Source organism: Amphiprion ocellaris, chromosome 4, assembly GCF_022539595.1.
Source record: "Amphiprion ocellaris isolate individual 3 ecotype Okinawa chromosome 4, ASM2253959v1, whole genome shotgun sequence".
Lineage (NCBI taxonomy): Eukaryota > Metazoa > Chordata > Actinopteri > Pomacentridae > Amphiprion > Amphiprion ocellaris.
The window spans coordinates 32,413,317-32,556,936 of record NC_072769.1 but is presented as its reverse complement, the minus strand read 5'-3'; the positions used below and the strand labels follow the sequence as shown (position 1 = coordinate 32,556,936).

The 143,620-nt window shown below is 39.1% G+C and overlaps 8 protein-coding genes across 16 annotated transcripts; 6 read left to right on the top strand and 2 right to left on the bottom strand.

Annotated features, from left to right (window-relative positions):
• Positions 1-6,847: 6,847 nt before the first annotated feature.
• slc43a3a (solute carrier family 43 member 3a) lies at positions 6,848-19,070 on the bottom strand. 2 transcript variants are annotated; one of them, XM_035947460.2, is made up of 14 exons: positions 18,885-19,070; positions 18,523-18,734; positions 17,469-17,843; positions 15,848-15,977; positions 14,142-14,188; positions 13,884-13,960; positions 13,650-13,742; positions 12,778-12,917; positions 12,551-12,678; positions 10,579-10,722; positions 10,370-10,477; positions 9,867-10,053; positions 7,369-7,492; positions 6,848-7,227 (listed from the first exon to the last, which is right to left on the bottom strand). In XM_035947460.2, the coding sequence occupies exons 3-14, from the start codon at positions 17,659-17,661 to the stop codon at positions 7,108-7,110; spliced, it is 1,491 nt and encodes a 496-aa protein (XP_035803353.2). In that variant the 5' UTR covers positions 17,662-17,843; positions 18,523-18,734; positions 18,885-19,070; the 3' UTR covers positions 6,848-7,107. The 2 variants fall into 2 exon arrangements, with proteins under 2 accessions (XP_035803353.2, XP_023124452.2); XM_023268684.3 differs by lacking the exon at positions 18,523-18,734.
• Positions 19,071-24,633: 5,563 nt separating this feature from the next.
• On the top strand, positions 24,634-52,299 carry ctnnd1 (catenin (cadherin-associated protein), delta 1). 7 transcript variants are annotated; one of them, XM_023268673.3, is made up of 23 exons: positions 24,634-24,725; positions 31,318-31,465; positions 33,552-33,626; positions 33,723-33,848; positions 34,061-34,356; positions 34,562-34,640; positions 34,832-35,022; positions 35,282-35,537; positions 36,635-36,706; positions 37,551-37,701; positions 38,858-39,059; positions 42,471-42,588; positions 43,279-43,435; positions 45,295-45,312; positions 45,642-45,707; positions 45,883-46,010; positions 47,246-47,396; positions 47,496-47,691; positions 47,801-47,988; positions 48,628-48,675; positions 48,816-48,895; positions 49,741-49,795; positions 50,188-52,299. In XM_023268673.3, exons 2-23 carry the CDS (start codon positions 31,325-31,327, stop codon positions 50,244-50,246), a joined length of 2,853 nt encoding a protein of 950 aa, XP_023124441.1. In that variant the 5' UTR covers positions 24,634-24,725; positions 31,318-31,324; the 3' UTR covers positions 50,247-52,299. The 7 variants fall into 7 exon arrangements, with proteins under 7 accessions (XP_023124441.1, XP_023124447.1, XP_023124442.1 ...); XM_023268674.3 differs by lacking the exon at positions 24,634-24,725 and adding an exon at positions 24,732-25,010; XM_055009863.1 differs by lacking the exon at positions 24,634-24,725 and adding an exon at positions 24,732-25,010 and having other exon boundaries at positions 49,741-49,837.
• Positions 52,300-52,439: 140 nt separating this feature from the next.
• On the top strand, positions 52,440-66,831 carry LOC111567508 (uncharacterized). Its single transcript, XM_023268681.2, has 7 exons — positions 52,440-52,578; positions 53,780-53,896; positions 54,018-55,030; positions 56,885-56,980; positions 60,108-60,600; positions 61,775-63,607; positions 66,203-66,831. Exons 2-7 carry the CDS (start codon positions 53,785-53,787, stop codon positions 66,535-66,537), a joined length of 3,882 nt encoding a protein of 1,293 aa, XP_023124449.2. The 5' UTR covers positions 52,440-52,578; positions 53,780-53,784; the 3' UTR covers positions 66,538-66,831.
• A 1,833-nt stretch (positions 66,832-68,664) lies between these two features.
• Positions 68,665-76,111, top strand: timm10 (translocase of inner mitochondrial membrane 10 homolog (yeast)). The gene is made up of 2 exons (XM_023268690.3): positions 68,665-68,874; positions 74,126-76,111. Exons 1-2 carry the CDS (start codon positions 68,804-68,806, stop codon positions 74,319-74,321), a joined length of 267 nt encoding a protein of 88 aa, XP_023124458.1. The 5' UTR covers positions 68,665-68,803; the 3' UTR covers positions 74,322-76,111.
• Positions 76,112-76,228: 117 nt separating this feature from the next.
• Positions 76,229-92,745, top strand: unc93b1 (unc-93 homolog B1, TLR signaling regulator). Of its 2 annotated transcripts, none has more exons than XM_023268685.3 (13): positions 76,229-76,382; positions 78,304-78,420; positions 78,536-78,677; positions 79,261-79,414; positions 79,499-79,660; positions 83,476-83,605; positions 83,760-83,853; positions 86,040-86,164; positions 87,264-87,446; positions 87,525-87,795; positions 87,876-87,997; positions 88,088-88,210; positions 90,248-92,745. In XM_023268685.3, exons 1-13 carry the CDS (start codon positions 76,380-76,382, stop codon positions 90,506-90,508), a joined length of 1,887 nt encoding a protein of 628 aa, XP_023124453.1. In that variant the 5' UTR covers positions 76,229-76,379; the 3' UTR covers positions 90,509-92,745. The 2 variants fall into 2 exon arrangements, with proteins under 2 accessions (XP_023124453.1, XP_023124454.1); XM_023268686.3 differs by having other exon boundaries at positions 76,238-76,382; positions 78,222-78,420.
• Positions 92,746-93,815: 1,070 nt separating this feature from the next.
• LOC111567515 (beta-crystallin A1-like) lies at positions 93,816-100,505 on the bottom strand. Its single transcript, XM_023268689.3, has 6 exons — positions 100,430-100,505; positions 100,054-100,130; positions 99,845-99,963; positions 96,199-96,340; positions 95,816-95,958; positions 93,816-94,202 (listed from the first exon to the last, which is right to left on the bottom strand). The coding sequence occupies exons 2-6, from the start codon at positions 100,126-100,128 to the stop codon at positions 94,055-94,057; spliced, it is 627 nt and encodes a 208-aa protein (XP_023124457.2). The 5' UTR covers positions 100,129-100,130; positions 100,430-100,505; the 3' UTR covers positions 93,816-94,054.
• A 5,087-nt stretch (positions 100,506-105,592) lies between these two features.
• On the top strand, positions 105,593-111,307 carry crybb1l2 (crystallin, beta B1, like 2). Its single transcript, XM_035947458.2, has 6 exons — positions 105,593-105,779; positions 107,032-107,132; positions 107,558-107,676; positions 108,884-109,016; positions 109,150-109,292; positions 110,549-111,307. The coding sequence occupies exons 1-6, from the start codon at positions 105,605-105,607 to the stop codon at positions 110,718-110,720; spliced, it is 843 nt and encodes a 280-aa protein (XP_035803351.1). The 5' UTR covers positions 105,593-105,604; the 3' UTR covers positions 110,721-111,307.
• A 26,774-nt stretch (positions 111,308-138,081) lies between these two features.
• On the top strand, positions 138,082-141,992 carry rtn4rl2a (reticulon 4 receptor-like 2 a). The gene is given in 5 exon segments (XM_023268683.3): positions 138,082-138,591; positions 138,594-138,701; positions 139,308-139,534; positions 139,671-139,904; positions 140,087-141,992. Coding segments are annotated over 5 exon segments (1,578 nt in total). The 5' UTR covers positions 138,082-138,443; the 3' UTR covers positions 140,948-141,992.
• The last annotated feature ends 1,628 nt before the right edge of the window (positions 141,993-143,620 follow it).

The window sequence follows — 143,620 nt, the reverse complement described above, 5'->3', positions numbered from 1 at the left end:
GTTCCAGCCAACGTGTTACACCCAAGTTGAAAGCTGTGCAGGGAGAGGATGTATTGTACCCCAGCTAAGGTATAAGAGCTCATTTTTTACAGTGTGTATTGTACCCCAGCTAATGTATACGAGCTCATTTTTTGTATCTGTTGTACCGCAGCTAATATTGAAGAGCTCACTTTTTGCATTGTGCATTATACCCCAGCTAATGTATAAGAGCTCATTTTTTGCATTGTGCATTATACCCCAGCTAATGTATACGAGCTCATTTTTTGTATATCACAGCTAATATTTAAGAGCTCAGTTTTTGCATCTGTTTTATCACAGCTAATGTTTGAGCTCATTTTTTGCATTGTGTATTGTACCCCAGCTAATGTATACGCGCTCATTTTTTGAATCTGTGGTACTGCAGCTAATATTTAAGAGCTCAGTTTTTGCATCTGTTGTATCACAGCTAATGTTTAAGAGCTCATTCTTTGCATTGTGTATTGTACCCCAGCTAATGTATATGAGCTCATTTTTTGTATACCGCAGCTAATATTTAAGAGCTCGGTTTTTGCATTGTGTATTGTACCCCAGCTAATGTATATGAGCTCATTTTTTGTATACCGCAGCTAATATTTACAAGCTGTTTTTGAATGTGTTGTATCACAGCTAATGTTTAAGAGCTCATCTTTTGCATTGTGTATTGTACCCCAGCTAATGTATAAGAGCTCATTTTTTGCATTGTGTATTGCACCGCAGCTAATGTATACGAGCTCATTTTTTGAATCTGTTGTACCGCAGCTAATATTTAAGAGCTCCGTTTTTGCATTGTGTATTGTACCCCAGCTAATGTTCAAGAGCTCATTTTTTACATTGTGTGTTGTACCGCAGGTAATGTATACGAGCTCATTTTTTGAATCTGTTGTACCGCAGCTAATATTTAAGAGCTCAGTTTTTGCATTGTGTATTGTACCCCAGCTAATGTATATGAGCTCATTTTTTGAATCTGTTTTACCGCAGCTAAAATATAAGAGCTCACTTTTTGCATTGTGCATTGTACCCCAGCTAATGTATACGGGCTCATTTTTTCTATACCACAGCTAATATTTAAGAGCTCAGTTTTTGCATCTGTTTTATCACAGCTAATGTTTAAGAACTCATTTTTTGCATTGTGTATTGTACCGCGGCTAATGTATGCGAGCTCATTTTTTGAATCTGTTGTACCGCAGCTAATATTTAAGAGCTCAGTTTTTGCATTGTGTATTGTACCCTAGCTAATGTATACGAGCTCATTTTTTGCATTGTGTATTGTACCCCAGCTAATGTATACAAGCTCATTTTTTGTATACCGCAGCTAATATTTACAAGCTCAGTTTTTCAATGTGTTGTATCACAGCTAATGTTTAAGAGCTCATCTTTTGCATTGTGTATTGTACCCCAGCTAATGTATAAGAGCTCATTTTTTGCATAGTGTGTTGAACCGTAGCTAATGTATACAAGCTCATTTTTTGAATCTGTTGTACCACAGCCAATATTTAAGAGCTCCGTTTTTCCATTGTGTATTGTCCCCCAGCTAATGTATAAGAGCTCATTTTTTGTATCTGTTGTATCACAGCTAATGTTTAAGAGCTCATTCTTTACATTGTGTATTGTACCCCAGCTAATGTATACGAGCTCATTTTTTGTATCTGTTGAACCGCAGCTAATATTTAACAGCTCAGTTTTTGCATTGTCTATTGTAGTCCAGCTAATGTATATGAGCTCATTTTTTGCATTGTGTATTGTACCCCAGCTAATGTATACGAGCTCGTTTTTTGCATTGTGTATTGTACCCCAGCTAATGTATACGAGCTCATTTTTTTCATTGTGTATTGTACCCCAGCTAATGTATACGAGCTCATTTTTTTCATTGTGTATTGTACCGCAGCTAATATTTAAGAGCTCAGTTTTTGCATTGTGTATTGTACCCCAGCTAATGTTTAAGAGCTCATTTTTTGCATTGTGTATTGTACCCCAGCTAATGTATGAGTTCATTTTTTGCATTGTGTATTGTACCGCAGCTAATGTATACGAGCTCATTTTTTGCATTGTGTATTGTACCCCAGCTAATGTATACGAGCTCATTTTTTGTATCTGTTGTACCGCAGCTAATGTATTAGGTCTAATGTGTTACAGCTAATGTGTTAAAGCTAATGTACTACTCATGTCAAGTGTGTTCCAGCCCAGGTGTTCCAGCCCAGGTGTTCCAGCCAAAGTGTTCCAGCCAAGTTGAAAGCTGTGCAGGTAGAGGATGTATTATACCCCAGGTAATGTATACGAGCTCATTTTTTGCATTGTGTATTGTACCCCAGTTAATGTATACAAGCTCATTTTTTGTATACCGCAGCTAATATTTACAAGCTCAGTTTTTGCATGTGTTGTATCACAGCTAATGTTTGAGCTCATTTTTTGCATTGTGTATTGTACCCCAGCTAATGTATACGAGCTCATTTTTTGAATCTGTTGTACCGCAGTTAATATTTAAGAGCTCCGTTTTTGCATTGTGTATTGTACCCCAGCTAATGTATACAAGCTCATTTTTTGAATCTGTTGTACCGCAGCTAATATTTAAGAGCTCAGTTTTTGCATTGTATATTGTACCCCAGCTAATGTATACGAGCTCATTTTTTGCATTGTGTATTGTACCCCAGCTAATGTATACGAGGTCATTTGTTGAATCTGTTGTACCGCAGCTACTATTTAAGAGCTCCGTTTTTGCATTGTGTATTGTACCCCAGCTAATTTTTAAGAGCTCATTTTTTGCATTGTGTATTGTACCCCAACTAATGTATGAGTTCATTTTTTGCATAGTGTGTTGAACCGCAGCTAATATATACGAGCTCATTTTTTGAATCTGTTGTACCGCAGCTAATATTTAAGAGCTCCGTTTTTCCATTGTGTATTGTACCCCAGCTAATGTACATGAGCTCATTTTTTGTATACCGCAGCTAATATTTAAGAGCTCAGTTTTTGCATCTGTTGTATCACAGCTACTGTTTAAGAGCTCATTCTTTGCATTGTGTATTGTACCCCAGCTAATGTATACAAGCTCATTTTTTGAATCTGTTGTACCGCAGCTCATATTTAAGAGCTCAGTTTTTGCATCTGTTGTATCACAGCTAATGTTTAAGAGCTCATTCTTTGCATTGTGTATTGTACCCCAGCTAATGTATACGAGCTCATTTTTTGAATCTGTTGTACCGCAGCTAATATTTAAGAGCTCGGATTTTGCATTGTGTATTGTAGCCCAGCTAATGTATACGAGCTCCTTTTTTGCAGGGTATTGAACCGCAGCTAATGTATACGAGCTCATTTTTTTAACCTGTTGTACCCCAGCTAACATTTAAGAGCTCAGTTTTTGCATTGTGCATTGTACCCCAGCTAATGTTTGACAGCTCATTTTTTGCATTGTGTATTGTACCCTAGCTAATGTATACGAGCTCATTTTTTCTATACCACAGCTAATATTTAAGAGCTCCGTTTTTGCATGTTTTATCACAACTAATGTTTAAGAGCTCATTTTTTGCATTGTGTATTGTACCCCAGCTAATGTATAAGAGGTCATTTTCTGCATTGTGTATTGTACCGCAACTAATGTATACGAGCTCATTTTTTGAATCTGTTGTACCGCAGATAATATTTAAGAGCTCAGTTTTTGCATTGTGTATTGTACCCCAGGTAATGTTTGAGAGCTCATTTTTTGCATTGTGTATTGTACCCCAGCTAATGTATAAGAGCTCATTTTTTGCATTGTATTGAACCGCAGCTAATGTATACGAGCTTATTTTTTGAATCTGTTGTACCGCAGCTACTATTTGAGAGCTCCGTTTTTGCATTGTGTATTGTACCCCAGCTAATTTTTAAGAGCTCATTTTTTGCATAGTGTATTGTACCCCAGCTAATGTATGAGTTCATTTTTTGCATAGTGTGTTGAACCGTAGCTAATGTATACAAGCTCATTTTTTGAATCTGTTGTACCGCAGCTAATATTTAAGAGCTCCGTTTTTCCATTGTGTATTGTCCCCCAGCTAATGTATACGAGCTCATTTTTTGTATCTGTTGTATCACAGCTAATGTTTAAGAGCTCATTTTTTGCATTGTGTATTGTACCCCAGCTAATGTATACGAGCTCATTTTTTGAATCTGTTGTACCGCAGCTAATGTATTAGGTCTAATGTGTTACAGCTAATGTGTTAACGCTAATGTACTAATGTCCAATGTGTTCCAGCCCAGGTGTTCCAGCCAACGTGTTCCAGCCAACGTGTTCCAGCCAACGTGTTCCAGCCAACGTGTTCCAGCCAACGTGTTCCAGCCAACGTGTTCCAGCCAAGTTGAAAGCTGTGCAGGGAGAGGATGTATTGTACCCCAGCTAATGTATACGAGCTCATTTTTTGCATTGTGTATTGTACCCCAGCTAATGTATACGAGCTCATTTTTTGTATACCGCAGCTAATATTTAAAAGCACAGTTTTTGCATGTGTTGTATCACAGCTAATGTTTAAGAGCTCATTTTTTGCATTGTGTATTGTACCCCAGCTAATGTATAAGAGCTCATTTTTTGCATTGTGTATTGTACCGCAGCTAATGTATACGAGCTCATTTTTTGAATCTGTTGTACCACAGCTAATATTTAAGAGCTCCGTTTTTGCATTGTGTATTGTACCCCAGCTAATGTATACGAGCTCATTTTTTGAATCTTTTGAACCGCAGCTAATATTTAAGAGCTCAGTTTTTTCATTGTCTATTGTACCCCAGCTAATGTACACGAGCTCATTTTTTGCATTGTGTATTGTACCCCAGCTAATGTATAGGAGCTCATTTTTTGAATCTCTTGTACCCCAGCTAATATTTAAGAGCTCAGTTTTTGCATTGTGTATTGTACCCCAGCTAATGTATACGAGCTCGTTTTTTGCATTTTGTATTGTACCCTAGCTAATGTATACGAGCTCATTTTTTGTATCTGTTGTACCGCAGCTAATGTATTAGGTCTAATATGTTACAGCTAATGTGTTAAAGCTAATGTACTACTCATGTCAAGTGTGTTCCAGCCCAGGTGTTCCAGCCCAGGTGTTCCAGCCAAAGTGTTCCAGCCAACGTGTTCCAGCCAAGTTGAAAGCTGTGCAGGGAGACGATGTATTGTACCCCAGGTAATGTATACGAGCTCATTTTTTTTATCTGTTGTACCGCAGCTAATATTGAAGAGCTCAGTTTTTGCATCTGTTGTATCACAGCTAATGTTTGAGCTCATTTTTTGCATTGTGTATTGTACCGCAGCTAATGTATATGAGCTCATTTTTTGCGTCGTGTATTGTACCGCAGCTTATGTATATGAGCTCATTTTTTGCATCCGTTGTACCACAGCTAATATTGAAGAGCTCAGTTTTTGCATCTGTTATATCACCGCTAATGTTTAAGAGCTCATTTTTTGCATTGTGCATTGTACCCCAGCTAATGTATAAGAGCTCATTTTTTTTCATCTATTGTCCCGCAGCTAACGTATACGAGCTCAGGTTTAATCACTTTCCCTTAAAAGTTTTGTTTAAAAAAATAAATAAATAAAAAATCCCCCAAATTTGGCAAGAAAATTCTTGTAAATATTTTCAAAAAATTGTAAAAACCTTCCAACAAAATCTTAAAAATATCTAAAGTGATTCCATACATGTCAGTAAAACTTGTAATATCCAGCGAAATTCGCTGGATTTTGGTTGATTTTTATGTGAATGTTCTTAAACATTTTTAACATTTCTGTTTTTCCACCAAAAAATGTTTAAAGATTTCCCAAAAATGTTGAAAATGTGGACATCATAAGTTTCACTTTGAAAATATTCTTTTTTTTTCTCCACATTTTCAAACTTTAAAACGAGTCAATTTTGACCCGCAGGACGACGAGGGTTAAACTTAAAAGCTGCATCATATGCATTTCTTTGTGTGTTTTCCATCAGTGGCATGCACAGACATTTTGGTGGGCAGGTGCTTAGTGGAAAAGAAAGGGCACTTTGTGTGGCATGTAGAACCACTGGTTGCCTTAATGTAACAGTGTGAGATCTGAAAAAATAAAAAAAATCAGGAACACATTTTCTGTAACGGCATTCATTTGAACATCTTAACACACAAAGGGTCAATAAAACATTGTACCATAACATTTGGTAAAGTAAAAGAGATGGACATTAGGCTACAACAAGGCAGAAAGCTACTTTTTCTTTTTGTCATTTAGCAAATAAGTCACAGCAAGTGTTGCCTCTACCTAATGTAGGCTAATAGTAAACCTACACAAACTAAATATTCAGTTATAGTATACTGATCATATGCTGTACCAATTCACCAAATAACATTGGTTGTGAGGTCATCACGTCACATTATGTCGATTAATTGATTATTATTATGGGTCGTCCAGCTTGTTAAGCAGACAGGCCGTTGGCTAATTGTTTAGCGCTGCATGAGACAGGCTACTTCACAACAGAGACAAATAAATGCGCCGTGTGAATTGGCAACTGAGGCTTATGAACAGCACACTGGATTCATTTCTGTGTTACCTGGTTGGTGGCTACAGTCTATATGGGCTGTGCAGCGGCTGGCACATGCGTGTCCGCTCCTCGTGTTCATGTTATGAGATGGGGCGGGGTGAGTCGAGGCACGCCACGGGTTTGTGTTTGTGTGTGTGTGTGTGTGTGTGTTTGTGTGTTTGTGTGTTTGTGTGTGTGTGTGTGTGTGTGTGTGTGTGTGTGTGTGTGTGTGTGTGTGTGTGTGTGTGTGTGTGTGTGTGTTTGTTTGTTTAATGCCACCCACCAGACTGAAATGTGCATCAGGCCGGAAATTAGGCAACTGAGAAAGGTGTGATTAAATGCGTTATTTTTTTAACGCCTTATTTTAATTAATCATAATTAACGTGTTAAAGTCCCAGCCCTGGTAAAAACATTTTTAAAAATACATTGTCCTTTGTAGTTTCTAGTTAAAAACAATGAAGATTAACAGTTTGAACAGAATTTCAAATTAAATGTAAAATGAAATAGATGAAATGAAATGTAAAACTAATCATGTGATGCAAACTAAAACTTTTGCGTGAACAAAGTCTCTGTAGTTTTCGTTCTGGAGTCATGGGTGACTGGCCTGAGTGTTGTTCTTCCTCCTGCTGGCTTCTTTCCTGCAGTGGATGAAGATGTAGACGGGATGAATAAAGACCAGCAGAGTGAGGAGAGTGAGAGCGATGTCCACCTGGAACAGATCCACAGCTTTCATTTATCTGATATCAGCAGAGTAACGAGGATTCATACACTCTGATTAAATGTGTCCTTCTCAAGGTTTCTATATTCACCCGTCGCTTCATTTCTTTCCTAAACTTTATGGAGCACTTACATAAAAGTGGTTTCCATCCAGAGCTCCTTCGACCAGGGCGAAACAGGGATATTGCAGCAGGGAGATGATAGCCGAGAGAGACATCACCAGACCGTAAAGCTTCCCAAAGTGACAGGATGGAAAACTGAGAGACAAAATGAGATAAAAAGCTCTTAATAAAGTGTCTGGTGAGAAGAAACCCTGCAGTGACTGAACACCGAGTGAAACTTAAACATGCAAGGCTTGTGAGAATTTTTTCTTTTTGTCTGCAGCAGCATCAAAGAAGTTTTGACATTTAGTCCTGAGCAGTCTTAATGGCTCCTACACTTCCCATAATGCCACACAGTAGAGTTGTTGCATATCTGATTAGCTTGAAACTTTTTAATAATAAACTATGAATATTAATAGTTTTTTTTTCAACTAATTGGCTATGATTTTTTGGTAAATTAGAACTTTTGAAAACATTCCTGACTAAACAAGGAAGTACTTCCTGGTGCTTCAGTAAAAAGAAACTGGACTGTTATGGATTCTCAAGGACATTCCACAAGGTAAAACAGTGGCCTGGTGACTGATAATCTACACAGAGACAGAGAAAAACTTCTGCTTCCTTGAAGAATTGTTTAGTTTCAAGGATATTTTACTGATAAAATTCAGAAAAGAATGCAACAACACTAAAACATCCTGAAACAAATGAAGACCACAGTTTTCTTTCATTCTCTTATTTGTTTGACAATATTATCAGCAAACACAAGCCATATTTTCCATCTTTTTGCTCGCAAATGTGTTACCATGGAAACACAGGTCACACTAGAGAGCTGAGGCTAACATGGGTAAGTTTTTAAGTAAGTCAGTCTTTATTTTTTTAAAGCTTGCGTTAGACTACTCCAAGAACAAATATAGACAAATAGAACTTGTCTCAATGAAACCAGCCCCATATCTGTCAAAATGGGTTGTGGAATGATTAATGGGAGAAGAAGATTCAAGACCTTTATTGATCACAAACACAATTATACATAGCATAATGCGCAGTGAAATGCATTGTGCACCTGTTCCAAACTGAAACAATAAATCTAGTGATTTTTGACAAAATGTGTGTTAATTTTTCCTCCTTTTTCCTTGTAAGTCAACCATTGGTTTACATTTCAACAGTATGTTGTGTAAACTCATCATGTTTTTCTCGGTTTAAAAGCTTGTGAAGTAACCAGTGACTAGTATGCACTCACTGACCACTTTATTAGGTACACCTTGCTATTAAAAGGTTGAACCCCCTTTGCCTTCAGAACTGCCTCAATTCTTCATGGCGTACTTTCAACAGTGTTGGAAACATTCCTCAGAGATTTTGGTCAATATTGACACTATAGCATCATACAGTTGCTGCAGATTTATCGGCTGCACATCCATGATGCCAGTCTCCCATTCCAACACATCCCAACGGTGCTCTATTCATGGATTGAGATCTGGTGACTGTGGAGGCCATTTGAGTACAGTGAACTCATTGTCATGTTCAGGAAACCAGTTTGAGATGATTTGAGCTCTGTGACACGGTGCATTATTCTGCTAGAAGTCGCCATCAGAAGATGGTACACTGTGCTCATAAAGGGATGGACATGGTTAGCAACAGTACTCAGGTAGGCTGTGGTGTTTAAACCATGCTCAGTTGGTACTAAGGGGCCCAGAGTGTGCCAAGAAAATATCCCCCACACCATTACACCACCACCAGCCTGAACCATTGACACAATGCAGGGTAGATCCATGCTTTCATGTTGTTTAGAATAAAATTCAGACCATCAGACCAGGCAACATTTTTCCAGTCTTCTATTGTCTAATTTTGGTGAGTCTGTGCGAATTGTAGTCTCAGTTTCCAGTTCTTACCCTGGTGTGGTCTTCTGCTGCTGTAACCCATCTTCTTCAAGGTTCGATGTGTTGTGCGTTCAGAGATGGTATTCTGCATTCCTTCGTTGTAACGAGTGGTTATTTGAGTTACTGTTGCCTCTCTATCATCTCCAACCAGTCTGCCCATTCTCCTCTGACCTCTCACATCAACAAGGCATTTTTGTCCCCACAGCTGCCACTCACTGGATATTTTCTCTTTTTCAGACCATTATCTGTAAACCCTAGAGATGGTTGTGCGTGAAAATCCCAATAGATCAGCAGTTTCTGAAGTACTCACACCAGCCCGTCTGGCACCAACAACCATGCCACGTTCAAAGTAATTTAAATCCCCTTTCCTCCCCATTCTGATGCTCAGTTTGAACTTCAGAAAGTTGTCTTGACCTTGTCTACATGCCTAAATACATTGAGTTGTGACCATGTGATTAGCTATTTGTGTTAACAAGCAATTGAACAGAAGTATCTAATAAAGTGACCGGTGAGTGTATGTATGAAATATAGTGGAGTAGAGGCCAATATTACTCTCTTTCTAAAATGTAGAAGTTCAAAACAACATAAAATTTTATACACTCAGAGTAGCTAAAATTTTCCCTAATGTACAAACTTTTCCTCTTTTGTCTGTGACTCACGCGATGCTGATGAAGGCTGCGTTCCCCCCGTAGAGGAAGGAGCGATTGAGGACCTGCAGGATGAAGGTGAGGTACTGCAGCGGGAGGACAGGGATGGAGGCGCAAACAGAAAAGAGGAGGCACTGCAGCGACGTCAGGAACAGAGACAGGCAGGAAGAGCGCAGGTCGGCCTCCTGCTCGGTTTCTCCTGCAGCAGGAGGAGTAAATAAAAAGAATTATATTTAGTATTTCTATAGATTTTTAAATTCTGTCTTTTTGTTATTTATGTTGTTGTATGTAAGCTGCTATGTAAATCTATGTATCTATCTGTCTGTCTGTCTGTCTGTCTGTCTGTCTGTCTGTCTGTCTGTCTGTCTGTCTATCTATCTATCTATCTATCTATCTATCCATCTATCCATCTATCCATCCATCCATCCATCCATCCATCCATCCATCCATCAAGGAGTGAGGGGAGTTGATTTGCTGCAGACATGCAAACTACTTAACAGCAGTCGGTGATTTACCAGCAGCCAGAGGTTTCCCCTTGTGTCTGTCCATGATGAGTCCGTTCCAGGGAGCACACAGAACCCCAAACAGCTGGGTCACGGCGAAAGCATTGGTGTACTGACTTACTAAGGGAGAGACATGGAGAAAAAAAATAGAATGAGAGTGTAGTGGTGTCACAGGCAGTTAATATACGCGATAAAGAGGCTCAGTGTCTGCGGTGTGTTACCCAGCTGGGGGTCACTATCGGCCAGCCGGTTGAGTTTGGGGTTGAGCGTCCCGATGAACAGATAGTGTCTCAGCTGCATTATGGACAACCAGAGCAGGTGCCACAGGAAGAACCAGGACAAGACACAGCTCCAGAAACTCGTCACTGAGCACATGGACACGAAAATTCACACAGCATGACTCTTTTGATCCACCAGTGATATTTTAAGCAACTTTTCCTCTGTTTTTGTAAAGGAATAACTCATTGCTTCATTACAAATCGTCCATTATCTCAATGCCAGCTGAAAGGTTAATCATAGCTACTGTGTCTTTTTTAAACAAGCTGAAAATGTCAATTAGAGCTGCAGTTATTAGTAGATTAATTCACTGCAGTTCAGTTTTATTTATGCAGTGCCAATTCACAACCTAAGTCATCTAAGACACTTTGCATAGTAAGTCAAGACCTTATAAAAAATATTTTACAGACCAAAATAGAGCAAATTAAATGATTCCATTCAAGCAAGCTGACAAAAAAATCTATTATTTTGATAACTGAATAATCATTCAAATAATTGTACCAAAAATAATTGTACCCAAAAATACAAAAGTCATTTAGTGCCTTAATAGGCTTCTATAATCTGTGGCCCAACATCAACAGAAAATAATAATAAAACTTTAAGTGTATAACACCAGTTGTAAAGTAAATGCAGCTCACAGAGCTTCACAACTTAATAAGGATAGGCCTCACTGATCAAAAGTAATCTGATCAGATTTCAGCAGTCAGACTACATCAAATCAGGTCTGATAACCTTTTTTCAAAAGAAGCCTTGTGATCCAGGCAGCAGGACAGACTCAGGCCCAATTTCAGGACCAAAATGTAATTAAACTTAAAACCATCTGTCTTCTGTATTATATATACATGTATTTATATTTTGAACTTTGCTTTACTGTTACAGTGAATAAGTAAATAACGTAGACACTGCACCATCTACTGCCCCTTTCAGTGAAGGAAAGTTACAAAATTGTTCCCATATCAAACAAAAATAATATGTTTTACTGTTAACCACCATTCTATATCAGTTGCAAGGACACAATCACAAATCACTGTGCCTTTACACTACTTTACAAAATGTGACTTTGATGAAATATCACAATTTTAAGTTTAGATTTGCTTATTTTTTCTGATAGAACTCAGCATAGAGTAATTCAGGGGCCACAAAATAATAATGAAACTTTACAGCTGAAAAGCAGACACTTCTTTATGTTTATACAGTATCTGGCTTGAATCATTGGTGTAATTCTGGCAAAAAGTTCTAAATAATGTGCCACTATGGGTTTTGAGGAAACTCTTCACTTTCTTTACTTCAATAACGATTGAACATTTGGCCTTTTTATGATTTAAAACATGTTCAAAATATCCACAATGAATTTGTTTGTACTTATTGTGAGTCAGATGAGAGGTTTGAATGTTTAAAAGAAATAAAGAATAGAAGAGTTTGGGCGTATTGATTTATTGTACTGTTAAAAACCCTAAAATCAACCCCATGTTGGCTTTTTTGCCCGTTGTTCTTTACATTACTAGTAAACTACAGTGTTTTTTGCATTTCCATTTAGAGCTTTGATAATCCAGGTTTGGGAAAAGTTTATATCCAATCCAGTGCTGCTTTGAGAAACTGGCATGAATGTAAGATGGATTACCTGGTCCTGGATAGCAGAGTGTGGGAATTACAAATCTGGATCACTGTGATCCAGATTAAAGTTTTTTAACAACTGATTATCCTGACCTTTAAATTAGACTGCCCATCAATGTACAGTGTGTCTTTAGTGGAGTAGAAAACAAAGAGTAAGGAAGAAAATACTGTTGGCATTGATTTTCTCTCTCTTTTCCTGCATAAGCAAATAAGAAGAGGAAATTTTAGGCTTTAACTGTCATATTTCACCGCATTCGCTGCACCTGACACCTTAAATCTTAAAATGCTGCAAACAATCAGTGCCTTTTTCTGTGTCTTTGGTCTCTGTGCTGTCCTCAGGTGTCGGTGTCTCCTGTGAAACCATCATAGCTCCAGCTCCCAGCTTCTCAACCTGCTCCACGTTGTAAGTGTTGGCTTTTCCACAGTGCACTCTGGGCATCACAAAAAGTGCATGTAATGTTTTATCTACCATGATTATACGTATGACCTAAAGGAAAACAGCTGCTTCAGAGTTTATGTAAGATTCTTACCCATAGGTGTAGCACTGAGGCAGAAGATAAGGGATGTGGGTTCTCGGCATGAGCAGGAAAGTTCTTAATACATGAATGACGCTAGAGATGGACAAGAAGAGGAAGGAAGAGCGAAGAGAGATTCCCTGCTCGTACAGAACCTGGAAAAGAAAAGGAAAACTGTGATTAAACCCAGAGAAAGGAGGTAAGAGCAGTTTATGTAACGTTAATGTACATGATCAAATTAAATATATGTCTGTGTCAATAGCATCTCAAACTACAAGTTAAACTGGGTCAGATTCAAAATGTTTTTTGATCAGAGGAATTACTTCCTGAACTTCAGAGAAGACACGGCAAAAAAACAACAAAAAATGGATTTTCATTGACATAGAAATCATTCAAATTTGACTGTGTAGTCCATATATCCAGGAATGCCATCATCAGTCTGTATTCAACTAATAAATTCTAATTCTGCCAGAATATACAGTTGCTTCAGAGAGCATTCAGATTTCTTTGCTTTTTCCACATTTTATCATGTTATAGATTTCATTTCAAAAGGATAAAACTGCAGTCTTTCAATTAATCCACACTCAGTAACCCATAATGACAAAGCTGTCAATCTCTTGTTTCCAAAAGCAATCAGAGCCTTTACCTTGACTCCAATTTGAGGTCCCGTTCACTATGTTTGCTTTCATTACTGTTGAGATGTGTTTAGAACTGGAATTTGCACTAATCCCTCTGAGTCCTGGTTTCTGGGTGTTTTTTGCTCACATTTTTCTTCACTGTAGGATCATTTTTCACTGTAAAATAAAGTCCTGCACCTCCAAATGTGAAAACTTTAGCTGTCATTTTTTCATTATAGGGACTCCACTGACACAGCTTCACTGTTTTACCTTGACGATGAGAAACACAGCTGAGGAGGAGTCGAAGGCACCGTTGTAGAGGGTGATGATGGTGAAACGATGTGCAGCAAAGAGGTTGCCCACCTTAGCAACACACAAGGACAGCTCATCAGTGCAAATTATATGCGTTATTTCAGCATGTTTCAAATATATTTCTGTTTAGGACACACTGCCTAGGATGTTCCGATGCTAAACATTTATACAGGAATACTGTGGAGTGTTCACCTGCATGTTCGTTAGAAGGAGCACTAGTCCTCCAACAGCAATGCAGGACAAGGCAGGGAAAAGCAGCAGAGCGGAAGCTACAGGACAGTAGAAAAAAAACTTTTGAAATTATTCACGTCATCAGGTAATTATGACATGATAGTAAACTTGTTTAGTGCCTGATTACAATGGAAACTGTTTATCCACTGATGTACAGTTGAACTTGAAGTGCGGAACTTGTGTCTCCCAGTCTTCAGCAGTTAAGATCTATGTACCTACCTGCACTGGAAAAGGCCACAAGAAGGGTTCCAGTTGTGTAACAGGATCTGGAGAGAGAAAAACCTTCATTCAATTCTTGTATTTACCGTCTTGCATTTAATAGTTAAGGAGGTTGGTTTATCCTTTAATGATTTAAACTAGTTTCTGCCAGAGTGTTGTCCATATTTGACTTCTTGAACTTTATAACCTGAATCACATCATCTTAAGATATGCATCCCCCTGCACTGCAATAAATAAGTAAGTTAAATTGTCGATATGTAACCAAAGGCTCCAAAAATCAACTTTCCTCTGAAATCCTTTGAGCAGAAAAAACACAAGAGAACAAGCAACTACAATACTGTGTGTAATTTCAAGGTAAAATGAGGCACATTTAAACTATTTGGTGTTTTCCAACACTGTGTTTTTCGTCAAATTTGTCATATATTGACAGAAAGTCTTGGGTCAAAGGGCTTGGTTTACGACAAACGGTGTTTCTATCCATCCTGTGACTGAACTGAGCCTCTCAGGTCAGAAAGATTCACAGTAAATATAAAGTTTTACTACTGACACAAAAACACAGTCTGGGAACAAATGAGATGGACTCTACTTTGGTTTAATATCTGCCTCAGTCAGACACTCCCTACGTTTATCTCTAGAACTGTAAACTGTAGAAACAGCCGAACCACAAACTGAAATACAAACTTAAGCTTTAGTGATAACTTATTTCAGATTGCTGATTTCCTACTTTCTCTGAAGCATATTAAGGGATGAAATAATGCCTTTTTTGTTCTTAAGCATTTGTCTCATTATACTAAAGTCTGACTAAAGTCTCTTGGTAACTAACTCAGCACTGGGTTGTTAGTTGATTCCTAAAAAAATTGAACATTAAGGGTCTTTTAGTGAAGCCTGCACCGCAAGATAAAAAAAAAAGTTTAAAAAAAAAAAACAAAACAAAACAAAAAAACAATAAAAAAAACACAACTGCGAAAATTAGACAGCAAGGGTGCCAGAAAAATAATACATTAAAAATTGTTGAAAGCTGTAATGTTAAAAAAAAAAAAAAACAGCAAATATCTGTAAATTAATGACAGTTTCAGGTGATTTTGATACAAAAAAATGCATAATTTTATAATTACACATAATAAAAGAACAAATGACCATTTCTAAAAATACAGATTTTTGATGTGCACACTATTTATTATTTTTTTCTTTATTTATTGATCGATTTTTCAGTCAACATGTTTTTTTCTCAATGATTTTCATAGTAATTGTCTGCAATATATTAAAATGTAAAAAAAAAGTAAAATGTATATATAAAATATATAATAAAAAGAAAAAAATGTTCAGTCTTTAACATAAATAAATATTTTTAAATTTCAAATAGTGGCGAATAACTGTAACATGATCTTTTATGCTGGTTAATAAAGCAAAAAACTTAATGTGACCATAATTTTACAGTCAAATGTAAAAGAATAAATTACCATTTGCAAAAATACTGATTTTTCATGTAGACATTATTTACAGGTTTTACCAGTTTTTTTGTGGGGTTATCATGCATAATAATAGTTCTTCTGTGGATTTATTAATTATTATCTGTAATTTAACCTTTAATCTATAAAAATGAAAGTAAATTGTCAAAAAAAGAAATTAAAAACTGTTAAAACATAGATTTTTTACAGTGTGTAAAGTCTTTTTTTGGGGGGGGTCATGAAAGAAAAATAAGTTACATTGCCAGCAGCCTCGTCACCATGGTGCCAAAGCGATCAAACAGGAAGCCATTGATGAGATTCAGGAAGTTGTTGAGGAACGAGGCAATGGTGAAGACCAGTGAAAACTGCTCATCCTGCCTACTACAGTCTGTAAGAAACAGAGACATACAGATGGAAACCTTATGGGATAATGAGCAGGTGTGTAAAGTTACACATCGTGGTCCATATAGCAGCGGTACACAACAGCCAAAACCTCAAAACCAGACAGTTTTTCCAAGTTACATGTTGCTCCTTTACATGTGCAGTACAGTAGTATTCATTACAATACAACAAAAATTCAAGGACAGCTGGATATTTCTGGCAACGGAATGCAACAATATAACAATCCAGATATAGCACTAATTTCCACTGCAGCATGTAGCTGTAGGTTCCACCAATGTCTTTAATATCAAGCTTTGCCTTGCTGAAATTAAGGCAATAAATTGGGTATCTAAGAATTGTCATAATTACCCCACTGGTCTCAGCATGTGCACCATACAAAGTCTCTGCTATATTCTGGTTCCTTCAAATAATGTTTGTAAAGAGGCCCGAAGACTAGATGCTATTTTATGACTGAGTTGTCTTGCGGTGCTCAGGTGACCAAAATGGTGCAGAAGCTTCCTATGGCAACTGTCACTCATGGATTTTTCATCCAATAGGTTTGAAACCTTGTTCGACCAATTATCTAATGACAATTGTGGACGTAGTTTAGAATAAACATATGTTTGCCTCATTTAGCCTCGTGTAGCTCACCTTTTTCTACTCTGGTGGTGGAGTTGCCTTGCCTATCTGAGACAACTAACCAAGATCAGATCATTTCTCTCTGCTGCAGACTTGGAAAAGCTCATCCATGCTTTATTTTGGTATCAGCAAGTAAAACATCCAAGCACTGCAGTTATTTTAACATGATGCCACCATCCTTTCACCATGAAATGAGACAATATTACCGCAATAAATTATCCTATACCTTTTACTGGTTAACGTTGAGTTCTAGAATTGATTTTAAGGTGTTTTATCACTGTTATGGAGCCTCCAGGAAGTTCCTAAAGTCTACACTTGTTACCAGAGGTGATCAGATATTTGCTATTCAGGCTATTAAATCCCTTTTTAGACTCACTTTTATTGTATAGCCTATTCTTAACTTCTGGTGTTTGTTGTAAGATTTCAGTTTATTTTATCTTGTGACATCTTGTGTTATTTTGTTTTTGAAAGGTGCCATATAAATATTATTATTATTATTATTATTAGCTTTATGTGTATAGTGCACACTAGCCACCTGACGTACTAGCTTACAATGTATCCAGGGTATATATTCTGATGTTTTTCTACCCAAATGTAGGTAGAAATAATGTAATTCATTTGCACTTTGTTGCTTCAGCCTAAAGAAATGTGTCTTAGTGGATTGTAAACATTGCATATCCTTTACCTTTTTATAAGTCGGTGGTACCATCAGTGGTAATTCTATGCTGGGGTTTTCAAGACCATTTAATCTAGTTATAATTAAGGCATGGGATCCATCTGAGGTTTGCCCTGCAGGTGTTCTTGGATGTTCCACTCAGGAACTGATCAACTCTCCAACTTAAACTCCAGAGATGCTCACCTGTGTTGTTCGTGGTGCTGCTGTTAATACTTGGGTGGTTGATGCACAGCTCGCCAAAGTATCCATCTTCCTTCAGCACAAACACCAGAGAGGCGTAACCAAACACCACACCAGCAAAGCACAGACACTCCAGCATCCCCGAGGCCAGAGTCAGCCAGTAGCGCACCCTGGTCCCAACCTCGCAGCCCTGCATGATTCACCTCGTCTGTCCAGGTCACCCAAAGGTCAGACAGAACTTCCAGTGTGCGTTTCCTTCTCCGAGAAACTTGCTGTTCTTGCACTCTTTGGTTTTCTGTTTATGTAATTTCTCTTTCAGCAGGTTCACTTTCTAGTGCTCCCTTCAGTTTATTCAGGGGGCAACATGGGTCTTCCTCACTGAAAAACAAAATAAAAACACAACACATGTAAAGGGGACATTCACTTCTCTTTCATTTCAAGCTCAAACAGTTCAGTATGTTGCAGCCTTGGGCAGTTTTTAGTTTGTTATATTACTTTTTTTAAAAAATATATTCAAGCAAAGACTAAGAAAGCTAATAGTGGCCTGCCTGGTTACGTAAAAGTTCAATTTTACGAGTTTCATAGCATAAGGATGAACCTGAGTCAACACCAAAGACACCTTTAAGGGAGATCACCAACTCACAAGCTTACTGTAGTTACTTTGTCTGCTGGTGCTTACTTGGTGAGTTTATTGTCCAGTTTAAACACAGCGAGACACTATGCCAGTCTGGTGGGAGTAATGTAACATATTCCACTACAAAGAGCTGCAAAGACATGATGACAGCATTGAGATTACTCTGGGATTGCTGTGCACACTTGGATCCCAGTTGAACCATCCAACATTAAAATACTCACTTGGCTGAAATATCTACAGAGATGTTAGTTTGATTTTCAGAGGGAACTATTTTTACAATGCAACTGTTTGACAGCTGATATTTTACATTGAAGTTCTATGACTAGTTCCATCTGCCAAGTTAAATTTTACTTACACATTACTTCATTGGTATTGCATATGACACAGCAGTATAGAAACAGCTACATGCATAAAATACCTTACATTTGACTTCAAGGTGGATTTTCCTTAAAAATGTCCCTTATCTTCTCCTGAGCCTCGTGTTAAACTCACTGTACAACATGCTGACAGCAGACTTGACAGACAGTGCGGCAGTTATCGCCAGGCGGTGCTGACGGTAATCCAGATTAGTCCATCTAATCTATGCGTAATGGCACATGGCACATCGTGGACACAAAGGCGCCTCAAATCAGACCCTTAAAATGCGACAGTAAAACGTTTTAACGCCACTTTACCATCAAATACAACACAAAGGGACATCTGATATAGTATAATATTAGTAGAACACCCAAAATACAGTTTGTACAGACGAGGAATGAACTCATCTCAGCGTTGCGCAAACTCACCTCGGTCCTGTGACAAAATGCGCATCATTTCGCCGAGTCTTACGAGGATATACCATGTACCATTTTTGAAACGATGTTTATCCGGTAATTCTCCGGTGAACCAAACATTACAGCGCTCCTGTGCAGAGACTCTGCAGGACAGTGATGCACCTTCACCGAGACGTAGCGTCCGACGCAGAGCGCCTCACTCTCTCTGTAATGAGATCCAGTTCTAATCTCAGACAGACAGACAAACAGACAGACGCGTGGCGATACATCACAATCACACTGTAATACCAGTTAATAGCTTACTAATGAAATGCATGTTGTTCTTTCAGTTTTGCAGCTCCTGGCAGCTCTTTGTTGGACAGATTTTCTTCCTGGTTCATCTCAGAATGTCCAGATGGTGTAACAAGGTGTAACACTGAGAATGAATATTTGAAGTTATGAACATACAAAGGTCTGGGTCAATATCACCAAAAAGTGCCTCTGAGACATCATGATTCCTCCCCCCAAAAGTTACAATTTTCCGCTCAATTTCATGTCCCTTGTATCAAGTTGATCTTAGACTGTTGTAAATACATGTTGGCCAAGTTCCCACGCTTGTTATGAATTTACTGCAAGCAGATAAAGTATGAGCAAATCATAAAATATGTCCACCCTATCAAGGACAAAGTTAGAAGAGAAGAAATAAATGTTTCTAACATAGTGATTATATAATGTACATTGTCAGAACGATCCTTTGTCCCTTGCTCAATAATACATTTTAGTTGGTAAAAAAAAGTCTTTTGAAAATAATGAAGTAACTAAATAGTTTGAGTCTTCAAAGAATGTTTGCTAGTTGCATTGACTTGTCTTATCAAACAGTAAGGAAAATGTGAACATGTTTTACTAACTTGTGACAATAACTTGCTTATTTTCATAGAAGAAAAATGACAGGGTGGACAGTGGCATCACAGGGTGGACAAAAATGTGTTAACTGTTGACATTAGTAGATTTATTAAGAGCTGTCTGAATAAAAGTGGACATTGCAAAACAAAATTAGGAACATTCAGAAGCTTTTGGCATCACCACTAAAATATTTTCAGAACATTGTGAAAAACAGAATCGACAGAGCTTCCTTGTGTCTAACAGCAGAATGCTAATGACTTGTCAATCACAAATGAAGTCATGGCCTTAAACACACACTGCTTCATGTTTAGTTTTACTCAAAACAAGATTAACAATGAGCAAAAACTTGAAGTAATGATCAAGACCATAAATCTCCTGAGGAAAGAAAAGAGACAAGTGAGCTCATTTTCTCATTGTCTTCTGTCTAGACAGACTAGTGGAGTCACTTCCTTCAAGTATAAGGCATTTGCATATTTGTTTGCTTGGGTTTGAATCAATCTTCTACATCACTGTAAATTGGTCTTCCACATAGATGACTACCAAATAGATGGTTACACCTGTTCAGTGTTTGTGGTTCTGGCTTCAGGCGTAGTATCTGCCCATCACAGTACCAGCAAACGCCCTCCTGTGGACCTGGCCAGATGAACTAGTTCACACCATTTGGGTGTGTTGATGTCACTGATTACATCAACTGGTTTCTTAAAGGGAAAATTGCAGTACCTCATGATGGCAGGGTGGACGGCAATTTTAGGGACGTGTACAAAAATGTTAAATACAATTATAAAAACAGAAGAAAAAGTCAAAATGATTTGCTTTATCCAAGAGCTTGGTAAGAATAATAAGAACATTTAAAAAGCATTTAAATTTTGTGTCATTTAATGTCTTATTACACTGTTTGAAGTTATTAGACATAGCAAAAGCAGACAGACCCAACCAAAGAAAATGGTATAAAATTAGCGAAAGACATTTTAAGAAAACTATTCTTGTACTGATTTGTGTGTCAGTGTCTGGACATTTGTAATAACACCTAAACTTCTCATTTTTTGTAACATATTAATGATAACTTAGTGATTCTGATGAGGACACCAAAGGGTATTTTATATTGATATCGACCTGCCTAGTTTTCATAATTTTATGTTCTTAGACACTTAAAGAAAGATGTTGTTTGTATTGTGTTCGGGTGCAGTTCCAGATCAAGCAGGGCTGCTTTTATGTCCCAGCCTAATCCATTCTATCTTTGAACAAGGTACATAAACTTTTCATTACAACTGACAATATCAGTTTAACAACTTTAGGGAAAACTTAAATGTACATCAATTTCAGAATATCTCAGTATTTGTTTGCCTCTATTTTGCTCTACTGACACAAGTTCTAGGCGAGCTAAAGCCTGACATACTGATCTTCTGCACACTTTTCGTTGGACTGATTGTGATTTGGATGCAACTGGTCCATTTTCCATCAAGTGTTTTAGAGCTCCATGCACTGCCCTCGTAGAAACCTTCAGTCTTGCCATGATGTGATGCTAAGAATGCCTTTCTTTGCCAACATTTTCACTAAGTTCTGATGCCATATTTCCAACTCTCACAATGCTATTTAATGAGCAACGTACAGCAGGGGAACAACGGCTCGTAGTGGAGTAAAAAGTAAAATATTTGCCTCTGAACTGCAGTGGAATAGAAGACTCAAAATTATACTTAGGTACAGAGTTGAGTAAATAGAAAGAGTTACATTCCGACATTGGTTTTATATGATTAAATAACATCCTATTCAAAATGCATTTAAATGAATACATTCAAGAGGTGGTGCTGACGAGTTCATCTAACAAGCCTATGTTGGTGTGTCAGATAAAAAAGGTAGGGACCACTGTACTAGTTAATGACAATTTTGGACACAGACAAGGGGACAAACAGCTCTCCTGGCTCTTTCCAAAGTTAATTTAAGCTAAATATTTGCCATCAGTAACATTGCTGGAAGTGGTTTAACAGGAGTGAATGGGAGTCATACCATACGAGAAACATGACATAGGAACATAACATAGGAAAGCTAACATAGGAAGCTTTAAAGAGCTAAAAAAAAAAAAAGTGACACTTGTTCACCTGCAGTGTTTCATTGTATGTATATGTTGATGTGGTTACTATAAGACAACCCTCAACCACAGAATTGACAGACAAATGGCTAAAGACCTGACGCAGCAGCTGGTGGTATTTCAGGTGACTCCTAATCACGCAGCTTATCTAGAACTGTCCACAGACCTGAGTCTTCTCCCCAGTGTATGGGTGCCTGTCCCCTTCCAACATCCAGCTGCTCGGCTCAGTCCAAAAAGATTTTTTTAATTTTATTTTACAATAACTTCCTTCATAATAAATAAGGGATCACAAAAACATTAGTTACTGATTAAGTCATGAGCAAATATAGATTCAAGATTCAAGACCTTTATTCATCACAAACACAATTATACATACTATAATGCGCAGTGAAATGCACTGTGCACCTGTTCCAGAACAAAATAGTAAGAATAAAGCATAAAAACAAATAAAAACACACAATAAAAAAATAAATATATATATGCATATACATACATATATATAAATAGATATAGTAAATATATAGTATAAATAAATAAAGAAATAAATGAATGAAGATATAGTAAAAAATTATACTTTTACCAGTTACACAACAAATACTGCATAATTGGTAAGTTTATTTGCTTTCAGTCGTGCACAGTGTTGCAATTTTTTCTTACATTCACTTTTTAATTGTGATATTTAAATGGTCGTTTACATTATCACCACTGTGCTATTTGTACCCGAGAGCATAGTCTAATGTTGTTGATCCAAGGCGATGAAAGTGCAATCACGCTTTACAGTTATGTATTCTGATTAAAAACTACATCATTTAAAGACACAGTCTCTGATTAAAATGTGCACAAACCAAGAGAAATGTGTCAATGTGACTAATTGGCTGATTTTATACGCATATGAAGGTTTTCTGGTACTGCTGTTAAAAGGTTTCCATCACAATTTTTTGCAAACAGGCCTTTTAGGTGTAAATGCAACTTAAGAAGCACACATTATTGTTATTTGAATTATAATATTATTTGGAAATGTATCTGTCCTTTAGAAAACCTGCTGATTGCGCCTTTAGGGAATTTTTGCACACTTGAGTATATTAATTATAATATTTTACTATTTCACTTCTGACTTATCCTCCAGTCTCTTGTTAAAAAAAGACAAGTTAAAGAGCATGAAATTACAATGAAATGGCTCCAGTAAAATTCTGAATGCATGTACTTGTAGTAAAAGTAAACTTTCTGCCTCCGATTATGCAGCGCTGTAACATCACATATGACCACATGAGGGCGATATCAGAACGCTAATGAAAAATCTTATCTTTAATTTTGGAACATATTCCCTTATGATGTCGCAAAATAAGGTGAGATTTTCTGGTTAGTGACTGGAAGGTGGGAGAAAAGGGATAAATAAGGGAGAGTTTGATAAATTAGGTATACTTTAAAATGTGAAATGGAAAAGCTTCTCTGAAAAACATTGTTTTTTCTCTTACTTTAGAGGAAGGCAAGTGAAATTGAACTAAATCGACAACTTTCTGTTATAGGATAATTAATTATTTTGTTAAAAAAATGATAATTATTACTAAATAATGTCTGTAAATGTCTGTAATACGTCACATTTGGACTAAGTTGGCCACTTTCAGTTCATTTCTATGTGATGTTAAGACTCATTTCATATAGAAACTGGAGACAGTCTTAGTGTTTAGGCTGTTTGTCTGAACTAATTCCAGAAAATAATACCTTCTGATGTTCTGAAAAAAAAATAATTCTGTATTTCTTTTACTGTTTAAAAAAATGGGACACCTTGATACTGTAAGAATGGGACGCAGGTCTGGGTCATTTCAATGGAAAACAATGTTTTTGTGAATCATAAAATAAAGAAATAAATCACCTTTCTAAATCGCATCAAATGAAACTTCTCTTTATAATGCAATCAGCTCAGATAAGCAAGCGTAAAAATGTTTTAACTCACCTATTTAAAAAGAATTATCACACTAATAAAAGCTCCAGCTAGCAGTTATTTTATTTCTTCTTCTAAAATGTACACAATATTTCAAATTGATATTAAATATACTCATATTGCTATGTGAATAAATGAGTATGGATATGTGGTGGCTATGGTTAAAATAGTTTGAAAGCCCTGTCTGAATTTAAAACACAAACAAACAAAAAACAGGGGGTCAAATTAATACTAAATATTTTTTGATGCTTCATATAAAAATTTCAATAGTGTTGTGTTTTTCATTATATGGTGATTTGAAGACATTCAAATGTTAGCATCATTTATCTTCTTTAATTTCAGTTTTTTTTTATATCAAGGTATGCTTAATAAATGTTTTCAGGACATACTGTGTTTGATATGTAATCAACAGTTCTGTGCTTTGTTATTCTTTATTTTTTTCTTTTCTTTCTCAATATTTTGTAGTAAAAGAATAGACTGCATTAAGTTGGAAGATGAGGCAATTTGATTAGTTTACAAATTGTTTGTCTGTGCAAACTTTCATTAAGATCCCATTTGACCAATTCTCACTATATATAGTGCAACAATTTCAGATGTGCAAATAATAATAATCCCATTTTTAAAAAAGAGCTACACAAATGTAACGCCAATGAAATGGGGTTCTGGCCTTGTGTTTTTGTTATTAGGTGATGATTTTCTACTATTAAATGATGTTTTTCTGTTATTAGACAGTGATTTAATCCTCACAGAATCCCAATAAATGCTGCCACACTTGATTTTAGTTTATCTATGACAGTTATTGTAATCTTCCCACTACTAACCTGCTTTTTTATTCTCCTGTCTGATCTGATCTGATCTCCACCTTCTCCCCCCCAGCGGAGAGGAAGAGCAGAGACAAGTGAACAACAAGCGGAGGCAGGAGGGAAGATAGGAAATTACATAGGTGGGTGTTTTCTCCGTCTTCATTGTGAGTGTTCTCGCTCCGCTGTGGACTGTTTATTTGCTCAGTTTTCAGGTGTTTCTTCGACACGCACCGAAGTGCGTTTTTTTCCCCCCAACTCGCTTCTTCTCCGATCCTCGCTGCCTTCCTTCCTTCCTGCTGGTCGAGCTTTGGATTGTATCCCCGCAGCAGCAGCAGCAGGAGCAGCGGCGGCTAGCGGCTAGGCCTGAATCCTCATTGCAAACACTTATGGACTTTGAAAAACAGACCTAACAGTCTCCAGAATCGGTAACGACCCGTCTTTTGGCGTTTCGTGCTCGGTACAAGTGTTTGGGAATGGTTGTAGGCGTAAAGAGGAGCGACTTTTTTTTTTTACATTTATGGAACTTGATTTGTTGTGAACGCAGCGTTAGCATGCTAGCAAACGTAGCATAAGCTAACCCAGTTAGCGTTGGTGTATTGCGTTCGTTAGCTTGATGAATAACTTGTATAGAGAGTGGGGAAAGTTGAAAAAACTTTAAAATGTGCTTAAAAGTGCTAAATGTAAACACGGGTAACTCTATACCGTGATAACAAGGAAATATAGTGCATGAATGGTGTAGCTTTTGAGTGGCTGGGAGGTGTATAACCATGTAACATTACACGTTTCTCTGTTGGATGGCTGTAAACGTGGAAAAAGCAAGATAATAGCTGGATTTCCCCCCAGTTTTACACCAGCTAGGGGGCCTTCAGGACAGGTGAGCATACACGGAAGTGGTGGCCTTGACACAGACCGCCACACTGGGAGTCAAAGTCCAATCTCTGCTTATCAATTTCTTACTGTGTCACACCTGAAACGCCCACTCTCCGTGGACACTGAGACTTCACGATTGTTTCAGGTGACTATACTCGCAAGATGTGATTATTTCTATGTTGTCTGGCAGATTGCTTTTGGTTTTTGCTCATTTTTGTGTGCTGGGAGTCTCCTGTGAAAACTCATTGTTTATCATTCCAGCAGCTGCCTTTTGATGTGGTCTGCCAGGTAGAGGAGGGAGGCAGGATTTGTGCTGGTGGTGGAGCAGCCAGGGAGGAAAGCAAGAACCTGTTGTGTGGGTCTGGATGTATGGGGTGTGGTAAGGTGGCAGGCGTGTTTGTTGTTTCATTATTCAGCCCCTTGTGTAGAGGCTTGCAACGGAGACACCTTCTCAGCTTACAGTTTTGTCAGTGTTGAACAGAGGCTGAATATTACTCAGAGCCACCTGGCTGAGTCCGCCACACTTATGGAGTGAGCTTGATACTTTCAGTTTGTTCCTGTCTGACGTTAAAACTCGTTTCACAATGACAGTGCAGGATCAGCCAGACTGAGACAGTGTTTGACAGTCTGTGTACAGTAACTGACTGCTGATTTTTGGTTGATAGTCAGCTGATCAGTGCAACATGGACATACCAGACATATTCCTGTACATACCCTGTGGGCATGTCTGCTTTGACCTGCTGGAACAGAGATGGAAGAGATTGTGAACAAGTTAGGACAAGCTGAGTGCTCAGAAATGTCCCCTCTGTAAGACGCAACAAGGAGGGGCAAGAAAAACACTCATAAGATGGACATTTCTTGTGCTGCCTAGAATTTGTTCCGAGCCGTGTTGTCTGTGGGGGCTGAAGTCTTGCTGCTCAGCCAGTTGTTTTAAGCAGGGCTATCATTTGTGAGCTTCTGTAATGACGGGCTTTCAGAGCGCACCATGGGTGTGTCCCTCTGACACACAGAAGCTGGGGTTTTTATTATATTCGCTCCTCCTCCCTGCCTGCCTTCTTTCTCCCTCCATTTGTCTCTCTTCCGTTCTATTACCAGCAATCACACCTAAAGTCTGTTTTTATTTGAAAATAGAGCACGTCGGTTGGCTCTGAGATGCAGGAGAGTTCACACAGCGTGAAGTCGAAGTGCACAAATATCAGAAGCTGCGAGGTGAAGCTGCTGGACAGTGCCCTCCCTCAGCGCCGGTGCCTAATTCCTTGGAAAGGTTTAGAGTCACTTTGCACTTTTATGAACTTCACTGGAGAAGCTAAACCAATTTCCTTGTGAAGTGGTCACCAGTAGTAAATCTTTACCAACAGCTGAACACTGGTTTTTAGTTTGTTGGCCTTTTTGTCATAAACTGATTGGACAGGAACGTTTTTGCATGCACTTCTAGATATTATATGTAACACTGAATTTCTGTGTTTTGTGATCGTGGTAGCAAGTGGTTCACCACTGACTAAAGTAGATGCAGAGCTGTCCTCTATTGACTTGATCAGACCTGCCAATATTATACAGCAAAGTGACAGACTGAATATTATCTTTTATTGGCTTTCTGAGCACTCATGATAAGTACATAATGTGTTATTGTTTTTATGACTCACCTTGTCGAGAATATAGTGACTGGAGTTAAATTCCTACTAATGGGGCTTAATGGCCAAGCAGGTAGAAGTCACTCAGCTTGAGGAGAAACTTTAATTTACCTATTTGTTGTTTTTAGTACAGAAATGATTTATTTACAGAAAAGATACAAACAGATTTCATTATCTGTTTTCTATTACTTTATTATGTTGGACTGCCAGGAGGGTTCAAGATGGGCTCTGGGAATTGTTAAATATTGTCTTACATTTAACTGAATAAATAGTTTATCACAAGTAAATCACATGTTCACAAATGATTTTAAGTATTGCCTTATTTGAAACAAGATAAACTAGGGGTAGGTAATGTATTGTCTCTGAGCACTTTATGTCCAAGAAGTTAGATGTATTTATTGTTTGTTTTCCTCTGTGCAAGTTTTTTACATTTACCTGCGATGTTGCATGTAAGACTTGAACATCTTATCACAGTGACCAATGTTCTTTATTATTGTCATATCTATAGATCTCCTCGCTCCAGGAAGATTTAAACTCACTGATTCATTTTTGATTTCTCTTTTGCCCTGAGTTGGAGTTCAGATTTCCTCCCTTTAAATGAATCTGCATGTTTCTTTCCTCACTAAGAATAGTAAGCTGGTGTCGTGTAGATTCGACAGCTGGCCTTGCTGAGGTCCCTGAAAAGTCTGTATGGAGTGTGAGTGAATGTGATTGTGGGTGGGCGTGTGTGAATGTGCGCTCTCTCTGTAGCCGCCACATTGTGCACACGCTGTACGCCACATGGGAGTTTCTCTTTGGTGGGGGGACTTTCATGGTTTCAAGTCAGGATGGTGAAGGCGGCAGTAGTTGGATGCGGGCCAAGGCTAACACAAAACACACACACAGGCCAAATCTCTGTGTGACCATTCAAATGAGGCTGAGTCAGCGGAGCCCATGGCCAAGCCACAACAGCATTTTACCATAGCTTCACCTCAGCTGTGTTCTGTGTGTGTGTGGGTGTGTGTGGGTGTGTGTGTGTGTGTGTGTGTGTGTGTGTGTGTGTGTGTGTGTATGTGTATGCAGGCTGGACCTGAATGCATGTCAGCCAGCCACAGCCACCAATGACTAAGTCACTGAAATGGCAGTGATAGCATATGATAATGAGGAAATACACTGCAGCCACAATTCTGGTCACTGGTTGATAGACAAAGAAACTGTGAGTGAGTTTTCCATGTTTCATGAACACAACCAGTGTGTGTACATGTCGATTGTGTGTTGGCTCAGGGTAGTAAGTGGCTTATCGGTGTAATTCTAGGTCTATCCCATTAGCAAATACGATTTAACATTGCCAGTAATGGCCTTACAATATAGATTAATATCTAATGTCCAGACTTTAAGTGGCAAAAGCCATTTAAAACTTTCACGAAGAACTGCGTCCTGCCACAAGAATGCTAGTGGTGGGACTTGCATAGCTTTAGAGGTTGTGTGGGTCTGATGGTCTGTTGCACTGAGGCACAAGAGACTGTCTTCTTCTATACTCTCAGAGAAACGTTGATGTTTTTGAAAAAGCCTCAAAGAATATCTCAGACTGTGGTATGTTGACTTATCTGATGTGTGGTATCAGCACGTCACTGCTTTTCATGGTCTCTAATGCAAAAGTTGATGGCTGCTGTAGGCAACCTTCATGACACAACAAACATTTTTTTGTAGCTTTCTCCCGTAGTTAGTTAACTTTATGTGTTGTTTGGGTTTTCAGAAAAGAACTTTTGGTATGCAAGTGAGGTTTATCCCACTCTTTACACAGACAGCTTTACATCGGTGGTTCATTTACCCACTTGAGATTGTTCGAAGGCATCTTTAAGTTTGTGAATGTTATCCACGAAAGAGGCACTGAGGCCCTGTCGGAATTGGATAAGTAAAAGTAGTGGCGCCCACTCTCCTTTTCCAGGCTTGAAGAAAAAACTTTGGTGTCAGAGACAGATGAGAGGAGCTCAGTGAAAGAGTGAAGGGCTCCCTTATTAGGACAGCTTCCAACAGCTGAGACAGGATATGACATGCTAAATCTTACTGTGGAATGTATGACAATGGCGATGTGTGTGTGCTTTTGTGCAGCTCATGTATGCTTTTGTCCACAAATGTCTGCGTTTTTTTTCCAAGCAAATGGAAAAGAAAAAATCAGGCGGCACTGACTTCACCAAAAGTAGCCACAGCTCTGTTTGAGTGTTCAAGGATAAAAGTGGTGTCAGCCTCACACACTTGCCACCTTTATTTAGTCTCTGACCCACATACACAAACCCTCGCCCTCACACAGATGTGAACACACACTCATGCTGGCGTGTGTGCACGCTCAGACTTTCATACAGGAGTCTTTGTTCACTCAGGCCGTCCTGTGTGTGCGGATGGAGAGCAGATTTGATCTGCATGAGTCAGTGAACTTTGAAGTAGAAAATGATTTTTGCCCTGGTTTGGAGATGAGCCACGCTCACGTCAGTCCGTTATTAGACAGACACGGCTCAAGTAATCTTCCCCAGATTCCTCATTCCTCCCTCACCAGTGTCCCTGCTGAAGGGTGAAAGTTCGAGAAAAAGTATTTTGTCATTCTCCTAATTTAGGGTTGGAAGGACATTTGCTTTTCTACCATGCTTTCTGTAATTTAGGCTTAGGTCAGCTGTGGCATGTGTTAAGTTGCATGTCCTTCCAAAAGTCCAGGTTGATGATTTAAAAACCGACTTTCCCACTGCTTTCCTTTTCAGTGACGCCTCGTAATTTGTTGCAAGCATTTTTCTCTGCGGCTGCACATTTGATGCGATTTACTGCTCCCATGATCGGCAGTTGTATAGTTTTGCTGGTTATTTTGAAATGCAAATTGTGTGCATTCCCTTCAAGTTTCTTGTATAGTGCTTCATGCACTCCAGTCACGTCTGAATAATTATTAAGCTGGATGTGTTGGGAAAGATGAAAGTACAGTAGGATAAGCAGACTGATACTACCAACTTGTAAAACAAAAAGCACTGATAAGCAAAGTCCAATGCATAAATTATCTTAATGTTTCATTGTCAGAGATCCACATAGTCTATTTTTTAACCAGATGGAGGCAAAATGAAATTTAAAGTTGCTGTTAAAGTATTTAATATTTCTTGATATCATTAGTTTTATTATCATTTATATAATTAGCAAATATATTTATTAGCAAAGAGGCACAGTAGAGCAGAATCTAATCCTCAAATGCTAAAAATGTCCTTTTAGTCTGACATTAATATCAGGACATTATAGTTTTGAAAGCCCTTTGTTTTGACTACTTGGATTGTTTTTGATACTGTAAATCTAGTTGATGCTGCCATTATTTACTGTGGATTATTATTTAAAAGTCAAAAAAGATAATTGAACCCCTCCAGGTTCTTTGACTTTCCTGTATCTTCGACTTTGTAGAAATAGTAGCAGTCACAGTGAAAAATACTGCTAATTTAGTTTCCTGTTGTGTGTTTAATCATCATGGATGGCGTTTTATATGTAGCATATGCTTAGACGTTAAAGCATTTTTAGATGACTTTTGAAAAAAACCAACTACTTCAGTATTATAACAAAAGCTAGACCTGCGCTTCACACACTGACACTACAACACAACTCTGGCTTACTAAATTTGGTATAACCTGCTAATGTGGCACTGTCACCTTCGCCTCCTTTTTTTTCTTCTCACTTTCCTTGCATTTTGGAATGAAGAAGTGCTAACAAGCTGCACGCACGGCAGCTGAAAACATGCTGTAATTGTCTCTCGTCATGCATCTCACTATTTTTAAACCTGCATCACAGTAGGGAAAGAAGTGTGCTAAAAAAGTGACGGCAGCTTGCTTCTATTGTTGAATTTGAACTTTTTAGATTAATTTTCAGCTAGTAAGCTCTTTCTTTTTGTCTGCTGTTCGTCCCTGCAGTGAGTCTTGCTCTTGTCCTGACTGCAGTCACATTTTCTTGGTACTTGCTTCTTCTTTATCTCTCTAGTTCTCTCTCTGTCGTCTCATTTGTCTTCCTTTGCTTTGCTGCTCTGTGACAGCTCCAGCTGCCTTTTACCCTCTAAATATCCACTTGATTAGCACTTCCTCACTGTGTGCATTCCCTAATGTGCACTGCACCAGGGTTCTTCTTTATATCTGTGTATGTACTTGGGTGATTCTGTCTGTTCTTTGATAAATTCCCGGTGTTGGTTGAGTCTCTTCTTGCTCTCTGGTGTTGACCCTGTCCTGTCCTCTGCTCTCAGCGTGTGAATGGAGCAGTGTGCGAGTACAGCCTCCCTGCTGGCCTCGGTGCGGGAGCAGGAGAGGCAGTTTGAGATGCTGAGCCGAGCTCTGGAGGAGGAGCGGAGGTCGTGTGCCGGCACCTTGCCCCGCCCCCTCCCCAACATGCAGGTAACACCAAAAAGAACCCCGACCCTACCATCACTACCACCAACCATCTTACCCTCTTGCACATTTTCCATCAAAACGTCTCTCGAATTCACCCTTGATCCGAGTGAGTTCATCCAAAGTCATCTTCATGGTCATCTCCACGTCACCTGTACGGACTGGCTGGATTTCAGCAAAACTTAAACAACGCCAGGGGTGAAACACACCTCCTCTGGGGTCTTAATCAAAAGCGATTCTTATGTGCTTGAATTCAGCTTGAATTTCAGAGAATACAAGTTTAGTCAAATAAAATGTCTGAAAAACTTATTAGTCAACTCTTCCTGAGGAGGTAATTTACACCCTCTGTTTCTCCTCGCAGCTTTTTATTGCACCTCCCCCCATCCTCCACTTTTCCTGCTCTGTTTCCTCAGTAACCGTCCATATCATATTTAAAATAAGTCTTCCATCCTCATCACATCCCTCCACCAACCCAGTGCAACCATCTTGTTTGTCTTGACTTGTCCATAGGTGTTTGCATGCAGAGCAATGTCTTGCTTGGTTTGTTGTGATATTGGACTTTTGTCATCAAGAGTTTATCTTTGTTACAACTGTCAGCCAGCTGGTCCACTTACAATTTGCTGGATTTGATTCTGGTATGAAGAGGACGTCCCTCAGTGCTTTTTCAGTGGTGTAAGGTCCTCAGTGAACAGGATCCAGCTGTGTATTCCCACTAAAACTCTTGATGTCTGAGTCTGTTTCATAAGCGTGTTACACTGTGTTTGCTTACGCACCCTCTTCATTGTGCGTGATTCAGTTACCTGGTTTAGAGACAACTCAGAGTGACTTCATCCTCTGAGATCACCTCATAGACAGGCATGCAGGCACACACGCCCACACTCACTCATTCTTTTCCTTCCTTAGTGCCATGTGCAGCTATTGGTGCGCCTCAATAATTTGGCATACACATGCACACACTTTTGGCCCTGAGGCAACCCTTGCAACACACTAATAAACAGTTGGTGTGTCCCACTCACTGACTAACTAGTCAACTCTGTCGGTTGTTGCTCTTGCATGTAGGCATGCCTTCACCAGGACATGTCACAGTCCCAGGTCACTTTAGTGACTGATAAGAAATATAAGCAGTGTGTGTGTTACAGTGAGTGCAGGCTAAAAAATGTAGCCTGTGCTTGTTCTTATCACTGCTGTGTATGTGTATGTGTGTTTACATAGCCCAAAGGCTTCGGCATGCCTCTGCCACTCTCCCAAGGCAGTGCAACACAACCTCAGTCATCATCGACAGGTTCCCACATGCTCGCATCTGCCTGACACTTTCTACTATTCTCTCTGCCTGAGCCCTGATCTGACCTAAAGAGTGTGTTTATTTGCTTAATCTATGTCTTGTTCATTTTATCTGGGCAGAGTGCCATTCCACCTCTCACCAGTTCCTGCTGTGAGCAAGTTATTTCTGCTTTTTTTAATCTGAGAATACAACATTTCTGTCCATGTGACACAGCTGCATCTAATTTCTGAATTAGTGTTGAGCAATTGCCCCCTGGCTGTGCCCCATTTATCCCCTTAGTATTAAGCTGCAGAGGTGTCAGTAGAGATAGAGCTCCCTCTGTGGCTGGAAAGGCAGGAGCACCACACCCATCACCACTCCTGAGCAGGCAGGGCGTAGGGTGTCTGCGTACGTGAGGAAGATATTTGTCTGTGTTCATTCCACCCTCACATTCATTCATAGATCTGTTGCATGTTTACATACTTTAGGAGTTCAGGCTATTTACCTGAAACCTAAAATGTCCAACAGCCACTAACTTTCATTGCATTTTTTTTAATAACAGCATACTTGTTTTGTGCAAAATTCTATCTTTTTTAGAAGTAATGGAATTTTAATTCTCACAAGTTGAAAATGTGGGCCATGAAAGTTGCTTTCAAATTTGGCTCTTTATTTGTATTTTACACAAGTAAGACGCCGCTCTAGATGGCTGGAAGGTTTCAGCTGCTCAGCCACTGGTGTGATGTCTGTATTTGTTCAAGAATACATACTTTCATTCTTATCTGCGTGTTTGTGTGTTGGATCCTCTCACGTGTATTTTCTTTCTGTCTGTAGAACGGCCGCCTTCCTTGTGATGCAGACATAGAGAGGCTGAAACTGAACGAGGGTTACATCAACGGGACACATCACGTAAGCATCTTTCAGAGCCGTTTCTATTTCAGCTATTTCATTTTTACTCCTAGTGACCATGCGCATTGAGATTTATGTTGAAATGTGTCTGTGCAGTTCAGGATGGAGCCTGGTCAGATGGTGCAGGAGACGTACACGGTGGAGGAGGACCCCCAGGAGTTGCCACCTGTTGTCTCCGTGGAGACCAGTGAAGATGGGACTACGCGGCGCACAGAAACCACGGTAACAATAAGATTCAAATGAGAGCAATTGCTTGTTGCAAAGTGTGCAACTTAAAGCACTATGGAAAGGGCATGAGAAGAGAAGACAAAAAGAAGACAAAGAAATAAGTTTGTTCTTGCAAGATTTACTGAACAATTTCATGCAAGTTTACATGCTTGTGAATATTCTGTATTGATGTCTTGTGTCCTGCCTCACATGTTTTGGTCATTAAGGTAAAGAAAGTGGTAAAAACCACCACCACCCGTACAGTCATCCCTTCCGTATCAGACACACTTTCCATCGATGGTGGAGGTTCTGTGACGGGTATGGCCGGCTACACTACACCCATGGACCGGGTCTACAGGCCGGGCCCTGGTGGTCCTGGTGTGCCCATGGACTATCCTACTCACACTGTGCCCCGCAACTACCATTACGGCCCTCCAGCAGGCTACGATGACTACCACGCTGGACCCCCATCTGAGACCTACGCAAGCCTTAACAGGGGAGCTCGTATGGATGATCGCTACAGGTAACGTGTTTGCTTAGATTCATGTTTATGCTAGCGTACTTTATATAGAATTATATAGAGTTTTGTCCTGACTAGATCCTTGCTTGTGTTGTGTCTACTCTCAGAAGTGCATTGCTTTGGATGAAAGCGTCGGCAAAATGAAATTGTAGAGTTGTAGAAATGTAGTTTAAGCCTTGTTGATATCACTTTTCCCTCTTGTTTTCAGAGATGGGTACAGAACCCTGGATCCAAGCTACAGAGCCCCCAGCAGGAACCAGCTGGATCCCTATGCTGCTCAGCCACAGGTATGTTCAACAATCATTGCATCACTGTCTTTGATGCCTTCACTTTTGCTTTCACTTGCTGACGCTTTAAGAATCACTTGCTACATTTGATGATTTGCTGGCAGGATTTGTTGAAACTGTTGCATACATTTATCATAGTAGTTGACGTGTAGCTTCCAACATTTTGTATTTTGTTTCTGGTATATGTGTAGGTTGGGCGTATGGGAAGTGCTATGGAGCTGTCTTCTATTCCAAGATTTGTCCCAGAGCCTTACGGTCTAGAGGATGACCAGCGCAGCATGGGCTTCGATGAGCCCGACTATGGCATGGGGCACCCAATGCACTACAGCACTGTGCCCCGCAACCACCATGCTTTCCCACATGGGCCTCCTCGCAGGACTGGGTAAGTAGACTCATCGTGGTTTAAAGGATGAATATTGTCTAGATCGATATTTTACTTCTATGCACTATATGTCGTGTTTGTGAGTCATCTAGCAAATGGCAAATAGGCGATGTCAAACAATAAGTCATCTTTATTGTTGCTAATCTTGGGCCTTGTTGTTGTAAACATGACGTAGCGGTTTCTCTCTTAGCATTAATTTTCCTGTCCGTCATTGAAAATCTAAAACAATAAAAATATAAATGTCCTTTACCTTCTGCAGGAGTTATGAAGGCACCTTGGATGGCGACATGAGCGGTCCAGGTGACATGTACTACTGGGGTGGAGGAGCGCCGCTGGCCCAGGGTGAAAGAGGGAGCATGGCTTCTTTGGACAGCACTCTAAGGAAAGGTCCTGGTCCTTCTGGCTGGCGTCAGCCAGAGCTGCCAGAGGTCATCGCAATGCTCAACTACAGGCTGGACCCCGTCAAGAGCAACGCAGCCGCATACCTGCAGCATCTCACCTATAAGAATGATAAAGTAAGGGGTACACACATACCAACTCATTTCTTTTTTACTAATTTAAAGCTGACATTAATTGCAGCTTACAGCAGAGTAGACTTCAATCAGTAGTTAAGTCTCAAGATCATGATTAGTGTTTGTTCTAAGAATGGTTTAGGCATTTCTAATGGCACGTAGACAGTGAGGTAGAAAGTTGTACCGGTATGGGTCTAAGACTTAGGTGTTAAATAGATGGGTAAAATCTTGTTGTCAGGGAGTAGATGGCAGATTATGACAGCTAGTTCTGATTTGGGACTAGTTATGATTTTGGAAATATGCTTTTAGAGTCCACTTATAGATTAATGAGAACAATTTCGGATTCAGTGTCAGTCAACATTGCTGTTTGCAAATTTGTCAGTTCACAGGTGTAATGTTTGCAACAGTTTGGATGTAAGTGTCACTTACGTACTTGAGGTCCTTCATGGGTGGGTTTAGGTGGGATATATGGGTGGTTCAGTGGGGGACAGGTATTACCAGTACAGAACAATAGTTGGACCTTACATTAAAGGAAATTTTCCTTTTGTGTGTGTTTTATATTTTATCTCATATTACATTGTTTTTTCTTGTTTGCAGTTGGAATGCTTCATATGTGTTCTTTGGTTGCCAGTATTCAGGGGATTTTGTTCTCTTGGTGCCTCAGGATGCATGACCTGAATGAATTTTTTAAATAGGCATTGTGTAATGGGGAGGACGCATAAGTGGTAGTGTAGACTACATTATCTGTGTATTGTGAGGATGAGATGTGCTCTTGACCCGTGTTCTGTTTTATTTAAATATACAGAACACTTGAAAATTTGCACAAAAGAGAATGTCATGGACCAGAACTTGAAGTAAAACATGTAGCTGCGCTTTTGTAATCATATGGATAAAGTAAAAGCTAATAACCTGAAAAAACATGGAATATTATGACATTTCTCTTCATACCATGTGCTTTTCTTTCCTTAATTTCTTTTTGCATTAGTACATATTTTAGTTTTTCATAGTCGTAATTTTGATCAGCCTAAGTGGCCAAATACATTAAACCTGATCTGATCAACATTCACATCACAGCTAATATTCATGCTTTTGATTTGCAGGTGAAGTCTGATGTGCGTCGCCTGAAAGGCATTCCAGCACTGGTTTCTATGCTTGACAACCCAAACAGAGAGGTCAGTTTGCTGTTTTTCTCTGTGGATTTCTGTTCACTCTTTACTGTTCTACAAGTTTCTTATGCTTGGGCTAGGCAGGCAAAAAGTGAGGCTTAAGGGATGTAGTGTATCTCTTACGTAATCCAGAGACAGGTTGTTGGCCTGAAACAAACTGTCAGGACAAAGTGAACTTAAGACTCACTCCTAATACCAAAAGAATGAGAAATAAGCAGAATGTATTTGAGTTCTCTTGGTCAAATCCTGGAGGTCAACATTTGTGCTAAATATGGTTTTGGCCAAAACATTCTGTGGGTTTTCTGTAGTTCCCTTTCATTTAGGCTTAGCTGTGGCAAAGTTTTGCTGATGTTTGAGTGGGCATTACCAGACAGACCACATCATGCATTCCACTCCGGGAGCAAATAAGCATCTTAATTTCACATTTCATGCTCATGGCCAGTGACAAGTTAGGAAGCTTGTGTGTGTTGGATAACTTGCTGACTGGACAAATGGTTCAGACAGCGACTGCATCCTCTTAACATTTGAAAGTGGTTTTACTGACTGAATGCAGTTTCTTTAAATTATACTGAACAGATGTCTTTCGAAACATATCATTAAAATAATTTTATGGTGAAAGTATAAGAAATGTGTCCAACTTAATTGACCATTAATTACAGTAATTACTTCTATGAGTTTGACAGCCACAACTCATGTAATGTGTTCAAGTACAATCTAGCAGTTAGAAGAGCATGACACTGTCTCCTACTGCTGCTATTCCAAGTCCATGTGTGTAAAATCAATGCTCTTTTGTAGTGGTTCTTCATCCTGACTAATGGCTCATTGAGCTGTTGTTGCGTCTGTGTTACAGGTTCACTACGCAGCCTGCGGAGCACTGAAGAATATCTCATATGGCAAAGATCCAGACAATAAGATTGCCATCAAGAACTGTGACGGAGTGCCGGCTCTGATCAGGCTGCTGAGGAAGACCCGTGACCAGGATCTTACTGACATTATCACAGGTTAGCCTGAGTTTTGTTCTAGGTAAATTGTAGATTTTAGTTTAATCCCTGGAGCTTGATGGACTCTCTTTGTGTCCAGATTCACCGCCCTTCTTCTCAGTAGAATTGCTTTTAAAAAATTTCTTGCAGCAAAATGTGGCGAATATCAAATGACACTTTAAGACTTGACCTTTCACAATTCTAGGTGCTTGTCTCTATGATGAGGTGTCGGCACCAAAATTTTATATTGAATTTCCATTAAATTTAATCACAGTTGCAACCTGTGTCCATCTCCACTGCCATTACTCGTGTTTGCTTCTTCATTGCAGAGATTCATGCAATGCAGTCTTTGCATAGATACTAATATGTATATGCAATGTTGTTAATGTTAGTTGCATGAAAAAGCAGAACCAGAGTTTTGTACTTATGTTTGTTACGTATTTGTACATTTTTCAAGTACTAACATTAGAAGGTCAGATCAAACTTCTCGAAAGTAACATCTTTACTACTTTTAGTAATTTTGTTTTGCTTTTCAGTTGAATAGCTCACAAAGTTCCTACTGTCTCATAATGTAAGCTTCCCACATATCAAAAATAAACCCCAAACATACCTATAAAAATGTGACAATTTCCTAATATGATTTTTTTTCCTTTGATATAAAGGCTAATATTGCAAAACACTGCTAGCATTACAATATAATGAAGGAAGATCTGGATACCATTGAGTGTGCTGGAGAAAAACAAGACAGCTTGTATCTGCTAGCCCTCATAAAAAACAAGATAAGAGCTTGAAAGTAAAGGCAGTCAAATCATCCTGAAAGTAGCTACATGTTTTTAGGGCTCATAATGTGGTTCCCAATGTGACTCTTCAAACTAAACATGACCACCAATGAGAGTGACTGTCTGAAATGCTTATATAGAAAAATGTAAAACATCTAAAGAGACTATTACTTATGATATTAGGAAATAATTCAGATCTTTGGGTTGCTTTTTATTCTATTGACCTTTTGTGTTGATAGTATATACACTTCACCTCCAAACTGAATAAACATGTACCAAACTGCTGCTGCAGCATTTAATTTTTCATTTTCTATGGACAGTTGAGTAGCAGTAGGCTTCATAATTCAATCTGACATTTTTACATAATTGGAATTTAACAATTTCTGTGGTTTTTCCAGGGACCTTGTGGAACCTGTCATCCCATGACTCTGTGAAAATGGAGATCGTGGACCACGCACTGCATGCTCTATCCGACGAGGTGATGGTGCCCCATTCAGGCTGGGAGCGAGGGAGTAACGGAGCAGGAGGTGGCGAGGAAAACTGCAAGCCCAGACATCTTGAGTGGGAGACGGCCCTCACCAACACAGCCGGCTGCCTGAGGTAAGGAGCAAAGATAGAAAGCAGGGAAACATAAGAGAGCAGATCTGAGCTGCCTAGCTGGTGCTGATAATATAAGAGATGGAAGGAGGGAGGGTTGATGTAGACAAGAAAAGAAAGTGGAAGGTTGCCAGTTCAACAGCCTGACAGAGCTGTGGGATGTATGAGGGAGGAAGGAAGCAATGAGGAGTTAACAGAGCAGAAGAGCAGGAAATGCATCATGGAGTGGTTTCAAGTAAAGATGGAGAATAATGGCACAGTCTGAATACAAATATGTAATATGTCTCCTTAAATCAGAGTAAACTGTCCTGCTGACCAAGAAATTTGGTGGTATGAACATTTTTTAATAGGAAGTAACAATAATTACCTGTTAGACCTGTTGCATTTACTAAAATAATACCTCTTTTTTTAACATCTAAAATCTTTGTGCACTTCATAGTGGAGACTATTTTTCAAAAAAAATCTGAATAATCCCGGATTTTACATCCAGTTTACCCTCTAATGTCAGGGAATCCTGCATAGAGAGATATTTGGTGCGCCTCCAAGAGGTTTTAGCCAGGCTTTTAGTCAGATTTGTGAATTGATGTTTAATTTACTCAACTATAATTGGCATTTTCTTGCTCAAATGGCCCGACATAACAGAAAAATGCAGATATTTCTATCAAATAAGGTAAAACACTCATTGTTTGAACTATTTGTGGACAGATCATGCTTAGTTTCTTGCACAGTCACCCCCTAAAGGCCAGTTCCTAACCCAGGAAAAACCCTCAATATCTGTTTAATACCTGGAGAAAAGTACATTTTGATAAAAAGTACTCTCTTAGCAGAAAGACGAAAGTCAGTATGCACCAATAACTTCATGCAAGTCTGATCTTTGTACACTTTTAAGTGGCAGAGACGCCAAAGAAATTCCCCTAAAATTCTGACTAATGTTAGATTTTACAGACACCTTTCCCTCTTTAATATCAGGGTTTTTCCTAAATAGAGAGTTTTTGCCGCACCCAGGTTTTTCTTTACTCATGCATTATTTGTTATTTTCTTTGTCAAATATTTAAAAAAAACAAACACAAAAAAAGCAATAAATGCACAGATCTGTCAAATAAGGTAACACACCCATTGCCTTAACTGTATGTGGACAGACCGTGCTTATTGTCATATGTAGTCAACCCCCAAAGCCTACTCTCAACCCAGGAGAAAACCTCTGAATATCTGTTCAATTACTGTAGAAACATACATTTTGATAGAAGGACTCCCTCAGCAAGATATTAGTCAGTATGCACCAATAGCTCCAAGCAGGTTTATCATATTCAAAAGTCTGCTTGTAAAGGAAATGATGCATCTGGTTTATTGTGACCGTTGGAAGCCTTTTCTTGGTTACTACCAAATATAAAGAGGATATCTAATTTAATTTTAAATAAAATGCTTTTGGGTGAAATGTCAGTTATTTATTAAAGAGATCTGCTACCCCACAATAACTGTGAGAGATCAGGAGAGGGCCAAGAAGGGAATGTCATAGTTTACAGGGAAGGGGCCAACAGAGGACAGTGGGGCATTGACTTATACAGTGTAAACAGTATGTTCTGGTCTGTGGCTCTCTTATCTATGCATTCCCCTCGACCACACGGTTAATTACAGTGTTGACTTGCGGGTGTGGAAAAGTATGCATGAATAATCTTGAACAGTCACAAACTTTGATATTCACAGACATCATCTGGACAGCATTAACTTCAAAATGAGTAGACACTGGAATTGGAAGAGCTATGGTGTCATTTAATACACAGTATGTTGAAGTGTTTATAGATGCTGATAAATTGATTGAAATTCATGAACAGCATTGAGCATTGCTTCCTTTAAATCTAAGAAATGGAAGAAAATTTTGATCATCATTAGATGTAACTGAATCCATTCAGAAAAGTGATTATTAATTAGTTTATATTAAGCTTCTGTTCTTGTTGTGGCCACTTTTCTTAACACAAATAATCTGAAGTTGTTTATAAAACATCCTCTACTGTGAATTTGAGACGGCTATTTTGATTTCGTACAGAGTGACTGAATTGCATCACTTTATATAAATTGGCTGAAAGCAGAACACTATCTGTACCAGTTTTTTTCCTGGGATTGTTTCATCTTGAACCAAAATGGCTCAGAAATTTAAATATTGTAATCACACAAAAATTTGGGGCTCTATCTTTAGAGGTGAGTACACAAAAGGAATCTCTGATTTTGCTTCATGAATGAATTAAGCATGAATAGAGTCTGGAGTTTTGACACAGATGAAAGGTAGAACTTCTCGTCTTTAATGAAAAAGTACTTGAGTAACAAACTGCGTGTTTGAGCTTTCAGTAAGGAAAGTCAGGAAGCTAATGTACACTCTTACACTGTTTCACGTAATGTAACACTTAACCTTTTGATTTTATGCTTAACTCCAACTAGTAATGTGGTGCTTTTCACTTTGTGGACATCAATGAAAGCTGCTTCTGTAGTTGTCAAGTGCTGCAAACAGCAGATGGTAGACAGAAATTTATGGCTTCAGAAATCGTATAAAGTTGCGTCAGTGAACTCAGCAATCATATTTGCCTGCCCATCTGGCTCATTATTGCTTTATATCAAAGGTTGGTAAAGAAGCAAAAGGTCTAACAATGATTAATCCATGCTGCTCTAATTAGAGTGCCTCCTTTATGCCCTGGATTTCAGGTTTTTTTATTTCACTTTCTTCCTCTGCACAGAGAACATTTTCTATCGGTGAGCACACCTGACACAAGGACTTTCATAAACCTAGCAAATTTAAAGCTACTCTTTTTTGGGAAACTGGGCCTCTCTTCTATGCTGCAGTCCTAGTTTAATGTAGTCTGCATTTTTTCTCATTATAAATGTTTGCCTGCTCAACCATGTAGATACATTTCCTGAAATATGCAGTGAAGTGGAATCGGTGCCCCCTGCTGTAAAAGGGAATTTGTCCTGGTATTGTGTCAGAGGGAGTGTCTGTCGCTGGGAAAAACAGCCCAGCACAAAAGACCAAGACTGAATGCCATGCCACTGAGTTTTCTCCCTCATGCTACTTTCTTTACATTCCTACTCCATCGACTAAGTGGGTCTCGGTTTTCCATCCATCCAGTTCTGTTAGATCTCTAAGTGGCACTGAGTCAGAGAGCAATTGGAGAAATGAGTCCAGAGATGTAACTTGACCTTGTCAGACTGTACTCTCTTTGTAAAGCAGTAGATTTAACAGGAGTTTCATTCAAACAAGTCTTGGGGGTGTGTTCAAGCATTATGTGCTGGAATCCTTTTGTCGTCTGTAAAACTGACTCTTTCCGTTCCTCCTTTAACCTCTTAACTAACTCATGTATTTCTCCGACAGTGCTAATCCGTGTTTTCTTTTGTTTCTCCTCTACTCAACTTTCCTCTTGTCTAAAGAAATGTGAGTTCAGAGCGAAGTGAGGCGAGGAGGAAGCTGAGGGAGTGCACAGGATTGGTCGATTCGCTCATGTACATTGTCCAGTCCCAGATTGACTGTAAAGATGTGGACAATAAGGTAAGTGGAAGAGTTATTGATTGACATTAAACGTTTTGGTACATTCATTCAATAAAGTAAATAAATGAACGTTTATGCTTTTAAACATGCTTCCACGCAGTGTGAGAATCAGAGTTAATATGGCTTAATTTGGGATTTTAACCAACTGAACCCCGAAAACTACAGGCAAGTTTGAAAGACTTGTTATTAAATTGCCAAATTTACACTATTGATCATATTAAGAAACTGTAGAAACAAAACAAAACCACTCAATTGTCGGCTTTCTGTTGGTTTTTGAACTAATCAAGTGTAACTTTTGGTTTTTGCGGAAAAACAGCCAAATCTGACTTTAAAATTAGGATATTTCACCAAAATTGTTTTCTTGTACATATCTTTTTTTCATAAATGCCAAAAATGCACAGTTTGCAGGAACTAGATTCTGTAAAATAAACTAGCTAGTAGTGACTCAGTTGCCACAGTTGCACAACAAAATTTCAGGGACTTTTTCTTTGAACTTTAGACTGTGTTTATTACACCTATAGAACAGATAGACAAGAACAAAAACAAATTTAAAATGTTAGTACTAAAATGTCTATAGTATGTGGCGCCACTTTTTTCCCTAGTGTTGGTAACATCAGCATTTACACTGGTTCACTGTAAGCCTAGCTAGTGTCGTTTGTCCACCTGACTGCTTTATTTCCATGTCTGCAGTTGATAGAGAACAGCGTCTGTCTGCTGAGGAACTTGTCTTATCACGTGCACCGTGAGATTCCCGGCTGTGAGCGCTACCAAGAAGCTGTGCCCATCAACCAGGGCCCTCCTCCCTCCAGCCAGAAGGGTGGTTGCTTCAGCTCCCGGAAAAGCAAAGGTCTGTATCAGAAACAGAGAGACATGTACTATACTTTGCTCAGGCGGTATTAAAAGCATTTGGAGTGATGTCACTGTTGACAACACCGTTTCACTACACTGATACTGGCACACAGACACACACAAACGCACACATTTACACAAAACAAAAGGCCTCACTATAACAAGAATGTTAACAATTCCACTCCCCCCTCACCCTCAGGGAAAGCTCATCCTCTCTCCAGCTGCTGTGCTTTGTTTGTGTTTCACAGAGAGCATTGATTTTTTTCCTCAACTGGCTACTGTTTTTGGGTATTGTCAATGGTATAAAGTTATTTTACTATGAGGATTAGTATTCACTGATATTCACTGAAGTCAACACTTATATGAATGCAATGGTAGTTTCATTTGTTACAGACATTTTCTTATTAATTTGATATAAAAGGAGCAATAAAGAAATAAAGTTTTGAACTGACAAAGACCTAGACTAGCTGTGCTAACAATGTACCCGGGAATAAACATAATTATCTTTCTAAGTGTGCTGTCCACTGGAGCAGACACCTGCAAGAGTCCCAGTCTGAAACTGAAATCCTGATCTTAGTGCTTCGATAAAGAAAGCGTAAAACACCCAGTTGTATTCATAAGTGCACAGGTTTTGTTACTTACACATCTAGTAGCAATAAAACCAACAGAATGTCTGTTTTGAGCTCTCAGTAGAGTGGATACCTGTTCGAGAGCTTCCTGTCTTACCGCAGTTTCACCTACTTGTCTCCTCCAACAACAGGGCTCTTTTTCTTTTGCCATGTAGATTTGTTTCCACACATAGTCTGAATGTTTTTTCAAATTCTAAGTCCAGTCTTCATTTTTCTGGTAGTTTTTATTCTGTGTGTCCAACAGAATTGCATGGTGAAAGCTAGGCTTACAGTGAACCAGTGTAAATCCTGATGTTGCCATTATTCTATAGCCATTACATCATGCAATCAACATTTACTGCATAATGATGAGTTAAAGCAAAAAAAACATCTGTCACTTTATAACGTGTTATGAAATGCCAAAAATGGTGCAAGAAAAAAAATTCCAAGGAAGCATCTTACTTGTTTTGTGTGACTAGCAGTCAAAAACTTACTGAAATCTAAAAAATACTCAGTTTATAATAGAAAAAAAGCTGAGAATGGTAGCAACCTCACATTTCAAAAGCTAAATGAAATCATGTTTGTCATTTTGTCATAAGTGAAACGATGAATTGATGATCAAAACCAAAATCATTTTTTTCTTCTATGTCAGTTAATTGCTTTAGCTCTAAAATTCTGCAAAAAAATTCCTGTTATGTATGCAGAACCTTGTTTTGAACCTTGATTACTCATGGCTTTTTAATAGCAGTTTGTACAAAAAGAAATACTCAGTTGTGCTGTGAGTTAAAATGGTGCCAGACAAGACTTGTGAATAGAAAAATTGTGATATAACGCAGGAAGATTGCATCAAAGTAGTAGCTAAGGAAGACAAAATGTCTCAGCTCATTGGAAATCAGCTAAATAAATGTTTATCTGTGTATTTGTAATATTTAAGTGTGTTGCACAGAAATAGATCACAACAGTAAATGATGTGGATATTAATGTACAATGCAATGTGACTCTGAAATTACACAAACTGGTGTGTCCTTCCATTTGCTTTATTTGGCCTTCATAACTGGCATGTCACATTGCTGATTCTGTGTGGTGGCAGCGTTGGGATATAAGCAGATGTTAACTGGGTGGCTCAGTTATGGCTGCTTTCCTTTTACTTAAATGCTCTCTCTTCCTCCTGTTCTGCCACTCTCCTTGCCCTCCTCTCTTTCTCCTCCCTCCTCTCTGTTCTCGTCTCCCTTGTTCGGCTGGGCTACAGATGAGTGGTTTTCCAAAGGTAAGCTTTCTTTACCTCTGTATGACTGCACTATGCTTCTGCTGCCTGTTGTCGTAGTGTAAGTAGTAGTGGAGGGGCTGAGCTAACAGGTGAAAGACTATTTGTACTAACATGCATGCCTCCTTGTCACTGTCAATGAGCTATAGTGTAATACGCAGTAGAGAAAATGCATCTCAGGATGTTTTTTTTTTTTTTTTTTTTAAATTGTGATTTCGCCCTTGACAGCATACATCTAACCAAACTAGAACAGGTGTACTAACAATGTAGCTATCAGTTGGTATCAGACTGTCCTGGTGTGTTTCTAAGACTTTGTTGATGTTTGCTTCCAGGAAAGAAAGACGAGGATCCAGCTGCAGAGGTAATAGACATTCCAAAGAGGACCACACCTGCTAAAGGTAAGCATAGGCTCAATGGATGCCTCTTTCCTGTATTGTATGGCATTAAAAAGAAAATATGCATTCACTCATAACCGTCTTGTTCTTCCTTTCCCTCTTTTCTGCTGCATTTTCTACATTTTTTCCCATCATTCTCCTCCTGCTCTGCTCCACACACTCTCCTTACTCCCTGTAGGCTATGAGCTGTTGTACCAGCCAGAGGTGGTTCGCATCTACACCTCTTTGCTAAAGGAGTCCAAGAACCCCACTGTGCTGGAAGCCTCAGCTGGAGCTGTTCAGAATCTGTGTGCTGGTCGCTGGACTGTAAGAACTGCCATCCATTATCATCATTTTACATTTTACATCACTAGCAATCCACATGCTGAGTAATACACATGAAATCTGAACAAACACGTATTCACGATGCCCAGCTCTTATAGCATGCTACAGGATGAGCTTGTAAAACATTAGTTATTCATATGCAAGCTTGTTTTGGGAATGGACATTAGTACACAACCCTTTCCAGAAGTGCTATGACTTAATATATGTGGCCTTTTCTTGGCCTAACTTAGCAGTACTCTGATTTTCTCCTAACTGAAAATACACACATAATTGCAGCAGATACAAAATTCTGATGTTGTTTGTTCAAGAGAGCATATCCAGTCTTAAATTACACTTTTTAAGTACTGTGGCTTAGAGGTTAACACAGCTGTACAAAGATTAGTGGAATAACAATGTTGGATGTGTGGTCTGACTTACTTGATGTATACCGTAAGTAAACGGGTGTCGTTTCCACAGTGCAGTTCACTCCATGTTCTCTTTCTCATCTGCTATCTCTGTACAATCATTTACTTTCACTATGGGAAACTACAACCTCCGTACTAGAAACTGACACACTGAAAATGGCAAGTTTTACTGAAAATTTAGTTCTTTCTGTGAATTGGCCAATTTAATGCCAGCTCTCGCCTATCTGCATGCAAATGTTGCACCAAAGCAAGACTCTCCTCACTGCAATATTTTGCAGAGGCACAGTTGTTGCATCCTGGGCTCAGTACCACCAAGGACAATTGAGATTGTTTTAAATATGTATAATCAAGTCAGAGAATTTTTGTCCTATAGCAGAATAATTGTGAGGTGCAACCAGACCATTCTCCAGTACTGACATAGCACTGTGGAGGTAGTTGGCATGCCCCTTCAAAGTCCTTGTAAAAGACATCTAATACCATGCTTTCAAACTCCAGTACATGTCCAGTGTAAATGCAGCCCAAGTTAACTTTTATCTTATCCCCAAAATGCTGACTTCATGCAAATTTAACAAAAAAGTGCCCTTTATGCACCTTCTTTTTATGAATATATATGAGAGTAGATTTAGGTGGTCAAGGGTACAGCTAATTGGTACCTCATGCAAAAGGAATCTACCCAGAAAATCCCATTCAGATGTCACCGTAGAGGGAAAGGTTGACCACTGGAGGAGAGGCAGAGGTGTTCGACAGCGAAAACCACAGTGAACCTGGGCTCCTATATCAGTAAGAATACCATACATGTGTGTTTCTGTTTAGTATGGGCGATACATCCGTGCCTTGCTGCGTCAGGAGAAGGGTTTACCTATGATGACTGAGCTGCTGGCACATGGGAATGACCGAGTGGTCCGAGCGATGTCTGGAGCTCTCCGTAACCTGGCCATAGATGCACGCAACAGAGATCTGCTAGGTGAGCTACATTTGTAATTACGGTGTACTAGAGGAATTTGTTTTATCAGGACTCGTAGTTAAGTACGTCATAATGTTTAAACTCACTTTATGTTGTCAGGTAAACACGCGGTGCCTCACCTGGTGGCCAACTTGCCCGGTGGTGGTCAGAGTCAGCCGGTGCGAGCGCTGTCAGAGGAGACGGTTGTGTCTGTACTGAGCACGCTCCATGAGGTGCTGGGTTCCAGTCTGGAAGCAGCCAAGACTCTGAGAGCCTCACAAGGAATTGAGAGACTGGTGCTCATAAACAAGGATAGGTAAGGGCTGATACGTATTTTTTCGATAGTTTTCTGACCAAGTTTATAAGTTGCGTCATGATGAAACTGCAATTTGTAACTACTTGCTTCTGGCTTCTCTTGTCCTCAGTAATCGCTCAGAGCGGGAGGTGCGTGGAGCTGGCCTGGTGCTGCAGACCGTGTGGGGCTACAAGGAGCTGAGACGCACTTTGGAGAAGGATGGCTGGAAGAAGACGGACTTCATGGTGAACTTAAACCCTCCCAGCAACAGAGCCAACGGTGGATATGAGGACAGCACTTTGCCGCTCATAGACAAAGGTCAGGAAGCATGCAAAGCTCTAAAAGACCGAGATTTATTTCTTTAAATAGCATTTTTGTATTGGGTATATCTTTTGGTATTTGTCTGCCAAAAATGCACGGTATACCAGGTCTGCTGACTTGTTTATTACCATCATATTCCTCAAGTTTTAGACCTCCCTTTTTAAGCCAACTGTAGCAGTGTTTCAACAAATTACCTCTCCTGACAATTCCTCTGCATGTTTCTCTATGTTGCAATTTATAAGTTGATTGCATAATATGATTATAGGCTGTTTGTAGTCTTCAGAGAAATAGGAGTTGTATGTCTCAACCTGCTTGTAATGCAAGACATTTAAGGGTTTACAACACTGGGACATTTTAAATATTAAAAACTGTGGTTGTCAGTCACTGCAATACACTTTAAATTGACTTTTAAAATAGTCATGAGCACTTTTAAGCTGTTGGGTATTTATTTCCAAGTTCCCAAACCCACTCTCACAGTAAGATAAAGTAGTCTAACACTTACAAAACACTCGGGCACCTACACACTGCTGTGCTTGGCAGGTCTGTGCTGTTAGCTCTGAGGGAACCGAAACCTTTAATGTTACAGAGAAACTGTGATATTTATACTCACTGTTGTAATGTTTCTTTAATACACAGGTGGCAAAGGCGACCGGGAAATGATTCCAATGAATGACTTAGGACCAGGCAAGTGTGAAAATGGAGAACACACACATAACTTACCCTTATCACAATAGCAAGAAGACGTATTGACGTGCAGTGAACTAAGGATATTTGTTTAAAAAGCATAGGCATACATCTACTTAACACAAGTTGCTCCTCTTTAGATGCTTACTCCACACTGGACCAGAGGGGGAGGAACACTCTGGATAACACACTCGAACCTGCTGACAGAGATGCAGTACAGGTAAGCACTGGCCACATGTCCAGACACCACACCTTTCTTCACACATAACGCTGCATGACTGCACCTTAAGAGGAATTAACTGCCTTTTACTTAACATAAACTCTGCTACATTCTTCCTACATCTCTCGTAACCAACATGCAACTGTAAGAGCTTGCGATACAGGTGAAATTTGCATTGGATCCAGCTTCTCGGATGTTTTTCTCATCTTGACATTACTGCAAGTTAAATATTTTTGGGTTTGAACAGAACACGATATGAAGCTACTGTAGTGCCTCTGATCACCTCTGTGAAATGATTCCACTTTATTCAGACGTTAGTTTTCATTTTAAGCTGCAGCAAAGATGAATAATTTATACTCTATTGAATAACCAGATGGAAATGGTGAGGACAAATTATTAGTTATGTGCAAGAAACGCACACACTTTGAGCTCCCAGAATGTTATCGTGTGAGTGGACATGTTTTCACACACACACCCACACACAGCATGTTGATGCATGTCTTGTTAACGCACAGAGGTTGATATGTGTTTTGCACATAATTTCTCACAGGTGTCCTTCTTTACCCCTGAAACATGACCTAACATTGAACTAACATCTTTCTTTTGTATCTGATGCCTTATTTCCTTCCATTTTTTCTTCTGCTCTTCTTTTTCCTCTTCCTTTTCCGTGTTTTATGTCTACTCAACTCTTTGGATTTTCACACTAAAACCCTCTTGTTATTTAACCCTTTCCTTGCCGTGTTTTGTCTCTCTATCCCCCTTCCTGTGTCTCCTTTCGGACTCTATCTGTCTCTTTATCTATCACACACTCCTCCTCTCTTTATTTTTGTCTTTCTCCTTCCTAGGGAGGGATGTATGGGGAGAGGCAGGCCTCCTTGCCTCTAATGGATTCTTACGATGGTTAGGCTACACCCACTGTGTCACACTGCATGTCAGCGCATGGTATGTGTGTCCCACCGGCTGCTTCTCTCACCTCACTGCATGGCCTATTAACTTAGTTGCCTTTAAGGAACTGTGACTGTGTGTTTTTATAGTGACCAGTGGCCAGTGAGCTTCCATTTGTACTGTATTTGGACTGTTTTTTTGCTCCCCCTGCTGGTGAAAAGTGTCTTTTGTGCTCCTGAGATGTGATTTTTTTTAATTTTTCGTCTAACATGTGGTAATGTTGTTGTCCACAGCCACTACTGTGTTTTGTATTTTGTATTTTTTTAAAAAACTTTCTTTCCGCCCAGGAATGATCGCCTCCCAATAGCCGCTCCACATGATCAATTCCCGTCCTTCTTTTCTTGCAGAAAAACTGATTGTGTGCATCACAAGACGACAGCCTCCTCCCACTTATTGCCCTTGCTGAACTGACAATGGGGGACCACTACTCTACCGATGGACTAAACTCGATCCTTAAATCTCACTCTTCTGACCCTCCTCACTCTCTTGCAGCTTCCCTTCTCTCCCTCCTCTCCCTCTCTCTGTTACATTCCTGCATTGCAGCTGTCAAACTAATGAAACCACACAGAAAACTGACATGGATCTACGCTCCCTGTGGACAAACTAGACATGACACTATGACCACTTAGTGCTCTGCGAGTCTCTGTACTCCAAAAAAAAACCACTCAATCACGTGACCGTGGCCTCAACACTACATCTCCAATACCTAGAACTTCCCTGGACGACACTAAAAGCTCTCTCTTCGACAGGAACTGTGGCTTCACCCGAGAACTTTTGTATTTCTTGGAGGTTGGAGGGTAGACTTAGACTAATGAAACTAATTAAAAGGAACTGTTGGGATCATAGCAGGACACTTTCTGCTAAAATTTTACATGTGACACTCGGTTTTGAAAATAATCGAGGGACTGTGTCGTTATTTTTCTCTCTCATGGTTACACACTACGAAAAGATAATTTCCTACCACTGAGAATCAACCTAATTAGATAATGTGTAAAAGCTTCTGCTTCTGTTTTGGTTGTGGTTGTTCCTCTACTTGCTTTGCTCTGTACCGTTAGTTATGTACCTGTGCTGTACCTGTGCCAAATGACACTGCTACTGCCGCGACTGCCAATGCTGAATGCAAGAACATGACACACTCACTTCTTATTTTTCCAGCAGCAACACTGAAAAATGGTCATCTGCTTTATTTTATACGCAATCTGTGTTGGTGACAGCCCATTGCCAAGATGCATGAATATGCTGCATTTTCTGTAACTGATTGTGATCCTCAAATATATAAGGATGCAGGTCTTGGTATGGATATTTGTACAGATAGAAATAAAGACAAAAGATTCTCTACCTTGTTGGAATCGACAGTTTAATATGTTTCTAAAGTGATCTTTCAGTGAAATGTAATACTTGCGAGATTTGACAGGATTCAGTATGTGCATTTCCCTGTATCTGCAGGTCTATAATCTTATGAATGTGTACATAAAAAGTCTGTCTTTAACAGTGTGCTAACTGGAGTGCCTCGCTGTTTCAGGATAGGTCTGATGGGTGTGTTCAACGTTACCAGGGTAACCAGTAAAGCTGTATGTTTCAAACCAGCTTACACATTAGGTGTTTTGTATACGGAACTCAGCAGTTTTTTGTTCTGCAAGAGTATGTGAACTTGTATGTAGGAACTGATTCTTGTTGGAATTGTTTTTTTTAAGGTATGAAACTCTTGAGTCCTGTATAATGTACTGCTTTACATACCCACAGCCTACCTGGCTTTAACACTACAGAACAGTACTTGGGGTTGACACAGTATTGTCGGTTTTTTGCCCACGTTTCTTTAGTACCATGCTTGTTTTGTAGAAGAATGCATATTCTTAGTGCCGAGTGAGATGTAGATACTTACTGAGTGGATTATTAAAAGAAGCACTATGGGGGTATAATGTGTGTTTTTTTTTTCTCTTCCTTTGTTTTTTTTTAAGCAAAAGCCTTTCATTTGTTTGTTTTTCATGCCAATTTTAGCATGACAGGACACCTCATTTTCTCAAGTTAACAAGTTGCCTTCAAGAGGGTAAGGAGGCCAGAATTTCCAATTTAGATAAAGAGGAGATTGAAAAAGCACATTTAAACTATATATACAAGAGAATATTTGTTATGGTAATGTGATGGTTTTTTTGTATTTTTTTTTTCTTTTTTGTTGATTTGGGTTTAATTGTTTTCGGTGCTCTGGGTGAACGCATATGCAATCAGTCTTTATGTTTGATTGAAAACATTCATGTCTTAATTAAAAGCAAACCAAGTTAGATGAACAAAAAATCCTCTGACACACTCATCAGATACTGGAACACTAGTGGAAAGAATCAGATTGTGGACTACATCTTAATCTCTTTGCCTTGGCTCTTAAAGTTGCACATTCTCATTTATGAATGAATTATGTAACTAGCAATAATGTTTTTAATAAAAAAGAAAATGATTTCTCAGCACATCTGTTTTGTTTTGTTTCTTTGTTGCTCTCACTGTTGTATAAGGCATCAAGGAGTAGCAGCTTCACTGATTAATAGTACAGGTTTCACTTTGTGCGTCCTTTAGCAGAGCGGCCGGTAGGTGACGCTGTCATGATACAACTTCTACTTCACACGCTGCCATAACTAGTGAATATACCGACTCTGTAACGTTCACTGCGGGGATATAACGTTTGTCTCGGATCCAAAATAATCTTTAAACGCCCGAAACACCTTTATTTCTGCAACAGAAAAATACTGGTAAGTGTTATTTTCATGCTAACGAAGCTAACTTTAGCCGCAGTGTGTGAAGTTACTGTAGAACCATGGCAAATTAAATCGAACTTAATTAAAATTTTTACTTTTAATAAATTCATGATCTAATTGTAAATTTTAGAATAAAGTGGTGCATTCTTATTTTAATTTGTTGGAGTATTTGTGAACGCTTTATGCTGGTAAGGAGGCTAGCTCTTTAGCCAGCTAGTCGGTAAGTTTTAACTTACTGCGACGTTTTTCTGCGTCAGAATAATTTAATCGCGCTAGGTGGCTAAAGGAGAGATTAGCTTTGCGTTGGTTTGCATAAAGCACGAGTTTTGGAACAAAAGCGCAAAACAACTTTTGTCCGGTAGGTAAAAGTCAACAACGTGAAGTTCACTAACGTTGATTTGCTACCAGCGTCCACAACACATGCTAATGAAGTAAGCAAGCTACGATGCTAATGCTAATGAGATCGCATGTTGTGTTGGTCTCTCAACTTGACCAAAATGCCTTTAAATTCGCTGGGTTTTCTGTATAATTTTGTACGTTTTTAACCTTAAAATGTGAATTTGTCAGGTAAATTGCTATGGATTTGATTGTAGGTACTCTAATATTTAGGTTAGTCATGCTAATTTCTATTATAATACTGTATGCTAATAACCATAAATATTACACTAGTCAGGCAAATTTGTATTATGATTAAAAATGTAAGTTCTGAACCAGATTTTATGAGTTAGTCAATACTAATTTCTCATATAATCTCAAATAGTATTACAGGGTATGAAGCTTACATTTTTAATTAGGTCATTTGGTATTGTATATGATATTGTTGGTTTTTATTCTTATTATTTACTAGGTTATTTGTAAGGTTAATTTGTATTGTTATTATTAAATTCATCAGATAAGTTGGCATAGTATATAATTTTGTAGGGGCTTATACTTAGTATTTAAATCAGCCAGATAAATTTGTGTAAATATGTTTTTCTAGGGTTTTATTAATAACACCCTGCAAAACAGGGTCTTGACCTTAGTTTTTGGATTAATCATGCTAATTTAAAATACATCATTGTAAGGTATTAACCTTAAATTTTAAATTAGTCAGACAATCTGGTGTAGTGTACAGTATTGCATGCTTCAAACCTCAGGCTGTGCTGCACTAATTTTAATCATATTCCTTTATTTAATTGTTTAAGCGTTCTCCCAGTTTCCATGTTAGACATACAGAGATACCGGTGGCCCAACTATGAGATGCAGCTTCTTGGACAGTTGCAGAGACAGCAAAACAGCACCCAGCTCTGTGATACCCTGCTGCAAACCGATGGTGAGACCAGAAAGAAAATCATAGTAGAGAAAACTTACTCCTTACTGACTAAACTGAACAAAAAACAAAAACCAGATAACATGATTAACTCTTTCCGAAATAATTTCTGTTTTCCTTGAAGGTATCTCAATCCCAACCCACAGCTGTGTCCTTGCAGCTCTCAGCCCCTTTTTGTCTCAGAAGCTGTCGGCCTCCCCACCACCTCTATCTGGACAGAAACGCGAGCTCCAGCTCAAGGCTGTGAAGGCCCAGACCTTGCTCAAACTGGTCGGTCTGATGTACTCTGGTGAGCTGGAGGTAAAAGGAAACGTGGAGCAGGATGATTTGCTGGCTGCAGCTCGCCAATTTGGAATCCCAGATCTTGTAGAAATACAGAAAGATGTTGGCATGAATCAGGGAGAGCTTCTGGAGAAGAGGCAGCGACTTGGTAGTTGCAGAGAGAGTGGTGTTCACACAGAAGTGGGCAGACGGAGGCTTGGAAGTCGGAAAATGAGGAATGCACAAGTTCAGACTGAGTTGTCCATAAGAAGAGATAAAAGTTGTGTCTCTACAGGTACACAGACTGTTAAAACTGGTAAAAAGACAATGAGGAGTTCTGTTATTCCCCCTGACCAAACCGACCCTCCAACATCAGAGCCATCATCCTCTGTTCTGCAAAGTTTGAATTTTTCTGTCTCTTTGCAACACCAAAGCATCGCATTTGATAAACAGCCAGCTGTTCTCAGTGATGGAGAGTCTACAAGTGGCCGATCATCTGAAAGCGCAACAAATCCTCCGTCAACTTCAGCTTCGTCCAGTGACACAGTGTGCTGCCATATTTCCTTGCAGGATGACTCTAGATCCCCAAGAGCTCAGGAAGACAGCGTCCGCCAAGAGTCATCTGATAATTGGAACAGCTTTCAGGTGTTGAACAGGGAAAGGACAGGACTGAAACATGGAAACACTAACAGCAAGACACCTGACAATGGAGGAAATGGAAAGCTGCTGAGACAGGTCAACAGAGATGATACGCCAGGAGAGCTAGACGGAAACTCTGCAGAGAGGCGGCAGCCACATGCCAATGCAGGAGAAAAGAGCCTGGCCAAGATGAAACAGATGCAACAGGTGATGGAAACAACACAAATATCTGTCAAGGTAAGAAGAAGTAAATACTTGCACAAACAAAACAGCCTGGAAAAAACTTCTCTTTCGTAGTGCATACGAATGAAGGTGTGTTTTGGTGAGATTACAAGTTAATTGTGATTAGTATCTAAGACAAATTTCCACTGCCTTTTAATGGAGGCAAACTCTTTATTATTTATTTGCAGGGACAGTACACAGTTAAAAGTAACTCCAGAGTTAAGCTAGCAGCTAATTTACATCTGTTCTTCCTGGGCAGCAGTGCAATAAACAACCACAAAACAATAATTACACTAACATAAACCAACACAAAGCTTACAGGTCTATCAATGTGAGATAAAATAAATAAAAGGCAATTTTGTGATAACTTGAGCATAACCTTGAGGCTAGCTTTAAACACAGCAAACCTTCCCGAGTCCTAAATGTTTGTGTAGATAGAATTTCCCAGAGCTTAAATTGAGAAAGCAGACTAACCAGAAGTGGGCCGTCTGAACTGTGCTACCCAATCGCCTCCAGTAGATGTTTACATCCTGTCTGCACTGCTGCTGCATGGGTGGGTCATGCATCCTCTGCAAAGAGGCAAGGTTGTTCAAATTTTAAGCATCAGTCCTAAGATAAGATAAACTTTACTGTGCCAATGACATTTGTATTGGGCACAAACATACAGTAACTGCTATTATAATAAACTGACAAATTGCACAATGCCTGCCGTTCATGATTAAGAGTAAAAGCAAAAAAATCCCCAAATTGAGAAAATGTCTTTTTTTACAATATTGCAGTGATGATGATCTCTTATTTTTTTTAAATCTAACACTTAAAGGATTTGTTTATAGCCAGAGTACACAAGTTTGAGTGTAGTTCCACCTGCCTGTGACCAGATTTTAAAGCAGTGGGACAGATGGAGGGGAAGCATAGTGTGTAGAAAGAGCTTTGCTGCAGACTTTGCAAGAACAACAAGTGCCTGATTCATTTCCAATTATTCAAACTTAACAACAAACTCTTTCTATTATGATTATAATGTCAAAATATACTTGTGTATGAGGGTACATTCAGGTCTACGTTTAGAGTTCACTTAGGGAAAAGAGCCACAAACTGGGCTGTCCGCTCGTAGTGCATCGGTCTCGACTAATAAAGCTTTAAAAAATAAATATCGACAAAAGCCCAAAATTAACATTGCATATAACACCTGTCAGCTAACAAGTTTACAGCCTTGCTTGAAAATGGCACATGAATAGAAATAGAAAATGTTCAACGTGTAAGTTAAAGTAGTTTTCTTATTTGGCCTAATTATGTGTGGATTTGAACACAATGCGTTTTATGTCTGCACCTGCCAGTGGGTCATCATGATAAGAGCAGGGATAAAATATTCCACTGCAGGAAACACTTCGATGTTGTGCAGTTAGGTGGAAAAATATGTCCAGATATTGACAGTAAACAGAAATTAGCTACAGAAAGGTGGTGGCTTAAAAATATTCTGTAAAATAACGTCAGTACAACCAGTGTGTGACAAGTCAAGTTTTTCAATAATATGAGGCTGATGATCACTTCAAGATTGTATTGTGTGGATGTTGCCTGTTGCTGCTGCAGCTTATGATTCATTTTCCATCATTCAGTCACTGTTACCTAAACATTTGAGTCGTGTCTCCATTTCCCCTTCAGCGCAGTCACGACTGTAAAAGTATCCTGACTCCTGTGTATTTCACGAACAGAAAAGAAAGATAAATTTAAGCATTTAGTTTGATGACAGAATTGTCCCATGTCTCAGCTATGAGAGTTTTTATGCTGTCTTCAGACTGTCGTACCAAATGTGTAGGAAGATTTTTATCTTTTGTTTTCACATCATGGCTGTATTTTCTTTCGTCTGTGCAGCTGAAGCTGAGGAGGAGGACTAAAGGAGAAGTGTGGGAAGTGGTGAGCATCCAAGACCCAGATGAGACACTGTCAGTCCTTACCTCCCTGAAACAGGTAGATAAGCATTACTGTCCTCGAGTTTACTAACTAACTAGCTAATTAACTAGAAAATAAGTGGTTTGATGATGGATGGCGGTGCAGATAGAAGTTATTTTGCTATATACAGCAAACATCAAGGCAATGCATATTCTTAAAGGGGTTTATGATAACCTTGGGAGATATGTAACTAAATTACGGCTGCAAACGTAGCTACAAAGCTGCATTATATTAATTTCCATGCTAACAAGCAGTGCATAATATGTCTCTTACAACAATACCCCTATAGTTTACATACAATAAATGTAGTCTCTTCTGAGCTCTTAGCTGTCTTGTATTGCTCAGAAAATGAGCTGATAAATGCATGACAAACAAAATATCAAATGTTTTAAAGCAAATTTACTTTAAAATATTCTCCTGTCATTGAATAAACCCCTTAAAATCTCATTTCCATGTATCAAAATTGCACATTTAGAAATTCTGTCTGTAGAAATACTCCCCTCATAGCCTAAAATGGCTGTAAATCTAAGTCTACACTGTGCACTGCGTATCCATTAGGTCACTGCCTCATATGTTACCAAAGTAACCAGAGGGGATTTTTAATTCAACTCAAGGTTTTTGATATAAACAAAAGCAAGAAATATAATAAATATCTACACAAAAGAACAAGCTTGCATAATAGAAGTATTAAGATTATTATTCATTAATAGTACCATTTTCAAATTCACTCTACAACCCATACAGTGATTCAATATCACTGAATCCCAAAACCTGCCAACACATTTGGTTTTATATTATTTTATTTTTCAAAAATTGCCAAAATCACACCATTTATTGTAGCAAGACACTGTAAAATAGAGAAAGATTAATTGGATTTTCAACTTTTTCACAGTCCTTGAACTAATCATGTGTGATTCTCAGTTTCAGAGGGAACTAAATCTATGCTTAAAAATGGAACTTTTAATCAAAATCAGTTTATTCTACATGTCTCATTTAAATATTGGCCAAAACATGAACTGTTTGCTGCTACAATATTCTGCATTCCTTGGCACATTTGAGAAGCCACTCAGCTGCGAACAACAGTCCCTTGGCAAAAATTCAAATGCAGTGTTTTTACAGAGCAGAATGGAGGCAAGTATACAAACAATTTGTAGTATTTAGAGTCACCATTTTTTCTAGTGTTAGTGACATAAACTTCTCCACAAGAAATGAGCCTACAGAATGGAAGTGTTAAGAGAAATAATAATGCCATTTTAAAATGTATTATGTAACACGTGAAGATTAAAAACCACTAGAAGCTACTTTGATGTATAGTTAATGCAAAGTATTTGCAAAATAGATCTGGCTGAAGAGGAGGTGGTGCTGTAGAGAGTTGTGTTCGTGGACAGGCTGATAGTTTTGGTGGTTGTTGAAGCTCCCTCCGTACCCTTAAGGAAAAATGAAAGGCAGTATGATGCAAATGCTGAGTAAAATCCTGACTTAGTACGTCTAGACTGGATGTTGCCTCAGGCTCGATAGACAGCAGGTCTGTTTCATCATCTGCTCCACCTGAGATCAGCAGCACCGCAGTCATAATAATTAGTGTCTGGGAGCTTTAACATTTGACTAGTGGGTGAAATGACAAAAGAAACGGATCATTAAAAGTTTGGGCAAACTCTAAATGATAAAGAAAGTCACATGCATACATTTCTCTACCTTATGCCCAGGGGCCTAAACATCCAACATCATGACCTTTTGATGTCTGGATGGTGAACCAGTGTTTAGCATTTTATTATGTTTTGTTTACATATCCAGAAAATTAGTCTTTAATTTGAAAATTCTAATTTTAAAATCTAAATTTGAATTATTTTTGCAAAACAAACATGATAAGTTATCAACTTTGCGACATAATTAGTGTATTTTTTCTTCTCTGTTTTTCCTTAAAGCTTGTTGCAAACAGGCACTTGCATTCTGCAGACTGTGGTGCTCAGTGTTAGAAGTGTAAATGTGTAAACGTGTAATATTTTAGGCAGTATCAACTAAAATTAGTTTAAAGCATTTCCAAAGAGAAAAGCTTTTAAACTGCAACTACTGAGGGGTACATGAGGAAAGATAAATCCTAAAAAATCTTTAACTGGAGGAAAGAAAATCAAAAGTTGGAGTTATAAAACAACACTGGGAATGACAATAGTGCAAAATCTCTAGTGAAATCTAAAGGCAACAGTATGTGCTCTGGCTGATTTTTCGGCACTGTTTTGTGACTTTTCACCATTTATCACAGCGTGGCATGGTGAAAAAATTAAGAATCTTCAGATTTTTAACTTTCCCCAAGTGTTTGAAGAAAAAACAACCAAATCTAAGTTTAAAATCTAAATATTTAATCAAAATCACTTTGTTTTGCATCTTTAATAAAAAAAGATATGCCAAGAAATAAAAATAAACCGTCTGCAATTACCAGATTCTGTAAAAAATAAAAAATTCTGCGCTTCTTCGCGCAACTGAGAAGCCATTACTGACTCAGCTTCTAGCAAAAGTGATGTGACAAAAATTCAAGAACTTTTCAGGTGTTTTTACAGAGCAGAAAGGAAAAAAGTATAGAAACAAATTAAAAATGTCTTTTTTGTCCAGTATTTGTAATGCTTGTGGGCCCTTGGAAAAATTGTGTACTTATTGATTTCAGGTTTTTAAAATTTTTGTAAACTGAATAATCAAACAAATTCAAGTTCCGTTTTTTTTCTTTTTTGCACCATTTATGGCATTATACTTTTATTATCTTGCACTAAAGACATTTTTGAGTTCCCTCTAACACCCAGATACTACTTCGGGCTCAGGGGATTAATATTGTGCTCCATCAGTACTCATGTATGCCACTACTAGTTGACAAAAATATACAGAACTATCTGCTGGAATTACATTTTAAAACGTGGACTTGCCAGACCAAGCACATTCATTTTAAGATTAAAGATTCTTCTTTTGAACTATTCTGATGACATTAGTGCTGCAACAATTGCTTTATTAACCAAGTTAATAAGAAGGTGCTTGGGGTTTTTCAGCTTCCCCAGAAGCTGCTTGGGGTTGCATAGTGTTAATGATTGCTACAAATTTAATCTTATCGAGTTGAACTTACATAGCATAAGATGTGTGACCTGTTACTGCTCTTCAATAGGATTGCGCCACCATTAAAACTCCACAGACGGACCTTGAAGAAGTCCATCCTCCTCCTTCCACCGTCAGCCAGTACACAAGTCAGAAACTGCAGACCCAGAACCTTCAATCTGCCACCACTTCCCCCATACAATTAAGTCACTCCAACACTACTTCTGAGTCCCAGTCATTCTCCAGTGGCTATTTCACCCCAAACCAAAGCAGTGAGCTGGAGTGGGTGTCACTCTGTCAGCCTGAGGGCTCTGTGGATGAGTCTGATGAGCAGATAGAGAGGCTGCTGGAGGCTGTCATGATGGGCCTGAACATCCTGCCCAGCTTGGAGAGGGACTGCAAGACGCCACAGACGAACAGTGACGAAGCACTGAGCATTTGTCAGGTCTCAGTTACAGAAGATGACCTGGTCCAGAGCCAGATGCATGATGTGGTCAGTGCAGCAGGATGTATGTTCTCCCGGGATCTGGGAACAAAAAGTAGTCATTCACCAACAGATACAGGTATGCATTTTCTTCTTTAGATATGGTTTGTTTATTTTTGATAGAAAGGTTTTCTGAAATGTAATGTAAAAGCATTGTTGTTTCTTGATTTCAGCGTTCATCAGGCCAAATTTACAGTTCCCATGTGGTGAAAATACATTTTTATTTTTTTTTTGTTTTTGTTTTTTTTGATTGGTATAAACTTAAAAATGAGTAAGAATTCGGTCCAGGTTCTATGTAACACAGTCGTGGTGAAATTAACCATTTTTGCAGTATTTTAAGCTGAAAAATTGAAAGAAACACTGAGGTGACAACAAGACTTTGATTAATTTGCTTAAAAGACGTGCACCACGTGATCTTCAAGTAAGAATTTTTCATTAGGGTTAGTTAGCATATGTTTGGTTTCTTATTTTTCACCTGAAAAGATGTAAAGGTTTTCTTTGACAAAATTTTAGCCCAGTTAGAGCAGGTCTTTTTGCATGCAGCAGAGTTTCTGCTAATGAAACAAACAGCCATTTTTAATCCAAAGAGGAAGAGATTTGTGTTCTCTGTAGCATGTCAGAACTTATTTCATTTAGATAGTTTCACAAGAAGGGACAACTCCTATGCCAGATTCAGATTAATTTTCATTTTGATTACACCAGGACATCCATGAAATACTAATAAGGATTAATACAGTGTCAGTCTTTCTCCTGTTTCTTAATGGAAAATTGTCATCCCAATTTACTAAATGACACATTTTGTTTGAGCCCCAAAGTTTTTACCAGCCTGTAGACTAAACTAGGGAAAGTTTTTCCTTGGAAAATTAATTTAAAAGACTACCTCGGATGGAAATCAAGTTTATTACCTTGTTAACGTTAATATATGGTGTCTTTTTATATGCTGGAAGACACCTGATACGTGAAATAAGTAGTCAGCACCAGCAGCTTAGCATTTTTTCATTGAATCTGCAATGATGACAGTCTAAACAATTCATCTGACATTCTCACCTTTCTGTATTGATTACTGAAGAGTAAAGTTAAAAGCCTTGTCCATTTTATTGTGTGAGCAGGTACTAAAGAAGATAGAAACCTTGATGTTTCTTTTTGTTTGAGCACTTCTTAACTGACCAGTTTAACGTGACTTCTGTCCACTTCAAAATGGATCGATGCTCACCTCCCTACCTTTTGTACAGATGTTCATTTTTCGTTTGCAGCTCATGGCCAGCCCAGCTACGCAAGCCTTTCAGCTGTACAGCCTGATGATGAAATCCAACAGCAGTGCTTTCCTCTGTATGACTTCACCCTGGGGCAAAGCGATGGGATGAGCTGCCAGGATGTGCCACCATTCAATTGTCAAGGTTCTCTATATCCCCAAGCATCCACGACATCGGTCATGCCCTCAGGTTTCTTTTCCAGTGAGCAGAAACTGCATTACCCTGCATTTCAGCAGCCATCTTCACAGGAACATCAGCCACTTCTTGAGTTTTTGCCTTTGCTGAATGGAGATGAGACACAGTCTGAGCATACTTTTCCCTTTCCTTGCCTGGATGATTTGCGACTTCCTCCGTGTCTCTCTCCCTTAGTGCCATGTACCTTCTCAACAAAACACAAGCCTCTCATTGACAACTCAATAAACCCTGTCAATGATGTCCAGCAGCAGCCATTGCTGCCAAGGTACCCCTGGCTCACAGAAAGCAATGAATCACTGCAGTTTCCTCTCAGTGCCATAACTTACAGAGAAAATAAAAGTGCATCTGTACCACAGAATACAAACCATAGCTGTTGGTCAAAGCAATGGCAGAAGTGCATGGAGCTGAATCAAAATGGAGGAACGTGTGCAGCATCTTGTTCTGTGAATGCAATAACAGCAGTGGAACTGAAGTCTGACCCTGTGAAGGTGAAGGAAAGTTTAAAATGTGAACAAGTCGACACTACAGGGGATACTGTGGCACCTAAAAGGAGGAAGAGAAAGGGTATAAATCATCCACAAGATGCCTCCAGTGGTTTTTTGGCATGCAGAGATTTAAAACTCGATGATGGAAAAGATAACTTTTTGTCACTCAGTTTGTCAGTTAATGACAACAAAGATGTGCTGCTGAAGGAAACTTCTGCCAGCTCTTCAAACATGCCATGCAGACTTTTAGGGAAACCAAATGGCATGTTTACCTTCGAAGAAAGTGTGAGAGAGAAAACCAGAGGGCCAGGGGATCTTAGTACAGGACGGGCTCGGATCAGGACCAGAGGATTTGTGAAAAAAGCTCAGCAATCATCAAATAACACAGTCCCAGGAAATTCTTCTGTGTTAATACCCGTAGTCTGCAGAGCTAAAATTGTGAATGAGCAAGGATCTTGGAAGAAGAAACGTGGAAGACCTCCAAAAGTGAAACTTGAAGAAAACCCTTTCACTTTTGTTCCTGCCATCATTGAAAACAAGAGCCATGATGTGGTCGGTGAGCAGCAGCTTGACGTGGACTTGCCAAAGGAGATGGAGGATGAAAAAACAAAGAGAAGGTGCAAAAAACGGAGGAGAAATATGAGTGGAGTGAAGGAAATTCCACTAAAGAACACCCTAAGTGCTGAGTGTAACAGCAAGGCAGACAATGACAAGAACAATAATAATAATGACATTAAAAGTCCAGGAAAACCCAAACGGCCACGGATGGTTACTCTGAAGGACATTGAAAAGCTTATCAAGCGGCAACGCTCAATAACCAGGAAGTCAAAAGAAAGCCAGCAAGCAAATGAACCCGTAACAGATGTAGGAAGCGAAATGAAGGCTAGCAGAGATGGCAGCAGATTGGACGAATCGGCTAACGAGGCAGAAATAGTGATAGATATTGAAGAAGATGCCATCAGTTTCAATGGCACAGTGGATGAAAATCACAATCAGCTTTTCAACAAATCGCCAGCTCAGTTTAGCAAATCACACCGAGATGACAGCTCTGCAAGTGAGGACACTGGTTTGTTTGGTAAAAAAGACCATCCAGCGACCTCCTTCCGTGTCTTGGAGGAAGACAGAGAGACGCCACTGAAGAATCCTGATGAAGGTACTATGAATTCTGTTTCCTCTAGTAGATAAGCTTTACATAACTTGTGTTCAAGATTGTTAACACACTGACTCTGAAAATGAGAAAACTGTTGAACCATTAAATGTTCTGAAAAAGTCATTACTGACACTGGAGCTGTAGTCAGCCAGAGAAACCTGAAATTGTGCGTACTTTTAAATCAATCGCGGGGGGAAATAATCTGCTTGTTATCTATTAAGTTTACTAAACTGGCTGCTGTGCAGTGAGAGCACTGACTGAGCTGCTGTGATTGTAAGAGGTTGCTTGTTCCACAGCATTGGAGCTAAAACAGTACAAACATGATCCCTTTTTGTTTTAAGCGTGGACTGTGGGACTTTTAGTGGTAACCGAGTCTCAGAAATCAGAATTCTTAGCGGTCAAGGTGCTGAATAAGGTATTAATAGTGTGCACTACTAAATATAATGTTCAGTTTTGCAGTTGTAAAGAAAAATCAACACATTTAGCTGCTTCATATAAATAGAAGATGGTGCAATACAGACCAGTGTCCATCAAACTGTAACTTGGGAATGTCACTCCAAGAAGAAAAAGAGAGAAAACGCTATGAAACACAACAACTATAGACAAAGCAACATGAAAACAAGACATGTTGTTTCCTTTCCTGTTTAACGCTGCTACCAGGTTTTTGTCAAAGAGAGCTGTTCTGCACCTCTGGGACTTTGTGGCCCAGAAATGCTGATTCCATTTTTCCCCCCAGTTATTGCGATATAAATAATCAAAGAAATTTAACTTTCATCTTTTGTTTTTTATGATTTATGGCATTATAACTGCGGCATGCTGCATAGAGGGCATATTGCAGTGAAAAATGAGTTCTGTAGCTGCCTTCAGAGGATGCTGTAGCTTTGCAGCTGTCGACTGGGTGTGTGATGTCCTGTGCTCTGGTGTTTACAGTGCACCTTATGGCCTTACAGTGATGGTGGAGATACCTGCAGCATTATTGGTTATTTCTGTCAGATGGGCCCAGTTTGTAACACAGAACATGTTGAAGAAACCGGTTCAAAGAAAGACAGTTTAAACGTCACAAATAAAAGGCAAAATGTCTGACATTTTATTAATTTTTTGGTTTACCATCATCTTTCTAAAGCCGTTTCACCCCTCATAAGAATTTCAATAATTTTCCATCTGTGAGCAGTTTGTCTGTTTCTTTTGTGCATTGCATAGTGGGAGTGCACTCAAACATCGACCGTGTTTAGTATGCATGATTATATACGCTGTATGTCTGATTGCAATATACTGTACCTATATTTTGGCACCTCTGTAGTATGCGCACATTACATACTGAAATCTTGCTCAGAATTAATTCTTAATTGTGGATTTTGGACCAGCTATAAAATGTTGATGTAGTTCTAGTTTCCCTGGAATGTTAGGTGTGACTGTGTAACAACGGCATAAAGTTTACAGGTCAGTTAGGAGGGCCACCAAACAGAATGTAAGGCCTCAGCGAAGTCAGCACTACGTCTAACTAGGGCTGTAACTATTTTTTGTCAGTCAAATTGGTCTAATTCTTTAACCTTCTGAACACCAAAATCCACTGGCAAATTTGAAAGATGTACATTATTCAAAGAAAATGCCAAAATTACACCATTTATCGGAACCAAATATGGTGAAAATAGAAAGAATCATGGGATTTTCAACTATCCAGTGGTTCTTTAAGTGCTCATCTGTGGCAGTTCCATTTGAAAAATTAAGCAAATCTAACTTTTTAATTGTTATATATCATCATAATCACTTTCTTCCATGCCAAAAATAAGCTGATTCTGGTAAACACTAAAACATTGTGTGCTGCTTAGTGCAAATCTTAGGACACCAGTGACTTGGGTGCAACTACCAGCCACATGATAAAAACTCTTGAGTTTTCAGCTAAACTTTAGGCTGTGTTTACACGGAGTATATAGGAGACAAGTACGGACACAAATTGAACTTATAAGTGGTAAAACATCTATACCTTGTAGAGTCATGGTATACATGCTGATTCCAGATTACATTTTTTCAAAAAAAAAAAAAAAAAAAAACAGAAAAAAAGCCCTGCATAAACGGATCAACTTTCCTGCTTTTTTAATGATTTATGGTACTAACTGTGTCATACTGCAGAGAAGACATTTTGGAGTTGTCTCTCTTTCTAGCTGTGGTTGTGCTTTTTCCATAGAGGTGCAAGACTTTATATTGAGGTCAAACATGAGCCCACAGTGAGTAAAAAAAAAAATGCCACTGCAGCAGAAAATGCCCTGAAACTGCTTGCAGTTCAGGATTGAATATTGCAGTTAAGATGTCAACATTTAATAAAATTGTTGTGTTTATCAAAACAGGATATTTTCTCATTGTATTTTAAAATCAGCACTCTAAAAGGCTTATTGTGTCAGCTAGACCCCTTGCCTGATTTTAGTTTAGTATCTCTCACCATTTTCACTACTCTAAAGTTTGAATATCTGCACCTCAAAACAATGAGTTTTAATGTAATTTCATTAGTGGTGCTCAACGAATTCAAAATGGGAGTGCAACAACATACCTTTCTTTAATCAAAGTCTCAGTTGCTTTGTATGTTCTGTCTTTATTTTGCAGGATTGTTCTGTGGCTCAGGAGGATCCGATGTTATGCAGTCTGTAATCAGCAATGAAGGCTCATCTCACAGTGACGTCAACCTGCCTGGAGAATATGACAACACAGCTTCGGACCAGAGCTCGCACCTCCAGACGCCTGAGAAAACTGGTCCACCTGTGTCAGAACCTGATGAGGAAGAGGAGGAAGAGGAGGAAGAGGAGGTGGATGTTCTGTTTTACTCTCCAGACAATGCACCCCAGTCCAGACTGTGTGAGGACGGAGTCAACAACATGGACACGACTGCAGACGAAGAGGAGGAAAATGAGATCGACGTTACAGGAGATGAGGCCGAGTAAGCTTTGTACACGTGCACAGTTTTTACAGTGTTATCAGTTCAGCACTTTGTCATACCAAGTCTGAAGTTGTCTCTGTTCTGGTTTTATTTACGTTCTCAGAATGCCAGTATCATGTATATTTTGTAGAATTTACACCCTTCCTTCTTATCTTTTCTTCTTCACTATCTGGCACTTACAAGCTTTGCACATGCAAGACTTATAGTCTGGTTTTGACCCTTGTTTAGTTCAACTTATATGGTTCGAACGGTTCTTTACTTTCCACTGAAAGAAAAAAGTTCTTACTGTTGTGTACATTTGCCATTTTTGTCAATATTTTATAAATTTTACATTTTCAGTGAAACGGAGGCTGACTAATAAAAGCACTTGTGTGAAGTCAAGTTATTATTAATATTTGTATTTAAGCAGCACATTTGAGGCAACAGCTGTTGTGCCAAATTGGAGAAAATGATTGTTGCCTCGAATTATCCTACAACACTGAAGTTAAACCCTACAGTGTTGCTTATAGTGTCAATTTACCTGAGTAATTTAGTAAGCTTCTTAAGGACTACAACACTGCAAAAATGAAATACAATACAACTTTACCTGATTACAATTAATATTAAGGCGAAGACCGTCCAGTGTTATTCATAAAGCAGATTAACCAATAGAAAATTTGACCCTAAAAGAAATGTACATAAAAAACAGACAAATCCAAGGATATTCAGGATTCGCTATGCACAAGCTTTGTTTTCATTTTTATGTTTATTATTTTGTGTTTTTTTTTTTTATATAAAGAAAATTTATGAAATTTGCTTTTCCTATATATATGTGACAATGGAGAGGAACAAGTCACTCCAGCAGAACCAGGTTTAGAGAATGATGAAGAGTTAGTAGTACGCTGTGCTGAATATAACTGCAAGAACCTGACAAAGTTTAATACATGCACTAGCCATCAGAATAGCCAATGTAAAGCTGTGGCTACATTCTACAGTCTGGCAGCCAATCAACACAACCAGTGGCATTGTGTCCCTCTGTTAGTAGCTTGCAGTAAAGATCCTTTTTTTTTTTAAACCTGTATTTGTAAAGCACAGTGTTTTCTTATGTAAAGCAAACAATAATAGTTTAGGTCAAAAAGCCTGTGTTCTCATTTGTCTTTTAATATTTTTTGCACAAGACTAGACTTTAAATGGATTTCTGTAAAATAAAATTTTAACCAAAAGCATTAGTGAAGACTTTAAATAAATGCAGATGGACATAGGGGCCATTAAAATAAATTAAAAATACAAATAAAATGAGAAAAATGAATAGGGAAATGCATTGGAAGATAGAAAACCTCACCCCAAAATTTAAGGTCTGTCCTCCTGATGCTTATATCAGTCTACAGAATGGACAGAAATTTCACATGATAGTCGTACAGTTGGAATTTACACCCCGAAATGTCCCCATCTTTCCACAAACGTGTCCTGTTGCAGTTTTATGCTAAAAGCAATTCTTTCCATCATGACAATGTCGTAAGTAATGGCAACCTAATTGTCTGTTGTAGGTATTTCTGGACTTAGAAACTTTCTAGTAATGGTTTTCCTGCTGGCCGCACTTAATTTCTATAATAGATAGCTAATATTTTAAGTAAGCTTATCTGATAGCATTCCACCAAAGCACAAGATCTTTACATTTAATGGACTATCACATGATACTGTCATATGCACCATCTCAAAAAACATTTACAGCTTCTTTTAAAATATTCTGGGCTTCTATTCTATTTCAGAGTTTCAGTGATAAGCATATTTCAGATTGATTAACTTTTTCCACAAAGACCTCTCCCTCAATACAAGAACACAGAGTGACATTGAACTCGAAGTCATTTAATTTTTGATATTCAGTGTAAAATATTTTGTAAATCAGGCCTGCATGGTATTGGCCAAATATTCTGCACCACACCAACACTTCAGAGGTCTTAACTGCGCTGCAATGCACTAATATTTGAATTCTGGGGCACGTTTTTCCCATTTGTCTTTGTGTATATGTTGGAAAACAGTCTAATTTCCTGTGCGGTGCTTGTGGAGGCGCACGGAGTTGCCTCTAGAGGGCGCACTGTCTGCAAACGGTCACGCGTTTGAATCCAACTTTATTGACAGCGGATGTGCGAGAGGAAGCCGCCGCGCACACGTGTTTTCTTGCAGGTTTGAAGGTTACAGAAGAAGCTTCAGGGAGCCTCCGTGTGTTCTGTCCGGCGGAGAGGGTCACCGGGACTGGACGGCGTGGGTCGAGGCGGCACTGAAACGCGGACATGGATCCCATGAAGGCGCAGCAGCTGGCGGCGGAGCTGGAGGTGGAGATGATGGCTGACATGTACAACCGGTAAATCCAAACCAGGCTAACCACGGAGCTAGCTGCCTCTAATTTACCACAATCTGACGTTTTAAACCACCGTGGCCTTCATGTTTCTTCTTTCATCTTCAGTTTACTTCTGCACTGACAGAATCTAATACAAAGTTTAGTGAAGCTGCAGCTATAAAGTCTGTGTTTGATGCTGCACATAATGACCTAAAGACAGAATTTCATTAATGCTCAATCTAAAGCTGTAATTTTCTGCAGGCCTGCAAAAGCCAGCATGTTCAAGTTGTGTGTAGGTCTCAAGGGGTCTCAAATTTAAACATAAATAATGCAAACCAGATTCATATTTAACATTTGAAGTCATTTATTTGGAGTTTTCATTGCAAAAATGTGGCAAATTAAACGTGCAGGATATTGTAACAAACTGACATTTCCATATGTGAAAGAAGATACAGGCATTTTCACCAAATACTTCAATTAATCTGTGATGATAATTAATCTTTATAAAATGGGTAATTGGGGTGATTTGTCATAGAGTACATCTGTCAAGTCAAGATGGGTGCACTCTGCTACATTCCCCTTGTGGAAAATTGAGTTATCCAGTAGCTCATACCTTAGATTAAAAAAACAAAACAATATTCATCCCCTTGGGAAAAATCACAGTGTACAGTAGTTCACACATGCTACATTTAAGAAAAATAAGGAAACGGCGTGCAAAATATTGTGCCAATTGTGCTGGTAGAAGACATGAGGTGCAAAGTCATGCTAGTATTTACAATAACAGAAAGTGTATTAAAAAATCTAAGTCTGCAGTATAATGCTAATAATATAAAGCGTTTAGGAGGGTTGCTTGAGTCCTGATGGACCCTGGATTATTGCACAGTTTGATAAAAAGTCTGATGTTCTACTGACTGAGGTATACTGGCCTTAAAATGTCTAAATTGTCTCTATTGTCCCTTTTGTCTTTCCAACTCTAGAGACAAAGTATACAGTAGAGTGAAACTGCTTTCCTCTCAAGACCAATAAGAGACTAATACATTAAATCATAACCACAGCCAGCCTTATCTGATATGACAATAAAACAAAAACTACACTAAGACAGAGATTATCAGAAAAGAGCCAGACATCAGTGCATGTAGACAAGTGAGTGAGCAAAGTGATTTTGTGTTGTAACAAATAAGAAATACATAGAAGCCAAAAAAAATGTGGTCTGTGCTTCCTGGTGAATAAAGTGTACATTGTGATGCTTTCTGCTGTGACTACAAGTACAAGTGTGCATAGAACGTCAAAAACAAATAAAAAAAATAAAAGAATAAAATACAATGTTGTTATTATGGTGCAGACATTTGGACCCTTTCTCATATTTTTCAACGCTGGTAATGGCATCCAAAATAATTTTTTGCTATAAAGCCATTTAAATCTGGCTTGTGCTCGTCTTACCAGCTTTGTGGTGCTGATTTAAATGGTCAGATATTTTAGTTGTGTTGCCACATGTGCTCGCAATAAGTCTCACCCTAACTAGTCGAGGCAGATGTCTGCCCTCCCAGAGCCTGGTTATGTTGGAGGTTTCTTCCTATTTAAAGCTTTTATTCTCTTCCCACTTTTGCCAAAAAGCAGCTCAAAGCTAATCATTTGTATTTATTGAGTTTTTCTTTATAATATATTATTGGATGGTCTTCACCTTACTATGTGAAAGGCTATATAAGTGGTGCTATATAAGTAAAACTGATGTGAATTTCAATACCTGTTTTTATACAATATTATCCCTTTTGTAGCTGATTTACACCCATGAATTTGACTTGTCCTAAGTGAGCTAGGAGGCAGGGACTTAATATTTCTGAGATTCTGGAGAAAGCAACAGTGTAGAGACATTTAACTGAGAGGGACTTTAATTATGACGTTAGAATTCAGTGGAAAGAGTTTGTGTGAAAGGATGATGAGGCAGAATGAGGAGGTTTAAACACTAAGGAAGAGCTGAGGATGAAGATTAGAAGAATAGCTGTTGAAACAAGAAGTGGCCCATTTCAGAGGAACTCCTGAAGGTTGTGGCCGTGAGAACAGGACCTTACAATAACCCACTGTGGGGACGTCGCATCTGTCGACCTTTATTACAGAACACATTGCACAAGTGTCCTTCATAACAATAATGACGGCTGCAGTTTGTAATTCTAAGCAAGCAAACTAAAATGCATTACAGCAGAGCCCTAAATGTGCATGTCATGAATGTAGCACAGCCATTGTTAGGCATATTAGTAATATTATTTCAACTGTACAATAAATCCTATCTGCTGCAAGGAGGTAGTTTGTTTAGTGGATTGCCTTTATTTGCATTTTCGGCTTTCAAATTCTTAGAATAGTGGAAATGGATTTAAGCAAATCCAAAGCAGTTTGACTTAAATAGTGCCAAGTCATATCACATATGTCAGTTTTAAGGACTTTTACATTAGTAAGGTCAAGACAGTGTTATGGAGAGAAACCCAATAAGCCACCTGTGAGCAGCATTTGGCAACTATGAGGAGGAGAAGTCAATTTTCAAAGAAAGAAACCTCTGACAGAACCATACTCAGGCAGGGAGGACAGCTATGTTGATCTACTGAAAATAAGAAATAGCTATAATGGCCAAAATGTGAACACATACAAGGAAATTGAGTCAGGTGTTTTCTTTACAGTCAAGTACTTGGACTAAAAACATACACATCCATATAAGAAGGAAAATGAGCGTTCACTGCTATGCTCAGCTATAGATGTGTAAAAAGAGCATGTTTAAAATGAACCAAGAGTAATTTTGTAAATGGGATTTGGTTGAACAGAGAGCAGTGCTTCTTTGAAATACAAACAGGTATGTGATTTACAGTTTTTACAATGGCTCAGGTTAGGATTCAACAGCAGTCGTTCATCAGATTGATGCCCTTTGATACCAAAGTTGGGGAGAGATGAGAGCAGAGAGAAAAGATGAGCATTTAAAACCAGTGAAACAACAAATATTGGTCAGGTTTAAGATCAGAAATCTGCAACTCCAGAGCCAGCAATGCCTTCAGAGATGCAGTCAGAGAGTGACCAGTGTTCTCTGAAGCTTTTGCTCAAACTTACTCTTTGTGTGGTGTCATTTAATACATAAAGCGAATAAAAATGCCATCTTCAATTGTTGAAATATGTTTTTTTAACCATCTGAGGCTTGATTGACTTCTTTGAATCAGTCACTACTGTGCAGCTTTTTTTCTGCAGTGGGTTAATGCTACTAAATGGGTAAACTGGTGCCATCTGCTGTCTATTTTACTGAACTGAACACTAATATTTGCATGAGTGTAGTGAATGGAAATAGACATTAAGTAGGATTTTCTTTTAAGGATTTTCTGAGACATAACAGCTGTGATGAAAAAGCTGAAACATGCACAAGATTTTCCCTTTTTATCCATCAGAGCTGATTACAAATCGAATGGATCAAAGCAATGTGTTGGAGCTAATCAATATGCATTAGTTACAGCACCTAAATGTGCTTAATAAGTGTCTTACAATGATATCTCTCCAATTAAATCCAACAGCTCTCCTGCTAAACTAATAAATATGTTCTTGTTTTTAGTTGCCATTATAAGAAAGGTGTTAAATCTGTGTTTCTTGTTGAGTTTGCTGTGAGTGACACAATATTTTAACATTTTTTTGTCCATTCTATTAATATACATGAACGCTTATAAAGGCCGTGCAGTTAATAGGAGTGTTAAAATTGTCACCTTGCTGCTAATGTATAATCCTTGTACAAGCAGACTTTATGGCAGGGCTGTTGGATTGGATTGGAATAGATTAGTCTGCACCGGTGCTGCTAGTAAAGTGAGCAGGTGGTGAACATGTTCGATCTAGACACACGTGTGAAGGATATTTGCTCAGATGTACCTTTTGTGGAACACATTTCCTTTGCAAACAGGACTAAGTACTTAGTGTTAGCTCTCTGGTGTTGCTGATATTTCTGTCTACAGTGAACTGAGCGGTCGTTAATGTGATTAGCTAGAGTCATAGTTTCTGCTGTGAAGAGTCGTTTAGAGTCATAAGTTAATGATGTTGACTTCCATTTAGCTGCGTCGGTTGCACCATATTGGTTTTGTGCACATCAGCTCACTGTCACAGATTAGTGGAGCCTTTTAAACAGAACAGATAATGTTATTAGTAACACCTGTGTTCATTTTCAACTGTAAAATGAACAGTGACAAATATTCTATATATTCAGTCACAGTATTTATTTATTTTTCGGGGCATAATGGAAGCATTCAAAGAGTTTTTAACAGTATTTAATTTCAGGCAAATTTGTTAAATTTACAATATCTTTGTAGTTAATTGAGTTCTAAGTGGGGACACTGAGAATTAAAAGCTTCAATTTTTTTATCGGTCTAAATTATTTTTTATTTTACAAATAAATGTTTTGTCTTCCATATAATGCCAGTTTTTTGAAAGTCATTGTTCTCAAATATAAGGATCTGCTTTTGTTCTTGACCCACACGTTGGTAAATTGTTGGTTTCTTTGAACAAATTTCAAACAAATGTGAACTGTTGTTTCATAAAGAAGCATTTCTATATCATCTTGGGCTTCAGAACACCTATTTTTTTGTTTTGTGTTTTTGTGCTTCTGACCACCAAAAAACAAATTTGAATCAACTACACACCATGTTTAGAATATTCTCATTCCTTTAGTCTACTGACAGACGGCCCTTTACTTTGGCACGACATTTTAACCAACACTGGAAAACGTGGTGGCTCTACATACAATAGATATTTTAGTACTTCTGAATTAATTTCCACAGTTGCTTCCTCTTTGTTCTGTGTAAACACGGCCTGCAGTTCAACCCAGTTCAGCTAAATAGTCCCTGAATTTTTGTCATGTGACTGATGTTGCAGCTGAGTCACTAATGGTTTCCCAGTTGCACTGAGAACTGCAGAGTTTTTAATGTTTTACAGAATCTCATTAAAGCAAACTGTATTTTTTGGCAATTTTTTGAATGTGACCCATACAATCAAGTGAAGTAGACAAGTTTTCAGACCGAACAACACGTCACAGATGAGCAGGTGACCGTCCACTGATTCTCAGTTTTTGCAGTTTCTAGCTCTGATAAATTATGTAATTTGGATGGTTTCTGTAAAGACAACAAGCCTTTACAATCCTCACACCTTTCAGAAGATTAAGATGTACATGTAATTAAATGAAAATAAAATTGTTCTTGGTTTAATTCCGGTCTTTGCGTGTAATATTTCTAGAATCTGACTGACTCTTGGCTTCCTCTCCTGTCAGAATGACCAACGCCTGCCACAGGAAGTGCGTCCCGCCACATTACAAGGAGGCGGAGCTGACGAAGGGCGAGTCGGTCTGCCTGGATCGCTGTGTGGCCAAATACCTGGACCTTCACGAGCGGCTGGGACGAAAGCTGACAGAGCTATCGGTCCAGGACGAGGAGATGATGAGGAAGGCGGCTGTTGGCAGCGGATAGAGACACTGACAAAGGAGACAGAGTGATGCATTGTGGGGGAATTAAAAGGTAATGGGAAGGGATTAGCATGTGAAGACTTGTGTGTTTTAATAAGAGGGTGGGTAAATCAAAATAAAAGTAATGAGGGTCCACTGAGAGAAACTGCCTCCTCTTCAGCGTTGGGGGATGATACAAGGGGCAGCATCGGAGGATGCCCCGGAGCAGCAGGAGGACATCTTGGATCTGCCCCCGGTGGTCTGCCAGCCTCTCTGGAGCTGGATTTTACATTCAGCTCAACCTGCTGAAACTGGACTGGACATGTAATATTATTTCTGTGTCGTACTTTGTGCTTGTTTTCGGCTGACTTGAGTCCAAATACGCCAAATATCTGGTGCGTGCATCAGGTTAAAACAAACACAAAGACTAACGTCAATGTAGTCGATGATCCCAAGTCAACTTTTGAATTCTGTAATTTTTTTTTTGTTTTTTTGTTTTGGGCCGTCTTTAAAAGGTCGACACGAGACAACATTCAGGTAGAAATACAGTATTCACAGTTACAGGGTGTCTGTAATGCAGACATAGTAGGATTTCTGAGGCGTGTATTACACAGTGAGATTAAGTGGTTTATGAGGTATGTTGAGCTTGAAGTTTTCAGTATCACAGAGTTGGTACTCTCTTAACCTGCTAGGTCACCATAGTAACAGACGCTACACAACTAAACCCAATCTGGAGGAGGTTCAGTTCAATTGCCCCCATTTTACCAATACTTTTCCAAACCATATTCTCTATTAGCTATACAAATTTACAGCTGATTATATATTTATGCCACCGAATGGAGCAGAATAAATTGTTTTGCATTGCGTTGCCATAGTAACCCGCATGCAATCAGTGTATGATGCATTATTTGCATCAAGAATTAGGCTGAATTTCTGCCATGTCTGCAGCTTATGCAGCACAGATGAAAAATTGCTTGGTGTTTAGATTTTATTACACAGAAAATTCAATTAACAACATTGATTTCACTTAAATTCTTCATTATGAGACAGTGTCAGACCTAAATTCACTTTTTTTCATATCATGTTTACATCTATGACGTCAAAGAGCTCTAATGTGCAGCTGTCACATCAGAAATAAGCCGCACCACTGAGAGTCACTGAGTGGGAAAATATGTATATAAACACACGTGATGAAATATTTTCTATCAGCATTCCTGTCTTACGTCATTTGCAGTAACTGTTGTTTTTTAGAGTAATCATTTTTAATATTCCTCATAGCTTTCTACTATTACAACCTGTTGCTGTTAACGTAGGTGGCGAGCCGTCTCTCCAGGTTTTGCAGAACAAGAGTCAAATGACATCAGATGTCCTCTTTTCTGGGAGTGTGGTGAAGAAAACCTGCTAACAAATATGGTTTACAGTCACCTGCTGTCTCTGCTCGGGGTTTTCAGTGTAGTCGAGCCAGCTAACGCAAAGCAAGCCCGGCTTTGTCAGTGCATCCCTCTTAAAATACCGTCAGTTACATGGATCAGAGCGTGCACTGAGTTAATGATGTGGTTGAGCCAGTTTGTGTTTTTTCTGCAGGTCTCTATGCACAGTTTCCTCTTTTTTCTACCCTGGACGATGCTGTGTTGTCAGATACAGGCGGCCTGAACTTTGCTCATTTTGTCATGTTTGTGTAGACTGTGTTGTGTGTCAGTGAACCATGTTTTCTCTTTTTTTTTTTCCACGTGCAAACCACAGTGACAGCCTCTGCATAGCGGAGTAGCTGCACACTGTGCTGTTGTTACTCTAATAAAAAACTGTCATCCTTTATCTCCTGAGAGCTGAACGTGTTTCCCCACGTGTGCACTGGGTTAATGCTGCAGGGAGGAGGAGGAGGAGGAGTTTAGTTAAATGTGTGTCTGCACCTTTAAGACAAGAAGTGAGGAAGTGAAGATGACAAACTTTCATTTCCCTCGTGAAACTTTTATTTATACCTGAAGCTTTTACTGAGGAAAGAGGAACCGACAGCAGCACAGACAGAAGGACGCAGCTGTCCGAGCGTTGGTGCCTCTGACGCTTTGAACTCCGACACAAGAACATGGTGAGTGAATTTATAATAAAAGATAGTGTCAGAGGAGTCTAAAATAAAGGCGTGTTGTTGTAGGTGCGTTTGATTGAATGCCTCGTACTCGCCGTTTTGCAGTATAGAAACTTGCATAGCTGTCGCTGCGAACTGACCTTTAAAGTTGTGTAAAAGCAACAACGTTTAAAAAGTACAGTTACAACAGGATAAGGATTATATTCTAATGTCTACACGAGAATTGCTGCATTTTAGAGAACATGGCTCAGATCCTCTTTTATAACCTCGAGGGTTCTGTTTCAGTTGAACTGAAATGAGGCGATCAGGTCCATTACAGACAGATTAATCCAGTTATTATAGAGGTCTGACAAAATACCGTAAATGATTATAATAGTGATCGTGTAATTATTAAGGAAGAAGGTTTTATGTCTCCTAATGTAGGATTGCCTCCTTTTGGAATAACAGAGGAGGGTGTGTTCTTTATTTATTATTTAATCCAAAGCTGCTATTTCTTTGTTTTCTTGTTTTACGTGTCTCAAAGACTTTTTTTTTTTTTTTTTTTTTTTGGGCAAAGTTTATGCGAAACTAAAGTTAACTTCCCGTTAAGGGACATATTTTACCTACAGCACCAGGCAGGTAATTCTCCATTTCCCCCAATAATTTCATATTGTAAGGCCATGTTAGATCTTTTTTTATTTCAAGTCTTGCTGCTGTCTGAAAACACTTTGAAATTTGTGAAACCTTTATTCAATTTGTGACAATGCAAAAGAGACTTTTTTAAAATGTGCTTTTTCATACTCAGTCACTGATTTGTGAGTCCTTTATTTTATTTCTGAAAATGCGAAAAATAGAAAGTTTTGTTGCTTTTTTTTGTATCTGGACCGCATTAGACCAGGTCCAGGTGAAGAACCATAATGCACAGACTGATTAAATGAAGAGCAGGCTGTCCCAGAGAAACTAAATACTCTTAAAAACTCGGTCTCTGATTTGTGAAACCTTTATTCTATCTGTGAAAATGCAAAAAAGAGACTTCACGCTTTATTCTTAATACTATAATACAGTCCCCATCTCTCCATATTATTCCTGCTGCTAAATACTGTTAAGAATAAGGATTTTACAAATCACACACTGTTGTTAAATGACTCTTAACCTTCTGCAGCATAATCTAGACCAGACTGGACCACTTTATTTATTAGAATAGTGGTTATTGATCTGGACCTGTTCTAATGTGATCTGCATTCCAAAAAAGCAATGAAAAAGGACTGTGTGATGTTCACTGGGTAAAATAAGGATTTTACTGAGGAGAACTTTGCCATTTTGTCATATGCAGTCTTTATTAGGGCTACAATTACTTAAATAACAATAATTTAGATTATCAGATGTCAGAAAATATATAAAAAAATAGTCTCCAAAAGCTGAACTATATTTAAAGTAATGTTCTGAACAACCAGATGTCTAAACCACAATTATACTTAGTTCAATGTCATATGCAAGTAATATAAACATCAAATTTTCATCTATGCGAAGGTGCTAGCATGTACATGTGAATGCAGAAAACAGAGGGCTTATTGCATTTGATCATTGTTCACTGTAGAGCAGGAGAAGTCTTTGAAAATGAAATGCAAAATGCTTTTGTGATTTTCATTTTAATATGCTGTAAAATGCCCATAAGGTATGTGAAAATGAAAATGCAAATGTGATCATAGTGTTTTCACTTTAGTTTTTTCTCAAATACCCCATACCTGAGAAAAATTCTAATGTGTTTGTAAAATTAAGCTTTCTTTTTGCAAATTTAAGTTCAAATCAGGTCTGCCATAAGCTTCCTCACATTAGTATGCAACAGTCTGACAACAACCACAGTGTCTACAGGCGATCGATTGGTCTGGATGAAGCTGCAGTGGTCTGACTGTTAATCGAGTGTGGTGCTGCTTTTGGTCACCAGATGGAGGCAACTGATGGAGAAGATCTAATCAGAGACGCTGATCCGCTCATAGTGCCTCCTAATGGCGGCATGAACGAACTGCTGAATGTGGGGCAAGAAGACAACATGCAGGGTCAGGTGAGCTCAGCTGCTCTGAGAAAACCTTTTTTTACTGTCAGGTTCTGGGTGAAAGGTGCAGCAGGAAAAGGAATATCTCATCTTGACTTAACTTTTTTTTATCTTCTCTTCCCAGATGGATGAATTTTTGGGCCCACAGGCCGAGTACAACGAGGAGGAGGAGGAGAGGAAATACTACAGGAGGAAGAGGCTGGGAGTCATCAAGAATGTCCTCGCAGCCAGTTTTGGAGCCATGATCGTGTACAGTGTGTACATGGGTGAGTGTGACTGAAGAAGACACAGAAACACGCCTCAGCAAAAGACTTATTTTAGTTTTTTACCTGTTAAAGACGTGTATTTACTTTTCAAGCCTTTTTTTCTAGCTGAACAGAACTTCAGCAACTAATAACTCTTGTTTTAGCCTCGTTGCATCCAATCTAAGGATAGATTTTAGAATTTTACTGACCACTTTAACTTAGTTTTATATCTGATCTTTCTACTGTTTGCACCAGCACACACTTTGAGAGATATTTTGCTGCATTTTCAGTCAGAACCCCAGAGGCTCTGGAACAGGCTGCCTGAGGAAATCAGGTTGGCTGAGTCAGAAGTCTCTTTAAAGTCTCCTTTCAAAATGTGCTTTTATCTGTGAGCCTTTCAGGACTTTACTTGACTTTTTATTTCCTTTGAATCATCTTTTATTTCTTTCAAGAATGTCTCTGCATCCTAAATTCTAAAGATTTAATGACGCGTCTGTTCTATTTTGCTGCCTTGTGAAGAACTTTCTTAAGATTATTATTATTATTATTATTATTATTATTATTATTATTATTACATTTGTTTCATGTGTGTGTGTGTTTGCAGGCCTATTACAGATGCAGCTGATCCTCCATTATGACATGACCTACCGTGAGGTCAAATACAGCAACCTCGGTCTGCAGGACATCGACCGGAAGATGCTGATGGGCATCAACGTCACACCGATCATCGGCCTCCTGTACACACCTGTACTCATCAGGTAGAGTCACAAGCACAAGTGCTAAAACATTATTTTTTTTTTAATCCAAATGTTCTTGGTTTTTCTTAACACCCTCTTTCTCAGGTTTCTAGGTACGAAGTGGATGATGTTTCTGGCTTCAGGAATCTATGCCCTCTTTGTCTCAACCAATTACTGGGAGCGTTACTACACCCTGGTTCCGTCAGCCGTGGCTATCGGCGTCGCCATTGTTCCGCTTTGGGCCTCTTTGGGAAACTACATCACAAGGTGAGGAAGAGGATGTGTGTCGCAGCACCTACAGCTTACTGAGAGTCAAACGACATCACAAACCACCATCTTAGGTCGTTGCTCTTACATGAACCTCATCGAAATAACACCCAAATTACAATCAGCTTGTCACCTTACAGTATACCTGACATCATCATCTTATAACCAAACATAAACACTCATCATGACCATTTTTCTTTGTCAAAACCATGAAACCAGTGGATCCCAGGTCTGACCTAACAAATATTCAACCCCAAATACGTAATTTAGATACTTTTATTCCAACATAGTCAATGAAAGTAGCCAAAAACAGGGTTGTTGGTCACGTGAACCATGACTGGATTTTTAAAGGCTTTTTATAATGCTAAAACAACTAAACCTACAAAATATTGCTACATATTACCAATACACCAGTGTAAAAAATTTCCTTTAAATTAAAAGTCCTACATGAAATGTTTTACTTAAGTAAAAGCAGCAAAAGTATTAAAGGAAAAGTACTGCTTTGCTCCTTTTAACTGGCATATTATTATACATGACAACATTAGAGTGTTAATAGTGAGGCATCGGTGGTTCAGCAACATGTTACTGTTGTAGCTGCTGCATGTTTGAACTATGTTTTATCAAGTTTTATGTACAGTTACAGGAGATATATCTTCAAACATGATTAATGGGAGAGAACAAAAGTAAGTTCTGATGCAGAAAGCTGTTTTAATTTTTCTCTAGTCTTTGGTTTTTGCTGAGATATCACATCATTTGAACATTTATTAATATAAAACCATGTGAGACGTTTAGAGGGAAAATCAGTTGGGTAGAGCAGTAAACAACTTACAGATATCTGAAATGTGAACCTGACTACAAATTGCTTTTTATAAGAAGCCATAAAGATCAGAAACTACTGGTTTAAAAGCTTGTTATATTATCCGTTGTGTAAAATCTTAATCTTTAAAGTAATTAAAGCTGTCAGAGCAATGCAGTGGAGTAGAAAGTACAACATTATTGAAGTATTAAGTAGCATAAATTACAAATAATCAAGTAAAGTACAAGTATCTCAAGGTTGCACTTAAGTATTTAGTATTTGATCAAATGTGCTTACTCACTTTCTCTCACTGCTTGCTGATAATTAAATCAAATTTAAACAGTCTGATGCTAAGAGGTTCACTGGGAGTGTCAGATCAGGGCGTAAAGTAGGACTCCGTAAAGGGCCCTTATCATGTCATGGCAGATATCCTCGAACAAGAATATTACACACATTTGCATAAACCAGTCAACCGGCTGTAATTAAGGAGATTTTTGGGCCCCCTGCGGTGTTGACGCAAGTGGCAGTTTGCCTGGTTTGGCAATCCAGCCTTGAATGCTGATGCTGTTTCTAATTTATCTGAAACCCAAACCTGATGTACATCTCTGAAAAAGCTACAATCTCCTAAAATTGCCTGCGGTGTTGTGCTCTAATGCTGACAAGCTTCGGGAGAGTTAAAAAGAAGCTGTTAGCTGAGCCGTTGCTGCCATTTTCAAGACATTGCACATTTGAAAACACCACAGTTAAATAATAGATTCAGGCAGGGGTGTACTGCAGACACCTCTTCTGTTGGGCTCCAGATTGCTCCGTTTTTACCAATAGAATGCCTGAGCTGAATTAATGAACCAGTCAGTCACAACAAAGCTTTGAGAAAAGAATCGTTAGCCATTTCAAGTGAGTGTTTTCATGTCTGCTCACAAAAAGGTGTCACAATATGTTGTATCGCTTCGATCGATGCGTGGCTCAAAAAGCTATTTAACGGCCCCTTTGTTGAAATTCTGCTGAACCTTGTCGGGCGACTGTTGTCAAGCTGAGATCTGTTTGTTTTGTTTTGTTTTTTGGAGGGGTTTGAGGGGAGGAGTATCCTGTTGAGTACAAGAGTTATTTTTTCCGTCTTAGTGTCTCATGATGCAAACTTGAATGCAAAAAGAAAGAAACAGTTTCCACCTCCTATATATATATATATATATATATATATATATATATATATATATATATATATATATATATATATATATATATATGAATTAAAGGGAAAACTTTAATTCTTAACGTATGAAACTGACCCTCATTTACTAAGTGCACTAATGATTTATTCAACTGCTTGCCATTGACATATATACTAGAGCTACAAATACAAAAATAACCATTATTTTGATTATTAGATGTTAGAAAGTACCTTAAAATGCTAACACCTGAGGAGCATAGTGACATCTTTGTGGACATACGCAGCACACAGTCCACATTATCAGCTACAACACTAAAACCACCTGCCTAATAGTGTGTTGGTGTAATCTGAGCTGCCAAAACAGCTCTGAACAGTCGAGGTCTGGATTTAACAAGACCTCTGAAGGCATCCTGTGGTATCAGGGAGCCTGAAGTTGGCAGCAGATCCTGGAAATTGAGAGAAGGGGCCTCTAGGGATTGAACAGATGCTTGATTGGGTTGAGATTTGAAACACCCCCACAATTTAATCAGTTGTTTCTTGTATGATTTCCGACGGATAAGTCCTGATAAGTCTGCAATGGTCAATATGTAGTGGGATTGCAGTCGTGACGTAGTGTTCACTTGTTGTCATAGTTACAGTGATGCCATGTCATTATCTCACAATGATGCAAAAATCTTTAACAGATCCGTGGATCCAGACTATAAACAGCATCACTTCCAAAATCTAATCAGGTGGTCCTTGTGTCATTTCTCACCTTCCCTGAAAATTTCATCCAAATCCGTTAATCTGTTTTTGAGTAATGTCGCTAACAGACAGACAAACAGACAAACGTACACCGATCGTCACATAACTCCGCCGCATTCCTTGGCAGAGAAATAATCAGCAACCCTACAAGGAGCTCCCTCCAGATATCTGAGTTCCTCACCTTATCTCTAAAGCTTAGCCCAGCCACCCTATGCTGTTCATACCTGCTACTTCATTCATACAGTCACTACCTGAAGCTCATGACCATATTTGTTGGTTCAAAATTCGATCAACTGATAAGTCAAGAACTTTTTCTTCATTCTTGAACAATTTTTGCAGAGCGACAGGGCACATTTTCATGCTTAAATAGGCCACTGACATTAGGGAACACCATTGCCGTGAAGGAGTGTATGTGATATGCAACTTTCGCTGGGTGGTAGGTGTCAAAAAAATATCTATATGAATGCCAGGGCTCAAGCTTTCCCAGCAAAACATTGCCCCGAGTGTCACTCTGCCTTTGCAGGCTTGTCTCCTTCTCACAGTGCATCCTGCTGCCATCTCTTCTCCAGGTATACAACATACCGTCCACATGGTGTAAAAGAAAATATGATTCATTAGACCAGGCTACCTTCTTCCATTGTGTCATGGTCCAGTTCTGATGCTCGTGTCCCCAGTGTAGGAGCTTTTCGTGGTGGACAGTTTGACCAACCTGTGGCTGCAGTACACTGTGTTTTCTGACACAGTTCTATCTTATGTCTATCCAAAGCTTTCAGCAGTTTGTACCTGCCGCTAGTTCATTGCTTGCCATTCCTTTGACAACTTTTGGTAACTACTGCATACCAGAAACACAAGACCTGTTGTTTTGGAGATGCTCTGACTCAGTTGTCCAGCCATCAATGTTTAAGAAAGTCTCTCAGATCCTTAGTCTGCCCATTTTTTCCTGCTTCCAATTCATCAACTTTGAGAAACAAGCGCCACCTGAAATATGGCACTGCTCCAGAGGTGGCAGGGACACAAAATAATCAATGCTGCTTATATTTTATGCGCAAAATTCTGTGTATATACTAAGTATTTCTTTTCAATGTCTTGTCTTCAATTTGTCTGCAGGATGGCGCAGCAGTACTATGAATACGCCAACTACAAGGAAGAGCATGTTCAGGAGCAGAAGAAGCTTCCAAAGGGAGCGTGTCACAGCTACATCATCGTCTTCCAGTCGGTCTTCAACATCATCTTCAGTGTGAGTCTTTTGTCACCTTTTGTCCTCTAATGCTTCAGTTAATTTCATGTTTCATTCTGAATTATTGACCAAATTGTGTTTAGTTACGGGAGAAAACGCATTGGCACAGCTGTAGGAGAAATTGAGCAAGATTCTCTGTCTTGTCTTTCCTCAGCTGAGTTTCATCTTCGCTGAGCTGCCCATGCGTCTCGTCCTCAACGGCTACCTGCGAGATAGCATCCACATTCTCCATAACGTCAAAAAATGCGGTAAAGACGCGCCACTTCAACTGGTGAAATCCTAAAAATAAATTAGCACATGACAAGAACACAGTACATGAGAATTCAGTCCATTTGAATGAGATAAAATAAAGGAACAGATATGCCTTTTGGGAAAATTTATTCACTTTCTTGCTGTCTATAAGCTAATTATCCACTTTGAAAACTCAGTATTTAACATGTTTTACCTTATTTGTTAGGGGTAATGTGATGGATTATTCAAAGATTAAGATTAAACAAATGAGACAATTTTAACTTTCTCCCGTGTTGTATATAGTCAAGAGAATGGTAGCATCCTGAATTTTGCAGTTCCTTTCAGCTCTGTGGAGTTTTTTCATTCATTATTTTAAATGTTACACAAGCTTTCCTGCTATATTAGCCAAGCAGACTTTTAGTTGTTTAGTTATTTTCAGGGAAAAAGCTGATGAATCCACTTTACCTGCCAAACCTCAAATGCTGGAAAGACACGGTTAGAAATGAGCTGATGAACATAGCTGGAGATTCAGAAGCGGAAGAGCCAGATATTTTTCTCAGGAGGTGGTGAAGCTAGATGTGTGAATTTTCTGTTTCAGAATGTGGTAATAGGCCAGCTTCTGTTCCCAAAGGAATAACCTTAAAATGTGGGATTTTTTTTGAAAAACAAAACAAAACAAAAAAAAACTGTTTTAGAGATTTTCATTAAGAGGAAGTACATGTAATAGCTGAAATAACATAATGCTTGTTAGTTTCTTTTTCTCTGCTTAGTAATATACTTAAATTCAGCAGGTCATCTCATCTGATCTGAGGTCGTGTCTTGTCAAACAATTGTAAAAATACAAGAAACGGTTTTATTTGACAGGTTTGGCCTGTGTTATTATGACCAACCACCTTCAATAAAGTGATAACGTGTGCTCAAGATGGTCAATGAACAGCCTTATTTTGGAACACAAATAAAGAGCACTCTGCTATTTATTCCAAAACACTTTTGTTGACTTTACTCAGATGATAATTATAATATCAACCAATTGTTCACAAATAATTCTGCCCCCAGTCCCCCAGGAGGAATTACAAAACCAGTCTTGTCTGTTGTCCGTGTGACAACCAGACTCCTGGGCTGCAACATAAAGTGGAGACCAACACCAAATTTTACAAACAGGATTTTTATGTCAGTAAATTAATGCAATGCAAGACTCTCCAAGCAGGACTTTTATTTACGCCTCCTCACGTGTGACCAATAGTAAAGAGAATTAAGCCGATGTAGCAACCAACAACTCTGCCTCTGCGATCCCAGTATAGATAAAAACAGCCGTCTGAGAGATTCAACCTGGAGAGCAGCGCATCTTTGTACTATTTTTTAAAGACTATGCATTTGTTGGATGTGATGAAAGGAGTTTGCTTCAGTTGTATCCAGAATTACAGTGTTTAAATTTTAAAGTACAAATAGATATGAAACTAATAAGATTGAATGTTAAATTGATGGCATAGCATAACCCTTTATATAAAGATCTACATATTTAATTACAGATAATGCATGTTATTTGACATAAATTTGTCTGTAAATTGAGAAAGAAAAATCAATACTGTGTAAATAGCGTAGCAGATTTTCTGTTAGAAATGAGAAAGAAATGTAATTTGGTATTATTGCAGTTATATTTTTAAAAAACTGTTAAGTTGTTCACTTTTCTGTACAATTTTAAAAAGTTATGTTGAGCCTGGAGTTTTCAGAGTCACAAAGGTGGCTAAAGATCACCATTGGTTCAGATCACCTGTTCCAGAGAAGGTTCAGTTCAGAGGGTCAGATTTAAAAACTTTAGTTATTTTTTTATTTATTTTTTTTTTTTACAGTGTATAGAATATAACTTGTGAGAAACATACTTCCCTTTTATTGTAACTAACACTAGGAGGAAACAGAAGTGTACTGAGGTTCACACCAACCACATGACTGCAGCCAGCCTTTTTTTTAACAGCTGCTCTTGTTTATTTGCTTTTTTTTTTTTTTTTTTTAAATCAACTTTCTAATGTACATTTTGGTCACTTGTTTGCACGTTTAATGTTTTTTTTGTTGTTGTTGTTGTTTTGTTATTTCTGTAAAACTGACATGCAGTCTCATGGGTTAAATGTGCAAATTGCTGGTCAAACTTTCAGTTGCTTTCCATCATCTTCTTCCTAATCGCTGAACTTTCCTTTTCCCCCACCAGGAGCTGAAATCAGTGGTGTGATTCCCGGCTTCAACACCACCGTGCTGACCAACCTGCCACGCTCCATGCTGCTCATCCAGGTGGAGAGCGTCCTCATGGGCTTCGCCTTCCTCGCAATGATCATAGTAAGATCTCTACAATACACACTAAGTTCTGAGAATTCAACAGGTTTAGATGGTTTATTTCTTTTGCAATTATGATCAACATGTGTTTAATTTAGAATTTTCCCTCATGTTGTGAGACAAGTTTTTACAAAATAACCAGGAAATAGCCGTGTTCTTTTACTATTCACTGGAAAAAAAAACAAACTAAAGCAAAACCTAAGTCTTATTGAGAGAACAGGGTCATTCCACTGCAAATCACCAACTTTTTAGAACAATTTCTGCTCGGCCATCTCTGATTTACCTGATTTTTTTTTAAAAATTATAAACTGTGGTTATGGATGAATAAATAAAGATATAAAAGTATGCCTTTTTAAATTTCCATTGTTTATGATAAAAAAAAAAGTTTCAAGCAAATCACAGATGGTGGAACAAAAGACCCTTGAGGATTTGAGATGAAATAACCCCCAGGAAATTGGATGCCGACAAAACTACGTGACGGAATTAGTACACAGGTAAAATTATATTTTGCTCCTTGTAAATCTCTCTGCTCATCACAACACATTTTTAGAAAACAGTTTTACTCTTGGAAGGAGCTGGATGTTAACCAAAATTTTTAGTTCTGCTTTAAATAGGATTTACGGAAATAATAAACAAGTCAATGTTTAGATCTTTATACATACAGCAACATTAGGCTTTTTCAATTTTATATTTGTATAAACACATTAAAAATATGTTGTGTACAACTGATTTCTCTTCATATATGATGTGATTTGCTATGGGCTTTATTTTGAAAGTTTAAAGGTAAATCACATCACATGCAATAAAACAAATATGACTGTTAAAATAAAACAAGTAACTTATTAGTCCAAAAAGAAAATGTACAAACTGGCAATAACAATGTCACAAGGATCTACCAAAAACTGCAAAAGCTGCAAAGTTATAGCTGCAAAGATGCATTGGAACTGTGAAGCTCCAAGAGCCACGAAGAGTCTAAATGGGTGAATAAATCAGGTGATAATGCACCGGATTTTCATCAAAGACCTGCCTTATCAGTCACCATCCAGCAAAGTGTGTACAAAACTTCAAAGTTATTCACGTTAAATTGTGCCGTTACCCACAGTTCCTTGTGCTGTGTGGCCCCGCCTACCGTCCGACGGAGGAGATCGACCTCCGCAGCATCGGCTGGGGAAACATCTTCCAGCTGCCTTTCAAACACCTGAGGGACTACCGGCTGCGACTGCTCTGCCCCTTCTTCGTCTACAGCGGCTTTGAAGTGCTGTTTGCCATCAAGGGGTTCTCTCTGGTACTGCACTGCTGAGACGGAGATGTGTGATGGATGTGTTTGTGCACATAAGTTAATTTATTTTACCTTCCTCCACAGTCCTACGGCGTCTGCGGTTTGGGTTTGGATAAACTGTGGCTTCTCATAGTCGTCTATGGCCTCTCCTGTTCTGTGTTTTCCACCCTCTCCCTTTGCCTCCTGCGCCTCCCTCGCTGGGTGTGTCTGGTAGGGGGCGCCGCTGTGCACGTGGCCCTCCTGGTGGCTCTGATGGTGTTTTCTCCAGAACCCAAGAACGCGAGTTACGGTCCTCTGCTTGTGATCTCGGTGCTGTGGGGACTCGGCACCGCTCTGAACAAGACCGGTGTCAGCAGTGAGTATCATCTATGATGGAGGTGTCTCTCTTGACTTTTTATGTATTTTTATTATTTTTTGGAACTCTGTGTATTCCAGCTCTGCTCGGCATACTGTACGCTGAGGAAAAAGAACGTCTGGACTTTGTGTACACCATCTACCACTGGTTCCAGGCCATCGCCATCTTTATCGTCTACCTCTGGTCCAACCTGCCCATGAGGGTTTGTGACTGTGTGCTTATTTTGGGGACTGTTTGGTGTGTCTTTATTCTTCTTTTCCTTTAACCCAGCTTATTTCTCCTTCGCCTTCAGGCCAAACTGTCCATCCTGCTGGCCACCGTGCTGCTGGCCTGCTACTGCTACTGGGTGATGGAGCGCCGCCTGGCCGGGAAAGTGCCTTACAGACTGCCACGCATCCCTCGGCCACGACATAAGGTTTCAGTGGGATTTTTTTTTTTAGTTTCCAGACTATTGCTCATACAGTTAGGATAATGTTCTCTAAAGACATGCTAAAGATGTTTTTTAATAACCTTCTTAGACCGTTATGCCCTAACATTCTTAAAATACCTTATAAAACGGTTTCTGAATGTTGCATTGGGTACTTTCTTCCTTTATTATTATGTTGTGCAACTTTGTGTGTATATTTTATGATGTGTTACCTCAGGAACATCCTTAAAACATCCTCAGAACATTGCAGGCCAAATGTTCTACCTTTGTTGATATATCATATTACAGGAACATTTAGTGATTCGAAAAGCATTCAGAGAGCGCAATACTCCGCCAAGGCTGTTCATTCCCCCATATGGCATTGTTAGAAATGCAACATTTTTAATTTATTTTATTTTAGAAATGCAGCATTTGTTTATTTATTACTTAGTGATGATCAGAAATCACAGCAACATAGAATGTGGCCCTTTAATATACAGGGTGGGCCATACGTTTCCATATATAGAAAAAATAAACATTTTATGTTGGTCAACCGTTTTTATTTATATAATGTGCTCTATATGATTGCCATTGTTTCGAAAACACATATTAATACGTGTTTTCCGCTGCTGATGAACTTGCATTAAAAAGCTATACTAATTGGTGCAATCATGAAGCCATTAGTGACTCAGCTGTAACCAGGAGTCGCATGACAAAATTTGAAGGACTGAACCACAGGCTGTGTTTGCGCAGAGCAGATAGGAGAGAAGTAATAATAAATCATAAAGTGTACACCTGTGGGCCCCATATTTTTCTTGATTTGTGGCATTTTAACTGTCATACTGCACAAAAGACCATTTGAGTTCTCTCCTTCTATCCATTGTTGTGCTTTTTCCATAGAGGTGCAGGACTTTATATTGCAGTGAAAAATGTGAAATGAGCAAAAAACACCCAGAAACTGCTTGCTGTTCAGAAGGTTAAGCAGAGATATAAAGCAAGGAGTGGTCCTGACACACAAAAGATTTTACAAAGTGGAGTCAAATTCTTCTCTCAGTACAATATCACACTTTTATCAAGGCTATTTGACAAAGGGCAAACAGGGAAGCTGTGTTCAAGTGCCAACACATTTTTAAATGTGTTTAAAGTCACTGGTTTTGTCTGAAACATTAAAGCACAAATCAGATGTCCATGTTTACCACAGCTTCATTATATCTTTTATATTTAGAGAAAGCTTTATCCTGCTCACCCACTTTGTTTTATGTAAACCTAATCAGAATCAAATATTTACACTGCTCTAACATATCCATATATAGTCTGTGACATGACGTCAGCAACGTAGTTACACAGATGCTCTTCATACATGTTTTATGGCTGTCAGAGTGTGAATTCATCCTGCCTCTGCAGCGCTTTCTTTACCAGATTCCTTTCTTCCTGAGCGTGGTGCATTCATGGCCTTGACACCTTTAGCTTGGGTTTAGTAACACATAAACCTTACACAATAAGTTGATAAATCTCTCAGGTGTTTGACAGAAAAATAATCAGAAGAGCAACAATTTTGATAATAAAATAAATACTGAAATATGTGAAAGCAGAAATTCTAACCTTAGCCTTGTTCCAGCTTTGTAATTGTGTAAACATGCAGTTTTTTCTTAGTCGTTAAAGATAGTAAACTAAATGTGTGGCGCTTTTGAGGCGCTGGTTGGATAGAAGCAGAACAACCAGAGTGAGATGATTCTTTGATTCGTAGCTATCAAGGGATAATCAAATTGCACTGCACACCACATATCTGCAATTTTTTCTTCAATTCTACGAGCACTTACCTTGCTCTTTATTCTATCGTGCAGAAGTAAAGGAAAATCTATAGAGAGCTGCGAAGAGTGAGGTATCCTGAACTATATGGAAGAAAACCCCAGTTGAGCAGGAGTGAATAGTCTTATTATAATCACAGCTTTATTGTGAAACATCTAAGCAGTGACTGAAACGCTGAAACAAGCATATTTTCATTTCAAAGCGACTCACTCGACATTACATATGATTTGTTCTCAGGTCAAAGGCTACCGCTACCTGGAAGAGGACAACTCAGATGAGTCAGAATCGGAGAAGAGTGAGGAGGATGACGAAGAGGACGAGGAGGAAAATGAAGATGGTGTTGTGGAGGAGATGGGGGCAGAGGGCAGGGAGGACGGGGGGCAAGATGGTGGGGCTGAGTCACCCAGAGCCAGGAGGAGGGGAGTCGAGGGTCACTGGCAAAGACGGGAGGGAAACCATGTGAGGGAGGGCGAGAGGGAGGAACGTAAGGGAGGCTGATGGAGGAGAAAGTAGGAAAGATGGTGGACAGAAGTCAGATACAGGAGAGGACGACGATTAGAGATGCACTGGATTCTTCTGTATTCATGACCCCATTCATATTTTTACAACTAATGCAGTTCTTATGTGCTACTCTGAACAAAACAAACGTGGTATGAGCTTAAATCAGAAAACTACTATTTACTATTCAACTGTTCAGCTGAAAGAAAATGTCCAGCAACTGCAAACAGTCCGGCGATGATAAAAAGTATTCCCCTCCCGTGGAAGTTTTTCCTCATTATATTGCCTTTTAACATTCAATCCCAAACAAAATAATTTAGCTTTTTTGACAAGAATTTCCCCCCAAAAAAGACTCTTTCATCTCCAGCTGAAAACAGATTTCGTCAAAGTAATGTAAATTAAGTAAAAAAATAAAAATGAAAAAAAAAGTGAGACTCTGAAGTCAACTGGAAGAAGCTTATTTCATCTGTTGAGACCAAAATTGAGCTTTTTGGTCATCAGATGAGACATTAGGCATGGCGAATACCTAACACTGCACATCATCACAAACACGCCATCCCCACTGTGAAGCATGGTGGCGGCAGCATCATAATGTAAAACTGCAGTGTCCAGACCTGTGTACACAGGCTCAATGCTGAAATTTATTCTACTATATACTAATTTGAAGGCAGGGGATAGCTATGCAACAACAACAATATCTAAACTTAATATCTAAACTTAAAACATCTAAACTTAATGCCTCGGACAAAACAAGTCTATAACGTTCTTCATTTTTCTTTCACTGCACAGTTTGTAGCTTATATTTAACGTACTGAAAGGAGGGACATCTTAGGAGTTGATTTTCTAAGTTGAAGCACAAGATGAAATGTGTGTTTGTATGTGTTTGTATGATTTTTTGGCCATTTTTACACCTTATTTCAATAGATGTGTGTGGTGCAGAAATTTTCAGAGAACCTGCATGATCCAACTGGATTTGGATTTTCTAGTTTCTAGTTAAAACTTTTTTAACGTCATCCTTAACTTTTATATGCACATTTTTCAGACAAAAGAAGGTAACTCAACAGATTATCAGAAGCCATAGTATCTTAAGCTGAGTAGAATGTGCTTTTTGCAGAAAATGAATGTATATTTTTGTTCAGTGCGCAGCAAGTACATAAGTTCAGTCGTGTATGACTGATGTGACCTGACTGGCCTCAAGGGGTATTATGATTTGTGATATGAAGTTTTGTCTAAGATGTTTTGAATAAATTAATATTTAACTCGGCAATTAACAAGTCTATAGCCCTGCAGCGGGCCTTCTTAGGATCAATAATTTGAGCTAAATGCTAACTTTACCATTCTAACAGAACATTACAATGCTAGCTTTTGCTAATTAGCAATACGAAGTTTATATGAGGTTGGTGGAAATTGCCATAAGCCAAAGTACTGTACAGCCAAAGTTATTAAAATTCCTTCTGATGGAGGCATTGATGTGCAGAATACATTTCATTGCAATTCACCCAGTAGTTATAGAGATATTTCACTAAAAACCTCAAATGTCATCCTAATGATGGTGCTAGTGGGAAGGTCAGAGGGTCACAAAAATCAGAAGGATCTGCTAGTGTGGAAAAAAAAAAAGAAAAACAACATATCACAGTTTATGTAATATGAAACTACACACCTGCCTTAAAAGATCACAAAAGTATTAGTCTGTGCTGAATGCCTTTATGTGTTTGACATGTCAAAACAGGAAAAGTGCAGGCTTATGTGATAACATTAATTAGCAGCTTCAGTTTCAATGTCCTGGCTTTGTACAGCATGTTCTGGTTCACTGTCATGCTGTCAGGACTCGCTGGGACGCTTAAGTTAAGCAGATTCATTGTTATTGTTATTAGTAACATATATGCTTTTCCTCCTGTGACAGGTCAGAATTTCTCCTGTGAAAAAGAGCCTGTTAGTCGTGACAGGTTGGTAATTTTGAGATCCAACTTTGGGGAGGTCTTGCTTTTGTGCACGCTGGCTAATTGTAAGGTGACATTAATTCCACCTGTGCTTTCCTGGCAAAATGTCTGCTGAAAGATAAAAGTATTGGGGATGGAGTTTTGGTTTACTTTTTGGGTTTAGTTGAACCTACATAGCACAGTTTTCTGTGATCACTATACTGCACATGGTTGTCTTAATTTGCTGGCATGAATAGTTTTTTTGGTTTCTGAAGTTTCGTCATGATCACTTGAAAATAAATCTATTTACTAAGCTTCTTCATGGCTGAAAGCTGTCACGGTTTCATACAGATAGTGATGTATTTCATATATTTACCGCACTGTATTGATATCTTTCCCACACTGTACTCTATAGTTTATTCTGTTACAGTAACAGGATTTCAACTTAAGTAAGTTGTAGAAGGAAGGGAAGCAAACCACATCCTATGCTGGATATTTAATTGAGCATTAAACATGAAAATCAGAGGTGTTTTAGTGAATAATTCTCCTTTATGTTGCACTGATGAATGTGAAGTTGTTCATTTATATCACGTAACACTGCTGGGTGGATAGATTTTGTGCTTTTCCCTTCAATGCACCTGTTCTTTAAATTTAAGATTGAAGTTCTATGCTGTTGATTGTGTTTCTCCTGACAGGTGGGTGGGGTGTTGTCAGACTTTACACTTAGTTAGCAGTGGCAGCCCCACACATCGCCATGGAAACTTGAAAGTTCAACTGATGCAAAGAATAACGAGACTAAAATAATAATTTCATTGCGGTTACAGTGACACAGTACATACACATATTCACACATTTACAAGTGAGAACTACTTTAATGAAAACATCACGTCATTTGCTTATGTAAAAACTAATTTTACAAGAGATGTTCATGCTATAAAAGCCAGAAATAGAATTTACATAACAAGAATTTTCTGGGGTAAATTACTCATCTGTTGCATTAAAATTGAGGCTATTTCAAGTATTTTAAACAATTAACATACTATTAGCTAAATAAATTGCACATATTTAGTGTTTGCATTTTTTTTTAAAAAAAAACATCCCTTTGTGGGTTTAACTTTCTGCATGGGTTCAGAAGTGTTTGACTTAAGTGGATCTTGGAGTAAAATTCTGTAATTATGTACTGCTGATGCTGTGCACTGTGTCACAACAGACTCTAAAACCATAAAAACCTATGGCTGGAATAATTGCCGCCTTGATATTTGTGCACGCAGGGTGTGTCCTCTTGTTTTCTAAGCTGAGGAACAAAGGTTCACTCACTTCATTTATGGACTACTCATTCATACATATAAAAAAAAAGAAAAACATCACTCACACAAGACTCACAAAAATCACTTTTCATGTTCTAACTCTGAACTTTATTCCACTTGTACCAAAACAACACACTCTTCATTATAAAGAGAAGTATTAATATGTGCTGGTATAAAGAGGTAGCTGCTACATCACTGATGGTTTGTGTTGTAGTTCGTGGTCCTGGCCCTAAGCTCCGAACCAAAGTGCGCGTTCAGGCGCCCAGGACTTAGCCTGATCCCAGGCTGTGCTGCTGCTGCCAGTCCTGATCGGTGCCCTCTCAGTGCCTGATGCGTCTGATGGACTGGATCTTTGGCGTCTGGCAGTGGGAGCCCCAGTTCCTCCAGTGCTGGAAGTCTCCGCTGTGTCTTTCACACTCCATGATGTACTGCTGGCCTCTGTAGCCTGGATACTCATAGCACACGAAGCTGCAGAAACACAGGCGGCAAGAGGAGATTAATTAAGAACAGCCACTGTCAGCCTGGAAAATAGTGAGAATTAAATGATTTATTTACTAAGCAGGACATTTAGCAGTTAAAAAATCTACTTATCATTGCTAATAAACTATGTGATAGCAGCAGTTTGTCTAAATTACTGCAAACATGTCTTTGGTATTTCTGCACAGCTCTGTCTTGTTGCTAATCACCCGACATGTGCCAATACAATCTGTGTGGAGTTTACGCCAAGTGCTCTAATTTAAGCACTTGTTGTCCTGCAAAGTTTCTATTAATACTAATTGTGTCATGATGAATTCAGTGGAACTGAATAAAACAGAAAAATGTTAACTGCTCCTATGAAGGCTGTGCTGCACATTAGAAACAAAACCAAAGTGCAAATCCTAAATGTTAAGCAGTTGTGGTAACTTTGGGGTCGTCACAATAGCACGTTTTTACTTCATGATTATTACATGAAATTGAGCAACAAAAATAGTGGTAACAGTTAAATTCAACGTTTTAAATTTTGTGTTTTGTCTCTGCTTTGGCAAATTGATTACACTCAGAATACAAGTGTAGATACTGTATATCATTTCTATGTTGGAGTTTAACCAGATAGTTACTGGTGCAGGATTATTTACGGTAATGTCAAAAATATATTAGTGACATGATATCAATATTTAATTTTTAAAAAATATAATGGAAATTGTCAATACCAGTGTAGTGTAAATAATGAGTTATTATTATGGTAATATGTGCCCAGTTAGCATTTAGCTAGAACTGTTTGTGTACCGTGTTTACGCTAATAGTTTAGTTAATACGGAACATGATTGCCTGTACCAAGTTTAATGTCATTTTATACAGAAGATGTTGAGATATTTCAATTCATTTGTTCATTTTTAGTTGCTCATATTGTGCCCATTTTTAGCAGACTAATGAAAATTTCACAATCCCCAGGACGTTACTCACAATTTTTCAACTGGAAATACTGCAAAGAATGTAACATTTGGTGAACATTTTCTCATGGCTAAGACATTTTAGAGTTAGCAGAAGCAGCTCTAGAAAGTAAATAAACCTGGTGGACTGAGAGGCAGCAGCTCATTTTGACCGGTTCACCTGGAAGCAGTGAGGGGGGCAAATATACAGAGTTTTAACTAGATGACTCTTGGTGCTCAGTTTCTACTTGGAAATTGAATAAAATTCTGATTTGCTTGCAAAGCTGTGAGGCTGGATGAATTTACACCCATAGGTTTTTAAGACATGCAAAACGTAATACAAATGAAGTGTCACCATATGGGACCTTTAAAGGGGCAAATTAGCTTTCTATAGATAAAAATAAAGAGGTCGAAGTGTGATACTTAAACATAATCTCCAAAAAGTGGACAAAGACTCTGAGGAATCTTGAGAGTGAAGTGAAAATGTGTTTCAAAGTGTATAAATGAGGGTTTTTGTTCCCTCTAAAAATGTCTGAACTGATACATATGATGAATCTTCTTCTTTTACCTGTTTGAGCTGAATGTTTTTTGCCTCTTTTTTTTATCTCTTTGAAACCCTCTAAACTTTTTCATGCCATTCAACCTGAACTGGAAGACGCCTGGATGACTTACGCTCCACTCTGCACGTGCATGGAGCCCACCTGAGGCATGAACCAGCCCATGGCCTGCAGGGAGGGGTAGTCATCGCACAGCTCGGTGCTGCGTCCAATGAAGTTCTCCTTCTCGAAGATCATCATACGGCTGCTGTGGTGAGACTGTGGAGTAGGTGGAAGACACGGTTACTCTTGAAGTCAGTGCTGGGTCTTTCAGATGTTCAACAGAGAAGACATTTGTCACAGGGATGTCTCATTCGAGTCAGTCACTCGCTATGTGGTTCACACTTCTGACCATGCTTCTGTCACTCTCTCACCAAACATTTCATTTTTGTTGTCCTTTCCTGCTGTTTCACTCCCACCTGTCTCATTCTCGCCCCCTCTTTCTCTGCAGATACTCACGGCACAGTAGATGGGGCGTAGAGACATGAAGTGCTCGGTGTGGTAGGACAGGGAGCCGCTGAAGGCCTCCCAGTTGGGGTACTCGCCCCTCTCCAGGATGAACTGCTGGCCCTGGAAATCGTGGTGCTCGAAACCGACCCAGCTGGAAACACAAGGTGGACATATCAGATCGGTGAGTAAAAATGAAAAGCAGTGGAAATCAGTGTGAACACAAAACAGACAAATGACATCAGACAACATAAGAGGAGCATCTAAATGTGTCTCAAGCAGGACATTAAGCTTTTTGCATTCTATTTTAAATGACGTCAAAATAAGGAAACTGCAGAGAACTATCACCTGAATTCTGCACAGTTTTATGGAGCTTTATAGCAAGTTTTAGTTCAGCTGATGAACCTGCAGGTGTACTGTTTGGCTTACTCTCAAGCAGCAAAGTACACTGTTACCATATCTCTGGTGGAGATAATGGCATGTTTAACACCTAAAAAGCAGGATATTTCTCTCAGGAGTTGGTAGAGACCAAAAACAGACCTAAAAGGAGAGTTAATATTGGGTTTATATGCAGCAGGTAGCCAGAAAAATGAATCAAAGTGCATGATAATGTTGTTCCACAGCTGCTGGAGGCATCATCATCTTTGATGCCCCAAATATATAGAACTCCAACATGCCCCTCTGTAACTCTTTTTTGTGGTGTTTGAAACCTACCCAGCTGGAAATATGAGGTGGAAACCCGTGAGTGAAACCAGAAAGTAGACAGGTGACATCAGACAACACGAGAGGAGTATCTAAATATATCTCGAGCAGGACATTAAGTATTTAGTGCCCTACATTTTTATTTATACAAAAGATTTCCACACTATCTCCCAAATGAAAAGCCCCACACTGCTCATTACGGAAGGAGTGCAGTGCTAAATCTGTGGAATCAAAATCAAATTTCAACCTATGATCAATAAAACTGTACCCCATCTATTTCAGCTCCAATTTTCCTGAATATAACTTTTTAGGAATTAAAGCAACTGCATAGTTTTTCCACTCTGCTCTGTTTAGTACACTGAGGCAAGTGGGCACCAGGTCAATCTTTCAGTTTCTAGTAAGACAACAGTGATGCTTTTACCGGCTTCTGCAGAGAATAAGAGGTGAAGTGTGCATCTCTTTAGGAAAACCTGAATCTTAACTCCTATTACAGCCTGAATCTTAAGCTATTTGCCATTCACCGAAATAGCTAGAGGTCATTGTTGCACTGTCAGTGAAGCAAGTGCTACACCACTTTTTGCCCTGATGAAATAGAGCTAAATGTGCATCATGCGTTTGGAGAATCACTACTCTGACTTTGGCAAGCTTTGTAGACTGTGACTAAGACCTGGGCTGTTACGTAAAAAGTCGCTCACAGTGGAGGTGCGTCAAGACACTGACGATGGCACAAGTTTTCTCTTGGACTCAGAGTTAATAATAAATGCCATGCGTAATTATCCCTGAGTGATGTCCACAGCTCCTAAATTATTTCACAGAGCTCAGGAGGTTTTCCAACCCTGTGAGGAATCACCAGCAGATGACTGCATTGCATATACAGAACAAATGAGGAGACGGTGCACTTTCTATTTTAAAACCACAGGTGGAAAGAAGAGGACCTTTGATCAAATCTCACTTGTGGTCCTAACATGATAATTTGTTGGAGGGCTTTCGCTTTCATGGAACAAAGTACAATGTATTCATCTGAAATTAAGTGAAGTGGAACTTTAGAAGACATATTTAGACATATTCTGGTAAAATACACTGAGCTTGTGTTACTTTCTGCCAATGATTATATGCCAGGAACTAGAATAATCATGATTATCAACAAAAACGTCGTACATGGTCTGCACTCCAGGTTGAAACTAATTTGTTTCCAGTGCAAAACTGTGTCATATAAAACTACAATAAAGGCATTGATAGTATAATAATAGAAAAAGATTTAAAATTCTGTGTTATTGTCAAAATGGATAGTGCTAATGTTTTTGTGCTCTTTTCATCAGAAATACCTTGACATTTCGCTTCACAGACAGTGATTCAGAAAGGAAAGTAGCACACCATTTTATCAAAGGGAGAAAGACACTCATGTGGCCTTTAATTATCAGTTCCTGACCACCGGGGAGGTATGTATGCTCACTATGAACAGCCTCCACAAAGGGACAATCCTGCAATTTAAATAGCATCAAAATAATGTAACTACAGAAAATAGTCACCTGAATTTGCAGCTTTGCACAGTTTGAGGGAGCTTTATTGCAGGTTTTAGCTCACTGTTCAGTCCTTGACAGGACACCTGCAGTTCCAAGATCTGCAGGTGTCCTGTTGTGATACTCTCAGCCTCAGCTGACAGCTGTTTTATGCAAAAAAAAGGGGGAAAAAAAAGCACTAAAAGCCCACTATTACCATGTATCTGATGGAAATAACAGAATATTAACTGTAATGGTAGGATATTTCTGTTAGGAGTTGGTAGAGACTAAAATCCTAGCTAAAAGGAAAGTTAATATTGGGCTTATATGCAGACGGTGGCCACAAAAATGACTCAAAAATGTATGATAATGTTGCTCCACAGCTGCTGGAAGCAACATCTTTACCACATTGTGATGGAACTCCAAACATGTATATATCAAATTAAATGAATTAGAAGTTTAAAATTCACAAAAACTGGCATATTCTGATAACGTGTGTTCTGCTCAGCCTATTCAGGAAACTAAATACTTCACGTTATCGAGGAATTCCTCATATTTAAGCTGCAATCAAAGTTGATATATATATATATATATATATATATATATATATATATATATATATATATATATATATATATATATATATATATATATATATATATATACACACACACACATATACATATATATATTCATCTGAAATAATAATAATAATACTAACAATTATTATTATTATTATGTTTATTTGCTGATGTAAATATGTTTGCTGCTGTTAATTTCATCTGGCGTGGGGAGCAAAAAGGATTATCTTATCTTATCTGAAATTAAGTCAATTAGAAGGATAACATTTTTCCAAAACATAAAACATTCTTATAACAGTTTACTGTCCACAACTACATAATAATTCTTGTTATCGGAGGTACCGATTTAAAGTGTTTTTTGCCATAGTTGATAGATTTTTTTTTCAGTGCGCTTTTCATCAGAAGGACCCTGACATTTCTCTTCACATACAGCGAATGAGAAAAGGAAATGGCATCATATTTTATCGAAGGAATAAAAAACTCACGTTGCCTTTAATTATCAGTTCCGGGCTGCTTGTGAGGTATGTATGTTAGCTATGAATAGCCTCCACAAAGGGACAATCCTGTGATTTAATTGGCTCTAAAAGACCCTGTTAGCTCCTCAGACGACGGCCAAAAAACTCTCCGTCTCCCCTCATGACTGTTTCTGCTGCCTGGACCCTACATGTCCAGGCTGCAGTGCCCTCGGCTGTGGCACACTGTGGCTGCCTGGGCACTAGTTTCCTCACAGACACACACTTACATAAACACACACACACACACACACACACACACACACACACACACACACACACACACACACACACACACACACACACACACAGAGGCAGTCAGCTGTCCACAGAGACTCGCAGGCGTACAGGCTGTGTGACTCACGCTCCACTCTCCACTCGGATGGAGCGGATGTTGTCCATGCCACAGTTGTGGATGTTGCAGCACTCGGAGGTGAACTCCAGAAACTTGCCCTGGAAGTGCTCCTGCTCAAACACAGTCACCTGCACACAGGGAGGAGAAGATAGCAGGGGGGCGTCAAGCTGAGGCCCTTTTTACTATGAGCTGACTGAAGTGACCGTGAGTGAGTTCACCTTAAAGAAGGGGGCTGTTCCCATGCTCGTGAATGGCATAGGAAAGGTCATGTGGGTTTTAGTGACTCTGTACATTTCTAGAATGGAGAAGGAAGGGAAAAACTGATGGATCAGGAAACAGGTATAAACAACCAAATGGAACAAGAGGTGGTATTTTAAAATAACAGCTGAACAACAAACTAATTTCTTTCACCAAAAACAAGTCTCCATTTGAAATTTATCTTTGTAAAATTTTTTTTAAAAAAGTGACTCTGAGTTCGTCATGCAGCCTGAATCACAGCTAGACACTGAACAATATTAACTTCTCCACGTATTTAATCCGGGAAATCCATCCCGTGGGAAAGTTCTGGATCAGGAATTTTCAGGGTCACCTTACCTGGATGCTCTGCTCGCGCTCCTCACGCACCAAATCCTCTTTACGCAGACTTTTGTCTCCACCTGCAGCTTCTGTTTTATACCGGCGTCCACGCGGGACGCTCGTGCTCGCGCGCGTGCGCATGCTGGCCCGGCTGCTTCCTGAAACGACGTGAACGAGGAGTTTGTTGAAGTGTGTGAAGCACGAATCATGACTGAGACTTCCTGGTGGGGCCTTCAAAATGAAACTCCTGTGAGTGGGACCAGATGTGAACATAGTCATTAAAAGATAATTCAAAGAGAAAGTTTGAACACAAAGAAAAATTATACCACAATTTTGAAATTTCATTAGCAACTTAGTGGGGAAGAGTTTGCACTATTAAAGCTTATAGAGATGAGCACATCATTCAATATTTGTTAAATATTTCTATATTATACAAATTAAACGTTAAACAACAAAACAAATTTTTCTGCTGAATATTAATAATGTAAGCTACACTCTTAAATTAAAAATGTGTTATTTAACTGTATGGTGCAGTGGAGATTTACATGGTTTGGTAATGGATTTACATTATAGAAGGTTTAGCATGAAAGGGCACATTTGTGTCAAATGAATTATAATTTGCTCAGAGCTTAGTGTTTTAAGAAAAAGTTCTGTAAATAATAATAATAATAATAATAATATCAATAATGATAATAATAATAAATGTAATATACTTTAGGTCATCACCTTACATCCCTGAAATATAGAGCTACTGACTATTGGATGTTTTCATGTAGACATTTCATAGACAAAACAGTTAATCAATACAGTAATTGGCATATTATTCACTCATAATTTTAATACATTACATGATTCTCCCATTTAATTTATAATGGTTTTATTTTGGGAGTACACAGAGCCGGACTTCCAGTATTCCACTAGCTGTGACCAGCTTTACGCAGGTGAGAGCCAGACGCTCCTGTTTTGTGCGTATTTGTGCGTAAAGTGCGTAAAAAGCGGTTGGTGCGCGCACACCGGCGGCCCAGCTGCCCACTGCTCCCTCTCCATCTCCACCTTTCTCTCTCTTCATCTCTTTCTCTCCCCCCTCTCTCTCTCTTTCCATCTGCCTCTCTCTTTGTAACCCTATGCGGCCTGTCGACTCAGCAGATCATATACAGCGCAGCCAGAGAGGCGCGTGTGCGATGAATGCGGGCCTGTTTGTGGTCTATTCGTATAGGTCAGCAGTGCCATCGTATAGAGCAACAATGGCCGGGGCTATAGGCAGAGAATGAGGAGGATTTGGAGAGCCATCCGGGGAGCCTGCTTCAATGGTGGTTTCCAAAAGTGGAGGAAATTGGGACGCTGGAATTCAATTAATGGAGATAATTGTTTAATTAATAGTAACAGAAATCTAATTGTAACTGAGCCATAAAGGCTGTGCAAAAATGCAAACAAAAACAACAGAAAGGAAGCGACAACTTTGTGACTGTCTGTGTATAATCCACATGTGTAGAATATTCTTACCCCAAGTCAATTACTTTAGAAACTGGGCTACGGTTACCATGACAACATCCCCCTTGAATCTTCTGATCCTTTGGTCCTTGACATTCATTTCAGAGAACGCAGCCACCAAGTTCTCCTGAACATGTTCAAGGGAACACACATGTAAGACAGCGGAAGTCACGACTTCCACTATTCTCCCCACAGCCGCTGCTCTACCAGAACCTCCACTCTGCACTAAATCAAACCCTATTTTTAGTTCCTGCAGATGAAATGCAAATATAATGAAATTGTTGGCCCATAAGGACAGGCCACGTTGGATACTGCAAAACTCTTTTAGGCATATTCCGACATTTGAAGAATAGAAATGCTCTGTGATGAAGAATTTACAGTATTGTGTTGCATTTGTGAGCTTCACAAATGATTTGCTGTAAACCGACAGATGGATCCACTGATGAAAGGATGAATCTGAGGACATCACACATCTGTTTGGTAAACTGGATAATCTTTGTTTGATCGGGTGTAAAGATGATATTCAACAAGCCTGTACATGAAGCACGATAACCTGCTATTTACTCTTGACACTGTGGAGAAAAAACGATCAAACCATCATGCAGTGGCAAGGTGTAGATATTGATCAGTGGCCTTTTTGAAGAGGATGTTTTATTGGAGTACATGGAAAATGTTGTTGGCTATTCTCGGCTCCGTTTTGCTGTTTGTCACCACATCAGCTGTATTATTGAATGATACATTATTACCGCAGAGAAGCAAGTGCCGACAGACTTTATGTGGAGGATACAGCAGAAAAGAGTGTGCCGTATCTGTTATATGTCAAATGATTCAAAGCTGCGTCACTTCTAAGTTTAACAGTAGGACATTTGCTTTCATGTCAAATTGAATACCGGTTTAGACTTACTGTATGAAAAATACAGACACAAGAAACTCAAGGCAATGAAAGGCAGTACAACTTTCATTACTGAGATTCAAATTTAATTTCATTTTTTCAGCGCTTTTCTCTCAATTTCTAGAGAGATAATCTTCCATATTTGAGAGATTATTTTTCCGCTGTTCTTTGCTAGAGTGGTTGTGTAGCCTTTCTCTGTGAAATACTCCAAAGGTGTTCTTTTGGATTCAAGTCAGGTGGCTTACTTGTCAAGGTTGTAGTTTTCAGGTTTTTCTCCTTTAGAAAGTCTGTCATGGTTTTGTCCTGTGGATGGCTATCATGCTTGAATATATTTCTCTTCTTCCAAACTTCCGCAGGAATCCTACATTTTGATATATCCAGGTACATTCACGGCAACAGGTATAAATGTCATCTGTCCAACAACTTTTGAACTCATGCCGCCTCATGTCATCATGCCTCTGTGCTTCACTGTTAGGACTGTGCATTCATTGTGGTAGTCCTGGTCAGGTTCACGTCTAACATGCTGGACTTCATCTGAGCTGAATACATTTATCTTGGTCTCATCTGACCAAAGAATGTACTCCCAATATTCACCAGACTTATTTCAGTTTTCTTTAGGGAACTTTATTTTTGCTGTTTTATGCCAAAGAGCAAGCAAGAGTTTTTGTCTTGCACGCATCATAGACGTTGATGTTCTTCACTGTACCTTAAGTCATCTGAGTTCTCACAGAAGCTCTCACCAGTGGCTTGGTGGTTAGCACTTTCACCTTGCAACGAGAAGATTCCTGGTTCACGTCCCCACCTTTCCAGGTTCTTTCTGCATGGAGTTTGCATGTTCTCTCTGTGCATACGTGGGTTTTCTCTGGGTACTCTGGCTTCCTTCCACAGTCCAAAAACAGAAATCATGCTCAGGTTAATTGGTACCTCTAAATTGTCCATAGGTGTGAATGCGAGTGTGCCAGTGTGATTGTTTGTCTCTATATGTAATCCTGCGATAGACTGATGACCTGATAGGCTCCAGTCTCCCTGCGACCCTAATGAGGTTTAAACAGTATAGATAATGGATGGATGCATTTTTATTTTACTTACAAATGGATCTTAGGAGTTGTTATCCTGTCTTTCGATCCTGTCTGATATTCCTTTTTTTGTATTTAATATATAGTATTATTTAAAAAATAAATATTTCATTTTGCAATAAAATAAATTTGATTTGATAAATGACAGATACACATTTTCAAACAGAGAGGGCTTCTTGTTAAAACACTGATAAATGTGAAGTTTTGTTCCTGTCTTGCATCAAGCTGTGAAAATCTTTAATCCTATCCATTAGTTAAATGGATATTTACATATAATAAAGGACAGATTTCCTCATGCAAATATTACATAAATGTTCTTCTTTTCTTCTGAACAGCCTCTGGAAAGCGTTGGAACAGTTTAGAATCCCCAAAAGTTAAATAATGAATAAAATCCAAGCATTCATGAATTTAGAGTGTATCAAGGATGTTACTGTTTAAAACAGCCAAAGATATTATTTCTTCGTCTTATTTTTAGTGATACATGTTGATGTTTTGTATTACGCCCATCTATTTTCATTTTATATTATGTATTGTCATGGAAACTGCCTTTTACTGCTATTTTGGACCTGAGAGAAAATGTATCTCAAGAGACTTACTGGTGAAACTAATGTTAAAGGAAATTATTAGAATTATTAGAGCAAATAAATATGAATGAAAAAGAAGCTAGGTTAAAACCCATGGTCTGTGCTGTGCTTTTTGATAGAAAAGAGTCCCATAAGAAGAACCCTTTAAACACCTTGAAGGTCCTCATGGATGCTAGACCTTGACTAGGCGCAGTAACTGAATCCATTTGTGACTGAAGGACCTCAGTCTGTCCTCCAGCCACGGTTTGGGAATGAACATCAAGGAGAGTAAGAGGCAAAAATAAGAGATGTGGCTCCTCATGGAGGTCACCATCTCTCACTATTTCCTGATTTGCCTGTTTCTCTTCATTAAAGTGACTCTCTGCAGTAGCTGAGAATGTCTAACAGCTACTAAAAGTGAAGTGTGTGATTCATCCCCTCACCCCTTCCTCCACTGACCTTCTGCTGATGCTCACTTGTGCGCAAGGAAATTAAAACTGCACAATTAACGAGGCCGACCATTGAATCCGATACATAAATGGTTTTGGTGCTCAGCTGCAGCTCCTGTTTCCCTGATGTCCTTGTCACAAGCCTGGATGTCACGAACACATGACCTCGCCTCAGTGTTTGGAGCTTAATCCATTTGCTCGCTCCTTCGTGTCCACTTTGGAATAAACAGCTTTTGCAGCCACAATATTTTACTCACCCACGCTAGAAAAAAAAGGTTGAAGGCTTTAATTTAATAGCTTTCTCCTCCTGTGGTGAAGCGAGACACTCCGATTACTGTCCACACACACTCTGAACTTTGCTCACCCAGAGGTGCAAGTGGAGCTAGGTTATTGCTTCTTACAGCTTATTGCTTTCCCTGTTATTGTTTCTCCCAGCACCTCTTTATTACAGCACCGAAGGGAACACGAGTGAATAATTTTGTGACAGGTTCTTAAATGTGAACCTGGTCAATCTGGCTGCTACTGTGTAGTCAACATCTCGCTTTAAAGTCTCCAGTTCTCCCATTATTTCACACCCCTAGTTCATGGATTTTACTTAGTCTTTGATTAATTCATCTTATGCACATCCATGTTCATTTTGTCATACTTTCTTCCACGTATTCTTCTCTTCTTTCAGCCACATCCTCTGTCTCTCTTTCTGCCCGCCGCTCTCTCTCTCTTTGATGATGGGGGTATTTCTATTCTGTGGGGGCTGTGAGCTCAGCGAGTTTGTTTCTGTGTCTATAATCCCTCTCTCTGGGCGCCAGCATATAAAAGCCACAAGGGGCCCGGCGCACTCTCACACAGACCACCAGTCTCAGCCCCGAGTCTACTCCTTTTACGCACACACTGCCACAGGTAAGACAGTGGACAAACATCATACAGAAAAGAAAAGAAAGAAGGGAGATAGCGAGCAAGAATAATTTAATGTACTGCCTAAAAATGAGGACGTAGGTTATAGCTGAGGTGAAACATTGCTGGTAAAGTGTGAATTTCTCCTGTACAAATCCAGTAGCTGCCAATAAATGCACTGTGGTTAGTTCAGAATATCCATTAGAGTTTATTTTGTGCAAAATGCTGCTAAAACGCATGGTCAAATTTGATGAATTTTCTATGAGATTTGAAAATCCAGCAGCATTGCGATGGCAAATCTCAATTTCATAACTGAGGAAAGTTTCAGGCAACCCCAAATTTTTAATAATCTGTTTATTTGTATGCTGTGCGCATGTATTAAAAGGTACTGTAGCCTGTAGCTATAATTAATTTTATTTGTTTAGCACAGAGGAGTTCATGTTGGATTTTCTTGGTGCACATTTTTAATTGAAAGTTTGGTGTTTTTCAAGTATAAATAAGTGTAACGCATTTGTAAGACAAGTGTGGTGAAACTTGAACTGAATGCAGATTTGTTAAGGCCTGTGTATGACTCATTTCTTTTTGTTAAAGTGAGATTAGTCAAAATGTATTGGGAGAGGATCTGTAGTGATCAAACATCTCTCAAGAGAGCATTTGTCACCATCAGTCACCTTTTCTTGCCTTTTAGCAGAAAAGATATTCTATTAATGCATCTTAAGATGACAGCTCTTGGTTGAAAAATGAAGAAAGGCTAGAATATTCTTTTAAGATTTTGAATCACGTTGTGTGTTTTTGCCATCATTTTGGCTGTTGCTGATTTGAATTTTGAGTAATTCGACTTCTACTGTTAACTTAGCAAGTTCCTCAGTTGATATGATCAAAGCATTAACTTTGTTCCACCAAAGTAATCTTGCCAAATGATGTGTTAATATGTTGTGTTATTTGAGCTACTGCAATGAGAGTGTTGCAGTTTTTCCTTTTAGTCAAGGGAAGAGAATATTATTTTTTATCATTATTATTAATCAAAGGCCTGGACACTGTAATATTTTTGTACAGGCACTTAGTGAGCCTCTTCACAACCGCAAAGTTAATTTTAGCCACAAGGACATCTTCAGAAACTACCTTTCAAATGGAGTCTCATAAATGCATTTTGGCCTTGTGGTTCTTCTGTTGTAAGCTTTTTGATTGGGGTGAGACAATTACAAAAACTCCATTTATAAAGAATGGATGTTAACAGCTTCTCTTCTCTTCATCCCAGTCATCATGTCTGCTGGAGGAGAGAAATCCAAGTCTGCTTCCCAGACTGATGGGAAGGCAGCTCAGAACAAGATGTCTGAGATGGGCATGATGTCCTACAAGGTGCAGTCCACACACACACACACACACACACACACACACACACACACACACACACACAAACAGCTGTTCAAACAAATGCTATATAACATACAGCCTTCTTCACTCGGTGTGAAGCATCTGGCCTCACAGTGCTGTGACAGTTTACCTTCTGAGCTGATGTTATAGCTCAGTGAGGGGGTGTTCGACAGCTACAACTGACGGATAAATCCAAGGCTTCTGTATGGTAAATCACAGAGGAGGTAGCTGTCATAACAACACTTCATTTTACTCTTTCTTGTCTGGACAGTTTCTCCCATGCCACACACTGCTTCCGTGCTATTTCTGCCCTCCTCAGCTGTTGCCTTTGACTTTGAAACCCCACTCAGGGACCCTTCTTCTTCAAACCCCGTATCTCATTCTCTTTCTTTTACCCAAACCCCCTCCAGATGTGTGTGTTCGATCAGGAGAACTTCCAGGGCCGCATGATCGAGATCACCAATGAGTGCATGAACGTGTGCGACATGGGGATGGACAAGGTGCGCTCCCTGCGTGTCGACTGTGGGCCGTAAGTAGCCAAATTACACGCTGCCACACCAACACGTCCACATGTTGAAGTATTGTACCAGCGCCCACGCTGCTCCGAGCAAAGAGTAGCTGATTTCACAGCTGGAACTCACCATTATGTGACGTTCCACACTTTGCGTTTTAGGCATTTTGATGATGCTTTTATCCCGAGTCATTTGCAGAGAGTGCAGCTGAAGAGTGAGTTTCACTTCCGAAAACTACTAACAGCTCAAAACACACAGCAGAGACCGGGATAAGAGTACTGCACCAACTTTCCTATGTTTCGTAACATTTTTTTTGTAAAATAATTAAAGTGCCATATTTCTGCCATGTAATTAAATGCATATTTGCAAGATACAAAAAAAAAAACAACAACAACAAAAAACCCCAGATATACAGGTTTAGATAACCTCTTTAAGTTGCAGACATTATTTTTGATCAGTTGTATTGACATAATAATGCCAGGAATTGCACTAACTTAACATTTTGTGTAACTTAAACTCAAATTTCTGTGTCGGCTAACCTAAAACTAGATAAAGTTGGGAGAAATTAATTGAGCTCCACTATCTTAACACTCCTGCACAATTTCAAATGGTTAAAACTAGCAATTAAAAATATTTTATGACTTAAAACTAAATTCAAGTTTAGATAACTTAATGAAAATGACTTGATAACTACCAGTTTTAAGTGTCCTCCTCTACCCTAACATGCCCGGACAATATCAAATGGTTAAGACTGTAATAAACATAGGACAAGCACATTTTCCCAACTCATTATAGTTTATTGGTTGACTATAATTAATTGAATTGATGGGTGCAAACTATTGTGTTATTTTTTGTTGTTGAGCCCAAACATTATTGTTTCTGACTGTGTGATCTCATATAAATAAATTCGATATAGATAGAAGAACATAACACGTAAAGAAAGTGAGCTGCAAGTAGAAAGAACAGACATATTATTTCCCACTGCTCAGCCAGTGATTTAATACTGACTTTCATACAGATAGGGAAGTCGCAAGAGAAAAATTACACAAAGAAAAGTCCAAATCAAAGCAACACAGGCCAACATATTCCGACTTTTAGCCTTTCAGAAAATATCACTGCCAACCAAACACACTGTATATCTAACTTCATAGCACTCCTCATGATGAGTAAACTAGAGCTTCACCATCTTACTCTCTCTTTTTCCTTACTTTTTCACCCTCTAAGCTTCGTGGGCTTTGAGCAGATGAACTTCTGTGGTGAGATGTTCATCCTGGAGAAGGGCGAGTATCCTCGCTGGGACTCCTGGAGCAACTGCCAGAAGAACGACTACCTGCTGTCCTTCAGGCCTGTGCGCATGGTGAGCTCTAGTTTCCATCCAGTCAACTGAAAATGTCATCTTACTAGTTCCTGCACTCCTGATGGAAGTTTGCTTTCTGTCATCTCCTCTTTTATCCTCATCCTTTTGCTTTTTTTGGTCCAACACCTTGCAGGATCCTGAGAAGCATAAGATCTGCCTGTTTGAGGTTGGAGAGTTCAAGGGACGCAAGATGGAGATCATGGACGACGACGTTCCCAGCCTGTTCTCTTATGGTTTCACCGACAGGGTGGGCAGCATCATGGTCAGCTGCGGAACGTGAGTATTGTGGCATCTTTAAAACACTGCAGCAATCTTGGTAACACCCCCCGGCGTTATTTTGGGTGTTATTTGCTGTTATCTAAAAAAATAAGTATGTTAAGGATTGAAAAAAAAAAAGCAAAACACTTATTTAACTGCTGTTTTATAGATTTTTCTGGTTTTGGTAAATTTTAGATCATGTATAGTAAAATTGCAATTATTAATCTTCATTATAAATTTACATATTGACTTTAAGAAACAAAACAAAACAAACAAACAAAAAACAGACTCAAACAGCACAAAAGTCCACTTAAAATGTCTGTACTTCGACAAATAGTAATGAGTTTTTTCACAACCTGTGCTCAAAAAATTACCCTGTTAATTTAAATCTGCATAAGAGTATAAAATTATATTGCAGATATTAGTCTTTATTTTCACAGATTTTAACATACTTTTTCTTGCTGCCAGATAAATTTTTTTTGGAGTGTAATAACCCGAGGTTCCACCAAGTACAAATAGGTTGATCTTGCAAACTTGACTGAGCAAAGATAGTTGTTTCCTCTTTTCCAGCCCTTTCTGCTGGTTTTGCCATCATATTTAATGAATAAACATAGGAGTGATGTCAATTTTACAATCTATAGCAAACAAGTATCAAACCATGCCTCTGTTTTCTAAGTCAGACTGTGAAGCTTTCTCAAATCGCTTGCAGCTTCCAGTTGGAAATCATACAATTTCCAGCAGTGCCAACCACAAACTCTACTCCGTGCTTGAAAAAAAGTCGATGCCCTTGCAGTGCTGCGTGTGTCAGAGAGTTTCCACACCCATGACGTCATTCTCTAACTGGCAGAAACAGCAGCATAATCACCAACTGTCTGCTGCTCGAAGTGTTTGTTTGAGAGCTAGTTCAGGAATAGAGACTTTCTCATCAGCCGTAAGCCGAGGGTGTCATGAACGTCAGCAGCTCGGTGCCTCTGTCTGTGTGCTTTACTTTATTTGCAGCCTGATACAAGCTGCTGGGAGGCTGAATACCCTGCGGCTTTGTTTCTGACAACATGACAAACAGATCGATGTCTTTATTTGTTAGATGTGTATCCTCCCTGGTTTCTCTGCGTGTGTCTTTGCAGCATCCTTCTTCCACATTCCTCACTTGCCTGCTGCTCATCCTTGAACCTTGAACCGCCCTTGAGAGGTTTTCCTCTCTTGCATACATTTTGACTTGCTGCAACCTTGTAATCCTATCTGTTCCCTATTTGTCCCTCTATTTCAATCCCCAGTTGGGTGGGTTACCAGTTCCCCGGCTACCGTGGAAGCCAGTTCCTGCTGGAGAAGGGCGAGTTCAGGCATTTCAACGAGTTTGGCGCCCGCTGCCCCCAGATGCAGTCCATCAGGCGCATCCGCGACATGCAGTGGCACCCACATGGCTGCTACACCGTGAGCTCCAAGTGAAACCCGGCGAGGGCGAGGAAGAGAGGGACCGGAGGAGAGGCGGAGGCCGAGGGCGGGCGAAGAGATGGAGGAGGGAGGGCAAAGAAGGAGAGGAAGAGGGTTTAATAACCCCTCCTCTGTCCCAAAACCTCTTGGTGGCTTGAGTGCAGGATGGAGGGAGTACAGAGGGTTATTTATAGACTAGTGACCAATGAGAAGTTGTGCAAAGTTTGAGGAGGATAATAGCCTCCGAGACCGCACCTGATCATAAACGCTCTCTCCATTTTTGTTCTTCCTCTCTCTCTTATCGTCTCCATTCGTCAGCTCCCGGCGCTAACTTTCCTCTCTCTCCTCCCCTCCCTCCCTCTCTCCCCCTCACATGCTTCTCCCCCACACCTCGCCAACGTCAGCCCTCACTCAGCCCATTAGAGCCTGACTGAAGGAGGGGAGGATGAGGGCGTACCGGTGTGGATTTTTTGTTTGTTTGTGTGATGGGGGAACTGAGACAGAAAGGAAAACCGCAACAAGACAAACAGTGGTGGATTCTCTGTGCTCAGATCCTGCAGCCTCATCAATCTTAAACCCCAATAAAAGCATCTCACATCCGGCTCCTCTTGAAATGACGTCTTTTTTTGACAGATGTGGTTGTTGATGTACAGATGCACAGAGAGATAATGGGCCTTTGAGAACAGACACAAAAAAGTGACTGGCATCCTATTTTTTTTAGTTGTACAAATATGTGCAACTAGAAATAATGTTTCCACTCAGCTCTATAGCGCTTTAAAGAGCCCATATGATTCTTTTTGGTGCATGCAAAAGATCTGCAAACTTGCACAGCCTAAAGTCCAAAGTTCCCACAGAAAACTCTGTTCCTTACATGCATGAAACACCTTGTTTCAAGTCCAGGCTCTTCGTCCTTTACTTATCTATGTCACAATGTAACACGTTTCCTGCCATTATTGCCAGTGTTACTTTGGTTTCATTGGGCCAACTGATCAATCAGCATTCATGTCAATGCCTTCAGATGTGTACCTGTATCATCAAGACGAAAAATCTCTAAAATTAAAAAGAAAACCCTTAGAATCTATAAAATGTATTACATAAAAACGGTTCAACTGCATCATTGTACCGGAAAAATAAAGAGTACGCACACTACACAGTCTATTTAAGACATCAAAGTGTCAGTATCCTGTGTGGTGAAATAAATTCATATTTCAATTCGAAACTGCACCAGAGGAATATACATCAGAAGGAGATTCATTTAAAGATAAAGATGTTCGCATGCCCCAAATCCAAGACCATGACAAATATTGCAAGGGCTAAAATTATGCTACAGACATCTCTGACCTGTATGATTTTATGTATTCATCTTTAAGCTATTTATAAGGTTGGAAGTTTGCATAATTCATAGATATAAGCTGACATATATTCATCAGAGGACTGGGCTTTATGGGAAGAATTTATTCATGAGACAGGAGCTAAAGCATAGAAATAGAAGAAATGCTGCAGTGATGTACAGTGTGAGAAAGGTCATTTTTGAACAATAAGGCATGCAAAGATATTTTGGAAGACCTCAAAAATAAAATTATAGTCCTGTAAATTTGCACAATATGGGCTCTTTAAAGCATCTTTTAGATCTTTTCATTTAATTTTGGTTTACTCCTACTGCTCTTATAGCAAATTAATTGATAAGTGTTAGCTAACATGTTTGAAAATGTTTAATTGTTGCCTTTAAGGCTTGTTTCTGCTGCCACTGTGTTACCAATTATTCCCATGGTACATATTAAAGTAGATTTTTGGGGGGAAAAATTTGCTGCTGCTAGAATAACACACTTGAATTGAACTACAAACTGTCATTGGTGGGTAATCATGGATAAATTAGGCCGCAGGTTTAAACAAGAAAGACTGGACATGGACTAACAATATCTTACATTTTGATTCTTCTGCACTGATTTTGATTCTTTTGTGAGGCCGACAGCTTAAACAAAGGGCAACATTCAATTGGTGGAGTGTAAATGTTCCCAAAACTCCCAGCTACAGCTGTTCCACTGTCCCATTTACAATATTATTAAAACGTTCTTTACAATATAAGATATAGAGAGCTGTCGAATGAAATCTTTGGTGCAAGTTATATTTTTTAAACCCCTAAGATCTCAGCTGGAAAACTAAATCTACCTGTAAACTGCAACAAAATGCCAATAAAAGCTCCATAACTGTAATGAATATGCTTGAACATTTGAGAGAATTTTGCAGGTCTTCATACTTTTATCACCAGGTCAGAGCTAGATTTGAAAAACAATGCAAAATGGTCTACTTTATTTCATTCAAAACTGTGAACTAGAGCATGAATTACAGTCTTATGAAAATTTATCTGACACAGATGTTAATGAACTTGTTCTAAAAATTCTCCACTGCACCTCTACTCTTTATGCAACACAAATAAAGCACAACATTGCTACATTAATTTTGGCCTTAGTAGTATGATGCACTGAATGTGCCACGCTTGGCAACCTTCCAGAAATGGTGTAACAGATACAGGCTGGTCCCAGTACAGGGAGCTCCATGGCAGTAGGAGTTCAAGCAAAGCCGGTCTGCTTAAGTATTGTGCAACTGGGTTATGTACATGAAGATAAAACAAACACAAAAAAACTACTAAATGAAATTTTAGTCTGACTTGGTATTGGAAGATAATTATTAAAAATCCAATTCATGTATTAATGCCTAAAAATATGAATATTTTGGATTGGATGTTTGAACTTCACATAGTGAATGAAGTATGGTGAATTTGAAAGTTGAGGGTTGTTTCCAATATAATTAGTTGAAAGTGGAAAATTTATCAAAGCTCACCAAATACCGGAGTTAGGCTCCACAGTTTTTTCAATAAAACTGTTGGAGCCAAAATATGATTTCTTTGTTTTGATTGTTGTTAGTGTCGGTATGACTGTGTGGGAGTGGCTTTAGGAGCCACGGGGTTGCCCACCGTAGGGAGTGGACTGCATATATGATGGCTAATGAATGAATGAATACAGGTGTGCAGTTTGGAGTAGGAAGCCGAACAGTTTTCGACGGTGCTCAAACGCTGTGTCAAGCAGGTGAAAGTTGTCAGGTTGTATAATATTGGTTTATTGGAGACTTAATGTTGACTGAATGATAACTTACCTGCAATGCTGTCAATAAATGAAACGTCAGTAAAAACGAGCAAAGACACTGTTTTAATTTGAAGCCACACGCTTCAGACTAAAGGACACCAACTGCCACCTCAGTGACTACAGGTAAAGTCACTACAAAAATATTCAGTTTTGATATCACTTTTTCAAAAGGTTGTAACTTGAAAATGATTAGAGATAAAGGCATACTGTAAATGAGTAAAATCATCAGTATGATCCAAAGTTTGTGATGGGAGTAAATTTGTCCCTCCTGCCACCCCGGACACGGTGAAGCAAAGCATCAGCTCCAGTATGTGCTGCTTGTGGACTGTCATGGCGCACGGACTCGCTGCCGTTACGCACAGACGCAGCGTCACTTTCTGTCTCACTAGACGACTGAACATCTTCATCAGAGGGTGAATATTCCTCTTCAGAATCTGAGTCAGCCATTTCTTGACGAAGTACTTTGTCAACAGTGAACAAACCTCTCGGCTTGGTGACTTTTCTCTCGCTGTCTTGCGCTCCGTTACGCGCCGACTGCGACCCTCGTCTCCTCGACCGGGAGGCGGTTTTCAAACTCCATAAACTCCAAAACTTTGAATGAAAACACGCCCACAAATGATGCTCAGATTGAAGTCCCAGATGTCTGCCATCTCCTGGTGTAAAGTACTAACTACATGAGGCACCATATTTGCAGCTATGGCTTGTTATGTTCAGCAATGTTGCTTGTCGCAATATTGCGACTTTGGCGCTTAAAGACATGTTGCTAGCTGCTTTCAGGATTTGTGTCTTCCAAGTGGTTTGGAGGTCAATATTTAACATACACAAATGTGATGCAGATCTTGAAAACTGCCCTGGACAAACACTGAGAATTGTCTGCAAGGAGTGTAATTGATAACTTATGTCCAGGAGATAAAGCTATAACTGTCATTGCATATTAATAAATTCTTAACGTTTGAATGAGAGAGGAGGTGTAGATGTGATTTGAAGAAGAATTTCTAACCAGATAAGGGACCCTCTATACCTGAAAACCTTCAAACATGCCTGAGTGAAATCTAAATTCACTGATGAGCTGCAACATTAAATCCACAGATTGGTGAATGAATTTTATTGATCATGTTGTTAAAATGCAATATTCTACTAGAAAGCATTAAATCCTGGCATTCATGTGGATGTTAGTTTGGCAAATTGCACTGACCTAATTATCATTATGCAGCAAGTACAACCCCCAATGGAAAAAGGAGTCCCTGATGGCTGCAGGAATGGCTTGAGGAGGACGACCAAGAGCCCATGGTGTTCACGCAGCTTCCAAACTCCACGAATCCTGATCTGATCGAGCATTGCCGGGATTTACTGTCGAAAGCATGATTCATGGCGGCACCACTCCACAACCAACATGACCCAAAGGATTTGCAGGCGGCATAAGGAGATTTACACAATATCAGGTATGTAGTATTATTATTGTGTCAGATTTGAGAATTCGTTACTCAAAAATTCTGATTCTATTAATATGCAAAAAATAGGTCCTTTCAGAGGTTTAACTATAGATGCTCGATGTCTCCACTTCACTAAAAGTCCATTCTTAAAGTACTGCACTATAACACATTTTCTTGTAAAATTACAGTAAAATCCTGGCAGCTGCAGTCACCAGTATATGACTGTAATCTTATAATGTTCCTATTGTAATTTATTTAAAAAATTAACACCCGTAAAATGCGTTGCTGCATGTTATTGTATTTTTATTTTACTGTTACAATTGTAATTTATCTAAACAGTTAATTACTATACAAGTTATTGCAGTACTCTGTAATGGGGTATGAGGTTTACTGTTTAATACTGTAACTAATACACACCACAATAATATACAGTATTTATGTTGTCTTGCCACTGAAATCAACCGCAACCGCCTACAGTCTACCGTTACTGAAAATATACTTTCCAATAACCAACATCAACTGTAACCGTATAAGACTGTAAATTACAACATTTCCTGCTTAAAAACGTAATAATGTGAATTATAGGCATTTATTATAAACAACAAAGTGTCTTTAATATTTATGATCCAGATTTAGGATCTGCCAACTCTGTTTACCATTTAAAAATGCATATATGACTACAACACCTAAATTAATAAAGAATAATGCAAGTCAAATTTTTATGGTTTGGGAACATTTATTCAAAAGCAGCTATGTTTGACAACTTCTGGACTACTAAATATGTATTTTAGAAATCAAGGAAAAATGATTTAACTAAATTTAAATTAAGAAAACAGTGAAAATGGCCTATGTCAGTTTATCAGTGTGAAGTTAGCAATAATATTCTCAGCCGTCTAAATCTAGTTGCTAATCTGATGTAGTTGCTAATCTAGTTGCTAATTTAAAAAGTGTTACATGAATTGTTGTGCGAAAACTTTTGGTTCAATGTGCATCATGACTTTTTACAATGTGCTGTTTTATCTTGTTTTTGACTTCAAAGACACTTCAATTTTACAGTTTTTAAATGTAATTTGGATAAACAGTACACTACTATAAGAACTGTATTCCATTATTACAGTCATTTATTACAATGCAAGCACTGGAGGTTTTAGTTTCAACATTAATACTTGTATGAGATGCAAATGTGTCAAATTCTGCATATGCTTTATCCTGCCCAGTCACAACTGTTTTATTAAATCATATCTGGGCCTCAGAGCCACTGTCAGTTACACCAGTTCAGTCTGAGGCTCACTGACTTGTTTATTGTGACTCTAATTTAGCTGTAATTGCACTTTAGATTTATGTTGCGTCATTGCAGGAAAACATACAGGACTCCAACCTCCGGTCAGTCCCACGCTTAGAAACACACTAAAAAGTCTAAGACACAAAATGGCCTTTATTGACTTACTTTCTAAACTTCAAATGACTTGAAGAATAGACCAGCTCAATGGATTTATTAATTTTAGAGAACATCTTGAAGTAATTTGCAATTTCTATCCTCAGTCCACCCACAGTGTGTTCATTCGGCACAATGCGAGTTGCTGAGACACAGATTCGATTTGTGCTAATGGAAAAACAATTTGGACCAACATTGTTGATCTGTGAAAGAAAGAAAAAGCTCTTCATCTCTGCAGCACTCTGTCCAAAACACCCCATTATAGGTTTCCATGATGAACGATTTAATGCATTATTTATCTTTCTCACCAAAGAGAATGTTGATGCCTGGTGTGGTCTGCAAACGTCAGTGCTAAAACAGAAAGGATCACATTTTAGAATTCACACTTTTTATTTTTTGCTTCTTTATAAAAATGTAATCAGTTATACAGTGTTTCCTTCCGCCCCTAAGGCTTATACAAAATTGAAAAATACCAAACTCCATCACGCATAATGTAATATGTACATTCCCTCTGTGCATTGTGGTTTATCATCAGTGTGACGTCAGTAATAATTAGACTTTTATCAGCAGGGCTTTTAAATGGTGAAGAGTGCCTCAAATCATGCAAATATAATAAAGCACCTTTCAGTAAACTGCATTAGAGTATTAGTCAATCATTGTTATACCAGAAATGATGGATAAAGTCCATAAATATGACTCACAATGTCCTTCCATTAGTTTTTCTTCCTTTCCATTATACTGACGAGTCTCTCTACTCTTTCTATTCAAAGACGACAAGAGATACAGTAATTATTGACCCTGATAAGAATCAGTGGTTGTTCACTACAGCACTAGTTTCCATTTACTTTTCTAGGACATTAAGAAAAAGCTGTCAACTGTGCTATAATGATACAGGAAGGTCTTCCAGCTGAAACACCTGCACAGTCTGATGTAACCCAACATAAACCACCTGCAATACCATGTTTTGTAGCCTTCAGTGTTCAGTTGTGGTTGCTTGTGTGTCAGACAGATGGTGACATATGTTTCCATGTCAATTAAATAAGGAAGAATCGTATGAAAATAGAAACCTAAAGCTTATTGCGGAGGCATGCTGGATCCAAATATTTTGATGGTTAAACTCTGTTAGAAGCGACATCACAGAGCAGAATCCCAGATGAAGGCAAAAGATGAGGACGGGACCCGTTGGTGTCTGGACGTGGTTGGTGGTAACGAAAGTTAGTAGAAAGCTGATGGAGACTGGCTGAGATTCACCACCCGGATGAGGTGGAGACAAGGGTGGGGTGGAGGCATGAGCAACATAATTGCAATGAATTTAAAGAAGAACAGGGTTGAGCGGTTGGTTTTGCTTCGAGAGCTGATGGATCATTGGCCGAGAGTGGTGATGTTGAGACTGAGTGTCAAATGATTTTGAAAATGTGGGAAAAGTGAAGTGAGAACTAAAGATTGAAAATTGAAGAGAGCAGAGCAACAGAGGAATAGAGATGGAAAGTGAGTGAACAAATCCTATGCATGAGCTTAATTTCCGGTATGTATTAAAAAAACAAAGAAAAGGTTTGTGATTTGAAAAGCAGGGTGTCCATCCATACATTAGCTACAGTGCCTATAAAAAGTATTGACCTCCCTTGGAAGTTTTCCCCATTAATTGCTTTTCAACAGTGAATCATGATAAATTAGACTCTTTTATGTCCAATTGAAAGCAGATTTCTGCAGAGGAATGTCAGTTAATCAAAAATATGAAATGTAGAATAAGGGATTGCCTCTCAGTATTAAGTAGTTGCATCTTTAGCCAAAATTATACCATTATAGTGAGGATATGTTCGAGTCAGCCTTGCACATCTGGACACTGCAGTTTTACCCCATTCTTCTGTCAAGTTGTACAGGGATCCTGAATGAACAGCCCTTTCCAAGTCCAGCCACAAGTTCTCAGTTAGATTGAGGTGTGGTCTCTGAGTCGGCCACTGCATCACATTCACTTTATTGTATTTAAATCATTTCTGTGTAGCTCTGGCTCTATGCTTCAGTCATTGTCCTGCTGAATATCAGATCTTCTCTCAAGTCGCAGCTCTCTTGCAGACTGCATTAGGTCGTGCTCTAGAATGTCCCTATAGTTTGGTGCATTCATTTAACCCTCTACCTTTAAAACGTTCCAGGACCTGCTGCTGAGAAGAATCCCAACATCATGATGCTGCCACCACCATGCTTCACAGTGAGTATGATGTGTTTGTGATGATGTGTAGTTTTTGATGTCCACTCAACAAAGCATCTTGCCAAAAAGGTCAACTTTTAGTCTCATCAGACCAGAGAACCATCTTGAAGCTGACTTTAGAGTCTCCTACAGCCTTGTAGTGAACTCTAGTCGACAGTGTGTTTCTCTTTGTCACTGTCCCTTAAAGCTTTGACTGGTGAAGAATAGGCAACAGGTGTTTTATGCACAGTCTCTAACATCACAGCTGGTGAAGATTCTACCTCCTTCAGAGCAGTCATAGATGTCTCAGTGGCCTCCCTCACTATTCTCTTTCTTAGACTATCAATCAGTTTTAAGGACGGCCTGCTGTAGACAGGTAGACGTACAAATGTACCATATTCCTTTTATTTCTTCATGATGGATTTGACTGTACTCCAACAGATATTGTGTGATTTGAAAATTTTCCTTAATCTGTCCCCTAACGTATGGTTTTCAGTTACTTTTTTCAAAGAATTGCTTAGAGTGTTCTTGTGTGCAGCGCTAACCACTGCAACATCCTACACCCAAAATCCAACTTATTGGACCTCATTTGAACAATGAACATATGGACGGACATCGACCACAAACTTCCAGTGAGATTCTGTTACTGGAAGTTTTAAGTTCCGATGGCAATAACTTCACTGTAGAAAAGAGTGAGGAAAAGTTTGTTCTGTGTATCTCTGAAATCCTGGAGAACTATTCTCTGTAAGGACTAAAAAATATCCAGTATTGCAGAAGAAAAATCAATACTGTGATTGTTCACACTCTGTTGTCGACTGTAGGACCATTCATTGCCTTACAGGATTACATACTGCTCTTTAATTTATGCCCTACCTCATGTAAACCTGCTGTTTTGGACTAAAACTGCTATAGTTCTTCTTTGATCCTGTATGAATTCTGTGTAGATAATGAAGGAGTGGTGTTTTTGGGATGTCAGGGCAATGTGGAACATCACAATTCTATGTGGTTGTGTCGCTACTCTCTATTGTAGTATGACATCACCAAATTCTTGATCACTGTAAGTACTGTTAGGTGTAATTACCAACAACACCATTTCTATTACTTACATCTGAGCTGCACAGCTATTAGCCAGTTTGTCACTTCACTTAAGCATCAAGGTGGGGACATGTTATGACTTTTATTGGCTAAATGAACACTTAAGATTAGCATTTTTGTGATAGAATATCAACGATACAAGCCATAAAACATAAATGTGTGCAAGAGGAGTTCACTGCGACTCCCACACTGCAGTAAGAAACCTTCAATTGCTCAGCTTAAAATTCTGTTGGCAGCAGCTCTAATACCAAATTGAAGCTCGAATTTATATGTTGTAGACTCTTGATGAATAATTAATACATGGTGCATTTTGAATGACTTCGGCTGCCTGATTCTGGGTCAGTGTTGGGAGAACTTCCCGGTACTGCAGTGTTTCATCCTCTTTTCAACAACAAAGCCTTCTGAATTTCAGTAATTCTTTCTGACGGGCTTCTTCACAGCAGTAAAGTGCACTGATGGGTACTGTAGCATTCTCAGAAGCAAATTTTTAAAAATATATATTTACGTATGATAATATATTCCTTTAAAAGTAACACAGCCATAATCAGATTTCAAATATTCCTTGTCCGACCGTCTGCTACTCTCTTGTGGCATCTTATTGATTGGCAGTTGGCACAACGAATTGAGATTCACAGGAAATTCATTTTATGAATGAAGATTTCCCAGATACAGTGGATACAGTCATCACCACATTAGCACGTAGGTGGAGAGAACAGCAGAAATAGCAAAACCATTAAAAGAGGTCATACAGCTGAGTAAAAGAGAACATTTTCCCATTTAAAAACATCCTATGACCTAATTGCATTCACCTCATGTTTACGTGATTTTTTCTTTTCCTTTTTTTCATGCTTTTAGGCTCCTTTATAATCAATATCTTTCCATTTCTTTTTAAAAATTCTTTAGCCACTTGACAAATATTAGAAAATTGTGGATGCAAAATGAAAGCACTTGAGCTCAAGCTGCAGTTGTTTTTGTAAACAGGGTGTAAGGTTTTAGAAGTTTAATATGTGATGACGCACCATTTCAGCACTTTCCTCATTATTTTTTCATCCCTCCTACTGAAACACTATCTGCATCTGTAAACAGTGGTAAAAACCCAATTCTATCAGGACAGATTCCCTTCGCAGTCCTGCTCCAGAAATAAATTCAGCTTCTTTTCAAACTCGAGTGGGAAAGGCACACTTCACCTGTCACACCGGCACCCAGTTTAGTCTCAGTCTATAAATACATTCGATAAGACACCTACAAGGTGCTATGAGCCTTCCTCACTATGCAGTTAAATATGGATCGGAGGAGTATTGACGTCAGGCCGACACGCACACACATGCAAATACACACAAGTGAACACACACATATGGACGTTCATATGTGTGTGGATCAGGCTGCCTCACACACACACATGCAGCTTTCCAGCCCTGCTTCTGATGTCACTCTGTGAATTGGGACCGTCTCAGCAGCAGGGCATTATGGGATATCTTGTAAGAGCTTAATGATTCCTTGAGGTACAGTTCTGCTAAATAATGGGTCGAGAGAGGAAGAAAGAGAAGGAAAAATAAACACAGATGCACACATGCTTCCCCCAATCTCCACCTTTTCACATCCTCCATGGTGGGGATTCGGCGTCTCCAACCACGTGATTGGCTGCTTGGTCAGGTGGTCCCTCGCCAAAGCCGAAAAGGATTTGTCAAATGCATTAGGAGCTGTTAAACAGGATTTGATGCAAGCGCACAACTGTTGACTTGTGTTCCTCATCACGTCTTCTCCTACAAGGTGAGGTTGATCTGACGCTGACCTCACCGTGTGTAGAATAAATGGATGTTTATAAAACCACAACACAATGGTCTCTGTAGGGGAAAATATACGTCAGAAATCCTTCGCCTTGGATATCGGTAGGGGAGGTCATTTAATTTGATCTAGTGTGAGGAGGATTTCTTCACTCTATAGGATTTCCAAATGTGACTTAATAAGATACTCAGAACCACAGTCACGTTTACTTAGAGCAGCTTCATAGAGAATCAAACTAAAGTGACAATAAAATTGATCAAATCAGAACCGTAGTTCCATCTCGTGTAACTTGCGATTAAAACTAAATAAAAATCTTAATTATTTCAAAAAGAAAGGAAAGAAATCCACACATTTCTAATCAGTTATGTCAAATACTCACTTTATCTTTCATTAAAATCTCAGCATCAGTTTTCTTCAACAAGCATTTAACATCCTATCAATGTGCATATTAGAAAAAAAACGATTAAAGAGATCGTGCCCATTAACAGATGGAATTCATCAGATCATTCAAATTATATGCATGAATAGAGCAATAAGTGGATAAAAACAATGTTAAGTGAAAACTTTTTGGACTTTATCCCACCAGACGGAGTCTTCAGAGTACAAAGAGGCCCCCCGACTCTCAAACTGATGGAAGAATTCTAGGAGGAAAATCTGCGGGGAGATTACGTATATATACTGTAATTTACAGTTGACAATATAGAATTAAATTCAGTGATATTTTGAATGGGGTGTTAATGATGCAGCATCTAAACTTATGTATTGGAAAACATAGTAACCAGTTTTATAGCTTTTTAGAAGTAAAAGGCAGTAATCTACAAACTAAATTACTAATATTATGAATAATAATAATAATATGGATAAATTATTCCAAATATATACATTTGTTTTGAATTGTTATGAGCCCTTGGCATTCAATTGCTCATTTTAAACAATTTTTTAAAAGATGTTTTATTTTTTTTTGTATTTTTTAGTTCAATATTTGGTTATTTTATGAGCATTTGTTTTTAAAGTTTCATTTTAGTTTAACACGTATTTTTAAAAGCCCTTTTCAGATGTGCACTGCTTTGCGTTATTCTGACAGCATCTGTACGTATCGGGTTCATGTCTGAATTAGCATCCTGCTCACTTCACTTTCATCCTGGCACAGTTCTGAATTGCACGTCGTTGTACGGATGAATGGGCAAGTGATGCACCTGTAGTTGTATGAAGCAATTTGTAGAAGGATTTTTCCACAAATTAGCACCAATATTTGTCCTAAAACTTTTACTGCAATAAAGATGAACAGCTCAGATTTATGGGTTTGACAAAACATTAACATGAGCTGAAGTTTAGTTTCTTGCTTCCACCTGTTTGTAGGAAGCTTTACTCTGAATTTATTAATGCATTAATATACATTATATATCACTTTTGTGTGCTGTCTAATCTTGCATGCAAACAAATGATATGCACGTACTCTGTCTCTTTCAAAGCTGTGCAATATTAACATGAAATGAATGACACAATTCTGTCACTTTACCAGTTTAATGAAGCAGCAATGTCTGAAAGGGGCTTTACTTTGTTCTAATTTTTTATTTAAAAAAAAAAAAGAAAAATTTTTAGACATTTTGTGCGCTGTAATTTATTTCTTTGTCACATTCGGTTCTCCTGTAATTTAGAACAAAATCATCAACTTTTCTTCCTACAAACTGCACTGTAACTGTTTCTCAGCAAGCTTAATGAGTTTAGTCAGGCAGATAAATCAAAACCACCAAGCAGATGATTCTCCACATTGATAATTGCTATCAAGCTACCAGATTTTTTTGCCAGAAATTGTGTGTCATCAGTACTAATTTTGCAGTGATATTTGAATAATATATTCCTACGTGCAGCCTTATTAATCATTACTATTGGCAGTAATTTGGATGCTGCCTTTGTTACGCGCAGGACTTGTGATACACAAGTTTGGAAACAGCTTGAACACGTATGTTGAGTGGGAGCGTACTGACAATTTTAGTCTCATTGTCCAATTATGAGTAATGTTAACTCACGGTTATGAGTTGGAGGGAAAAGGGGGAAAGGCGTCAGACCATATGGAGGGAAAAACATTCCAATTTCTCTGTACTATGTGATCCTGCGGAGCTACTTTCTAGCTACGCAGTCGCGCAATTTGACTATTCACAAACACATTTCCACATTTTTTGCCGTTCTTTTTCCAACACATGCATGCAAAAATCATACACAGGCGCATACATACTTCAAGCTGACAGTTGGTGTGCGTCATGTGCTGTCGACGCTCATTCAGAGCCTCTCTATGAAAAGTCTCAAGGCTGACTGCTGAGTGATGTAAGATTGATATGTAACTCCTCTTCGTTCTGCTCAGACAAACGAGTGGGTGTGTTGAGCTTTCAGGAAGATAGATGGGGTAACGAAGGGAGAGGGAAGAGGTGGGAATTATTCACTGCTGATTATGATTTTTTTTAAACACGGCAGAGCTTAGAAAAAAAATAATGCTGTCAGGTTTTCTCAGTGACAGGTGATGAGTTTTAGGGAGTCTACTAAGCCAGGAGTTATGTGTAAAATCAGGGCTGACTTCATTTCTCACCATTTTCCCCTCTCCCGTTGTCTTTCATTCAGTCTTTGTCTAGCTTTTTTTCCTTAATAAGACCCCCTGTGTCTGCCTCCCTTTCCTCTCTTATATCATTCGCTTTCTCCATGTCTCTCCCTGCCTGCAGACCAGGCCCTTTTCCCTCTTTAGTTTACTGCTACGCGCCCATCTGCGTCATGCATGAGGCATGTCTGAGGGTTAAAAATAACAGATGAAAGGGGAACAGACGGATGCAAGGAGAGAGGTGAGGGGGACTGGTTGAGGATATGTAGGGGAGAGGGAGGGCTTTGGAAACAAGAGCCTGCAGATCAAGACAGAAAAAAATCCATCAATAGTTCATGTATTTGTTCTCTAGTCTATTACCTGTAAATGTGGGGGCACAGACACATCGCAGGGATTGAATGCTGTCTGCCAGTGGTTGATTCAGTCCACAGAGATGGGAGATAATGGGCTGCATCCACAAAAACCATTAAAAAAGGATGTGACACGTGTTTCCTGGAAAGTGTGCAAGTTGCTGCCATGTGTGTCTATCTTTCAGAGGTATATATGATAATGTAGAACCTATAAAAATGAAAAGCTATTTCTGAGTCTTTTCTGAGTTAGTTTGGTTTTTCAGTCATGCAGAATATATTTGGGCTAAGGATCAAATCATATCTCAACTTGAACAACATTTTTCCAAGTGCCCACAGGTGTTACCAATGCTGGGAAAAAAAACGCAAACACAGCTTCAGTTCAGCCCAATTCAGTTAAAAATCTAGGAGTTCTTGTCACATCACTTTTGTTTGCAGTTGAACCACTAATGACTTCACAATTTTAATTCTTTTTTAGAATCTGGTTTGAGCAAGCGCTTTGTTTTTGACAAATTTTTAAACATGAGATGTGGAATGACAGGATTTTAACATGTCATGATTTTAAGCCTAGATATGGTTATGTTTTCTGACAGAACCAAAGAGTTGAGTAGTTCAAGGAAGTTGAAAATCCAACAATTTCTTTTGTTTTTAAAGTTCTGGCACTGATAAATTTTGTAAGTTTGATGATTTAAAAAAAAAAAGGATAACATAGCTTTCGAACCTGCTGGCAGGTTTTGTGTTCAGAGGGTTCAAATTCAGAGTTATGGCCAGTATCTTCAACTCCTTCTTCACATCTTTCTAATGCTGGATTGAAGGAGCTGTTCATGAGTTTCTGAAACCGATAATTGGCAATCTTGCTGGGTTTCACACAGTGAATGGCTGGATATGTGGAGGCAATGAAAGCTACACAGGAGTCACTTCTTTTATTCATCTGTCACATCATTTTCTGTCAGTTATGTCACTGCAGTTCTACAGAGGCTGATGTTTTAACTTAGCTCTTTGAGGCAACAACACACACTTTGGCCTTAATACATGATCAGACAATACTAAATACAATTGTGTTGGGATTAACCTGCAGAACTCACTTCCTCCCATGCTGGAATCTTTGTTGGTCCCAGATTAAACACAGTATGAGATTAAACACAAATTACCTCAACATTTCGAGAATATTGCAGTTAAATTACCACAAACCAGTTGACACAATCTGGATTTAGCTGCCTGCTTTGCCTTGTTGAGGGATATACAATCAGTTTTTTCCTTTTTATCAGAACTAGCCTGTAGCTCCTGCTGCCTCACAGATCAGACACGAATACCTGCATTTATGTTTGGCAGTCTTGCTAATGTACAAGGCTGGTGTTGACTTTTCAGGTGACAGCGCTGTCAGAGTTAAAAAGCTGTAGAACAAGTCGCTGCTGTGCTTCTACAGTCTGACAGCTGCCATATTTAGGGGAGGCACTGTTACCTGCAGAGGTGTAACATGACAACTGGAGTCCAAACAGCAGCTTGGTGATCGAATCCACTGCTCTCTTCTGTTGTGTGTGTTTAAAACGTGTGAACACAAACAAAATATGCACTTTATAGATGGCATGCACTGTAAATGGCCTATTTTATGTGTGGACTTGAATGGAATTGATGCAAAGTTTGTATTTATTAAAGGATTAATGAAATTCTGGGGATTACATTGCAGTTACTTACAACATCAACACTTTGACTTGTTGTGTGTGTTTGCAAGAGTGAGATGGAGGGTCGATAGCTGTGTTTTGTCGTTGTTTTGCAGGGTGAGCAGGGTATGGAGGGTTTTTTTTTTTTAAATTTGTATGTTGTGCTTCTTGGCTAGCTTGCTAATATTGGCTGCAGTTAAGCCTTAATTCAGACATCAGCTGCTTCTGGTTAGAGTTGGATGATGACAGAAACTTACAGCATCACTTTGAAGACCAGAGTACAAGCTGTTCATGATTGCTAAGTTCTAGACAAATTGTGTTTCTTTTCACATTTTTTCACAGTTTCTCTTCTACTGATGAGTAAACTATTGGAACTGGCTGAGAAATGAAAGTTAAACAAAAACATTTTTTAGGCCTTTGCCAATGTTTGACCATATGAGAAAAGTTCCAAACATCCTTTTTTCCAGCTTTTTAAAAATAAATTTTATTTTCCATGTACATGCACTCACTTACACTTCAGTCGCTCTCATTCATTCTTTCCAAATCGAGTTATTCAAGTCATCTGGTGAAAATTCCTGCATTTGACATTCACATTGCAATCTATCATATGTTTTCTTCCAGTATCATGCAGCCTGACATTATATCCTGTCTCATTCCCGTCTGCCTCTCCACTGTGATCTGTCAAATTGAGGCACAAACCCCTAAAAACTAGCACCCAAATGTTCCATCGTATCGCCTTTAGTCACTGCAAAATAGAACAATGCTTTTGTAACTATAAAAAAACTGAAGATAATAATATTCCTGAAGCTCAATAAGAAAAACATAGGAGGAGGATGTCTGATTAGTCAGAATCCTTCAAACTATCGTCCAATTCACACATATGAAATGTGAAATTATTTCATCTCTTCTTGCAAACTGTTTCCTGAATCACTTTTGTCCATTTTTGATTAATGTAACATTCTGTCTTTTTTTTTTTTTTTTTTTTTTTGTCACTTTCGGTCTCTGTGCGTCACTGCTCCTCACATATGAATCACGTTTAATATGTGCTACATTTGCGAAGGTCTTTTGGTCTGTCCTGTCTTGTCTGTGTGGTTTGTCTTGTTTCTTTCTTTTTTTTTTTTTTTTTGCATTGTTCAGCCACTTGGTCAGCTTATGTTAGTGCCATTTTTTCTTGCAGTAGATCTGACCAAGGTCTTCATTGATTTTCTTTTGAAGTCTTGTGAGTATTCTCAGTTTTACTTACCTTGGTGACGTACAGCACACGTTCATGTAGTAGAGCATTCACAGCTTCCTTAATCCACTCAAACATTCATTCATTCATTCACTTCATTTCGCTTCAAAATGTTTGGTAAAAACCAGGTTTTCTTACTTTCCTCCTGCCTATGACACTAACCCTGTGCATTTGGTCTTGATGAACAGATTTGGCATTATCATTACACAATAGTCTTTATAAAGGGCTGGTTTAATTAAATGTAATTGAAAGAGACACAGCGAAAAAGACGACACCCAGAAGAGGAAACGTTATCACGAGCTCTTGTAGCTGCAGAGGCGAGTGTTAATGAGATGTATGTGCTGACAAAGAGGTGAAACAAGCCAGATAATATTTGGAAAAAGGATGACGACATGAAAGAAGTCGGCATACGAGAAGAGATGAATAAGGCTGTAATGACTTTAATAACGCAGGTAAAGTTTCAGTTGATTGAATCAAACTGACCCAAGAGACAGATGCAGACAAGAGAAGCAAATCAAACAGTGCTGCAGATAAGAGATGAGAGCAACAAAATTGCTATGTGATTCTGCATAGAAAATCTGCCCCAGCTGATTAGTGTAGGTCCTCTCTGATTAAAGGCAGATTTAGTGATCGCTCTCTCCCAGTAGATAAAGCAGAATTTTAAACAGCAAGGAGAGAGGAGTATTTATGCTTGAAAGACGAGCACCAAATTCTCTGCAGTGAAAAATGTTTCTCTCTGCAGTAATCTGCCCAAGATAAAATTAAGAAGGTGCTGCCTGGAGAACTTGTGATGCAGCCCAGTTTGAACAATTTTTTTCATATATGCCCTTTGCAAACTTGGGGCTGCACCAAAATGTATTAAAAGAGAGAGTTAGGCACCGCTTTATGACTGACACTTTTTAAAAAGACTTCCTAAAGTTTATTAACCCCATGAAGCCCAAACAGCTTCTGTTTTTGCTCCTGTCATACTAAATGTCCTCAGGTGTTTCCAGGACTGGGAAATCACAGTGACTCCACATGCTTTCCATATTTCACTTTTTTTCTCCATTTGTTTTCATACTTGTTTCTGATCTGCTCTGCACCTGAAAAGTTGCTGCGTATTTGTCATGTGACTTACTAATGTAGTGAAGAGTGTCGACATTTTTGTTCCTGACCCTTATTCCTGCAACCAGGTTATTTTTTGGAATATGTTTAAATGAGGCTTGTAGATTTAAGTGAGTTTAATTAAATATTACAATTTTATATTTATATTTAGTTATTAGTTATTAGCATTTTTTTTGTCAAAATAGTGTCATTTTGGCAGTTTAAAAAAAAAAAATAACATGTCCACTGGTTAATCTTTCTTTAGACCTTCCTCTTGAAAAACTGCGCTGCATTGCTATTTGTTAACAATTTAAGAAATGTGGGGTGTTCGGCCTACAAGTTTACTTTGGCTGCAGCCGGCAGGTGTTTTCAGTAATAAATCTTGATAATCCTGCTGTACACTGTCTGCTCTGTTAGCAACCAGCTGGTCAACAGCAGCTAAGGAATGTTTCCTCACGAGGTGGTGAAAACCAAAACAAAGAAAGTGAATATTGTACTGACTACTTACTTTCTACAACTTCAAAGAAATGATAATCAGTGGTGGAAAATAACTGATTATATTTCCTGTAGCTGTACTTAAGTGAAATTTTAATAGACATTTTATGCTGCTTTATATTTCTACTGCACTACATTTCAGAGGGAAATATTATGCTTTGTGCTCCACTACATTTAAGATGTGGATTATGCACAGAGGACAATATAACAAGCATTTAGCACATTGTTAAAAAATTAACAAGTTTCAAAATGTTTTGGATTTTAATGTCCCGCATAAAGCAGTGTGTAATTAAGGTCACTTTCACATCTCTCTGTCTTGTTAACCTCACCACCAAATAATGATTTTTTTCCTCATAACTTCTCACATTTCAAATTTTCCAACATCTCTGCAAATCACGGATTACAGAAAAAGTGAAAACAGATTTGTGGGACAGAACTTTGCTTTTATTCTTTCTTCTTCCATTTGGAGCGCGCCGATTTATCTAATGCAGTGGTTCTTAACCTTGTTGGAGGTACTGAACCCCACCGCTTTCATATGCGCATTCACCGAACCCTTCTTTATTGAAAAATAAAATATGATTTTTTTCAAATTCAGGACATAGTTATATGTTTTACCTGTACACAAAATGAACCGTGCATTAACATCACTTGTGTTCTTGTATTCCCCATCTCCATGCAGCTTAAGGAAGTGTTCCTTTAGTTTTGCCGGTGCTAGACTAGAATTGCTTAACTTGACATTGCAAGTCATGCAGATAGGAAGCTGACTCCCATCACGTTCCGTTATACATGTAAATCCATGTTGTACATATTCGTTCGACCACTTTCTTTTTTTGCTCCACATAGTTGGTATGGATTAAAATATTAAGAAAGAAATCACACAATGTACCATCACGACAGTCACAAGTCGATTACTGAGCGCACCAAATTCCCTGCAGCACAGATTGGCCAAGCAATGTAGCGTGATCACCTGCAGCCAATGATGGCCAAGCAGGGCGTGTTATCACCAATCATATGAGTCGGCTGTGTCTTGACCTCCGTCGAACCCCTGAGACTGACTCACCGAACCCCTAGGGTTCAGTCAAACGCAGGTTAAGAACCACTGCTCTAATGTATCTGCATATAAACTATAGCAGTATACAAGTAATGAAACTAGCTCCAAATCCAACAGTAGCCTGCTGCTGACACACTGATGTGTCACTGTTAATAATCTAATGATGTCATATATGATAATATATCAGTCAGAGGGAGCAAACCAGGACTTTTATTAACTAAATTTTTTCTGCTAATAATTACATCCTTTTACTTAAAAGTAGACTATTTCATGCAGGTCTACAACTTGTAATGAAGTAGTCATTGTATACATTGGTATACTGGTACTTTTCCTGAAATAAAGAATCTACTTTACACTATATAAACATAAATGATAGAAGAGAAATACAAGAAAGAAAAGGGTTTTTGCAGGTTTGGCATTCTGATACAATATGCTTCACTCTTGTCAACATTCAAAAAATGTGTGTCTTGTTTACTGATCATTCCAGCTGCTTCTCTGTTTTCTAAGAGATAAATACCAAATGAACAGTTTTCACTGCTGACACTGAATAAATGAACATGAGGCACAGGTGGTAGCGCTGCGGCTGCCAAAAGGCTTTAACACTGCAATGTTTTCACTTCACCCATCAGCAGAACAGGTTGCACTGAGTGAAACATACATTTTCTGATGACTGCAGTCTTTTATCTTTACTGTTGTTAATATGCACCTTTTCCTCGAAACTGACAGGAAACACTTTTATGGTCCACGGCATTCGAAAGGACAAAATAATTGTTTGCACTTCACTTTTGTGGTGAAACTCAGAATAAAACAATAAAAAGGACAGAGTAAGAGGAATATAAATAATCTTCTTAAAACAGCTTGCCTAGCTTTCAGCAAAACTCCCCTCCTGCCCTGAATATAAAAATTTAGAGGTGAACTGAATGTCTATCAAGAAATCCATGTTGTGTAGAACTGTGTCAGGGTAGGGTGTCCAGATAGCTCAGCTGACTGACTGGGTGACCCATAAACAGGGGCAATAGTCCCTGATGCAGTGGTCATGAGTTTAAATCCAGCCCATTGCCATTTACTGCATTTCATTCCCCTACTCTTCTACCTATGTTTCTTGTGTGTCTCTCTGCACTTTTCTATATAATAAAGGCTAAAAAAAAATCCACAAACTGTCAGGGTGAAATGCAAATATAAAACTTGCGAAGGGAGAAATATGTTCTTTGTTTTTTTATAATCAGAAGTCAGTTTCTTGTTTTAGTGCTTCCAAATGCTAAGGTGAATAGGTTTAAATCTAATTGCTGTGTTGCATTTATAACATAATACAAAATAGAGGCAATATAGTCATGTATAATGGAGAAATTAATCATATACCCTTTAAAACCATACACATTTTGGATTCACAGATAGGAATGACTCAGTGAAGGGCAAACAGCATTCAGAGTCTCTTTCTGTGCATTTAGCTTCACTGGCTCACTACCAGTAAATATTCAATAACAGGAATAAAACAGGACTCCATACATGCTGGGTGTGTTTCCTACACACCTTGGTATAAATGCTTAACCACTGACGGTACAGAAGATTACATTGAACATTTTATTTATTCTGTCATGTACTATTCTGTATACAGGTGTCCAAAGACATTACTCCTCTTAGTCTTTTTATGCTTCACAATCAAGTTGTGGTGTCAGCATGCACATTTTATAAAGCGAATGAAGAGAGAGAAACACATTCATAGGAGGAGATTTACAGCAGAGGCAGCAGTGACTTGACACTGAGTAGATTAGGTGTGAAGAGAAAAGAATGTAGAGAGAGAATGATGGAGGAGGAAGAGGAGGAGGAGAGAGAGTGGACAATATCGATCTGAACGCATGCAAACACATATGGTCGAGTGTTATACAATTGTTCTTGAGATGAAAGAAGAGGAGAGGAAGTTGCACTGACGAAAGAAAGGAGGCTGATTGCATTTTGCAGGAAGCTGCTATGATTAGTCTGTGGTTTGTGCAGTAGATGATGGATAACTGAAGGGGGCTCAGGGACTCTACTGCACTCCTATAAAGCTGAGGGACTTGTGAGAAAATTGGTCAAAATTCTTACAAACAAAAGCAAAACATTGTAAGTTTTAGACGCTTGGGTCAAGCTTCAGTGACATCAAATGTTATATTTCCCACAATGTCCATAAACTGGCAGTTTGTAATGTAGTTTTTTACAAAAAAGGACCAATTTACAAATCCAAACTTAGACTAACGTATGCTCACATTGTTCAGGTAGTTTTGTGAGACTTCCTGAGCCACCATTACATAGACATTATTGAGCTGTTTTTCATGGCCTGAGTAATGAAAGTAAATTACACTTGTTGTCTAGGGCTGAAAATGTGAGAAGAATGGCTGGGTGCCATATGAGAAAGTGATAACCGTTGTTATAGCTGGGGGATTTGTTAGAAATGCATTAAAAACGGGTGCAAATTTTTCCAACAGAACTCAGAATATTGAGTTTTAGCCGTTTGATAGAAGCCTCAATGACAATGAATCCTCCATTTGCCATAACACTCATAAAGTAGCAGTTTGTAACACAGTCTTTATGCAGAAAAAAAACAATCCAAACCCAAACTTAGACTAACACTTGCTCACTTCATTAAGGTTATTTTGTGAGTCTTTCTGAGCCACAAACAATGTTATCCAAGTTTTCACAGCCTGAGTAGTGATGAGTAAACTACACTTGTTTAGAATGGCTGGGTGCTGCTTAATATAGCATTTAAATTGCTATGTGTTGACAAGAACATCAGCTTGGATTCATATATTGACTAGAAATTACAATACTTTACTCGCTGACATTTAAGTGAGGAACAGCAAAGTGCAACATTTGTTAAAGATGGGGGATTAGTGAGAAACACATATAAAATTGGTCAAAATTCTTCCAACAGAAGCCAAAATATAGTTTGGTAGAAGCCTCACTGACACTGAATCCCATAATATCCAGAAACTAGTTTGTAACACAGCTGTTTTGCAAGAAAAGTAATATTTTCCAAACCCAAACTTAGTTTAACATTTGCTCACGTCACGAGTGTCATTTTGTGAGACTTTCGGAGTTACAAAAGATGTCATGCAAGTGTTTCAATGAGTAAACTGCGCTTGTTGTGCAAAACTGAAAAGGTGAGAAGAATGTCTGAGTGGCAGTAACTGAAAAGAAACATCAAGTATAATAATAATAGTAATAAAAATAACATTAGCATGAATTAATATATGTATGAGTACGTTTTTCTTCTAAAATGACTGGAAATCACAACATTAACTTTGATAAACACATAATTATACATACATAATTAAATAATGATGTTCTCTCTGTGCAATCATCTAACACAAAGCTGGAGGACTTGTGAGAAATGTGTCAAACGTTGGTCAAAATCTTTCCAAAAGAAGCCAAAATATTGCGAGTTTTGGGTTAAGCTTTAGCATTCATTGACACTGAATGCTATATTTTCAGTAATGCCCTTAAACCAGCAGTTTGTAACTTTCCTAAAAAGTAAAACTTCTCCAAACCAAACTTGAACTAACACATTTTCACATAATTTAGGGTTACTTCTTTCCGAACCACAAAAGTCATTATACAACTATTTTCATAGCATAGTAATATTAAAACTGTGTGTATTGTGTAAAAGTGAAATAGAAGAATGACTGGGTGTCACTTAATAATGTGTTAATAAGCACAACAGCTTGATTCATTTTAGGTGCAAGTATTTCTTCAAAGTTGACTATAAATCACAATACTATGCTCACTCATTACTTTATATGAGCAGAACAACAAAGCAAAGACAACCGAAGACAAAACATTGCCAGTTTTAGCCACTTGGGTCCAGCTTTGTTGAGAGTGGTTGTCACATTTCCCATAATGGCCATAAACTAGCAGTTTGTAACACGAAAGGGATGGCATTTGGTAAAAGTGGGGATTTGTAAGGAACATATTGAAAACTGATCAACAAAAGCCAAAACATTGTGAGTTTTAGCCACTTGGGTCAAGCTCCAGTGTGATTTATATGCTCCAGAATACCCATAAACTGGTCTTAACATTTATGTAAGGAACAACAAAGTGCAACTTTTTTTAAAAAAGGTACACATAATATCTCAAAAGCAATGACGTCCTCCCTGAACTGGGGATTTGAATGTTAGAAACCCTCAAAAACAAGTTGCCTTATAAGAAGAAGCAGCTAATTACATGCCACTCCAGTATCCATTGTGTTGCAGTGTGTGCCAGTGTGTGGAAAGAAAGACAGCAGCAGTATATGGATAAGCGGAAGTAGTGACGCCAAGGGACCAAACAAATGAAAGACACTGGCATATTAGAAAAAAACAATAAGAAAGAAAGTGAGGGAGCAGTGGAAGACGACGAGAGAAGTGATGTAGGAGAGGAGGGGAGGTGAGCAAGAGACTGGGAAGAAAAGCAGAATAACACGGGCGTCTTTGTCTGTGACAATTGGACAGAACATGCTGATGACTGTGAGAGACGGACAGACCGTGACAGTGAGCAACGGTCTGGTTTGCTACAAAACAATATGACATGTTGAGTCACCTTCAAGAAGTGCATTTTTTTGGCTTCCTTTGCCATCAGCGTGCTCATGCACATCATACTTCCTATTGTAACCACTCTGGTGCATGTGCTCACATCCTCTTTCCTGCTGTCTTCATTGGTGTGCGCCTATGGGACACAACTAGGGCACAAGCTGTGCATGCCAACTCTGGCTTTTCATTGAGTTTCACGAGATAAACCCAAAGCTGCTCATGAGGCAGCACCTCCTAATAAGGAGAAGAAAATCGCGAGTTTTTAAGCCGGTGTGAACTGTGAGGACGGGTAATGACACAAAAACTAACACCCATGCTTAATGTCTTTACCACATTCCTGACAACAGATGAATTACGTGTTGTTACCGTGGCAACAGACACACCTCTACTGTGGCAACACGCCACCCTCCCAGACTTCTATTCTGACCCGCGATCAGTGTGACAAGTGCTGGCGTCACACAGAAGTGAATTTGCGCAGCCACACCTGCTCCATAGTCTCTAATGCTGTTTTTTGATCAGCTGATTGAAAGTGAAACCAGCAGTCTCGCGCCACAGAGTGCAAGATGATAACACGCCGCGCCAGTAGGTGCACTGACGCACTCCTCTAAGTAATGCTGGATCAAAGCCCAGCAGTGGAGCGAACAGAGTGAGGCTGGATGGAAAGCAGGGAAAGGCAAAAGCTGCAGGTGGACAGACAGGCAGACGGACAGATGTGCAGGAGTGGGCGCGGGCCGGGGAAGCCTGGGTTTGTTTCTGTGTGGTGATTACACGAACAACTACGCAGCGATCGTCACACACTCATTGAGGAGACGGTGCCCACGCGGTGCTGCGAACCTGCTGTGTGGGTGACTGGCACAACGCTGGTTGACTGACACGCCGTGGTGGCATTTAGACAAAGTTTCAGACAGGCAAGCGAACAAACACACATGAAGGGACGCTGGCACTGTGGGTGTGCGAGAAGGGGAAGCCTGCGAGGTGTCGGGTCCCGGATGGCCAGTGGGCACCGAAGCTTGAGTGTGTCCACAAGTCCAGATAAGGAGAAAGCAGGAGGTGTGAGGGAACAACAACACACACACACACACACACACACACACACACACACACACACACACACACACACACACACACACACCGTGCAATGGATCCCCTCGGTTACTCATTTGTTTATCACGCCTGTGGCTCAGCTGGGCTTCATGCAAAACGTAGTGTGTGTACAGTAGTGTGTGTGTGTGTGTGTGTGTGTGTGTGTGTGTGTGTGTGTGTGTGTGTGTGTGTGTTCTGTATGCAGCCGTGCACATGCCCGTATGTGTGACTATTCCCTCCCTCATACACTCATCTGTTGAGCCTCCTGTGAGCTTCTATGAATGGGTGTTCTTCTGTTGCTCTCAGACTGAGCAGCAAATTATTTTTTTTTCAATGACAGACTCCTATAAAATTAAAGAAATAACTTGAATTATTTTCCAAGGTCGATTCTGGTCTATTCTAGAGCTGCTCGCATTACTGCTCACAGTGAAGGCTGTTTTATTAGAATTTCCAAAGTGTTGTTTGCATAAGATTACACCAACAAAGTGCCCTTCACAAACCATGCTAAAAAAGTTCAAATTAATGTTGCAAGCATGTCTTAAAGTATCTAACAATCCTGGCATTCCTGAATCAAAATCAGTGAACACCTGAAGAAGAATTGAATCATATACTAAAGCTAAAAGGAAACACATACAAGAAAAAAGAGCATATATTTGAAGACTTTAAAAGCTTGCATAAGACACTTCATCTTATTCAGTTCATTCTGTTGAATGTAGCTGTGATTTCTCATTGCATGTCTGTCTTTTATGTTCAGACACTGTAAAAAATTTACAATTTGAAACAGTTTTAAACAAATTCTTGAACAGTTTACTGTTATTTTACTGATTTCTCTGTTGTGTTACATTGCAGATAATGAGTAAAATCACAGAGAAAAAAAAATTACATGTTAACCATAAAGAAACTTCACATATACTGTTTAGCCATAAAATTACACAATTTTTTAAACTGTATTTAAATCAGGAAAAAAAGATACTGGCCATTACTTGAAAAGAAAAATATTATTAAAGATTGAAATAAATGTTGCTTAAGCTATTTTAACAATTTTCCCTGTTTTCTTAAATTACAAATATATTATAACACTATAATGTTACAGTGTAAAAAATAAATTTGTATTTAGTAGTTTTTAACTGACTGTTGAAATTATTTATTGTTATTTTGCCAATTTCATGTTTTGCTAATTTACAAGTAATATGTAATAAAATCATAGAATAACAGCATTAAATTACGCTTACTGTGAAAAACTAAACTGACCAAAATTATAAATAATGTTCACTTAAAAAACATTTTTTATACAAAGTAATTTTACAGTATATGACAGTGAAATTACACTTTTTTCAGTATTTAAATCAATAAAAAATGTCATTTTACAGACATTTACCATTATTGCCTTTGTTTTCAGTTTTTGAACATTACAGTATTCCACTGTATTTTTGCCTTTTTTTCTTTTCTTTCTTTTTTTTTTACAGTGTAGGGCTTTAATCTGCATCTATCATGTCTTGCAACATTTCAAAATTGCACACAATGGCAGAAAAGTATCTTTTAATAGTTTCCTAAAAGGGCTTTTGCCCTGTGTATTAAAATGTGCGGGAGTTTATATTCTTTAATAAACTGATTTGATCAAATCTAAAAGTAAAATGAGATTATAATTCATGCTCTGTGTCAGAATTGATGCTGTCCTGCTATTCTACAGCTGGTGGGTGAACACAAGCGAAGACAGCTTGATGCACAGACACCACAAAGCAGACTTGAAGTGATGTGCATATTCAGGCATCTGCTGTGTTTCGCTCTTTTCCTACTCTATGGATTCATTACTGGCCAGTTCCACCACATTCATGAACCTAATTAACACTAATAAGACACAAGAAATGAGAGGATTTACATTTGACAAATCCGCTTCACATCTCCATATCTCAGATTTAAAGTATCTAAATGTTCATATATAGTAAAAGAAAATCCACTTTCATGGGTCCACTCCTGCCTTATTTAGCTAATTAATGCCATTTCATTCTTCATCATATACAATTATGTCAGCAGCTATAATTACTGGACAAACAGCATGACTGGAGCATCTCCTCCACAACAAATACTACTCAATCAAGGCTGTTTTGAGTGACTCTCCTCTTACTGGCACCGCTTTCTCCCTTGTGTTTGAATCATAATTCGGGGGCATCCTCCTTTACTAAGTCAGAACCATCTAATCCTCTTCTTTTTTTTTTTTTTTTTCTTTTCCTTCTGTGCGTTTCTGTCTGGCTGCAGCGCGCCGGAAGCTGACCATAATGGTCTCTGAGCGCACCGGCCAGGAAACGAGCTGTGCGCTCTTCTCCTACCCGTCCTCCGCTCCTCCACAGAGCCCAGTCATCATTACCGGGCTCCGTGCCTTGGCTCCCTCCCCCTCCCTCCACTGCTTCATCCTCAGCCCTCCCTCCCCTTCGCTTCAATGTACGTCGAAAAAAAGTCTCCTCCTCTCACCGAGTATGAGCGCACGTCTCCAACCATCCTTTTACGCGCGTACAAGCTATCCAAGAGAATCCCCTACGGTCGGCCCCTCCCCTTTCCGTTCCTTACCGCCCTCACTCATTCATGACCCCGATTGGTGACGTAGGAGATTCCACGGTGCCCACTGCCGTAGGCAATAACGGGATGCTTGAGTATATATGGGCCACTGGTAGCCACCACCAGGCACACTCTCAGTCGCTCCGACTCGGGAACCAGAGCATCAGCGGAGATAGCAGGCTTTACTTCGCCCTCTCAGGCTAACTCGCTTTGGGCTTTGGTTCAGGATGGAATCTTCACCTATTTCTCGGAGCCGACGTTGCTCCATCATGCACAACTGCAAAAGTAAGTTTCTCTCTCTGGCTTCTTTGGTTTTGGATAACCGGTGGATCCTGCTGATAGTTAACATTGCTTTTTAGTAGAACTTCTGCAGCATTTTGTAAGTTTTTCATCTTGAGTTAAACTAAACTGAGCACCGGACATGGATAGTGTGCACGATTGGATGGATGATACAAAATCGGGAGGAAACTTGAGTTTCTGTCAGACATCTAGTTGTTTTGTGGTGTATAATGTTCACATTGTATGTGCATTATGTTCAGGAAAGACATTTAGAGCTTTTTATTAAATCTATGAAATCTTTCCTATGTTTTAACTAAACGCTTTATTATAGTGATGGTGCTGTGCGTAACAGTCGGCTAAGTGCAGTGCTGAGGGGCAAACTTCAGCTACTGTGGATAGATAAAGCTGCAATGTGTTTATCCTGTTATTTTAGATATAACTTCAGCTAAAATACCAGCAATGACAGCAAAAACAATCATGTATTTTACGATTTAGGACAAAATAAGCGCAAATACTTACCCGTTTGGACTCGTCAGGCTGTTGTAATGGATGATTTCGGGACCTCGGACAGCTCCGGCTCACCTCTCTCACTCTCCCCCCTCTCTCCTCCAGGCGGTCTCTCCCTCTGGCTGGTGGTGTGGCTGGTCCTCGGCAAGCCAAGTCCGGCATCGGCGTGCCCGCATCTGTGCGTGTGCTACCCGACGCCCATGACTGTGAGCTGCCAGGCGCAGAACTTCACCGCTGTCCCGGTCGGAGTGCCCTACGAGTCGCAGCGTGTGTTCCTCCAGAACAACCGGATCACGGAGCTTAGAGTTGGCTCTTTTGGCTTCGGAACTCAGGTAAGAAGGAGAGCTGTATTTGCAGATTTAGGGTTTCTTTTTTTCCTGCAAATTTCCCCCCTTAAAACTTTATAGTCGGATAACGCTGAAAAGTATGATCATTATTTAATTTCCTGCATATGTTTTCCTGCATCAGGTTCTGTGGCTGTTCGCTAACAACATCACGTGGATTGAGGCTGGGGCCTTCAGTGAGCTGAGGGACTTGGAGGAGTTGGACCTGGGAGACAACCCTAACCTCCACAGGCTGGAGGGGGGAGCCTTCCGTGGCCTTGAGAAGCTCCAGAGCCTCCACATGCACCGCTGCAAGCTCACCGCCCTGCCCCATGACATCTTCCACAAGCTGTACAGCCTGCAGTTCCTCTATCTGCAGGTAGGGGCGCTGGAGAATCATACAGACAACTCACTGACCCACAGCTCCTCACGCACACATAGAGCCACCCACACATGTACCTTCACACACAGCATCACATGCCCAGTTACAAATATTACAAATCAAATACAGTGTCTTATCTCCTCATGCTAAACCCTTTCCACTTGTTTCTTCTTTTACAGGAGAATAATCTTCACTTCCTGCAAGATGACATCTTTTCTGACCTCATCAACTTGAGCCAGCTGTTCCTGCACGGCAACCGTATCCGCACCCTCTCTGAGAATGTGTTCCGCGGTCTGGTCAACCTCGATCGTCTTCTCCTCCACGACAACCGAATCCGCCAGGTGAACCGCCGCGCCTTCCGCGACCTCGGCCGCCTCACCATGCTTTTCCTCTTCAACAACACCCTGGCCGAGCTGCCCAGCCAGACCCTGCGGGACACCCAGGGCATTGAGTTCCTCCGGCTCAACGCCAACCCCTGGTCCTGTGGCTGTGAGGCCCGTGCCCTGTGGGAGTGGTTCCGTGAGGCCCGTGTCTCTTCATCTGAGGTCATCTGCGCCTCCCCTTCCACCCGCCGAGGACAGGACCTCCGCTTCCTTCGTGAGATGGACTTCGCCCTCTGCCCCCTGCCCGACCCCGGCTCCATCGCCGGCTCCACCACCACCACCTTCAGCACCAAGACCCGCTGGTGGTTCCACAAGAACAAGCCCCAGTCATCCACAAAAGGCGTCTTTGAAAAAGCCTCAGAGACTGTTAAGGCCGGTTTGTATGGGAAAGGCCCATCCACGACCACCTCTGTAGTCAAGTATGAGCTGGGAGAGGAAGAGCTGGCGCTGCCCAAACTAGACCCTGAAGAGTATTGGGCAAACTATGGCAACGAGGACTCAGGTGTCACCCTGAGGTGCTTTGAGCTCGAATGTCCACCTGACTTCGATCTGACTCCATCTTCCTCCTCTCCCAGATCCTCATCGCCATCTTACCTTTCACTACTAGCCCTCTCTGTTCTCACCCTTTGCCTCAACCTTCACCTGCTATTCGGCTGAATCTGACTCTTAGTACCATCCCCATCCCTTCCAGCCTGTTTTAAAGGCTGTGAGGATCCCTGTTAGACTCTCTGAACCCCTTTGCCCATTCTGCTGTACGCAAATCCTCAAGCCACAGCGAGGGAGATAGGGGGACGGTTAGATTCTGAATCTACCACCTACAGGGCTTAACACTTTTCAGGGCTGCTAAGAGTTCTTCAGTAAGTTCATATATCTCTACAAATGCTCTGCAGGTTTGGCTTTCTGTGTCTTACCTGTATGATGTCATGTTACGATTCCCTGCAATCAGGGCTACGAGGGCTGAGTCCATCTCTAATATGAACGCAGTTTGATAGCAGTCATTGAATGATGTTGTCAATTTGTCACCTCAACTTAGTTAGTGCTACTAGTGCATCCAATTAACTGGTTGCTATACAAATACAACAGTTACTGTTAGAATCAGTGCACAGTAATGACAATACTGTAACCACTTAAAGTGTCATGTAAATAGGTATTTATTCTGTGAGTGTCCAGACTGCACAATCATTTTCATCTTGATCCAGGAAAACTGTGAAGGCTTGTGCTTCTACAGGACAGAGCACCATGCGAAGAGAAGAAAACACACTGTGAAGTCGGGAGGGTGAGAAATAGGAAAGAAAGAGTGAGCAATGCAGGGACGTCATCGAAGAACGAAGAGTGACAAAAGGGAGGAGATTTTTCGAGAGAAGAGGGGGAGAGTCTTAATGCAGCAATAAGAGAAGAAGCAGTAAACAGACACAACGAAGGACAGTGCTGGCAGTAGAAGCAGCAAGTTAACAGGAGATTAGTAATAAACCATCAGTAGTTGCTCTTACCCACCCAAGTCATTCCATCCACCATTTTCTTTTTGAATATGATGTTGTTTTGCGACAACCACAGGGATCGAATGCTTCTTGTAAGGAAGCCAGAGATTTTGTTTTTTTTTAGATGTCTTTCTGTGACATATTGATATAATAATGTGTACTGATTGTTGACTTTGAATGCAGATGAAGCTCTTGATATAAAGATACAATGAATATTTCCTGAATCATGCTTTTCTTGGAATTTCTTGCAGAATGTATTTTTAAAAAAGGGATTTTTAAGGTGCTTACACTGAAAGCAATATCAGTTTTAAAAAATTGTGGAACAAAACGAGTCAAAAACAAAATTCCACCAACAAAGTAGCAGATTGCCACTGTGTGACTCAAGAGTCTGACTGCAGTGGACTGATAACGTGCACATGGAGTCGGTCTGGCTGTGACGGGCATCTGTCTGTGTAAATGTGTGTGTATAAATGAGGGTGCATGGATTCACAAGCTGTCAACACTGCAAAAGGCAAATACGTCAGTAGGCTTTTCACTTGTTTGACTCATGGGTAAACGACGCCAAATGGACAGGCGAGGTGCAAATTGGCTGACTTGTAAACACTCTAAAGAGAGCAATGAGAGAGTCTGGAGCCAGAGAGAGAGCAGCAGATAATTTAAGAAACGACTGAAAGAAACAAGTGATTGAGAAGTGATAGAGTTGGCTAAAAAATCAAAATCTATGAGGAGTTGTTGTTGCTGAGGCTGCAAAATGGAGAAGTAGTATGATGAGTGACCAGGAAGGAGAAGGAGGAAGCTACCGAATATAGGCATCCACTTGTTCTCCCTTAGCAGTTTTTTCAAGATACTGTAGGAGCTCTGGTGGATAAATTCTCCCTTTTTTTTTTTTTTAAACCGCTGTCCTCTTTTCAATTTGTTAGCTGATGTCTTAGAGCTTTCTCTGTCCCTCAAGGGCAGAAAGGCGATGGAAATAGTGGGTCCCTGGCTCCACTGGGGGTCACTAGGGCAAGGCCGAGATGTAGTAGGAGGGAAAGAGTAGGAGGTAATGGTGGTGAGGTACATGGAGACAAACACAGATGCAGTGATAGAGCAGTTTAGCCTTGTAACAGTCTTTTTTTCTTGTTTTTTATTTTTATTTTTTTACAGTTGCAGAAAACAGCTCTCTGTTTGATATTTTTTTCTTTTTTGCCAAGACAGCACCTGATAAAGAATGATTGTGGGAAATATTCAGTGTAATCTTGTGGTTTAGTGTTGTGGAGGAGGAGGTCAAACTGAGCCGGGGTGCTCTTCAGTGGCCATGACGGGGAGGCCACTGTCAGATGACCAAAGTGCCAGTTATACCATGTTTTTCCCACAGTTTCCTTGTCTAGTTTTTCAGTCTGCATGTTCTACATTTTGTATCCAAGAAAGAAATGCTATATATCTATATCTACATGATAGATTGGCTTATTTGTTATTTATTTTTACTGTAAAAGAAAAAAAGATGTTCTTAAAACATGCAGCATAAAGAACAAATAAATTAATACTTGTTTAACCAAAGCAGGGTTTTTTTTTGTGTGTGTGGGCGTTTCATTCTATGTTTTGGCGACTGTCCAGTCAAACACCCAAAGCGATCAAAGCGCACACACACACACCAACACATACACACACACGTGGACGCAAATACACAGTTGCCATTGTGTAAGTCCTCCAGGCAGTTGTCCAGCTTTCTCAACTGAGCAGCTACTCAGCAGAGAAAGCCAGAGAACAGGAAATGTGGGTGAAAACAGAGTGCGAGCAGTATAAACTTCATTACTATTCACCAAACTGTGACCCTATACAATCTTCAAACAATGCCATAACCAACACCTGC

Bases quoted from the DNA above. Each gene is read 5' to 3' on its own strand.
- LOC111567508 (XM_023268681.2), top strand. From the start codon at position 53,785: ATGTTAGACATACAGAGATACCGGTGGCCCAACTATGAGATGCAGCTT. The intron at 53,897-54,017 runs GTGAGACCAGAA...TTTTCCTTGAAG, and splicing joins TACCCTGCTGCAAACCGATG to GTATCTCAATCCCAACCCAC. The intron at 63,608-66,202 runs GTACTATGAATT...TTTATTTTGCAG, and splicing joins ACTGAAGAATCCTGATGAAG to GATTGTTCTGTGGCTCAGGA.
- crybb1l2 (XM_035947458.2), top strand. From the start codon at position 105,605: ATGATGGGGGTATTTCTATTCTGTGGGGGCTGTGAGCTCAGCGAGTTT. The intron at 107,133-107,557 runs GTGCAGTCCACA...AACCCCCTCCAG, and splicing joins TGGGCATGATGTCCTACAAG to ATGTGTGTGTTCGATCAGGA. The intron at 107,677-108,883 runs GTAAGTAGCCAA...TCACCCTCTAAG, and splicing joins CTGCGTGTCGACTGTGGGCC to CTTCGTGGGCTTTGAGCAGA.
- ctnnd1 (XM_023268673.3), top strand. From the start codon at position 31,325: ATGGAGCAGTGTGCGAGTACAGCCTCCCTGCTGGCCTCGGTGCGGGAG. The intron at 31,466-33,551 runs GTAACACCAAAA...TTCTGTCTGTAG, and splicing joins GCCCCCTCCCCAACATGCAG to AACGGCCGCCTTCCTTGTGA. The intron at 35,538-36,634 runs GTAAGGGGTACA...TTTGATTTGCAG, and splicing joins TCACCTATAAGAATGATAAA to GTGAAGTCTGATGTGCGTCG.
- slc43a3a (XM_035947460.2), bottom strand. From the start codon at position 17,661: ATGCAGGGCTGCGAGGTTGGGACCAGGGTGCGCTACTGGCTGACTCTG. The intron at 15,978-17,468 runs GTGAGCATCTCT...TGTTTCTTACAG, and splicing joins CAGCACCACGAACAACACAG to ACTGTAGTAGGCAGGATGAG. The intron at 13,961-14,141 runs GTAGGTACATAG...ACTGTCCTGTAG, and splicing joins TGTGGCCTTTTCCAGTGCAG to CTTCCGCTCTGCTGCTTTTC.
- timm10 (XM_023268690.3), top strand. From the start codon at position 68,804: ATGGATCCCATGAAGGCGCAGCAGCTGGCGGCGGAGCTGGAGGTGGAG. The intron at 68,875-74,125 runs GTAAATCCAAAC...CTCTCCTGTCAG, and splicing joins ATGGCTGACATGTACAACCG to AATGACCAACGCCTGCCACA.
- unc93b1 (XM_023268685.3), top strand. The intron at 78,678-79,260 runs GTGAGTGTGACT...GTGTGTTTGCAG, and splicing joins CGTGTACAGTGTGTACATGG to GCCTATTACAGATGCAGCTG. The intron at 83,606-83,759 runs GTGAGTCTTTTG...GTCTTTCCTCAG, and splicing joins TCTTCAACATCATCTTCAGT to CTGAGTTTCATCTTCGCTGA.
- LOC111567515 (XM_023268689.3), bottom strand. From the start codon at position 100,128: ATGTACAGAGTCACTAAAACCCACATGACCTTTCCTATGCCATTCACG. The intron at 96,341-99,844 runs GTGAGTCACACA...TTGTGTTTCCAG, and splicing joins ATCCGAGTGGAGAGTGGAGC to CTGGGTCGGTTTCGAGCACC. The intron at 94,203-95,815 runs GTAAGTCATCCA...GTGTTTCTGCAG, and splicing joins ATGCACGTGCAGAGTGGAGC to CTTCGTGTGCTATGAGTATC.